General features: G+C 55.2%; 2 protein-coding genes across 2 annotated transcripts; both read right to left on the minus strand.

The window, feature by feature from the left end:
* Nucleotides 1–411: 411 nt before the first annotated feature.
* On the minus strand, nucleotides 412–28,900 carry LOC137458601 (spermatogenesis-associated protein 16-like). Its single transcript, XM_068169997.1, has 9 exons — nucleotides 28,857–28,900; nucleotides 27,335–27,424; nucleotides 19,740–19,824; nucleotides 17,400–17,547; nucleotides 14,047–14,193; nucleotides 13,448–13,560; nucleotides 8,791–8,955; nucleotides 4,001–4,081; nucleotides 412–911 (listed from the first exon to the last, which is right to left on the minus strand). The coding sequence occupies exons 1-9, from the start codon at nucleotides 28,898–28,900 to the stop codon at nucleotides 789–791; spliced, it is 996 nt and encodes a 331-aa protein (XP_068026098.1). The 3' UTR covers nucleotides 412–788.
* A 22,386-nt stretch (nucleotides 28,901–51,286) lies between these two features.
* On the minus strand, nucleotides 51,287–116,102 carry LOC137458598 (hydrocephalus-inducing protein homolog). The gene is made up of 65 exons (XM_068169994.1): nucleotides 115,983–116,102; nucleotides 113,073–113,189; nucleotides 111,490–111,624; nucleotides 110,231–110,430; nucleotides 108,745–108,869; nucleotides 107,859–108,060; nucleotides 106,857–106,868; nucleotides 106,372–106,531; nucleotides 104,833–104,932; nucleotides 102,973–103,091; nucleotides 102,097–102,320; nucleotides 101,903–101,970; nucleotides 100,548–100,783; nucleotides 99,835–99,935; nucleotides 98,957–99,092; nucleotides 98,219–98,383; nucleotides 97,395–97,547; nucleotides 95,818–96,056; nucleotides 94,310–94,565; nucleotides 93,551–93,694; nucleotides 92,518–92,661; nucleotides 91,209–91,522; nucleotides 89,431–89,602; nucleotides 88,049–88,160; nucleotides 87,861–87,946; nucleotides 86,530–86,739; nucleotides 85,476–85,613; nucleotides 85,018–85,195; nucleotides 84,478–84,608; nucleotides 83,646–83,779; nucleotides 82,516–82,652; nucleotides 81,570–81,697; nucleotides 81,270–81,461; nucleotides 80,753–80,902; nucleotides 79,475–79,714; nucleotides 78,782–78,950; nucleotides 77,212–77,279; nucleotides 76,517–76,545; nucleotides 76,367–76,472; nucleotides 75,743–75,886; nucleotides 74,432–74,615; nucleotides 73,854–74,010; nucleotides 73,185–73,290; nucleotides 68,710–69,234; nucleotides 68,081–68,263; nucleotides 67,613–67,815; nucleotides 67,282–67,464; nucleotides 66,954–67,073; nucleotides 65,610–65,769; nucleotides 65,332–65,504; nucleotides 64,710–64,908; nucleotides 64,008–64,107; nucleotides 62,936–63,035; nucleotides 61,689–61,857; nucleotides 60,890–61,128; nucleotides 59,966–60,038; nucleotides 59,498–59,702; nucleotides 58,896–59,134; nucleotides 58,107–58,258; nucleotides 56,746–56,938; nucleotides 55,836–55,941; nucleotides 54,986–55,249; nucleotides 54,227–54,369; nucleotides 53,252–53,470; nucleotides 51,287–51,737 (listed from the first exon to the last, which is right to left on the minus strand). The coding sequence occupies exons 1-65, from the start codon at nucleotides 116,100–116,102 to the stop codon at nucleotides 51,567–51,569; spliced, it is 10,560 nt and encodes a 3,519-aa protein (XP_068026095.1). The 3' UTR covers nucleotides 51,287–51,566.
* Between the last annotated feature and the right edge of the window lie 6,433 nt (nucleotides 116,103–122,535).

Below are 122,535 nucleotides of genomic sequence, written 5' to 3' on the forward strand. Positions count from 1 at the left end.
GGAAGATGTTCATCCTTAGCAGGTGGGTTTCCTGATGTGCTTTGTGGTGTGCTTCCTGGTGCTCTTCCTGGTGCGCTTTGTGGTGGGCTTCCAGATCTGCCCAGGAGAAGGCAGGTGCAAATCCTTTCCTCCCTGCAGTGTTTGTGCATCTTTAGAAAAAAACAACCCATGACTAGCTAGTAGAGGGAAACAATCATAGGGAGCAGATGAGAGTGGAGGACTTCAAAATCTTAACCATGGAGCAACAGTTGGGCTCCTTTCTCCTTTCTCTCTCTTTTGTCATAGCATCATGTTTCTCAGACTTGTCGTTACCACAGCCATAAGGTGCAGGATGCCACTTTGTACCTCTAGGTTGCACCAGTAGCCGAAGTGTAAGGCATTAAGCTGGACAGAAGGCACAATGAGGCTGAATTCCTCCTTACAGAGGATGGATGGATCCCTGTTCTTGGGCAATAATCAAGCCAAGGGGATTTTGTAGAGTTTGGATGCAGAATATTCTCAGAGCAGAAAATAAAGACCCTTCCTGCCAGGGTGTTCCTAGTTAAAGAAACAAGACAAATAAACCTTACCAAAACATTTATTCCAACCAGTTCAAACTAATGACAAGCAAAGTAAATTCCTAAATGTATCCTAAGAGGAGGAGGGGGAGGGGAACCTAAAGTGGGAAGGGGTTCTTTTCTTAACCTATCTACCTAATACCTATGGTGGAAATCCTCTTAATAACTCTATACCAATATCCTAACTATATCCTATGGGGGGGCAGGGGAGCCTAAAGTGGGAAGGGTTTTTCATAACATTTCCAGGTCTCTGAGTTTGTGTAAACTTTGAATCTTCTTTCTTCTTTCTGTCCTGGCTTTGTTCTTGATGTAATTTTCTTCCACTTCATGTAAGTAGCCTTCAAGGACTCCAATCTGCAGTTAGAAAGAAGTGGTGTCAGAAGCTCGTCCCTTCTCTCTAGTGAAGCTTCAAACATTTTGGCAATTAATTTCTTTCCAAACTAACTGTGACTAAAAATAAGCTGTCCTGGATGGACAATTGCATTTCCATCTGGTTGCTCTTGTTTCCTTCACTCTCAGTTTGCCTGAATCAGAGCCACTAATACTATTTTCCTTTTGCACCTGCACTTTTCTGACTTCATTACACCTTAGATGTTACACATGAGACTTCCACCCCTGATCCAGCAAATTCCTGTTCCTTTCCCATCCTTTGCTTTCCTTTTTCACAACGGCTCCAGGCATTCATGAAGCACGTATCTGCATCGCAGCCCCAGAAAGAGAACAAATTAGGAACCAGTGGTTCTAGCACAAGGGACATGTGGTAATCCACACCACATCAGTTTTGAATCATCAGATTTAATCTTCTTTAGTACTGTGTTAGAGCTCTTGAACCCAGTGTGACATTCTTAATTACAGCTGATTAAAAACCACCAAAACCCACAATCCAAACCAACAAGAAATCCAACAGAGAAACCCCAAAACTCCCTGAGTGTTTTCCTGTCTTCTCTATTTAAAAAGCCTTTGTTCCTAAGAACATGCTGACTGTGCTGAAATTAAATGTTGGGGAAAAAAAGTAAAGTACAACAGAAATATTTGATGATGGTTTTCATTTCTTTGTTCTAATACAATAATAATAAGACTACAATTCTATTGTGAAACAAATGGGAGTGCTGTTGGGAACAGGATGCCTCAGCTCAAATGGTTGTCTGAAAGGCAAAACTATGTTCAGAATGCCAACAAATTTTGAAGCCCCAAACTGTGCAACAGAAGAGTGTAGATTTCAATGCATTTCAGTAACTTTTAGTCCCAACTGTTTAATTCTGCAGAGATTCTGTCCATTTTTAAATGCTATTAGTCTTGATATCTATCAAGACTACATTGAAAGCATCTAGAGAAATTAACCCATGCAAATGCACCAAAAGAAAATACTTTGTTCTACTGAATTTACAATGAAATATTAGCCACTGTTGAAACTGGGGGGAGCTTTTTGCATGTATCTGGTTATCAATGCTTGCTCTATCTGGCAGGAAATATTTAGGTAATTGCATAAATATATCTCCTTCATATCCTATGTAGTGTTTGTGTTGCAAAAGATTCTCATACGATCTGTAGGCAGGTGTGAGAAATTTAGAGACTGTCCTGGGCAATGTAAAAGAGGTGTGAATATTTATCCTGCCCTTCCCTCATGAGCATTTGAAAGAGCTGAAATGCTCTTTTGTCTATAATTTTCTGCACTTAGGTCTTGGTTACTTTCTGTACATCCTGTACTTGGTAAACTTTATTAAGAGCCACTGATCTCACAGCTAGCTGAGGCAAGACACCTACTCAGACTTTCTCTCAGAGGAGATGCCTTCTGGAAATTTCATTCAAATAACTTGGACACATAGACTCTGAAAGCACCTTGCCCCTCAACCTCTGTGACTTCTTTCAGACATACCCATCCTAGTTACACTGACTTAGTGCAGCTGGGATTTGGGTTTTCAGTATCTCTCTGTCAAACCGAAATCATAGTATCATAGTATCATTTAGGGTTGGAAGGAACCACAAGGATCATCTAGTTCCAACCCCCCTGCCATGGGCAGGGACACCTCACACTAGATCAGGCTGCCCAAAGCGTCTTCCAGCCTGCTCTTAAACACCCCCAGGGACGGGGCCTCGACCACCGCCCTGGACAACCCATTCCAGGGTTCTACCACTCTCATGGTGAAGAACCTCCTCCTCACATCCAGCCTGAATCTCCCCACCTCCAGATTCATTCCATTCCCCCTAGTCCTATCACTACCTGAGATCCTGAGAAGTCCTTCCCCAGCCTTCCCGTAGGCCCCCTTCAGATACTGGAAGGCCACAATGAGGTCACCTCGGAGCCTTCTCTTCTGCAGACTGAACAGCCCCAACTCCCTCAGTCTGTCCTCACAGGAGAGGTGCTCCAGCCCTCTGCTCATCCTTGTGGCCCTTCTCTGGACACCTTCCAGCACCTCCACATCCCTCTTGTAATAGGGGCTCCAGAACTGGACACAGTACTCCAGGTGGGGTCTCACCAGAGCTGAGTAGAGGGGGAGGATCACCTCCCTCGACCTGCTGGCCACACTTCTCCTGATGCAGCCCAGGATCTGACTGGCTTTGCAGGCTGCAAGTGCACACTGAGAGCTCAAAGAGGGACAATTTCAAGTCCCACCAGTGCAAGAACTCAAGCCCTTTCTATTCTCCAGCCTCCCACTGCAGCCACAACTCAGAGTGAGTGTGTGTCATTCTGGATCTGATGGAGCCATAAGACACAGGGTAAGGCCAATGCCTTGGACCATTAGTACCATTATCCCTTCCTGGGGATGCGTTGCTACCCCTTTCCTCTCCAGCAGCTGAATGTCGGTGGTGTCAATGCCCAGAGCTGTGATTCATTCTGGTTTGGAAGCCTTTGTCCAAACCTAACACTGCTATTGCATCCCAGCCTGCCCCACTCTTCATTAGGTCGAGCCAGATTCATCAGCAGAGAGAACCAAAACAAGATGCCCTATGCTTCACAAATCCTTTAAGAAGTCAATTGCCCAGCTGCTATGCAGAGACTCCAGAAAGGCATTTGCATGTCTTTTACCTCTCTCATCACCAAAGCCTCATCTGAGCTCTACTAAGAGACTTCACTTGTTGGATTGAATTTTATTCCCTAACAACTCCCCCTCTCCCTGCAATTAGCACACTACCCCCTATGATAAAGATGGAAGAGAAATATGATTATCAACCACAAATTCAGCCTTTGAGGTTGGGGATATTTGTTGTATTAGATAACCACAGGAGACTATTAATATGAACAAAGATCAACCCTAGATGCTAAAGCAAATACTAAGTGTCTATCTGTGGCTGGTGCCTGAGCTCTAACAGTGTTGGAGGCACACAGTCAGCTTTCAAATGGCACCTGCTTTCTTTTCTACCTTTTGAACAGATATGACTCAGGGGGACATTTACTCCCCAAGGAACAATATACTCTTCTACCCTTTGCTGCAGGTTGTTACCTTCTGAATTTCATTCCACACACGTTGGGTATCAGTGTTTCCTCTGAGGGTGTCCGTGGCCTCTGCCATTAGCAACTCCAGCTGCAGTACCAAGATAAAAATGATCACTGTGGAATTCACACCCAAATAACTTCTCTAAATACACAGATTAAAACCTCATTAAAAAATAATTTGTACACTGATGATTTTATTACTCATCTGTTACACAATGAGCACTGCCACCTCATCTTTGCTTCAGCCATGACTCTGTTATTGTGGATAGAAAATACTTAACAATGGGGGGGAAATCCTCTGGAAATTCTGTATTTCAGCCTATATGTTTTTAATGCAGTAAATGTTTATACTTTGGAAAGGAAGGCTTGGCTTGTAAAGAACAAAGGGTCCATATTTCATTCTTTAGCTGTCTGGGATATTCTGTGTTGTACAGGAATGCTTTTCAGTATTTTCTCCCAAGGCTAATGTATCATAATTTAAAGCAGCATGTAAAACCTCACAAGAGGACAACACTAAAGCTGAGATGCTTTGGCTGTAGCTGGAAGTATCTAGCTCATTTTGCCTGCTTTTACTATCCCTTTTCTTTGGCAAACCATCTCTTTTCCCCATAATGCAGCATAACAGAGCATAAAAACAAGGCTGCCTGTTTCTAGTGTATACTGCAAAAAGCAGCTGTAGGAAAATCCTTGCTAATCAGTCCTCAGTGTTAGAAGGAAGGCTAAAATTCAGGTCATCTGTACCATTTCCTCACTCCAGTACCCTTCCAGGTCAGGCATAGCATTGCCTCACCCTGCACCCTTCCCAAAGACTTGAAAATGTTTCAGTTGCTCTTAATTCACTATCAGAAAGCCAAGGGTCAGGTCCAGCATATCCTCCTGCAAGCAGCCATCAGCCTCAGTGCTTTAAGAACTAACTAGGAGAAACTTGTCTTTAATCCCTGTAGCTGTGCTCTGTAAGGTCTATTCCAAAACATTTAGCTGGTTACAGTGAACCCAGATGATAGTTTTGGAATCTCTCCCCAAATTTGTTACTTATTACAAGTAATTGGACAGTATAAGCAAAAGCATTCATAGAGAAATTGTCTCTTCTTGCTGTCCCTAGATGGGCAGCAGTCTAAGATGAGTCCCTGAAGTGACAAATGCACTCATCTGTGCAAGATGCAAAACCACTGCCTTGAGCTTCACGGAGCAGATCTGTATTTCCTTGAGTTTACCTTTGCATTTAGGTTTTTGAAGCTCAAATTCTATGTGTCCCAGCACTAGATAAAGGATGCAGGAGTCTTCTTTGGAATCTCTAAATCAATCTGCTGTGGTTGGTGCCAGCCTGCTTTCTGTGCTTGTGCAGCCAGTAAACTGAATCTTATTGGCTGGATGTTAGGAAGAAGTTCTTCATAGAAAGAGTGATTTGCCATTGGAATGGGCTGCCCAGGGAGGTGGTGGAGTCACCAGCACTGGAGGTGTTTAGGAAGAGGCTGGATGGGGTGCTTGTTGCCATGGTTTAGTTAATTAGATAGTGTTGGATGATAGGTTGGACTCGATGGTCTCAAAGATCTATTCCAACCTGGTCTGGTCTGGTCTATTCTATTCTATTCTATTCTATTCTATTCTATTCTATTCTATTCTATTCTATTCTATTCTATTCTATTCTATTCTATTCCTAATTGATAAAAACCTTTGTTTTTTTAAAGTCATGAATCAGTATTCATAAAAAACCAAACCTGCAGATTTCTGCCTCTGACTTTAGTGCAAAAGGAGTCAAGACAGATTTGTCAGAAATTTTCCATCACAACACTTTTCTGACAGATAATCTCCATCTATGAATCCAGAACAGACACAGCCCAGAGATTAAGGGTATTAAGGGCAGAACAGGCAAAGCACAGATTCTGTGTCAAACCAGGCAGAGGAGGAACTGGTCAGGGGAAGGAGAGGATTTCTCCATTGCTTTCCTTGGAGTGATTCTGTCTGAAGATCTGCTGGCACAACACCCGCTGGAGCAGGGAGCAGGACATGAATATGTCACCCCCAAAGGGGCTGCTCCCACAGCCCATTCAGGCTGGAGGTTTCACAGCTTTGGCCAAGAAGCTAAAGACAAAAAAGACCTTTCCATTTGAAGTTTCACTGGTATGGATACATGCTAGTGAAAAGTGCCCAACCTGTGCTCTGGGTTTAATTTGAATCACCCACATTTTTTCACCAGCTCTGTTGGCAGCCAAAACGTGAACGCTACAAGAGCGGGCAGTTGGCAAAGCACAGTAATTCTCTCAAAGCTGACCTTTGTTGGAAAATCCCCTCCAAGGAGAAACACTGCATTGAAAAAAAAATAAATAGATCTTGTCCTCATTTGATTTGAAATTGAGAAAGATTTCTGCTTTCTTAACAAGCTTTCCTCTGGATTTACCATGTACGAATATGTTGGTATCGAAAGCGTAAACCTGGGAAAGATTTTTCTGCAGGGTTTTCCCCCCACTTAAATCCAATTGTTCAAGCTAACTGAAATCTTTACTTCCCCAGGGTCTGTGAATAAATACTGATTTCAAAAGGCTTCAGTTTTCTGTGCCATAGATTAGGACTCTATCTAGTCAGAGAAAGACATTTACACCAGCAGAGTTTATAACTGAAATGCCTTTGGGATCCTTGCTGTATCAGTGAGAATTGCACCACTCTACATTCAGTGTGTTTTAAACTTTATACAACTTATACTGGAGGTGGTAATAAACATTTGGCTTCTTTAGCATTTTCTAGCTCACACAATTTAAGTGCCTTGCTTGGTCATAAAGTCTGATCTCTGTTTTACCAATGTAAAGTCAGAATCACCTCAGAGGAATTACTTTACATTTTTATTAGCACAAGTGAGATGAGAATTTGGCCACCTCCGTTCTCTTCATGGAAGGATTTAGCTGTCTCCTAGAAATGCTGCTCATGGAGTAAGCATGGGTGTTGTGATTCTGACCTTATGGAGATGGTGGGGCTGCCTCTGTGGCATCCTTTGAGACACAGTGAATCCCATCAGTGCATCCCAGTGCTGCAAATGTTTCATCCTTCCTAGACCCCACTTAAATGAGGAGAGTAGAAGGTAGGCTGAACAAGTGAGAATCTTTCACTTGCTCCCTGGATGGTTTGGGTGTGTAGATCCAACAAGCAGCAATGTTTTGTGCTCGCTGCAGTTGGAATGTGGTAGGGACAGAGTCCCTGCTGGCGTTAAGAGCAGCCTGTGCCGTGCAGGCTGGTGCCACTGGGAAAGGTAAAGCCCCTTAATCACTCCCTGGTGAAGTCCCTCTGCAAGTTCTTGATTGCAGTCATGTGCCTTAACCCTCTGATTCCTGAAGCTCCTAAAATATTCCAGCTACCAAAGAACCTGAGCCTCCATTGCACACAGAGACTAAAGAGGTGTTTCAGAAGAGGATGACAGGACTAAGACAAAGAAATGCATGCTGAATAAATACCTTTTGATGCTCTGGGTGGGGTAACTGGTGGAGATTGTTTGCATCTATTCTTTTAAAAGCCATTTTCTATCTTGGGCTCAGTAAACAATACCTATGTGTTTTGTTGAAAGATTTACAATCTGTCACTTAAACCTTGTTCTGCCCAGTCCTACCCTTAAGAGACTGAAGACCTTTGTCTTGGGTGGCCTGAGGCCTCCAAAAAAATCTTTCCAGGGAAGTCAGGCTTATGATTACTACATGACAAGATACAGGCAGCGGTGTCATAGCCTTGTGCCTTATGTGTGATGTACTGAAACTATTGTACCCCGGAGAGAAACCTACCACTGAAATATGGACCAGTAACTCAAGACCCTTTAGCCAGCCTTGAAATGTAGACCTGCTGAAGTTTAACACTAGAAAATGTGCATCAAAAGGAGAGTGTCTTTTAATAACACAGTTTCTCTGCAGTGTCGTTTCCCCTTCTCTCGAGCCCAGACTTCAAAGTCTGGCAACCACCTCCTGCAGTTGCAGGCCGCTGCTCGCCTTCCCTAAAGCAAGCTGCTGTGAAGCTTTAGTTCTGCAGAGCTTAGGAGCTTTGCAGGACTGCAAACAAATGTCAAGGGACCAGCTTGAGGAAAACCAAGAGTCTTCGGTGAGCTGAAGTTGGATCACACCAACTGGACTGCATTTAAATGCAGGGACTGCCGAGGGACTTTTTTTTCTGTCTGGAATGCTTCGAATTTGCATGTACATGAGCTTCCTCCCTCCCTCCCCCAGCTGAAAACCCAGCAGCCTGGTGGAAGAAGAGCCATACAGGACTTTCTGATTGCAGCTTATTGATATACTGGCAAGCTATTAATGACTTTAGTCTTGCAACAGCCCTGCTAGCATCATTGCCTTTGTTTTACAAAGGGAAAACAAAGGCATAGCAGGTAGATGGGTTTATTCAGAGACAGGGAGTATGTTGTAGACAGAGCCAGGAAAGAAAATCTCTCCTCTCCTTCCCCTCCTCTCCTCAGCTTTGTCTAGATTTGGCCTGTTTGCTGCAGGTGGCTTCTGATGTTAGCTATCCTAAAGTAGCATGATCTGAATAATTGCAATCATTCTTACAGACTGATTTGGGGACGTTTGGGGGAAAAGAAGAGGTTTTAAAAATATGCCTACAGATGAGTCATGCTGGTTCTATACAAATCACCCTTGCAGGTGATTAGCACCTCCTCTGACAAGGCACTGCAGGAGGACTTTAAAACTACTTCAGGTCTGCACATTGGAAAAATGACTTCCAGAGCAAACTGCAGCCCAGTGTTCTGCCCCATCCCTTCCCTGGCTCCCTGCCTCCGAAAGCCAAAACCAGGGTGAAGAAATCAATACTTACCAGTTGGGTATCCTCCTGACTGAGGTCCTGCAGGTAGGGGATGGTGGCTGCCTCAGCCATCACTTGCTCAAGCAGCTGGGCCTGTTCCTCGAGGTGCTGCATGCGGCCAAAGAGGCTGGCCTGCTGCAGCTTCTCTACTGCTCGTGAGCATGGGCAGCGCTTGTCCTGTTTGGTCACAAACGCAAGTCAGTTAGAAGAGAGTCATGGAAAACACAATCATCCCTTGAGTCCCTAGTGCCTTGAGGCTTATCATCATACATCTATTTGTGCAGGTTAACACAAATCACCTCCTCGTTTTTCATATGACTAGCAGAGTATCCAGGAGGATTTGCTCCATGACCTGGCCAGGCACAGAGGTGAGGCTGACTGGCCTGTGGCTCCCTGCCTGGTCTTTTCTTTTAACCTTTTTGAAAATGGGGGTTATGTTTTTTCCTTTTTCAGTCCCTGGGTACTTCACTGACTTTTCAAATATGATGGAAAGTGGCTTAGCAACTTCATCTGCCAGTTCCCTCAGGAACTGCATAGAGATCTTGTCAGGTCCTACACACCTTCAGATTCTTAGGGTGGTCTCCAACCTGATCTTCACTTTCAGTGGGTGGTTTTGAATTTCCTCACTTCCTGCTTTTACCTTTTATAACTGTGGTTAGAGCCTTTTTTGGTGAAAACTACAGCAAGAGTTGTTGAGTACCTCAGCATTCTCCTTACCCCAGGGGAATAGGTCCCCTGTTTCCTTCTGGAGTGGGCTCACATCTTCCCTAGTCTTTCTTTTATCATCAACATACTTTTCTTGTTGCCATTGATGTTCATACCCAGATTCAAATCAAGCTGGGCTTTAGCTGGCACTGGATTCCCTGAATGCAAATGGATTGTTTGGATGCAGTCCTTAGAAGTGGTCTGGAAGCAACATGGGGATAGCCCTCACCACGGGGTGGCTGCAGGAAGGCAGCAAAGATAGCCTGTCCAGCAGGCAACGTGCAGGAAAAGCAGGGGGAAGTAAGGCAATGGCCCCCTTTAAATAGGCTTGCTGGACACGAAGGAGGAGTGGAATAGACCTTTGACTCAGGGGACCCCTCCTCCTGGGAGGGGGAAAACTAAAGCTCTCTCTCTCTGCCCACCTGGCTCAGGTTCTTTTGTCTGCCTGGGGGCTGGGATTTTTTTCAGCCCCCTCCAGGGATGGGTGTAACCTGGCACAGTACTAAAGAAAAAGTAAAGCAAAGTGGCTGGTCAGCCTGAATGCAAAGCAGAGTCTGCCATACCCAATGTGTGTGGTAAGTTTAACTCTCAGCTTTAAGAGCACCACTTTGCATGTCTGGAATGCCCCCCAGTAGTTCTGCTTTTCTGTTGTCGAGGCTTTACGACTATTGTTTAGCTCTCAATCTGAATGAAGTTCTGCCTTGCAAGCAGCACTGTGATGTATTGCAATAACAAGCAGAAAAAAACCCACCATAATGTTTCTTTAATGCCCTTGGTGTCCTTCAGAAAGCCTGTATGCTGAAATCTGTGTGCAGTAAACACTTTCCCTCTACTTAAAAAACAGACAGCAAACCACTGAGGTCTGTAAATGTGCACATCATGCTGTGAATCATATGGTGGGGTTTGTTCACCTTTACCATCTGAGCAGTCTAATACAGCCTCCTGGCCACTGTTTCTCCTGTTATGTAGCATCATGTGCCCTTGATATGGGACTGCAGCAGGAGAACAGCAAGCTTGGTGTGTACAAAGCAGTAGAAATGACCCCAGTGAAATGTCTTGATAGAATAATCACTTATTAGTGTGGGTAAGCTTCACTGGAATATGAGTAGCTGAAGGTTTGCCTGAGATTATATAGATGTATAATATTTATGTATATAGATAAGGCAAATAATCTTTGTGCCATGTATATCTGTATTTCTGGTTAGTGTTTCTGGGTAGATGAGGTCTGTGGCATTTCCCCACCCGCAGCAGATGATACTGTGCAGGGACCAGACTGGGACATTCTCCCTCAAATGCTTCCTGTGTCCCAATACACAAGTGTCCCCTTGATTCAAATGGGACTGGCTGTTCTTCACAAAGAAGGGGGTGGGGGGCAATAGAAAATGCTTTTTTAAGCTGCTTTTTTAATCTTTCACTTCACATCTTACCAAGGGGTGGGGGGGCAACAGAAAATGCTTTTTTCATCTGCCTTTTTAATCTTTAGCTTCACATCTTACCCACAGTGGTATAAATCATATTATGAACACTAGGCTGTGTAGCTGCAAACCTGAGGTGGCAGAATTGACTACTACCAAGAGTTGCTATGGCTTAACAAACTCTGCTTTAGCACTGAGATTTGTTTGTGTTGGTTTGTAAAGGAATAAAAATCTGCTTAGGAGAAGCACTTTTGATTGTGTGTTTGCATCTGCAAATGAAGAAAAGGGCAGAAAGGAATGTTTGTTCTGTTAAATCCCAAACATAGTCTATTATCATCTTCAAGCTGTAAAGCTAGAGTTTGTGTCTGAGGTTTGTCTTAGCAGAAGTTTTTCATTCAGTGTGTGCCTGAGGGCAATATGGTGGAATATTTCTAGCCTGAGGAAAATGTTGGAATACTTTCAAGGAGGCACAAGTGGCCAAATCTCTGCTAGGTCCATAAAGAGTTTTTAGTCACCAGTAGCAGTGCAGTTCTGGCTCTGTGCCTATCTGTATTATCAGGTAGAATTGGCTTTGTCATTTGCTCTTTGGGTCAGAGGTTCTGTCTTGCCCGGATCATTCGATGCTATGAAAACTGTCAGGAAAGGGAAAATGTTTCCCCACATAATGGATGTGGAATTAGCAGCTGTTTGATCTAACCCAGTGATCATTTCTTCTGTCTTGGGGCTTTCCTCCTCTTCATTAAAGCTCCCATACTGACCCTCTGGTGACTGCTTTTACACCTACAGGACCGTAGTTAAGACCTGTTTACCCATTCTTGCTGCTGCCGGAGGTGGCACTGGGGTAAACCTTGCCTGAAGCATGAGTCGAGTTTGCTGCTGTCTTCAGGGGTGCTGGGATTTCACCCTGTATCTTTGAGAGCTCTCTTCTGTTTCAGCAAGAATATTTCAATGTATGAGGTGAGGTCTAGAGCTGGTAGCAAATATGACTGTGTAGGAGCAGTGCAAATCCATACAACTAGTGGGGACTGGCTTGAGTGGTCCTAGCACACTACTCTGCTCTCATCTCTTCTATGGTGAGTTTGTTTGCTCTTCTCTCTTTGGGGATGACAGATACACTATGTATCAGATTGAATCCTGTGGTCCTATCCCTCTATATCCATTTACACAATAGGGTAGTTATGGGGAATCCAAAAGATACCTGATCTCAAAGTTTTTTCTCTTCTTGATCCTCTCTGTTACATCCAAAGAGAGTAAGGTCCAAATTTTGTTGTTGTTTGGTTTTGTTTTGTTTTTTCCAGAAATGAGTTTTGCCAGAGCTTTTAGAAAGACCAGGGTTTTATTCTGTACCCAACCCATGGTCAGGTCATACTTCTAGCTTCTTAAATGTTCAAAGTGCACACAGCAATACCAGATACTTCACCTTCCCAAAGATGCCACTGCTATTAGCCTGAACATCAAGAATGGGCTTTTGGTCATCCAAAGCCAACAGCACATGTTTTAAGGAAAGAGCTGGAAAGAAGGAGCTGCTGTTCCCTCGGGGTTGTCTGCCCTCAGCCAGCTTCACCTGCCTCACTTTGATGCAGATGCTTGAGGAGAGTCCATTGTAGTGACACTCCAAGCACCCTTACCTCCCACTAAGGATGTGAGTACAAGCACTTCCTGTTGTTTCAGCAGCTGCTCTCTGAGAGGAAAGGAGACAGAGCTTCCCCAAATATCTAGCTAATGTTTCTCCCTTGCTAGGGGTTGCTAAGTAGCAGTTTTTGTCAACCTCCTGTCTGCTATCAAAGCCTAAGAATATAAATCCTGTGATTTGCTAAGACACCTCTGAGGAGGAAATGGCTGATTCCTTCAACACACAGAAAACCAAAGAGCTGTTATTGCTAGGGAAAAAATGTTAGCATTAGCATTCACAATCTGGGGAGGAGAGGCTTCTTCCACTTATTTTCAGGAGACTAATTCAAGAATTGCATTAAAACAGTCTAGTCTACATGCAAATTTGAGTTTTGACCTTTTGTGCTAATCAAAAGCCACGGTGCTAAAAAGCTGTGTACATTATTGCAGAAAGTATGGAGCAGAATTAACTAATATACCTTAAGTATGGTATGGAAGTATGGAAGTATGGAAGGTTATTTCACATACTTCACTACACAGGGATCAGAATCTAAATAACTAGAAATGCTTCAAACAGCAATTATTAACTCTTGAAGGAGATTCTGGTGGTGTGTGTAGTGTACTTCAGGTATTGTATCTAGTGAGTAGCTTTGGTGGTTACGTGAAGTAGGGATTTAATATCAGAGGCCATAAAGACTTGAGAAAATTGCTTGCAAAGTGATCTCAAACACACTGGGTACACGGTTAAATAATTAGAGCTACTTTAAAAAGTATCTAAAATCCACTGGATCTCTACCTAATGAATTCACTGAGCACTTCTGGACAGAGAAGGAACACGTGCAGAATGAATTACCCACCCAAAAGTACACATGGTTCACACACGCACTGGCTTCTGCCACCACACACACTGCACCCCAGAAACTGAGGTTTATACTCACAATTAACTTGGTGCTTCTTATGAAATCCATTGATGACATGACCTTTTGCCCAATGATTTTCCAGTATCTCTCTGCCTCTTGGCCCTTGAGAGTATTGAAAAGTGCTTTCTGGTCTAGGAAATGAAATCACAGAATCACATCATTAACTAGGTTGGAAAAGACCTTTGAGATCATCAAGTCCAATCTGTTACCTAACACCATCTACTCAGCTAAGCCATGGCATCAAGTGTCTCATCCAGTCTTTTTTAAAACCACTTCCAGGGATGGTGACTCCACCACCTCCCTGGGCAGCTCATAATGTCAGGCATTAGTGCCAGCTATTATTTCCTACACTTGAAAGAGCTTTTCCAGAAGTTTCTTCAGGATGGCAAGAATCACAAGCCCATAAACTGTGTTCATTCAGATATGTTTGCCATGATGGATCTAGCAAGGTGATGGGTAAACTGGAGGGGGAGAGAGGATGATGGGGAGAGCTGTCTGGACAGTCAAGGCTGCTGGCACAGAGACATGGGACACGAGGACCCCCCTAGCCCCCTCATTTAGCAAGAATCATGGAGGACACCTCTGAGCTATGCCAGCTCTTAAGCAAGTTGGAGTACCTGAGAGCAGTGACAGTCTTCTGCGTGTCCACTTTTCCACGCATCTGCCAATGCCTTTGCTTTTGAAACCCAGTGTCAGCACGTGCAGCCCAGGAGGTTCAGATGGCCACTTAGCTGACTGTGGCAAGATGTGAAATGCCTCAGGATCTGGAAGAGGGAAATGACAATAATTTCCACTGTTCTATTTCTTTTCAGTTGTAAGAGAAGTTACTTAATTTGAAGGGAAAAAGGAACTCTAAGGAGGAGTGAGATGTAATCCAGAAAGCTTGCCACAACAAAGATGCCTAAACCAACCCATCCAGCTAGAACTGGGTTTGGAAATTCCAGACTTTGCAACCTTTTAGATCAATGCCTTAAATTTCACAGATCCATAAGAAAAAATGAGTTTCTTCTCTTTATGAATTTTTCAATGCTGATCATCCAAAGCATTAAAACCACTTCAGTAATACAACATTCTGGTCTTTTAACTGCTGGTTCATTGTCCCCTGAATTTGTGAGGTTTGACTTCCTACAGATTTGTGCTTTTACCATCACCACCACAGCCCCCTAGGCTTCCTGTGTGTCTTTTCTGACCCACTCAGCTGGCATCTGACAGCCTGTGCTGTCCAGAGTCTGTGACTGCTGTTGCCAAAAAACCTGTGGATCAGCTGAGTCGGACCGCCCTGACCTCAGTGAGGACAGATGCTCAGAACAATTGTCTACTTCACCTTTGCTTAGGGAACCAGACCAGTCCTTTCCTCCCTCCCACACAAAAAAAGTAAACCTAGATTGAATGTCAGTGTCACTTCTCACAAAGGAGTGCTCTGTTTTCAGTGTGCTCTGCTTTTAAGATGCCAGGCAGTGACAAATGGAGAACCCTGCTCAGAGCTCTCTGGACTTACCCCTATACAAATCAAAGAGAATGGACCTGATATTTCCCTTGCAGCATATTCTGCCTCTGATGGATTCTCAATTTTGCAACAAACTGCATTGTACACTTGGATTTAAATGTGTATCTGCTCCTTTTCCTCGGCAATAAGGGAAGCTCTGAAATGGATTCAGTCCTTACACTCTAGCAGAGCTTGGGCTAGAATTGGGCAGATGATTGTTACAGAACAGGAAGGTTATTTCAAACCACCTGGTTGTGAGATGCCTGGTGTCTCACAGCCACTGCTAAAATGGGGCTTATCTTACATTTTTCATTTCACCTAGGTGAGATGCAGACCTGCAGGTTGAAAGTTCAGCGGTACCCCACCAACCACGTGCTAAACTCCTTACGTGGGATTGCTTGTTCAGGGGCAGTGTGATTTTAAGGTCCTATCTGAATAGATCAGTAACCCCTACTGCTTTGGTTGACTTCACCTAACACTGACAACAGTTATCTCAGCATCAAGTCTAAGAAAAAGAGCCACATCTGCTCTGAGAGTTTCCAGGACAGAAAGGAGGTCATCTGGAAGCAGTCCCAACTGCATAAGGCTCTCCACAGCACTGTACTCTCAACCCCCTGATAGACAGAGTGTTTTTTCTTGGCTTTCTATCCCATTTCATTCCTAGAAAATTCAGTGATCCCTCAACCTGCTCTATTTAGTCTGTTTTGTAATTGAGTAATGGAATATAGGACTGGGCTGTTTTATCTCTCACTCCTTCTCCTCCTTCTTCCTTTCCCTTATTGGGAGGAGTAAGAAAGTGACTGGCGATGCTTTCAGAGTCATTCAGTAATTTATGGAGACAAACTGGGTTTCAGTGCACACCATGCCCCTTTTGCTGCTTATGTGCTCCTGAAAGTCTCACCCTTGTTGTAAATTCAGAGTTGTATGTGAAATATGGATTTATCTTTCTAAAAATCAGGTTTGGGGAGCTTTATTTTATGCTCCTTTTAAGGCCAATACTTTTGTCCCAGGAAATTCTCCACAGTCACCTAAGCAAGTAAATGGGAGAGTGGGATTTTACAACCTCTGTGTCAAACAAGTCCCCATTTTCCCTCTTCAAAAACCCCAAAGCTGCTGCCAGAAACTAAATACATGGGTGATCTGCAACTTGAAAATCATGACAGTTTCCTACAGCAAAATGAACCAAACAAGTTCACTTGTGTTAAGTATTTGTTTATAATGCTTGCTTCCCCAATGCCTCTTTGTGGTTTTCAAACAGTTTTTCTTCTCCTTCCCAAGGATGCAATGTGTATACTTTTGGAAGTCTTATGTATCTGTAGAATGAGCTCAGTAGAGGGGCAACAACTAAGCCACCATCTCTGACCTGAGTATGTAACTCTTGGCAAGAAGTGGGTGGCACCTCAACCCTTTAGACCACCCTGCTGGCAGGGTGAGATGCACATCTAGTTTATGTGATGAAGACAGAGGCTTGCCAGACTTTGACCTGAGAAATGCATTTTTCCCTTTATGTTTCTCAATCACCAACTCAAAGCCAGGTGTTACCAGGGTCAACTATGTTCCAAGTTAACGGTAGTAAGCAATGCCTTTTATCCCCCTGCCTCTCTTTTGCCAAAATACCATTTCCATTTCTCTTGAAACATGGCTGTAGTCACCAGAATTTCAGTGTCTGCTCCAGGAGATGCTGTTTGAGTTCATGCTACCAGATGACAACAGGCTCTGCAACACCCTTGTTTGCTCTGGATCCTAGGATCCTACTTGTCTTTAATGGGCTAAAGGGAACCTGGCTATCTATTTCCATCCTTGCAGCTGAGATGCTCTCAAAGCTGGTGGTCAGTCCCTTATGTTTGTAGAAAAGAGGATAGTTTTGTGAAGTAAGGCTGTGATGCAGGGATGACCATTGGTAACTGACGGAAGTCTACAGAGATTGGCATCAACTTGGATCTCACTGTCACCACAATACGATGCCAATCTACCTTTGAACAAAAGATTAGTTGCAACAATGAAATCCCACAATGGGAACATGAGGCTCCCTGGATCAAAAATCATCTTTATAGTGTGAAGTCTGTACTTCTCCTAAGGACTGAATTGATTACCTAAACCATGTACGCTTAGAGAGCAAATCCCAAAAGTTAACTACCCGTCCTCCAGAAGGTTAGAAATGCCTGGATTTCAAGCTCCAGACTCTCTCCAACTCTTTGTAAGTCAGCCACAGACACACAGGGCATACAGAATAGAATAGAATTAACCAGGTTGGAAAAGACCTTTGAGATCATCGAGTCCAACCTATCATCCAACACTATCTAATCAACTAAACCATGGCACCAAGCACCCCATCCAGTCTCTTCCTAAACACCTCCAGAGATGGTGACTCCACCACCGCCCTGGGCAGCCCATTCCAATGGCCAATCACCCTTTCTGTGAGGAACTTCTTCCTAACATCCAGCCTAAACCTCCCCAGTGCTTCTGAACAGGTGAACCTGTTACCTGTATACTGGTGCTGCAAGTACTCAGGGTTCCTTTTAGCAAAAGCGCGCTGGATCTTGTTTATGTCTTGATGCTTTTCTTCTGTCTCCAGTGGTGTGTACATAACGGTAAAGGACGTCTCTGCAGTGATGGCTTCTTCAAGCATAGCCTAAGAAAAAGGCAAAGGGATCATACATTTCAGGTCACTTACTGGCCAGGGTGTTTTTAAGAAAAGAATACTTACTTTCACAGATGATATTTTCCCTTTTATAATTGCACAGTCATGTAGAGATAACATATTTTGGTCTTGAATATTAATTAGAGGGGAATTTAAATTATTTCCAGAAAGCACTGCCTATCTATACTCAGAAAATTCATTTAATGGAGAAAGCACATTTGTAAACAGTCTTCAGTGCAGCAAGCCTATGTCTTCAATGAGGAGCAAAGTATTAGATACATTATCTTTTAGATGAAAAGGAAAAAGTGATTCCACGTTCTCTGAAGGTCACATCTTTCATAGGAGGGTTTTATTCAGTCCTTGGGAGCTTGTTAATGCTAAGCATTCCTATTACCCCTTGGGTTGGCATGAATCAGACACTATGCCTATATGGAATATTAGTCTTAAAATATTGCATTTAAACCCTATTTGCATTAAGAGTAAAATTCACTCCTGTGCAGAGGGCAACACGAAGCTTATGAACCTTGTCATCCCTTAAACATGACTCAAATGATGCATTGTGCTGCTTTTATGTGGAGAGGTGGAGTTCACACTCAGTGGACCCCAATGAACCGGTGCTGGAACTGCCAGGATGAGCTACCAGCCTGGAAACAGTCTTGCTAGGTACTCTTATCAGTCAGAGTAAGTGAGGTGGAGCTCATTTTCTCCTGTGTTGGGCTCTGGGTAAGACTACGTTCAGCACTGCTTTAGCTACAGCTATTGCTAACAAAGCCTTGTCTCCTTGACAAGGACTGTCCTTTTGGGGGAACTCTAAGGCTTCATTGCTGTATGTTGGCAAATGTGTAGACGTGGTTAATAGTGGCAATGCCAACACAAAGTTACCAGAGATGGTCAGAAAAGCATGGGAGGAAAAGATACTAGTTTTTACCAGGGTGTATCAACCTTCCAGATGGCCTTATACACTGAAGTGATTCACAGAAGGTATCATTATGGGACTAGCTTGGTGTTTTATTGACAAGTCCTCACGTTGGTTCTCCAGTCTAGCCTCCACTTATGCAAAATTATCCAAGACACACTGTGCCTCTGTGGGTTGCTTGTTGAGCTGACATCTGCTCCCACCAACCTGGAGTGGAGGGTTGAGTGTGCCAATTTGTTATGTATCTGTGTCCTTCTCTTTCATGGCTTTAGACAACAGGTCCTCTGACAGGGTCTTACAGCAGTTGATTTCCATCCTGATTATTGGTATGGGGTGTGCAGAAATAGCATCGAAACACTGTAATTGTTTTGAGCAGATACTGGGATAGACTGCCATGCATGCACCCTGAGAAATTTTATCACAAGGGACATAGACTGTTCCTAGTATCATTAATTCCTCATCTGGACAAGGAGCACCTGGTAGCAAGGTCCATGCTGGAAGGCAGAAGGGTCTTCCATTGGGCCTCTGTCCCAAATGTTGCACTCTCTCTGAAATGGACTTTGCTCTCATTGAAACTGGGGGGTTAAGGCTGGGACACCACTGGCAGCCATAAGTTCCTGCAGCAATAAGCATCTCCCAGCAAAGGATCGAGCATCTATTCACCTCCAAGTTTCTAAGAGCTCTCCTCAGCAGAAGGGGGTACCCTTAAACTTACATTTGTGCTGATGTGGCTGAACAGCCATCTCACTTAAGTATCACTCAAGAGACCTGTCTCATTGAAGTTAATGGTCTAGTCCCCTCATAAGTAGTCTTTGTACAATGTGGTCTTGCCTAGCCATCCTTCACAGAACACTTTAGGCTCCTCTGAGACCATTTGTTACATTCATTTTTGTCCTCCCCTTCCAGCTGAAGAGCTTGGAAAGGTGCCAGAGGATTAGTACCATGAAAATTGCAAAAGGAAGGTGTCACTGAGGTAGGAAGACTTCACAAAAAAATAGCTTAGGGGACTGTACAGTATCCAGAATTAAATTTTATAGCAGTCCATAAAATTGAAGTATGAGCCAAGGGTTAACAACCTTGAATTTTGCCCTTAAAATTAGTCCAAGAAAATCTCCTTCATGATAAATACGGTAGTGCTGTCTGGTGTCCTGTTGATTGACATGCCCAAGAGCTACCTTTGTCGGCACTCTTTTAAGCAGTAATCCTTCATTTTGGTCTTAATAATGAGATAGGCACCTCCTTCCTCATTGAGCTAGCAATTTTTTACCTGCCAATAGTATCTGATGTACTTGCTTGTACGCTTCCTGGTGCCTCCCATCAGCCAGTACATGTAGTCGGCAATCATGGCGCTCCTGGTGACAAAAGCAGAATGAATGAGTGTGTGGGGAGAGAAGAATGGATACAGCAAAATGCAAAGCAGGTAACAGTAAAAGAGTGTAACAGGAGGTTTGTGTCAAAAGATTACACATAACTCTCAGTCTTTGTCCAACTTTAAGGCAAGCATTAGTAAACATTTTTTAGTTAGCAAAACTATCTGTGAACACACAGCCCTATATTTTCTTTCAACAGCTTTATCACCTTTCAGTCTCAGCAAATATTTAATGACTGTAACAGAATACTTTAGTTTTTCTTTTGTTTTTATGCTTTACAGTATTTGTGAGTGAAGTGTCTTATATACATTTCTGCTATCACAGCAGCAACATGTAAACACCCTGTAGCGTGCAGTCTGAGAACATCACTTGTCTGTGGCAAACTCAGACACAGTTCACCTTTGATTAAACTATATCTCATAAATAAAAAGTCCCCAAACGGAAAGCAATCAGCTGTCTTGCTACATAATGGAGTATGCTTTAGCACTCCCACTGTCTGTGACAATCATTGCATTACTCTTTCTAGACTGAGGGATATTAAAGAACCGTTGTGCAATGGACATTAATGCAGAGTTTTAACAGACTTTAGAACATCAGTTTGCTTTTATGGCTGCCTCTCCACACTGCTCTCCGTTTCCTTTCCTCTAGAGGTTCCAAATCCAATTAAATGTGACTAGATGTAATTCCAAATTGTCACTTTAGTCAATTAAGCATATAATAATCTTGTGTACCTAATTACTAGCAGCAAAAGTTTATTTGTTGATGTAGTGCTATCACTGTGTACTTCTGCATGTTCCCCTTATCATTGCCTATATATTAATTGTGCTTTGACATTACTGTAAATTGAATTTGAAATTTCCCCCTAGTTAAAAGTGTCTCACAAACAGTAATCCCAATCCTGTTGTAATACCCTTTCAGAATGTACTTTCCAAGGCTGTACTATTCTCTTAATGAGATATAACCAAAAATACATGGATTTAACAATAAACATTTCAAAGCAGGCCCAGTATCAGGGGGTAACATATTGTTACGAACAGGAACTAAATCTTCCCTTAGATATGTGCAGTCTGTTACTACTCTGACACAACCACTTCACTGATATTCAAACCTACTGGCCTCATATTTACAGAGCTATCCACCAGTTCTGAGTTATTACTTCAAAATACTTAAAACATGCCCAAGTTTCAGGTGTGCAGCCCATCAAAGAGCTCTATCAGACAGGAGAGATGAAGTACTTCTGATAACCTTCGGACACACCTTTAGCAGATGCCAGAGAACATACGACTTCCTTCTTTCAAAACATGAGGCTTAATATTCAAAGACTATTTTTCCTAGTTGCTAGTCAGGGCCAGTACAAACTTCCACAAGATAGCCAAACCCATCTGGGATAACGTAGTCAGCCTGGATCCAAAGATGTCTTGCTGTACCTGCTCCATCTGGCCACTTGGTGGTGCAGAATAGTAAGACAGATTTCTACACGTGGAGGCCAGGAGCACACCACCGTCTCTCTCAGCCTATCTCCAGGCATGCTTAGGACTTGTAAGAAATGAGTCCAAGGCAGCTTTTGCTGCCTGACAGCTGCTGACACTAACAGCCTGGGTACAACGAAATCATTCGCTGCAGCCACACAAGCCTGTGATAAGAAAACCCAGGAGGTGTGGGAGGCCCCAGTGCCTGTGTTAGCTTCCCAGCTGAGCTGACTGGCAAGAGATGGGATGCTGGAATGAACTGCTCACAACAGTGGTGCCATGCAGCTTCCAGAGGTATGTGCTCTGTGCTTCATCTGGGCTCTAGCTGGTGCCTGTTGTGCTCTTTGGACCTCACGCTCCCAAGTCTGGGAGATAACCTTCTAGTGTTGATGTTTGGGTTTAATTCTGGTAGGGGCTGTGGAAGAAAACATTCCTGAAGGCTTTCTTTTGCCTCTGCCATGGCCCTGTCTGAGCCAGCTCCTGTTTGACACTGGGGCAGTCTTGACTCTAAAGACTAATGTGTGTGGCACAGCACTAAGGGCCGGTCATTGTAGCTATGGACTAACATCATATGTGGATGTCAAATTAAGTAACAGGCCACGTGGACCCTCTTTGGGACTTTGGTTGATCCCAGCTCTTGTCAGAGCTCGTTTCCTAGATCCAATCTGTGAAACACTCCTTTCAGAGTGGTACACTGGAGAGAGAGAGAGAGGGTCACAAGACCAGCAAAGGTTCTCAGCCCCTTTGCATGTGTGAGGGCCCGCAATGGATCCCGTTCCTTCCCTTGCCCCGGGCAGCGCGCCGGCCCCCGTCAATGCGTCTGCCGTCGGAGGCGGGGCCCTGCCCCGTGCCCGCGCGGGCCTGGCCGCCACGGAGGAGCCGCGCGCGGCCGGGCAGGGCTTGGCGCGGGCCGCAGCGCGGGGCAGCCGCGAGGCTCTCAGCTTGGCGGTTCCCGACGGAACGGCACAAAATAGCCGTCCCGAGGAACCGCAGCGCTCCAGAGGCGTTCTCGGTGTCCGTGGGGGTGGGAGGGCAGTTGCTGCGGCAACAGAGCTGAACGTGTTGATACAGAAATTGATCTTTTTTGTTTATTTCAGTTTTGGAAAACGGAAACAAATAGAATAGAGAATTGATATAAACATCTCTCTCTCTCTCTCTCTCTCTCTGTCTGTTTCACCCCCTAGAGAAGATCTCGCAGGTGCCAGGGCAGGTGGCAGACATGAGGATGGGTGCAAGAGGCAGGCTCCCTGAGCTTGTATTTCCCACCCCAGTTCTGCATAACTCTTACCTTGGTACAGCTGTGTGCTTTGTAGAACAAAACTGGACACACGTGCTAACACAAATCAATAGCCTAGCTCTCCCTACATTTTCAAGTGTGACTTGAAGGGAACACAGAGCTGACCTCTCAGAATCACAGACTCACTGAGATTGGGAAGAACCTCTAAGATCATTGAGCCCAACCATCAGCCCAACACTCACATGCCTGATAAACCGTGTCCTGAAAAGCCATGGCTACATGTGCTGTGGAATATTGCCAGGCATGGGGATTCAGCCACCTCCCTGGACAGCCTGTTCCAATGCCTGGCCACTCTTTCAGTCAAGAAGTTTTTTCTTCTGTCTGGTCTAAACCTCTGCTGGCACAACCTGAGGCCATTTCTTCTCTTTCTGTTGCTACTTAACTTGGGAGAAGAGACCAACCCCTACCTCACTGCAATCTCCTTTCATGTAGTTCTAGAGAGTAGGTGGTCTCCCCTCAGCCTCCTCCAGCCTGAACAACCCCAGTACCCTCAGCTGCTCCTCATAAGCCTTGTTCTCTGAACCCTTCACCATCTCTGAACATGATCCAGCACCTCAATGTCCTTCCTGCAGTGAAGGGCCCCAAACTGAACCTAATGTTCAAGATGTGGCCTGATCCGTGCCAAGTACAGGGCTAAGGTTTACTGGCAGATTTAGTTTGCCTTTCAGCTGATGGGAATATTTAGAGTATTTTATATATATATATAAATAAGAATGTAAAAAAGCTGAGTCAGCTGTACCACAGCTATTAAGATTCTTAAACTTCTTTCTCTGTGAGGATTGCTTACCCTTCCTCTGTGCAGTCAGATGAGTAGGAGTTGTTTGTTCTGGCAGAGGGACAGACAGTCTGTTTTCCCTTACATGTACACAACTAATTTCAAGTCACTAGTGTTCTAAGTGGTGATAAAAGAGCTATCGTAAGCTTTTCACAGAACACAGTGACACTGTTAAATCAGCACAGCATTTTGATTAGCAGGAAGATGAGAGCTATACAGCTTAATGAGTAAAAGAAGCCAAATCCCCTCTGTACTTCAAACTCTAGTTTTCAAACAAATGGGTAGCCTTATTTTTTTGTAAGTTACATAAAATTGTCACCTTCTTACTGACTCAGGGCTGTTCAGTGTCCACAATAGCCTGCACTACATGAGGAAAGAAGAAAAATTGCTTTCATGCCTTATTGCTCATCTGGTTAGACCTTCTCCTGCAGACGTGTAACAGGCAGCTGTGGGGTCACAGCCCATGGGCTTGGTGACTTCAAGGACACATTGGCTCTGCTAACTCTTCTTTTAGGAACCTTGAGGCTCACTCTTGGGTGCATGTTCCCTTCATAGCACTTGTGTCCTTGAAAGTAAAGAGCTGGTGGGTTTTCTGCTCTGTCCCTAGAGTTAGTATGGTCCTCTGAGCTGCTTCTGCAGCTTGTGGTTACCCTTGCACATCCCTATCTCTTCTTTCCTCTTTCCCTAAGGTAGCAGTCCTTATACTGCCAGGAAGATTGAGGTTTTTCTTGGCCTTCTCCAAAGGCATTTTCTTGGTTTTGGGACAGATGGGAGCTGAAGGCCCCTTCCTCAGTTTTCCATTCTGATTATTAAATGATCTTTTAATCATCTGTGACCATGTGTCCCTTGGAGGGTATTTCCAGTACCTGCTATTGGAGGCTGATCCTAAGCCTAAATACCTTCTAATACATCCTGATAACTTCCTGACTGAATTTACATATAATGCATTTATGTCCATTTGTTGAAGGGGCAAGATGGTCTCTCAACTGAAATAGGTTTTCTCCCTCCTGAGGTTTAAATATTCATTTGTCAAGAGCAATCTTCTGACATCAGAGATACCAGCTGGAGAGAAAAATATTTACTAGCTGACATTGTAGTGACAGTGGTTGCAGCACTTTGGAATTCCCCATTTGCAGATGCTGTGACCCCCACAGTGGTGTTTCTGGGATTGCTTTACAATGCCAGATGGCCTTAGGCTGCACTCTGCATAGTGGCATCCTATCACAGTGCAATCCCAAAGGAATCACTATGCAGCTGACAAAATTCAGAAGTCATGTAGATATGGGCATGTCAGACTCCTTCAATTAATTCAGATGTCCTTGTAGTCAGACTGCTTCTCCTGAAACTGGGCTGTACTAGTGAAAATTACACAGAGGGGAACCTAAATGACAACTGCCCCTACTCTAACCTGTGACTTTCTCTGAATCAAGACTTCAGTCTGGTGTGCCCTCAGAGACAAAATCTGAGGGGAATCTCAGCTTGATAAGTAGGCTGAGTGAAATGTGATTATCCATGCTGCTCATGCCCCTCCTGTTCATGTATCCAGTACAGGGTTCTGGATGTATTGAATGGACTAGGGAGTGGAAAGGCACAGGATACTTGAAAGCAGAAAAAGAGAGTTGAGTGACCTTGTTCTTGGGCAAAAAGCAAGCAGAAATAAATGAGGGCTTAAAGTCATTTTAACAAAATGTAAACAAATGACAAGTTTGTATTTCCATAAACTGCAGCTGAACATCTGTGTGCCATGGTCTGTCTGCACTGAGCAGAGTACATTCTGCACCATCAGTGGGCTTTGACTAAGAGCAGTGACTCCAGTGAGCTGACAGAAGTAGCGCTAAGCTCAGTTTAACACACTCTGCAGAAGCAGCTCTGCACAGTTGCTATAACACTATGTTAAACTAGGCTCAACTCTGAACACTGCTAGAGTCACTGCTTTTGGAACCACTCTGGATTCAGTCTGTCAGAATGTTCCTCTGCTCTGCAAAATACATAATCTCATTTAAAATCATCTGGTTTCCTGAAAGCTACTCAGTGTGGGGAAAAAAAGGCTGAGGCAGTTCCCTCTTGCCTGCTGCTGGAGTAAATGCCCTGATTGCTGATCTGCAGTAACACCAACCACTGGTGTTTTGGTTTGTTTGGGGGGGATTCATATTTATGAACATCACCTTGCTCCATACTGTCTTCTCAAGTATAGGCATTTATATGTATTGCTTCTTAGGAAATATCAATGTATTGTAAAAAAACAAACCCTCTATTATTGAGATTATTTTAAAAAATATCTTCAGCCTGGCTTCAAGAAGAAAGTCTTCCTTACCCATCCTGCCCACCCCAGCACCCAAACCAATTCATAGAATCAACAAGGTTGGAAAAGACCTCAAAGGTCATCAACTCCAACCTGTCACCCACGACTTCATGACTACTAGACCATGGCACCAAGTCCCACATCCAGTCCCCTCCTTGACCACCTCCAGGGACAGTGACTCCATGCCACTCAGATCACTTCAGCTGTTGGGGAAAGTGGTGTATTTTGGGGTTTGAAATCCTAGGCAGAATTCCCTCCCTGTCACACATTCTCTTAGCACAGCTCTAAAATGTCTGTCTGATCAGTGCACCTCAACTGTTGATGATTATTCAGCAGGTGACAATTTCTATTTCAATCAACACACCAGCAGGATAAATGAGAGACTGTTATCAGTGAGATGTAAAAGGAGATCTGGGAAATACCACACCACTTCACTGTTCTTCAATGAAACGTTTCATTTTCTTAATTCAGACCAGTTGTTCTTTTGGAAAGTGGGTGGGGTTATGGTCAAGTGGAATATTTCAGGTTTATCTGAAATCATATTTCTAAAGCAATACAGAAAAGCTGTTTCTGTGCCTCGAGGAACCGATTTCTTCTCCCTGACCTGATGTCTGTAAACTAGTGGGGATTCCTTTGACATCATCTCAATGTATGTCCTGCAGAAGAAGAGCTTGTCCTGAAGTTTTTGGCTGAAGTCCAGCACAGAAAATGGAAGTTCATCTTCCCAAATCCTCTCTGCAACTCTGCTTGGATACAGTCGTCTTCCTCTCCCTGTGCAAACTGTTTTGCTGCTATTTTAATAGCTCCAGAGCTCTACCACTAGCATCCATCTTAAATGATGAGCAAAGTGACCCTCTCAGTCTCTTGCCTAATTCACACTGACTGTTCTGCCATTAGTTAGCTAATGAGTTGTGAAATATTTTGCGATGTACCTTGTGGTCTTCAGCTGAACAGTCCTTTGTGAGTGTCTAATGTTAGTGTAGTAGTGGTGGTGATAAGTCACCGTTGCATTTCCTCCTGCATTTCTTTCATTTAAGCATTTTAAGTAGTTACAAACTTCTGCTGCATGATGAACCTTAAAGATTTTGGCAGCATTAATGCAGGCATACAAGCAGAGATTGCAGACTTTCTTCTGCCAGCAGTTCCCATTCACACCAGCAATCTCATCAGCTGCACACAGGCTATATGTTGCAGCATACCACAGTGTACCCTGAGACTGTGGGGTTTGGTGGGGCTTGCTTTGGTTGTTTTAAACTGTTATTCCTCCCTCTCCCCCCACCCTTGGAGCACACCTGAGCTTCTGCCCAGGGTTATGGGGAAATCAGGGAGTGGCAGATGCTTGTGTGCATGTAGCTCTTAACCCCAGAGCACCCCCGGAACCTGATCAGGGCTCAGCCCTGTGCCCAAGACCAAGTAAATGCTCCTACAGGCATTAGCCTAACTGCAGCTAGGGACATCATTGGAATGATTCCTGTTACACCAACTGGGAGGATTGGAGCTCTGCTGCATGTGAGATTGTATACACAAAGCCAACGCAGAGCTCCCGCTGATTTTGGACAAGCCTGGATATAAGATGCTGTCTTTACTACTGAGAGCTGGAATGAAAGGGATGTAGAGAAACCATTGGAAATCCACAAGCACCACCATACCTTGCAGCTTCGGAGTATCTCCCTAAGCGCCAAAATGCAGCAGCTTGGCGCACGTGGCTCCGGAAGTGAGTCGGGTTCTTGCTAATGCTCCTTTAAAAGAGAAGAGAGATGGAGAAGTTGAGATTTCTCTCTCTTGCATTGTTAAAAGCTGCTAATAATCAAGCTGTGGTTTGGTGCATGCTGTGTGCACTACTTCTGTACAACTCAGCACTCTATGTCTCAAATGTAATATGAACTCTCTCTCTTTTGACAGCTGTGATATCTGAACAAGCATTAGTAAATTGTTTTATTGAGGTTATGTCATAAATGCAGTTTCATTAGGGATTTGTGTGTTGTTCTAGAAAATAGTTCCTGTGGTAATATTCTATGTTGTAGATAACCTAAGGAAGAATGCTGCAGTACAACTTCTTCTTAACCCCTAGCTCCACACACGTGAGTGAGAGTTGTCCGACTCATCTCCCTGGACAAACTGTGCATCTAGAATGTGTTCTAACATTAACTTGGGAGACTTTGAAATGCTTTCTGTAGAAATGATAGGTTCTACTTGGGTGGACCTTGGCATGTTTCTTAGCCCCTTAACTTCAGCAGATGCAATTCCAGCTGTAACAAATGACAGGCTTCAAGTCAATATCAGAAAAAGATGGAAGGCTAAAACTAGCATAAGTTAAGTAGTTAGAGTGCCAGTCAGGGTAGGGTAGCCTTCTGATGAGAGCAGAGGGAGGGGAAGAGTGAGAGCTCCTTCTGCATCTAGTTAGTTCCACTTGTGAGATCTGCAGCCAGTGACAGGCATCTCTGGTCAGCACTTCTTCCATTGTCTGGAGAAAAGTTACACCTAGTGTCTTCTAGGATGCAGAGTTTAATGTTTATCATTTTATGCTATATAAACATTTATCATGGCATGTTTCATAGAGTATTTAAAGCTAGTTCCAACCTTAGCAGAGAGGTTAACACTACATTCTGTTACAGAGGAAACTTGCAAACTGGCTTGTGTTTCCTCATTGAAAGTTTTGAATATCATGTTCACTTTAAAACTCCTGCCCTTGTGATTTCAGTCCACTAATCACCACGAAACTGATTTCATAACGAAATCATTAGCTTATTGATAACCCTGAGTCTATGACATATTTATAGAGACATTCAGCTCTAAATGCACATTTGTGGAACCCCCCAGTGTATTTCAGCAGCCCAGTAACTCCCTTTGCTGTATGCATCAGCACCCAGTGACTGTCTGTCTGTGGCCTTCAGAAGGAGCTTTCAAAATAAGTGTAAAGCTCAAAGTCTCTCAGAGATGCTGTAGACTTGTGAATTAAATTAACTCTGCAGGCACTCTCTCCAAGGCTCACAGAGGAGGCCTAAAGCTTTAAATGGTTACATCTACATTTGCAAGTGATTAGATACAGAAGCAGAGCATCAGTAGACCAGAAAAGCTAATGCTGAGGCCCCTACATCTGTGTTGTAGGTGGTTGGAGCTTTTATTTCACACTGGATTTAATTTCTTTCCTCAAAGAAAATGTCCCTGTACATCTTGCTCAAAGCTATCTTGAAGGTCGACCACAGTGCCTTCATTAGGTGCTGCTTGTGTTTTGTGCAGAGATCAAGCAGAAGATGCAGGTAGTTTTCTCTGAAATGTGTCTAGTTTGTAAGTGCTAAAATAGATAAATGTTTTTGCAATATTGCATGATCAAAGTCAAGGGGAATATGGTCTTTGCCCTCAGGGGAGGAAGTCTTGGACCACAAAATAGGAGCTGTCACTGATACCCCAACTTGGAAATAACATATGATTCAAAACTGAGAATCAAGAGTCCAAAGAAAATGCTTCTCATTTACAAAGTAATAAAAAGTTGAAGTATGTAGAAGTGTTTGAAATGCTGCATGAGAAGGAATTATTTTGTAAGAGTACTTCTGGTTTCTATTATCCAGAGAATCTCAAGGGCATAGCTTTGCATTAATAATATCTCATCTGTTATGTATATTGCAATATGCCTAGCACAATTGCTAAAGTAATTAGGTGCTGCTAATTCTTTCTCTTTTTCTTCCTTTTTCTGAGGAGGTAGAGAGATTAGGAGAGGAGTTTAGAGCAAAGTATGCATTGCACTACAGGCTTCCCACAGATTAGCAGCATCAGCCATTATGTTTCTCATTTTTTTCCCCACTTCTGCCTAAAACAATTCTGTGCTTTTCTTAAGCTCTTCTTCTAGACTGTCTCCATTGTAATGCTGACTGGCTGCACGGTGTCATAGCATCATTGCATTCTTTATTCCTGATTATTTAATATTTCACTGCAATTCCATTCATCAGCTTACTTTACTATAATCCTATTTTAAAGGTGCAAAATATGGAAGCTGGGGAATGAGGAAATAGCTGAATGTTGAATTTTTGTTTGGAAAGCTCTGAATTGATCTCGAGTTAAAGAATCCTGACTTCTCCTGACTATAAAACACTGATCAAGTTTTGATCTGCCCTTTCCTGACAGATACTGCATAAAGCTTGGTCATTAACAATTATTTTAAACCTTTTGTAAGTATTTGAAAAGTTGCTGGGAAAGATGCAGAGGATTTAGAATTAAATCTCTAAGATTTCAGCTGGTTTAGATGTTTTCCCCCCCTGTGCCTCCCTACGAGATTCTCTCTGTTAAGTCATCACTAAAGCAATCGTACACTACTTAACAGAGGTGCTATTTTCTACTGCATGTGTCTGCCTAGGAATTCTGCAAGAGGCATTTGAGAGCCCTGCCTTCCACCAAACACATAAAGAGGCATAGCAGAGAAAGCTTTACAGATTTATTCCATTCTCTATGCATTGCCTTTCTGGGAGGGAGGGAGAGAGGGAACTGGTGTCAGGTCATGTTGCAGAGCAGAGTCTGCAAGGACACAGAAAAACCTTTTGCTAACCCTCAAAGATTTTGAATAGCTCCATACAGCAGTGCTCATTATCATGAGTATTTTTCAGGCATCACATAGGGATAGGAAGTTAAAGAAACATGCCACAATATCCACTTTCCCTTTGTCTCGGCCCTTACACCACCATTTCCAGATCTAGGGAAGAAGAGCAGGGAGAAGGAGGCAGGTCACAGGCATCCTCAAGATGGTACTTGTACAGAATTAACCATGTTGGAAAAGATCTTAGAGATCATCAAGTCCAACCTATCAGCCAACACCATCTAATCAACTAACCCATGGCACTAACTGCCTCATCCAGTCTCTTTGTAAGCACCTCCAGTGATGGTGACTGCACCACCTCCCTGGGCAGCCCATTCCAATGGCCAATCTCTCTTTCTGTGAAGAACTTCTTCCTAACATCCAGCCTAAACCTCCCCTGGCACAGCTTGAGATTGTGTCCTCTTGTTCTGTTGGTGGTTGCCTGGGAGAAGAGACCAACACCCACCTGTCTACAACCTCCCTTCAGGTAGTTGTAGAGAGCAATGAGGTCTCCCCTGAGCCTCTTCTAGGCTAAGAGTGCACATCCTAGGACCAGCTGTGGACTTCCTGTATCATGATGGTAATCCCATTGGGAAGAGGTGCCACTTTCCACCTATGATGGGCAGCTCTGTTCCCATGCTTAGAAAGTTATTTGCAGAGGATTCCCATGGCACCAGCAGCCAAATGACAGCTGGGCAGGAATGATCAAAAGCAGTCAGAAACAAAAAACAAGATACTTTTTTGTCACTTGCTGCCAGGTAGGTGGTGTTAACCTCATAGCACACTTTCTAGTGCTTGACCCATGGACAGGATCTGCGTGAACAGCAGTCTCTTCAGGCAACTGGATCAAGCCATATCCCTGGATCAGACCTTGTGTGCCCCAAGGAGCAAAACAGCTGAGGAAGTGTAAGTGCAGCAACAAAAAACACATTTCTAACAGAAAGGTTCTGTGTTATTTTCCCATGGGCAAACAGCAAGGCACATGGTGTCAATACAGATTCGTTTTAGCTTGCTTGGAGGGGAAAAAGGAAGATAAAGAAACTGTAAGGGGATATAGTGTCTCGTTGAGAAAGTTGTGTATATCATGCTTTGAAGGATCCTCCATTTTCAGTTGTCATGGAGTTCAGCTTTGCTCCCTCCAATTTCAAACCAAATGAAACTTAACAGTTGGTGAGCTGAGTGTGTGATGCACTGGGGGTTGCTTTTCCACATGCAGCTGCAGCAGCTTTATGGATTTCTCTGTTGGGCCTGGCCCTCTGAATAACAGGCATAATTGAGGGGCTGCTTTGCTGAAATTCTATGCTCTGAATGAAGATTGTTTTCATTTGGGGCAAAAATTCAACTCCTGACAATATTAGGCTGAGCAACATCAGGCCTGAGTACTAATCTGAGGTTTCTTAGTCAGTTCTTGACTTCTCAGACCTTCACTGTTTTGTCATCTGCTAGAATTGAAAATTGCCTTCTGCAACCAAAGGGAAAAATCTAATTTCTCAGCAAGCCATATGGGGTTATTAAGATCCTTAAACCCTGGTATGCCATAATGCCTGGGCCAAAAGGACCCCAGGGCATGTAAATATTGTGTGATTCATTTTATAGCTTCAGACTTCAACCTAGGAATTATTTTGCTGGCTATCTTATGATGAAAAGTGGTGGTCAAGTAGGTTACTGCAGGTGTTGCTTGGTGAGGCCAATCCATGGCACGTTTGTTCAGAGCTGTGACAGATGAGAAGTGGTTTTAATGGTGTTTGATTGCAAAGGGGAAATGTTTTGTATTGGTCTGACAAATGATCAGAACCCAGCCAGTGTCCTCAATTGTGCCAGGGATGCTAAAGGCAGCCTCAAATGTTGATATTAGGAAGCCAGAGAATACAATTACTCCTGTTCAGAACAACCCAGACTTGGCTTCTCGTCCACGATCTGAAGTTGATGATCTAAATTGTACTCCCTTTTCTTTCTTAAGGATGGAACAGCTATTCCTCTAAAGATGCCTGCTCTTTAAAATGAGCTGCTGGCCTTGTTCTCTGTTTTCTCTCTTTCTCTAGTTGTGACGTCTTGGAAAGATTCCTTTCTAGCAAACCCCACTTCCATAGATTTGATACAACTGTGGGTGAGAATATGAAAGCTGATTTTTGGCTGATAAAGTTTCAGAAATGAATGCAGGAGCTGTGAACTTTACATGAAATTAAAGAAAGAAGAGTTCAGTAAATGCAAATAAATGCAGAAATGGATATTTTAATTTGGATTCATGATTCATGCCAAAGGATTACCAGCAAACCATTAAAATGTGGTGATGACATAAAAACTCAATGAGAATAAAAATTCCATAGGCACTAGCTAACTGCTGCCAGTGAGCTAATTTCAGTAGGGGAGGTCAGCATAATGTCTTTGTTCTTTTTGAACAATGACTATTTCAAGGTTTGTCTTTCTTAATTATGCCTCAGAAAGTTGTTTTTCTTGTAACTGGTGTGCTGTTGTATCAGTTCTTGCATCTTACAACGTGATAACCGTGGTCAGTAGATGTATTCCCATTCTGCAAGTCATGGAATGAATTGTATTGAAAATTGACATTACTGATTGCCATTTTGCTTTGTGCTAGGAAAGAGGAGTGAAGATTTTCTTTTTCTCTACATCAGTTTTCCAGTGATTTCAGTCTAACTCCATTTATTTCTCTGTAGGTCATTGTTCCTGTTTGAAGACAATTGAATCCAAAGCATGTCTGAATAAGCTTTCGTTTCTGTAGCCCTGGAGTCAACACATCTTCCTATTTTGAAAGTGAGATAATGTAAAGGAGATAAAGAAATGTATTTCCTGTTCTAGTTATATTTATACTGTCCAAACAGCTTCCTTATTTTAGTGTTCTTGGAAATCCCAGTTCGAAAGAGAGTGATCATTACCATCTCTCTGACAGTTGAGAGTACAGTCAAACTTGACATAGTTCTTTTTTTTTCCTTACATTAACAGGTTCTTTGAGAAGCCCTGAACAAATGTGGTTGGGTTAGGGTTTGTATGAGATGTGCAGGTTTGGTGGTGGTGGTGATTTATTTTTTTTATATAAGCATCTCATGGTCTTCCCTACTTCGTTTGCTTAGGCTCAGCTAACAGAATCCTCAAGCTGAAAGGAGTGTGTGCCTACTAGATGTGCTCTGGGAAAGCAGATGCTGTTCTCTAACCACTCATGGGCATTCAGACCCCCAACCCAGATGGTGCTTGGAACTCATCTGAAGGATGGACCCCCCCCCCCACGACGTGGACTCAAGGTAGGCATAGCTCTGCAAACAAGGGGTGTGGGAAAACAAGGGAAAGGGGTGTGGATGAATGGGGACAGGAGCTGAAGAGCTTGTCATTCAGTCAGACTTCTCATGACTTTGCATGTAGGTGAATGAACCTGCTGCCATGATGGCATCACATTTCTTTACCCACATGTTATTCTTCACCACTCTCTGCTGTGCGTTAGGCAGAAGCGTGTGCCGCCTCCTTTTGTTGTAACTCCTCTTTTGTAGTTCTATTTGAGATGATGGTATGAAAAACTTCTTACCCTGTGCTAATTGCAATGTCCATCCTAATGCATCTCATGCAAGGGAAAAAAGTTAACGGAGCCCTCGGTTCATGAAGTGTTGCTGGCAGGACGTGCATGCCCTTAACAAACTATCATTATGCCTGAGTGGTAATTAAAGGCAGCACAAACCCAGCCAAATCCTAACTCATCTGAAACTAATGGGAATTTCATCTCCACCATGCCCAAGTTTTGTGTCTGGCTTCTTTATGCATTGCTGGTGGTGCTGGTCTTTGATGTGTATCTGAAGTGAGCCCATGAGGAATTCTATAATGAAACTAATTTGAAGCCATCCCTGACCTAATCTGGCTTGAAAAAGATCAAGAGCTTCTAATATCATTACTGTTGTATAAGGCTGAGCATGTTTATATTTGTCTGGCTTCAATCTGAAGGGTGCTCTGAACTATGTCTGTGACTTCCCTGCACATCCTTACCTACTGAGTTATGCAAGCAGTAAATGCATAGGTGGCTATTGTAACTCAATGTTAGACTGATCCTTCCTGCACAAGATTTTTCATAGTTTTGTTTAATTTTTGTTATCTCAGTCTTAGAAGGGTATCTAATCAATATTTATTCTTACCTGTGTGCATGAGTCAGAGCATCACTAGGCCTCTTCATTTTTAAGCAGCACATTGCGAGCTTTGTCTCAATAAAACTGGCAATGCTGGAAATATCATCTGCAGATGTCTCCAAGGGATTTTCTACAGAAGCACCATTACTGCAAAGCTGTACAAGAAACAAAAATCTGATTTACTACTGTTACATTACACCTTTTGTTAGATAGAAATGTGTTTTGTAACTGATGAATGGAGAAAAGTGACTTCTGAGTAAAATATTCCCTGCCTTTAACTAGCACCACAGATGCATGTGATCATGAGATAAAGTGCAGTGTCGTCTCCCCAGAAGGGGTAGCCAAGAGAGCAGAGAATAAGCTAAAATGTAAAAACCACTGTTAGGAATGGAACTATTTTTCCCCATTTTCAAAGGTAAAGGCTCAACTTCAGGCTCCCCAAATCTGCGGCTGGCTGAGACCATGGTTGAAGGAGGAGTCTCAGACAGCTATTTACTTATTTTAGTGAGCCAGTGGTGAATTCTGCTGCAGGCTCTGCTGCCCTTGTCCCACAGGTAGGACAGCAGAGAGTGACACAAGACAAGGAAACCAGAAACTCTTCTCCTCATTTAATGGGACTTGTCCTTCCAGAAAACTGGTAGAGGAAATCAAAAGGATAAGGTCACCAAGCTTTCCCATTTCCTTGAGCTGTATAGAATTTAACATAGAGAAACATCATGTTTTCTATCTAAAAAAAAATACTTTCTTCCTGATAGATAAATTGCCTGCTGATCTTCACAGCCAGTGACTTTCTCATTAAATAACATTCTCTCTCCTAATGTGCATCATTAGAATTAGATAACCCACAACTCCTTGAAGTTTTGGAGAGTTCTTGGTATTGACAGAGCTCCAGTACTGGGCAGGACCACCTTCAATCCTCAAATCTTTTGATTCATCTGCAGGCAACCTGATCTTGTACCACCAAAGTGTAGTGAAAAAGAGCTTCCAGTTCTTAGGAAAACTCAACTGTAAGCAATTAGATACAGCTGTAAACAAATAGATTAAGTCTAAGAGCCTTGTCTTTAAGGAGAATAACCATATACTGCTACTAATGACAATGCAAAGGATATTTCTTTTTTCCTAGGGGCTTTTGTTAGAACTGGAGGCCATCATGCAGGTTGTATAGATGCATCCTTTTGTGGACTGCTGAGTTATCCCAGTCAAAGAGTTAGCATGTATAGAAATGCAATGTAAGGAATTAAACATATAGGACCTTATAAATATGCTGCTGAAACCCCAGTTGTATAAATGCTTGTGATAAAGTACTCTGTCAAAGGTCACAGAACAAGTCTGTGACACTGTGAACTCAGCATAGATCTTGTTGCAGTACTAGGGCTTAAATTTTGGCAGTAGCAAGCGAGGAAATTTTATGAGTAAAGACCTCCTAGGCAGTAGCTAATAAAAAAGGGAAGGAAAGATGCTTCCCAAACCCTTCCTGGCTTTGGTAAAAGAGCAGTGGAAATGCTGATCCTTAAGGTAGCTCCTAGTTAGTATGTGTGTAAGCTGGAAGAATCAAATCTGAGCTCTGGTGATCTGTATGTTGTCACTGTTTTCACTGAAAACAAGGTTCAGGTGTGAGAAACTGGCCATGGTGAGGGTTTGCTAATCACTGGCAGAGGTTTGGTGTGCATTAAATTCAGGAATATGGTTTGCCTCGAAGAAGATGCTCAAGAGGTATCTCTCTACATGTGTGGACATAGATAGCAAATTTCTCTTGGGCAGAATAAGTAAATTTGGTCAGATAGTGTGTGGCAATGAGATTCTTTGGCAAGTTCCACAAGATCACACATGCTATTCTCAGCCTGGCTGAAGGGGTTAAAGAGTTAGTTTGACTAGAGCACCTGCTGGCCTTGCTGGAGATGATTGCTTTGTTTCTTCTCTTATTATTTGTTGTGGTGTTTGTCAGCAGAGCGATACTGAATCCTACCTCTCTGGTTTAAAGACAACTTTGTGGTTTTAAGCTGGAGTTATTTATTTAGTTCTTTTAAAGTGGCTAATCAGAGGGACAGACCTGAAAAGGCAAGAGAGATTTAGGAGCACCTTTTCATACAACTAGTCAACAGTCCTAACCAAGCCATCCAAGTAATCAGCCTCATAGTGTCACTGCATTGCACATCAGGTACCTGACAAGTTGCATACTAACTGCATCCCAGAAAATGTCTGCTAAGGAAGGCTACTACTGAAAATAACTTTCAGACTTGGTAGCAAGCCTCGCACAGGGCTGCAAGCAAACTGCTCTTTGTATCTTGCACTGTAATCCAGTCCTTACAGCTATTAGGCACTGTCAAAAATACTGCAGGAGAACAGTGCAACAAAGAGCCATTTAATGGTGGGTTTGTCTCGGTGAAGAGGGAAAAAAAGTCAGCATGGAGCATAAAAGATTTTCTCTCGATATGATTTCATGCAGCATAACTTTCCAGCTTCTATTCAAAGTCCTACTGACATCCTGGTAGGCAGTTTCAGTCAGCAGTGCAGGAACTGTATATAAACCCCCTGTCTTTATTGCTCATGAGATTTGTGTCAATAACTTGCTAGAAAACATATTGAAGATACATAATTCCCTACTAAATATGAAGGCAGGTGTCAGGTAAGAACTAAATTTTACTAGGCTTCCTGCAGTGTGCTCTGCAGTGGCTAAGTCAAATAATCTGTACGTAGGATATTTTGGGCATGTTAGCTTCTCTCTGCAGTGTCAGCACTGGGTTCTGTAATAGGAATGTGTATGCAGGGCATATTTGCTATCTTGGGCATATTACTGGTTATAGAGTACTGACTGAGAGCCAGATATCCCTCAGATATGCTAACTTACAAGAAATGATCCTTATTTCTATTCTGAAAGCCAGTGCTTGCCAGAACACATTGAACCTGGGGAGTATTGACTTGTTACCAGATGAACTTACCAGGCTGCATGCCCTTAGCGTGGGGTGGGATTGAGCTTGCTCTCCCCACATTTCTCAGTGAGTTTATCTTCAAATCTGTCTATGTCTAGGCTGAAATTCCTTCTTTGCCTACAATGAGCCTTTTTGCAGGAACCATAGGTATGTGGAAAGGATTTGGTTCCTGGTAGGGCAGAAGATTAGAGAGGTTCAAACCCAAGTTTTATGCTCCCTGGAGGCTGACAGGTTTTACATCTATCACTGTTCTGGCCTTTTTTGGAGATTGGATCTCTCTGCAAAAGTGAGATTACAAGTGGCCCACCAAATTCAGAGGAGATAGCATTTTAGTTTGTGCTGATTTCTAGGTGAATGTTGCTTTATAAAACCAAACCTGACGTGACTCTTTCCCTCCCACAGAAGCTAACGATGTTTCCTGCAGCACTCCTAAACCTAAGTCATTCCTGTTTATTGGCCCAACTTCAGCTAAAGGCTTTACCTCCCTCCAGTGCAAACTTAGGGGTCTTTCTCCTTGTAAATAATTTGCTTAGAAAACATTAAATGGGGAACAAAGGTTTTCGGAAAGTATCAGCTGTCTGACTTCAGCTACATCTGTGTGCTGCACTAGAAATCTGTGCCTCTCATTACCAACCCTGTTTTATGGAGTGTCCCCATTATCAGTACTGCCAGGGTGAGAGGAGTTGTCACAGCAGCCAAAAAAAGAAACCCCAGCCAGCCAGCCCCAAAGCTTTCTAATGAAACATCTATTGTGGAATCAATATACTGCAATAGTTTGCCAGGAACTCTATATTCTGGACAATGTACTGAAATCTCCTTTCTAGATTGCCTTTGTAATACAAAATTTGTCAGTCCTCCACTCCTGAGTCCCTCCAAAATCAAACCAAACTGAGAATGGTGTAAATATTCCATGTGATAACCAAACAATCAGACAAAAGCCCAAACTGATACCAGTACCTCCTCCTCAGAGGATTGTAGTTTGAAGTGCCTATTGCACTTGGAAGCACGAGCCTCAGTATGTTGATAGTGTTTGCAGGAGGAGCTGGCCAAAATGAATGGGTTTTTGGAGGCAACTGTCAGCTGGTGTGATGTGACTATATTGGAGCAAGATTTTGAGAGCTGTCATGATTGCTTGGGAAAAGCAATTTAATTTCAGGCCAACTAATATAATCCTTTTGATGCCAAGAGATTGGCTACTGCTAAGTCCAAATACGAGCTATCTCACCAGCACTTTTATTAAGGCAAACTGTGGGAAAGGTTCACTCCCATTTTGATGGACAGGATTATTAGGGAAAAGCAATAATTTGCTGAAGCCTTATTTACATGCCATTTCTATAGATGGCATTAAAGTTAGCTGCAAGGCCAGCTCTCCCCTCTCTTCCCACCTCAGGATGGTGTGGAGGTGGCAAACTCTACCAAGAGTCCTCTCAACACTATTGTCAGCATTAGAAACACAGCCTATATCTATGCCTCAGGAATAAACAGAAGTAGAGCTCTTCCCTAAAGTAACCTAACCACAATTCATTCTCCCCTACTTTTTATTGTTTGGTTCACCTCTGTAAAGCTTTTCAGCATTTATATTCATTTTACACTGTCCAAAGCTGAATAGGAGTAAGATAACAAATGGTTCTGGTAGCAGCTGTCACCACCTACTGTCTGTGTATGCCTGTGTGAATCTCTAAATGGAAATAAAGTACTTTAATAACACATTTTCTCTAAGCTGTCCTCATGGATAAAGTTACTTTCAAATCAGTCCATGAACAGTTTCCAATTTGGTGCCCACTTCAGCCTGCTTCTCCCTCTCTTTCCTCTGCAGTCTATGTTGGTATGCAGCAGCATGATTTAAAGACATTTCAGATAGAAAATACTTTAGCAGCACACCTTCTCTGACCACCACTTGCCTGCATTAGCTCCCTTTTTTCATGGTTGTTATCAAGTTCGATCACTTTGGTGCTAGGCTTTCATAATTGCCTGTTATTTGCATATCTGAAAAACACGATCTAAAGAATACAACCTGAATATGTGGATGGATCTAGAACAGACATTTTTTGCTTAGAGTAGAGCCAAGCAGTGTATGATATTTACAACAGGTAAGGTAGCACTAACTTTAGTTACTGTTCACATCCAGTGCTATGCACACACTTTTCTGCATCAGAGTGTCTAACTCAAAGCGGTGCAATATCAGACTAAAGGTTTGATTTCCTTACATCTGAAAAAAATACCTGTAAACATTTTACACTAGAAACCATGACTTTGAGTTTCCTGATCTTTGAGCTTTCAAAAAGCTGTGGGCAAAACAGCCAGGGTTCCAATCTCAGCAGCTTAAGTTTTCTGCTTTCCTCTGCACCATCTCAAATTTGCCTATATCTGAGCAGAGAGAAATTGGAAATGATCCAAAGAAAAGAAACAAAAAGAATAGAGAGGTTTAGAAAACATGACCCAGGAGAAAATCCTGAGAGGATTGAATTAATTTCATTTAGAGGAGACTGAAAAGAGGCAAGCTAAGAGGTTGCAAGTACAGAGAGCACAGGGTGGTTAGTGGCTCTTCGTGTCAAATAAGGATACCAAAACAAATGTATGGGCTATTTTGCAGCATAGAAGATGTGGAAAAACTTTGTGTCAGCTTGCTAATATGGGTGAGAAGTCCTACTTCCTGCAGATTTTTAGTCATGAGTACAGAAGTGTCTTTCAGGGATATTCTGGTCTTTGCTTCTGCTGAGGAGCCCCAGCTCTACAATTCTGTGATTTCCCAAGCACTCTGCCCACAAACCCGAAAAGGAGTTATTTAATATCTATTTATTCTTTCACTAGGATGCCTATTAGCTAGCTTTTCCATTTCCTGTTAGGAGACAAGTACTCTTTTCCTTTCAGGTGACAAGTGTTTTTGTCCCCATCAAGCCTCGTTCCTGAACGTAGGGGGAGAAACAAAGCCTAAAGAGAATGGCACTTTCTAATCTTACTCACTCAGTGCTAGAATATTTATTGTTTTCACATAAAATCCCCTCAATATTGTAGAGGGAAAAAGGAGTAGGAAGAGGTTATCTCCTTGTCCTTTATTTGAGCAGCAGATGCTGGCTTTTAAAATCTTCGCAGGAAGCATCTTTTTAGCATCTCTCTTTTACTCTTTTCTTGCAGGATACTGATAAAACTCAAGGCTTTCTAAAATGCCAAAGGTCTTTTTTCTTCGGTGGTGTTTCATTGTTTTCTGATTTCCGTTTACGACTTGCTTTGTCCGCATCGCCACTGTGATTTGACCTCTTTTTCTCTGCCATTTGTGTACTCTCCTTAGGTACTGGTGCTCCACCCCCAAGGGGGAAGGTGATATTATGAGACAGAGGTGTTGGGATGGACTCATTATCACTCTCTGCTGTAGTGTTTTCTTTTTCCTTGGATGGATTTTCATAGTTTTGTAAGTCCCATCTATGACTTACTATGATTACATCCTCATCACTTTCACTGCTGCTCGTTTTCTCTGCTACCTCCTTGTTTTCTGCTGCTCCACTTCCAGGGGGAAGTATGGGAGTATGAGAAGGAGATGTTGGGATGGACTCAGTATCACTTTCTGCTGTAGTGTTTTCTTTTTCCTTAGCTGGATTTTTATAGTTTTGTAAGCCCCATGTAACACTAACTAAGATTACATCATCATCACTTTCACTGGGGTTCATTTTCTCTGCTATTGCCTTGTTTTCTGCTGCTCCACATCCAGGGGAAAGTATGGGAGTGTGAGAAAGAGATGTTGGGATGGACTCATTATCACTCTCTGATGTAGTGATTTCCTTTTCCTTAGCTGTTGTTTTGGTTTTCAGTAATTCCCATCTATGACTTACTATGCCTACATCTTCATCACTTTCACTGGGGCTCGTTGTCTCTGCTGCCTCCTTGTTTTCTGCTGCTCCAAATCCAGGGGAAAGTGTGGGAGTATGAGAAGGAGATGTTGGGATGGACTCATTATCACTCTCTGCTGTAGTGTTTTCTCTTTCCTTATCTGGATTTTTATAGTTTAGTAAGTCCCATGTAACCCTTACTAAGATTACATCCTCATCACTTTCACTGGTGCTTGCTTTCTCTGCTACCTCCTTGTTTTCTGCTGCTCCACTTCCAGGGGGAAGTATGGGAGTATGAGAAGGAGATGTTGGGATGGACTCAGTATCACTTTCTGCTGTAGTGTTTTCTTTTTCCTTAGCTGGATTTTTATAGTTTTGTAAGCCCCATGTAACACTTACTAAGATTACATCCTCATCACTTTCACTGGGGTTCATTTTCTCTGCTATTGCCTTGTTTTCTGCTGCTCCACATCCAGGGGAAAGTATGGGAGTATGAGAAGGAGATGTTGGGATGGACTCAGTATCACTCTCTGATGTAGTGATTTCTTTTTCCTTAGCTGGATTTTTATAGTTTTGTAAGTCCCATGTAACCCTTACTAAGATTACATCCTCATCACTTTCACTGCTGCTCGTTTTCTCTGCTACCTCCTTGTTTTCTGCTGCTCCACTTCCAGGAGAAGGTATGAGAGTATGAGAAAGAGATGTTGGGATGGACTCATTGTCACTCTCTGCTGTAGTGATTTCTTCCTGTTCAGCCATAGTTTTATCGTTTACTAATTCACATGGAAGATTTGCTATGGTCATGTTGTCATCATCACTGCTTTCGCTTGTTGCCTTTTCCTCTGACATTTCTCTTAACTCAGGTTCCTCTTTTATGAATATGAAAGTGTTAGATGGAGAGTTTGGGATGGACTCATTGCTACTCTTCTCGTCTGTTTTTTCATTGTTGTCTAATTCTAAACTATGACCTAATGTGTTTACATCATTGTCATCTCTTTCATTTGTCCTTTTTGTCTCTGACGTTTTTATTATCGCCTCATTGTCTGATGTGTCACCTCTAGGGTTAAGTATGAGAGTATGAGACAGAAGTGTTGGGATGGACTCATTGCCAGTCTCTGATGTAGTGTTTTCTTTTTTCTCAGCTGTTTTTTCATTGTTGTCTAATTTCTGTTTAGGACTCCCTTTGACTGCATCGTCACTCTGATTTGTCCTCCTTTTCTCTGCCATTTTTATTCTCTCCTTGTTTTCTGGTGCTTCACCCCCAGGATGAAGTATTAGAGCATGAGATCCAGGTATTGGGATGGACTCATTGCCAGTGTTTAACTTTTGTACCTTTTGCTCAGTTGGAGTTTCATTGTCGTCTAATTTCCGTTTACAACTCACTTGGACTGTGTCATCACTCTGCTTTGTCCTCATTTGTCCTCTGTCATTGTCACCTCTTTCATTTGTCCTCTTCTCTGCCACTTCCATGCTCTCCTTATTTTCTGCTGCTCCAGTCTGTGGGTGCAGTATGGAAGTATGAGGCAGATGTGTTGGGATGGACTCATTGCCCTTCTCTGATGCTGTGTTTTCTCTATTCTCAGGTGTTTTTTCATCTATGTCTACTCTAGCAGCTCTGAGTTTATATTTCCTTATTGCTGCCATCACTTGAAGAAAGAAAGCGCCCTAGGAGAAAACAGAGAAAATTAAGAATGCTCCTACTGTGCAATGCCCAGGATAAGCATGCAGATTGTGGACACCATGCTGAGAGAAAGCTCTTCAATAGTTAGTAATTATCAGACTTGCTGTTATTACTCTTTCCTGTGTAAATGTTAAAGCCCCTTAAATATTTTTGGTAGCTCTTGGTAATGGCTGTTTGTTTGTGTTAAGCAATGCCAGTGTACCAGTCTCTTACACCTGCAACAAGAGAGGGAAAAGCTGGCTTTCAATAAAAAAGGAAAAACCCAACCACACCTCTGTGACTCTTTGACTTGCATTGTGTGTTGCTGCAGGGTGTAGAAAAAACATTATGGCCTGAGTTTTGAGAGCTGGTAAGCACAGGAACTGCCATCAGAGGAGGGGGGGTGGGTATTAAAAAAACAGGAAGATTTTTATTACAGAGTAGCAAGAGCTCCAAGTGGAGTCCCAGCTTCAGCTGGGAATTTGGGTTCAAAGCCATTTCTTCCTAAACTGTCTGCAAAGTATACTGAAGTGCTGCTACTCAGAAGCAAGCCACCCCTCCCCTAGTAATGAACAGCCTAGTTTTCAGTTTGGGGAACCTGTAGCAGATCCAGACTGGCATAACAAGGTGCAGAATTAGGTCCATAAACCTCTTCTCAACATCAGTTCCAGTACAACAGGGAAGGTGACATGACCTGCTGTGGTGGTTTAGGCTCGGTGCTGGCCCGGATGCCACTGCACAGAACACACCTGGGAGGTCCCTACGGGTGGGCCCAGCCCAGAGGGTGGTCACAGGCAGGTATTCAATCCCATAATGCCCTGCTCCCCTATAAAATGCCCATGCGGGCATTTTCGTCCCCAGCTACAGCCTAGGTAAAATGGCATGAGCTGCCTCCCTTGGGCCTGCCCAGGCCCGAGGCTGGGTTGGGGGGGAGGAAAGAGCCCTGGGGGGGGGTTTTGGGTGTACCCCCAGGTGGGGATGGGATGCTCTTGGGCATGTTCTGGGATCTCTCTCTTTGTCACGGTGCTTGTGGTTCTCTGTAAAGCTTTCATTGGTGTTTGTTTTTGAATTGTTTTGCTATTTAAACTTTCCATCCCTTTTGCAATCCCTTTCTCTGAGTCGTTGTTTCTGCCCTGCGGTGGGGAGGGGGTTTGCCCCAACCCATTACATTTTGGCGCACCAACGTGGGGCTGGCTGCTGTGCCCACTCTGCAGATCGATTGCAAAAGATGGAGAGTTTAAATTTAGTTCTGGGCGTCGGTTTGGGTTTGCGAGTTGGGGGCTCAAGTTTTGTTGCTGGGGCGACTGTGTGGACTCTCCTGTGGACTGCAGAAGGACTCCTGGTGCCTGCTGATAGCACGGAAGTCCCTCGTGTTGCTTGGGAACAGCGAGGGGTGGCTCTTTCTGTGACTTTTCTGCCCAGGGCGGCTTAAGAATGCTCAACTAGCCTAAGAAGGCGAGACCTGCCTTCTCCTTCTCGTTCTCTGCGGAGCGACGAGTGGCAGGGAGCGGAACGGAGGAGGGGCAGCGGCAAGCAGAGCAGGGTCGGCCCACGGCCGCTGCGGGGGATGGCCTCCCGCGGCGAGCGGGCAAGCGACCGCTTCTGAAACCCGAGCGGGTGGAGGTGACTTGGACTCTGCATCGCGGCGACAGAGACGGCGGGGGCCGGGCCGGCTGCGTTCAAGCGGCAGCGGCACCGCCGAGCCGGGCTGCGTTCAAGCGGCAGCGGCACCGCCGAGCCGGGCTGCGTTCAAGCGGCAGCGGCAGCTGTAAAACTGTCCCTGGTGTTTTCGGACATGCTCCGAGAATGGCGCCAAGCACCTGGCTCCGCCTTTTCTCTTCTCAGCGAGTTGTGCTGCAGCCGCCCCTCTGCTGGGGGAAGGCTGTGAACCGGATGCGGTGATGCCTCGGTACGCGAACCCCCCGGGGGGGGCGATGTGCCTGCGATGTGCCTGTGATAAGCCTGCGATGTGCCGGCGATGTGCCTGCGATGTGCCTGTGATAAGCCTGCGATGTGCCTGCGATGTGCCTTTGTGTAGTTTCGGACCGCAGCTGGAAGCAGTCGGCTGAGGCTCCCTGGAGGGATGGAGAAAAGCGGTCGTTGCTCTGACCGGCTTGCCCCAGGGGTGGAAAAATGCAGCTGATTAACTGTAAAAGCAAACAAAGGCTCGGCTGAGAAGTTGTGGGGTATTGCCAGGTGACCAGGATGTCCCAACGAGTCCACAAGGAATTCACACTGCAGGAGAATGACTCTGTGTCACTGGGAGGTTGCATCATATGAGGAAGAAGAACTGGAATGGACTGGTACTTGAGCATGAATGAGAGGCTGTGTGGAAGGACGCCCAGATGAAGACCTGGACTGTTGCTAGACATGTCATCAGAACAGTTCTAGTTTGATGATATGTTCTGGGTGCAGGGAATATGGTACTGAATAAGGGGTGGCGTGTGGTGGTTTAGGCTGGGTGCTGGCCCGGATGCCACTGCACAGAACACACCTGGGAGGTCCCTACGGGTGGGCCCAGCCCAGAGGGTGGTCACAGGCAGGTATTCTATCCCATAATGCCCTGCTCCCCTATAAAATGCCCATGCGGGGTCTCCACTTCCTCTTTCGTCCCCAGCTGCAGCCTAGGTAAAATGGCATGAGCTGCCTCCCTTGGGCCTGCCCAGGCCCGAGGCTGGGTTGGGGGGGAGGAAAGAGCCCTGGGGGGGGGGGGGTTTGGGTGTACCCCCAGGTGGGGATGGGATGTTCTTGGGCATGTTCTGGGATCTCTCTCTTTGTCACGGTGCCTGTGGTTCTCTGTAAAGCTTTCATTGGTGTTTGTTTTTGAATTGTTTTGCTATTTAAACCTTCCATCACTTTTGCAATCCCTTTGTCTGAGTCGTTGTTTCTGCCCTGTGGTGGGGAGGGGGTTTGCCCCAACCCATTACAAGGTGTCAGGAAGTTGCTTTAGCCCTTAAATAACAACCTGGATGCTTACTGATATGAAATGGTAGATCTGGGATCCTCCCAGCCAGTACGAAGTGCAGTAAATCTCTGTGTGGGTGCAGCTGTGCTGCTATCCTGCAGGGCTGGGGAACTGAGAGCAACAGCTGGTGAGGGTCTGTGGGCTGCAGGGGCACAGAGGGAAGCAGTTCCCTTCTGATTTTACTTCCCCATGGACAGCTGAATCTTAACAGGACTAACTGCAGGGACACCAAATGTGCAGGGAGATTGTTGTAGTGCTCTGCATCCAATGGAAATCTTCTCTGTATTTCTTCATTTCTTCGGGTCTCTTAAGCCCCTGGGTGAGTAGGATTTGCTTGTTCTGGTCAAATGATAGGTTGCATCTTTGCACCACTGATCTGCTCTGAGCTGGCCCAGCAGCAGCTCTGCTCAGGCTGGGAGTGCCCAGCTCAGCCTCTGCTCACTCAGGCACTTGCTGAAGCTCAGGGCAGCTTGGCACAGCCAGGGGCTGCTGCTAGCAGGGAGAAGCTGAGGGGCAGAGCTCCTGCCAAGGCCTGGGGGGCACAGAGCCTCTGCCTCAGGCTTGCTGCTCTGCACACCAAGGGCACTGCCACAGCTCTGCCCCACCTTGGGGGGCAGGAAGGCAGAGGGGGCAGCTGTGGGGAGGAGCAGGCAGCAGAGGGGAGCCTCAAGTGCCCCCCAAGGGATTGCAGCCCATGGATGGCATCTTCAGCAGCAAGCTGAGGGCTGCCCAGGCTCAAGCCTCTTCTTCCCTGGCTGCTGTCCCAGCAGGACTCTCTCCCTTCTGCCTTCCATCCCCATCCCTGTCTTCCTCACTCCAGCTCCAGAATCCAGCTCCTGAATCCGCTTCCCATCTGCTGCTGAGCCCAGGCTGGGACTTGCCCAGGGCCTGCCCCCAGCATCAGTGGTGCCAGTGGTGCCATCCTTGCCCTCAGGGCTTGGCTTCCATCTTGGTTTGTGTCTCTATCCCATGGCATTGTTCTTCTTCCCATCCCAGCTGGGTTAGTTTCTTCCCCAGCCCATCAGCCTCTCTCCCTTCTTCCCTTTCTCTTCCCTTAAGAAAGGCAGAGGGGTTCATGGAGAACCTCTGGCACTCCTCTGGTGCCCAGCCCTGCCCCTCAGTATGGCATCACTAACCCCACAGCAGCCTAATCACCAAAGGGCAGGTGACACTTTCTAGGACCCTCTGAGCCAATGCTGTGGATTAAGCCAAATGTTATCAGTTTCCATCAAATAAGTTCACAGAGGACCTCTGTGGCTTCATCCTCCTGGCACCTTCCCTTCTGAAAGTCAAAACTTAATTCAAATCAGGACCTTGTGGCTGGGCACCTCCTTTGTCAGAGGCAGCTGTAGCAGCAAGAAGCACTTCAGACACCAGAACTGCCAACCCTTGCAGCTTTGCATGAGACTCAGTGGATTTAGAACTCCTTAAGCTTCATCCCCTGAACCCTTCTGATTGCAGAAAGTTGCAGATATCATTTAAAAGATGTCATAAAAAAAGGAAGTCAGTTCTGAGCCTTGTGTTCAAAAGCCTCAGTTCTAGGAGGTAAAGGACAATAGTCCCAAACGTAATTAAATCACAGAATCAATAAGGTTGGAAAAGACCTCAGAGATCATCAAGGCCAACCTATCACCCAACACCTCCTGACAACTCAACCATGGCTCCAAGTGCCACATCCAATCCCCTCTTGAACACCTCCAGGGATGGGGACTCCACCACCTCCCTGGGCAGCACATCCCAGTGCCCAATTCCTCTTTCTGGCAAGAACTTTCTCCTCATCTTCAGCCTAACCTCCCCTGGCACAGCTTGAGACTGTGTCCTCTTGTTCTGGTGCTGGCTGCCTGGGTCAGACTTTGCCCTTGCAAGGATTAATGCTGTGTGTACCAACTGCATCAATGAAACCAGGAGGATCCTGGCATCACAGAGTGGTAGTGGTTGGAAGGGACCACCAGAGATCATCCACTCCAAGCTCCTTGCCAGAGCAGGGGCACCCAGGGCAGGTCACTCACAAATACATCCAGGTGAGGCTTGAAAGTCTCCAGAGGAAACTTCTCAACCTCTCTGGGCAGCCTGCTCCAGTACCCTCACACCAAAGAAGTTTCTCTTCATGTTGAGGTGGAAGATCAACCTCCAGCCTGCCAACCTCCAATCTGACAGCCCCCAGCCTGCCAACCTCCAACCTGACATCCTCCAGCCTGCCAACCTCCAGCCTGACAGCCTCCAGCCTGACAGCCTCCAGCCTCCAGCCTCACAGCCTCCAGCCTCCAGCCTGCCAACCTCCAGCCTCCAGCCTGACAGCCTGACAGCCTCCAGCCTGACAGCCTCCAGCCTCCAGCCTGACAACCTCCAGCCTCCAGCCTGACAACTTCCAGCCTGACTTCTGCAGCAGGTCTGCTGTGTGTCTGCACACACACACACACACATGCAAGGCCACCTTGGGAACCTTTGTGCCTGCCCATGACCACCTCTGGGCCCTACAGAAGTCCTCAGAGGTAGGCTCAGGACATGCTGACCCTGCCTAGGGTCAGGGGATGCAGCAACCTTGTGGCCCTGCTGCCCTACAGGGTGGCTCCCTCCCAGTGGAACGCTGCTTAGGGAGCTGCAGAAGCCCCCCAAGCCACAGCAGCAGCAGCAGGACACAGTGAGAGACTCAACCCTTCCCTACTCCTCAGCTCCACTTCAGAGATCTGGATTAGTGTAGGAATTCAGCAGAGGCTGTGCTGAAGCTGCACCTGCCCAAGAGATGGCAATGTCTCACTGTCAGACACAGCCTCTGCAAGGCAAAGAGCTTTGCATGAGGGAAAGCTTTTGTCTAAAGCTTATTAACCCATCCTGAACACTGCAGGCAGGCTCTGTTTCCATCCTGTGCAATCCACTCAGCTGAAACTACCCAAGTCAAGAAGCATCTCCTGAGATAAAAGGCTGAGAGAGCCCCACAGCAGCAAATTTCCTGCAGCAGTTTTGTCCTGCTCCCCTGGGCCATGATGTCACACAACCACAGAGCTGTTTGGGTTGGAAAAGGCCTCTAGGATCACCCAGTCCAGTCAGCAACCCAACCCCACCATGGCCACCAAACCCTGTCCCCAAGTGCCATGGCCACACAGCTTCCTTGAACACCTCCAGGGCTGGGGACTCCACCACCACCCTGGGCAGCCTGTGCCAGTCCCTGACCACTCTTGCAGCAAAGACATTGTTCCTCATCCCCAACCTAAGCCTCCCCTGGCACAGTTCCAGGCCATTTCCTCTTGTCTTATCACCTGATAGCAGAGAGAAGAAACCAACCTCCCCCCGGCTCCAGCCTCCTTTCCTGCAGACACACAGTGACACGGAGTCTTTGCAGGTCATCTTACATCAGGGAGTGCTGCAGCACCCTCTGCGCATCAGGAAGTGGAAAACTCAACTTCCCTTTCACCCAACTTCCTCTTTGCTCTGGCAAATATGTGCTTGGCAGGTTCCAGCATGGATCACAGTGGTGTGCAGAGACTTGGGCAGGCTGAGAGCTGGGCACAGAGGAACCTAAGGAGGGTCAAGAAGGATGAGAGCAGAGTCCTGCAGCTGGGCAGGAAGAATCAACTGCAGCAGCACAGGTTGGGAGGGGATCTGCTGGAGAGCAGCCCCAAGGAGAAGGAGCTGGGAGTGCTGGTGGGCAGCAAGCTCTGCATGGCACAGCAATGTGCCCTGGGGGCCAAGAAGGCCAAGGGGGTCCTGGGCTGCATCCAGAGGAGTGTGGCCAGCACAGCCAGGGAGGTTCTCCTCCCCCTCTGCTCTGCCCTGCTGAGACCTCACCTGCAATATTGCATCCAGCTCTGGGCTGCCCAGCTCAGGAGGGACAGGGATCTGCTGGGAGAGAGTCTGAGGGAGGGCTGCAAGGATGCTGAAGGGACTGCAGCACTGCCTGGGGAGGAGAGGCTGAGAGCCCTGGGGGTGGTTAGTCTGCAGAGGAGAAGGCTGAGAGGGATCTGATCAATGGCTATCAATAGCTGAGGGTCAGGAAGGAAGGGACAGGGACAGGCTCTGCTCAGTTGTGCCCTGGGATAGGACAAGAGGCAATGGATGGAAACTGCAGCACAGGAGGTTCCACCTCAACATGAGGAGGAACTTCCTCACTGTGAGGGTCCCAGAGGCCTGGAGCAGGCTGCCCAGAGAGGTTGTGGAGTCTCCTTCTCTGGAGCCTTCCCATCCCTGTCTGGATGTGTTCCTGTGTGACCTGTGCTGGATTCTCTGCTCCTGCTCTGGCAGGGGGCTTGGACTGGCAGATCTCCAGAGGTCCCTTCCAACCCCTAGCATCCTGTGAGCTTGTGATCCTTGGCCCCTCACCCAGCAGCAGAGGCAGGGAATGTATCTCCCAGAGAAAGGGAATATAAGATAATCCCCAGCATCACTTTGAATTATAAAAGAGTGCAGACATTAGAGCTCCTGACTAGGGCAGGAGCAGAGTAATTTCCTTCCTTTCCATCTCTCACTGCAGGCCTTGAAAGGGGGAAGGATTTCTCTGTGCAAGGTGACAGAGCCTGGGCTGCACTCAAAGGCAGTGCCAAGCCCTGCCACCTGCCAGCCCTGCTGAGGAAATCATAGAATCATACAATCAGTGAGGTTGGAAAATACCTTTGAGATCATCAAGTCCAACCTGGCACCCAACACCTCCTGACAGCCAAACCATGGCTCCAAGTGCCACATCCAATCCCCGCTTGAACACCTCCAGGGATGGGGACTCCACCACCTCCCTGGGCAGCACATCCCAATGGGCAATCACTCTCTCTGGGAAGAACTTTCTCCTCACCTCCAGCCTAAACCTCCCCTGGCACAGCTTGAGACTGTGTCCTCTTGTTCTGGTGCTGGGTGCCTGGGAGAAGAGACCAACCCCCACCTGGCTCCAACCTCCCTTCAGGGAGTTGGAGAGAGCAAGAAGGTCTCCCCTGAGCCTCCTCTTCTCCAGGCTAAGCAACCCCAGCTCCCTCAGCCTCTCCTCACAGGGCTGTGCTCAAGGCCTCTCCCCAGCCTTGTTGCCCTTCTCTGGACACCTTCAAGTCTCTCAATGTCCTTTCTAACCTGAGGAGCCCAGAACTGGACACAAGACTCAAGGTGTGGCCTCAGCAGTGCTGAGCCCAGGGCACAATGACCTCCCTGCTCCTGCTGGCCACACTCTTCCTGATGCAGGCCAGGATGCCCTTGGCCTTCTTGGCCACCTGGGCACACTGCTGGCTCATGTTCAGGCGGCTGTCAATCAGCACCCCCAGGTCCCTCTCTGTTTGGCAGCTCTCAGCCACTCTGACCCCAGCCTGTAGCTCTGCCTGGGGTTGCTGTGGCCAAAGTGCAGCCCCTGGCACTTGGACTTGTTGAATGCCATCCTGTTGGCCTCTGCCCATCTGTCCAGCCTGGCAAGGTCCCTCTGCAGAGCCCTTCTGTCCTCTAACTGACCAACATCTGCCCCCAGCTTGGTATCAGCTGCAAATGTGCTGATGCCTGACTCAATGCCCTCCTCCAGATCATCAATGAAGATGTTAAAGAGGATGGGGCCCAGCACTGATCCCTGGGGGGCACCACTGGTGCCTGGCTGCCAGCTGGCTGTGGCACCATTCACCACCACCCTCTCTCCCTTCAGCTTTGAGTTTGCTACCAGGAGGGCAGTCACTCTAGAGGGAATCCTTCCTCTCTCTACAGTGTTCACATCGTTAGCGTTACCAAGGTGTTGGGGAAGGGATTCCCCACCGGATCCCCGAGCCCAAACAAATGAGAAAGAAGTTTATTAACCTTTGGGGCAGGGAAATTATGATGAATAAAATGAATTAATTGCTTCTATCATCCTGCCTCTCAACCCTGAGGAGCCTTATCTTCTGAATTGGAGGCAGAGGAAGGCTTCCCCAGCTCCTCTGGGGGCAGCTGGAGCTCAGCGCCGGTGACAACAGCGCTGAGGAGAAGCTGCACCTCGCGGCTGCTGCCCTCCAGCACAGTGTGAGCTGGCTCTGCCTCTGGCTCCAGCACCTGCCAAGAGAAGAGGGAAGAGTCACTGAGCAGAGCCCAGAGAGCCAGGCTGAGCAGGGAGCCTCCAGCAGCAGCCACACCCAGGGGCCACCAAGGCCATCCCCAGGCCTCAGCCCCCAGAGAGGGCAGCAGGAGAGCCTACTGCTGGAGGCTGGGGGTCACCTGCTGGCCAAAGCCACCAGCGCTGCAAACACAGCCCTGGGGACTGCCCCTGGCTCCCAGGGCCTGACCTTGCTTTTCCTGGCCCCTGGAAACCCAGCAGCCTCTCCTGCAGGAGTCAGTTTCCCTCCTGGAGCTCTGGGGCTGGAGCAGCCCAAGAAGGAGCAGCTCCAGCAGCTCCTTTTCCTTCCTGTCCTAGCAGCAAGGATTTCCCAGAGAGAAGTCTCCTGTGGGGCATCAGCCACGCTGCTGGGGGCTGGGAAAGGGCACTGGGGGCTGGGAACCAACTCCTTTGGGAAGTCTCTGGGTGCTGTCCCTCTGCTGGGCAAGAAGCTTTGGGGCCCAGGTCTGACACTGGCTCAGCAGCTGGGGCAGAGGCAGCAGCCAAGAGCAGTGTGTTGGACAAGCAGGAAAGGCAGTGCAGGAGCTGCTGCTGAGATCCCCCCAGCAGAGAGCCCACAGCCAACAGCAGAGGAGGGTTGGGTTGGGAAAGACCTGGATGCCTGTGGAGGCCAAGCATCAGCCCTCTTCTCCAGAGGCCTGGCCAGCTCTGCTGCCCTGCTTGGTGCAGACAAGGCTCAGAGCTCAGCCCCAAGGGGCCAGGGAGCTGCTCAGCACACACAGCAGAGTGCTGCTGCTGCTGCTCTGCACCCCAAAGCAAGCAGCAGGGGCTTGAACTCCTTGGGAGTGCAAAGGCACTGAACCAGAGAGAGAGATCTGCCCTCCAGGGAATGGAGATCTGCTCAGTGCTGACCAACAGCTCAAGTGGAGGGCAGGGGGTGGGAGGCAAGGGGCTGGGGCCAGACTCTGCTCAGTGGTGCCCAGGGACAGCTAAGGGGCAATGGGCACAAACTGGCACCCAGGAGGAGAAGAGGCTTTGGGGTGAGGGTGCTGGAGGCCTGGAGCAGGCTGCCCAGAGGGGTTGTGCAATCTCCTTCTCTGCACAGCTCCCCACCCCCCCTGGCCCCTGTGCTGCTGGGCAAGCTGCTGGGGGTGCCCTGCTTGAGCAGGGGCTTGGACTGGCTGAGCTCCAGAGGGCCCTTCCAAGCTGCAGCAGGCTGGGCAAATGTGTTCAAAACTGTGAGCTCCCACCCAAGACAGGCTGCAACACTTCAGCTCTTGGCTTAGGCTTTGCCTGTGGCCAAAGCCTCTCTTGTCAGAGACTTCCCCACCTTGGCTGAGCCCTCAGAGCCCCCAGCAGCCTCCTCCCCTCTCACACACTCTGCTGCTTCCCCTCAGGGATGGAGTCACTGCCAGGAGGAAGAGCAGCTCTTGGCCAGCAGAGAGGGAGATCTGCTGCCAGCAGCAGCTCCTCTTGGGGCAGCTCAGGGAGCTTTGGCTGCTGTGCTTCTCACCTTCTTCTTGAGAGGCCAGCTGGCACCTGGGGCCCTGGTGGTATCCACCCACTTGAGGGTGCCCAGGCGGTCGTCCCAGTCAGGGACCTCCTCTGGGGGCAGCTGGAAGCAGATCTTGGACAGGAGACACCTCACAGGGTGCCTCTGGAAGGTGACCTCCACTGCTGACTGCAAGGTGACTGTAACATCTTTGGCACAGCCAGCATGCAGGTGCCCCACCTAGGGAGAAGCAGAGAGCCAAGACCAACCTGGGATCACTGCCAAGGCCAGGCAGGCTGTGGGTGTGGGGAGCAGCAGTGCCAGGAGCAGCTCTGTGAGGAGAGGCTGAAAGCCCTGGGGCTGTTGAGCCTGGAGAAGAGCAGCCCCAGAGAGGTTCTCTCAAAGCTTAGCAAGAGCTAAAGGGGAGGGCACAAGAGGCTGGGGCCAGGCTCTGCTCAGTGGTGCCCAGGGACAGGACAAGGAGCAGTGGGCACAGACTGGACCCCAGGAGGTTCCATGTGAAGAGGAGGAGAAAGTTGTTTGGTGTGAGGGTGCTGGAGGCCTGGAGCAGGCTGCCCAGAGAGGTTGTGGAGTCTGCTGGTGTGGAGAGCTTCCAACCCCCCCTGGGCACTGTGCTGCTGGGCAAGCTGCTGTGGGTGCCCTGCTGGAGCAGGGGCTTGGACTGATGATGCCCAGAGGTCCCTTCCAACCCCAGCATGCTGGGACTGTGTGAAACTGCATCTGACTGAGTATTCATCTGGGCTTTGCTAGAGAGGAACAGCACCACAGGATGCCACCTCCCACAGCATGGAGCCTCTTCTGGCCCCAGCAAACCAGGGAGGGCATCTCCTGGGTGGCACTGAAAGGAGCTCTCACTGCTCCCTGGTGGCTCCCCAGTAGCTCCTGGGAAGCTGCCAGGCAGGGGCTGGGCAGCAGGGGGGCAGAGACAGCCAGGCAGGGGCTGGGCAGCAGGGGGGCAGAGACAGCCAGGCTCACCTGGGGGCAGAAGTGGAAGGGGGCCTCAGGCAGCCACTGGAAGCGCAGGGCCTGCTCCCTGCTGCGGTTGGTGAGGCTGAAGGTCACGGAGCAGGGGGTGCCCAGGGCACAGGCCCCAAACTGGATGTGGTGCCCTGGGGCAGCTGTTGGCAGGGAGAGAGAAAGGTCTCAGTGTGCAGGCAGACCCAGCTGCCCCCTTACCCCACAGACACTCAGGGCTCTGCCTTCTCCAAGCCTTCCTTCCTCTGGCACCTGCAGCCCAGGACGTGGCTGGGCCTGGGCTGTGAGCTCAGGGGGCAGCTCCTGGGCAGACTTTCACCCTCTGCACCCCCAAGGCCTTCTCTGCAGGGCTGCTCTGGGCCCAGCATGGAGCCCTGAGGGACACCCCTCGTCCCCAGTCTCCATCTGGACATTGCTGATCACTGCCCTCTGGCTGTGAGCAATTCCTTAGCCAGCAGCAGTCCACCCCCAGAGGACACAGAGGATCAGCTGTGCTCTGCACAGCACCCCGGGGGCTGGCAGGCCTCCTTGCAGAGGTCCTCAGCCCAAAGCTGCTCTCTGGGAGCCCTCCCTGCTGGCCTGCAAGCTCCTGCCTGGGCAGGCCAGCTTCCCTGGGGCTGCCAAGCAAGGCTGCTCTGCAGGCTCCAGCAGGGGACAGCAGCTGGCTGCTAAATCTGGGCCAGCCCTGCGCCGGCACAGCCTGAGCCCAGCCCTGGAGATTCCTGTGCCCTGCTCCGGCCTGGCAGCCTCTCCTCTTACCCTCCAGGCTGTCCTCCTCCAGGCTGCTCTCAGGGAGGTTCTCCTCCTCCCTGTCTGCCACCAGCCCCTGGATGTTGTCCAGGCTGAAGTCCTCCTGGCAGCCTGCCCCCAGCAGCCTGATGGTGCTGGCCCCAGCAGGGTTGTCCAGCACTGCCAGCTGCAGCTTCCCTTCCAGGCGTTGGGGCAGGCTGGCTCTGAAGAGCACCTCCAGTTCTGCTGCCTGCCCACACTGCAGGAGCAGGGAAGCAGTGTGGAGCTTCCTCTCTGCACAGAGATGGACAGCAGGGACAGGTGAGGCACTGCAAACATTGCCATGCTGCACAAGAGGGAGCCCAGCTTCAAGCCCAGCTGCCTCTAGGCACAGCCTGCCTCACCAATGCTCCCAGACCTTCCTCCCAGGCTCACAAGGCTGGGACCCCAGCAGCAAGCTCCCTGCTGCTTGCCCTCAGCTCAGCTCAGCACTCAGCTCTGGCTCAAGCTGCAGCCAGCCAGCTCCTGCCTTCAGCAGAGCTGACCCAGAGAGTGCCTTGGGCTTTGGCTGGCTGGCTGTGGGCTCAGGGGCTGCCTCCTGCCAGGCTGGGGACTCCCCACCTGCAGCAGCAGAGAGCTCAGATGCTCCACTGAGGTGCTGACAGCCCCCCAGGACTCAAGCCCCCATGTCCAGAGGAAGAGAAACACTTCCCAGAGCTTGCCAGAAGGAAAGCAACCCTGCAGAGAGTCCCTCTGCAAGAGCCCAGAGAGCCCCAGGACACAGCCCAGGGCCAGCAGCTGGTTGCTGCTTGGCCAAGCCAGCAGCAGGAGAGGAATTCTCCCTGGGGGGGTGAGCACATCTCATGCTCCAGGACTTCACCTTCTCCAGCAGAGTCCTCCATGCCCACAGCCTGGTAGAGGCACTTGGTGCTGGGCCTGGCTTTCAAGAAGAAAGCTCCCTCCTCATCCAGCAGGTCCAGCAGCACCTGGGAAAAGAGCAGGAGCACACTGGGGTGGGCACAGCATGGCCCAGGGCCTGAGCCCACGCTGCTGCTGTCCCACCACAGGGAGCCCAGGGTGCTGCCCCCCTTCCAACACAGCTCTGAGCACAAGGCTGGAGTGAAACCAGACCAAAGCCAAGGCTCCACAGCCCCTGGGAGCTGATGGAAACAGCAGCAGGCAGGACAGGAGGGCCCAAAGTGAGGAGCACAAGGGGACTAAGCCACAAGTGAGGCTCAGCAGAGCCTGGTAAAGCAGGAGCAGAGCCAAGCCAGCGCCAGCAGGACAGGAGGATGACCTCCAGCCCAGCCAAAAGGGGAGAAGGGAGCCTGGGGAAGCCCTGCCCCTCCAAAGCCTCTCTCAGAGGAACTCCCTTCCTGGCAAGCAGAAGGCAGCCAGGGGCTTCCAGCAGACTTTCTGAGGCCCCTTCCCAGGCTGTTCCCTGAGGCAGGGAGCAAGGAAGCAGCACAAGCCCCAGGGCTGGCTCAGGAGCGGCAAGGCCAGCAGCAGCCGAGGCCAAGGAGAGGAGGACACAAGGGAAGGGCTGAGGGCACCTTCCTGGAGGCAGCTGCTGGCAACAGGCCTCTGCCCACTGCTTTGCCACAGCAGAGGCTCAGGAGGTCGTCCTCCTGCCACAGAGGGGCTCTGAGCACAAGCCAAGGCTTTCCTTTGGGCTCCAAGGGCACCTGCAGAGCCGTGGGGCACCTGCCCACCCCCCCGGCTGCGCTGGGCCCTCTCCTCCCCAGCAGCAGCCTTGTTCCCCGAGCAGAGTTCCCTCAGCAGCTGCTCACCTGGGCAGGGACAGGGCCAGAGTTCTGCAGGACCAGGGGCAGCTTCTCCCAGGCCCCCAGGGGCAGCTTCCTGAAGAGCAGCAGGGGGTTCCCTCTCCTGTCCCTCCGCGCCGGGCGCAGGACCCTCACCTCCGGCACCTTCCCCTCGCCGCTGACCTCGAAGCTCAGGCTCTGTGCTCTGCCTGCTGCAGGGCTGCAGGAGAGGGGCAGCAGAGCCATTGCTCACTTGGCAAGCAGGGAGGCCAGGGCCAGCTGCTGCCCTTGCCCTGCCTGGGGCTCCTGGCCCCCAGGACACAGCTCCCCCTGGCTCCTCTCCTCCCGCAGCAGGAGCGGAGCGGCAGGAAGTGGCCAAGCCAGAGGCACAACTCAGTGACCCCAGCAGGGAGCTGATCTCCAAGGAGCTGCTCCTCAGGGCAGCAAGCTGCTGGACCTGGCCCCAGCTCAGCCACTCAAGGGCTGGGCCAGGGCAGGGCAGGCCCAGGCCACACAGGGGGCCCAGGGCAGAGGAGCTGAGCTCTGTCAGAGGGGAGCCAATGGCTCCTTCAGCACCAGAGCTCTTCCTGCCCCCCAGGAGATCCAGCAGATCACCTCCTCAGCACAGCAGCAAGGAGGCAGCAAGGGCAGCTGCCTCGGGGCACAGAGCCACTGCAGCCAATCCTTTGTCCTTGGCAAGCTCCAGCTCAGCTGGAGCTGCACAGCTCCACTGCTGCCCGAGTCCCCCACCCCCTGCTGGCTCCTCGGGCTCACAGAAGCCTGCAATGCTTTGCCTTGGAAGGGACCTTGGAAGCTCATCCAGCCCAAGCCCCTGCAGGCAGCAGGGACAGCTGCAGCTCCAGCAGCTTGCTGAGAGCCACAACCAACCTGAGCTGCAGTGGTGCTGAGCAGGGGGCAGCTCCCACCTCTCTGGGCAGCCTGGGTCAATGTCCCACTGCCCTCACAGTCCCTGCTGCAGGCTGCAGCAGGACATTGCCTTCCCTGCTCTGCTGGAGCTCAGAGCCACAGCTGCTGATTTCCCTGCAGCATCCCTGTGGGCAGCAGAGGCTGAGAGCCCTGGGGCTGCTGAGCCTGGAGAAGAGCAGCCCCAGAGGGGATCTTGAGGGGGAGGCTGCTGGAGCCCTGCAGCAGGCTGCCCAGAGAGCTTGGGGAGTCTCCTCTGCAGAGAGTCCAACCCCCCCTGCACCCTGGGGTCCTGGGCAAGCTGCTGTGGGTGCCCTGCTCAGGCAGGGGGGTTGGGCTGGCTGAGCCCCAGAGGTCCCTTCCAAACCCCTCCCTGCTGGGGTGCTAAGCACTCTGCCCAAGGCCACTCCAAGAGCCAGAAGCCGTCAGGAAGCTCCCTCCCAAGCTCTCCTGAGGTGACTTACCTTCTCTGAGCATCAAGGCAGGCCTCAAAGGTGCACTGGTACCTCTGCACCTTCTGTGGGCTGAAGGTGACAGTGGCAAAGGCCTGGGAGCAGCTGGGCACACACAGCTGGGCAGGATCCACCTGGAACACCTGGCCAGGGCGGCTCTTCAGCTTGGGGAGCCAAGAGAGGAGGCTTAGGAGGAAGCTCCTCCCCAGGTGCTGCTGCCTCAGCCATGCATGGATGAGGAGGAGCAGCCCCAGGCAGTCTGGCCCCCTGCCTGTTGCCTTGGACAGGCTCCTTCCATCTCAGGGGGTAACCCCAAGCAGTGCTGAGCCAGGGGGCAAGCCCAAACCATGGCCCCCAGCACCACAGCTCCACAGCTTTGAAACCCCCCTGCAGATGCCTTGGGCAGCCTGGGCCAGGCCTTGAGAAGCCTCCAGGGGAGGAAATTGCTCCTCGTGTCCAACCTAACCCTCCCCTGGCACAACCTGAGGCCATGGCCTCTTGTCCCAGCACTTGCTCCCTGGGAGAAGAGGCTGAGCCCCCCCCAAAAGGCTCTGCTGGGAGCCCTGGCTCAAAGTTGAGGGCAAGCTCCTCCTCTCTCTGTGCTTCCAGGAGAGGCTCACAAGGCCTCAGCTCTCCCCCCAAGCACCCAGGGGCCTTGAGCTAAAGCCTTGCCTGGGACACGCTGAATGCAGCCCAGCTGTCAGCTGAGCTGGCCTAGCCTGGGCAAGAGGAAGCCATGAGGCTGGGGAAGAGGGCAGCTGTCAGGCAGGCTGCAGAGTGCCCAAGGCCTCCTGTCCCTACCTTCCTGGGGCTGGCTTTGATGGAGAGCAGCACATCACAGGGGACTCTGTTCCTGTTGCAGATGCTGAAGCGCGCCGTGGCCCGCTGCCCCACCAGCACGTCAGGGAAGAGGAACTTCCTCTGGTCAGTGAGGAACACTCCCTGCTGCTCCTGCCCTCTCTGCAGGCCTGGGCAGAGGTTGCTGCTGCTGCAGATCTGGTGCCCCTCAAAGATGGCCTCGATGTCATCGACCACGAAGGCTGCGAGCGGAGCAGAGCAGAGGGAGGGCTGAGCAAGGAGAAGCTTCCTGCTGAGCTGCCCCTGGGGCCCCCTGGGGGCCTCTCCCGCCCTTGGAGAAGCCCTTTCTGCCCAGGCAGCTGCCAAAGCCAGCCCTGGCTAGGGGAGCTGCCTGTCAGGAGGGAGCTCAGGCACCCTGAGCACCAAAGGCTTTCTTCTGCTCCTTCCATGCAGCCCTCCCAGCCTCTCCCACTGCTGGAGCTGACCAGAACCTGCGAGGAGGCTGAGAGGGGAGCTCGGGCTCAGGCTGGCTGCTCTCTGCCAGGACTGAGGCTGGGTGCTGAGCAGCAGCAGCCTGGCCCCAGGGAGCTGTGGGCAGCACCTACCTGGAAGGCAGGACTCGGCCAGCAGGGTGTAGGGGATGCCAAGAGGGTTGTCCCTGGGGTCCCTGTGGCTGATGTCGATGAGCAGCTGCTCCTGGCACGGCCCTGGCGGCCCCGCGGCGCAATCCACTCTCACCAGCTGCTGCTCCCCAGCAAGGATGCAGCCAAAGGCAGGGGACACAGTGAACATGCCCAGGGTGAGGCCAGCCTGCAGAGAGAGAGCCAGCAGAGGCTGATGGCCAACAGCCTCCCCCTCAGCCTCCCAGCAAGGAGGACTCCAGGCCTCGGCCTGCAGCTGGGCCCAGGGCAGGCAGGGAGGACTCCGTGGCCCAGAGCACAGCCCAGGAGGGGAGAAAGAAGCCAAGCAGAGGTGCAGGCCCAGCATGCAGAGCGTGTCCCACGCCATGGGGACAAGCCCCCAGCCTGGGCACAGTGTGGAGGAGCCTGTGCTGGGCAGCAGCAGCCACTCACCTGCCTGCAGCTCAGCCTGGCTGCAGCAGAGGTTCCCTCCAAGCTCTGCCTCCGCTGGGCCTGGGAGGACTTCCTTTGGGGTGCACCAGAGGGGAGAGCAGAGAACATCCCTCAGGCTGAGCTCCTCCTGCCCCCCTGCAAAGCCAAAGCTTCCTCCCCCTGCAGGAAAGTCCTCCTGCTCTTCGTGCCCCCTGCACCACCTGTGCCTGCAGCTGATGGACAGATGGGCTCCAGCCCCAGGGCCAGGAGGATCCCCAGGAGGATCCTGGGGCCTCTTTCTACACCCTGCTCACAAGCCAGTTGCACAGGCAGGCAATAAGCCAGGGCTCACAGGAGATGGACTTGCTTGGCTGGAAGGGACCTTGCAGATCATCCAGTCCAGCCCTGAGCCCAGCACTACCAGGGCACCACTGTTCCATGGCCCTCAGCAGCAGCTTTGAAAGCCCTCCAGGGACCGGGACAGGGACTCCACCACTGGCCTGGGCAGCCTGGGCCAGGCCTTGACAACCTTCCAGGGAAAGAAGTTCTTCCTCATGGCCACCCTAACCCTCCCCTGGCACAACCTGAGGCCTTTTCCTCTTCTCCTGTCGCTTGGGAGAAATCACCAAGCCCCACCTGGCTCCAAGCAGCTCCCTGCAGGGAGTTGGAGAGAGCCAGAAGGGCTCCCCTGAGCCTCCTCTTCTCCAGGCTGAAGCCCTCCCCCAGCTCCCTCAGCTGCTCCTCACAGCCCATGTGCTCCAGGCCCCTCAGCAGCCCTCTTGCCCTGCTCTGGCCACACTGCAGCCCCTCAATGGCCTGGGAGCCAGGAAGCCAAAGCCGAGGCCAGGAGGCACAGCGCAGCCTGGTTGTGTGTCCTGCCTGCCACAGCCCAGCCCTGCTGTGGGGCCCCCTCCAGCAGGAAGGCTGCTGCAGGCCTTCTCTCACCCTTGCTCTGTGGGCTCAGCTGCCCCCTGCTCTGCTCTGCAGATGAGGAACTGGAAGGGCAGGAGGCCTGTGTTGTGCAGCAGGAAGCTGCAGGCTCTCCTGGTGCCGCTGGCCATGGCCCCGCAGTCGAGCAGCGCCGCAGGGCTGATGCTGTACTGGCTGAGCACAGCTCTGGCTGAGAGCCTCACTGGGATGCTGGCCATGGGCTCCCCTCCTGCACGCAGGCTGGGCTCCAGCACCTGCAAGCAGAGAGCGGCCTCTGTCCTGGCAGCACAGCCCAGCCGCCCAGCAACTCCTGCCCTGCTTGGGAGGCCTCCTCCAGAGCTGCATTTCCAGCCTCTCTGCCCAGCCTGGAAGGCCTTGGAAGAGTCATTGCTCAACCTCCCTGCAGGCCCTCAGCAGCTGCTCAGCTGAGCAGCACCACAGCAGGTGCTCCAGAGCCCCAGACAGCCTGCCCTGCAACGCTCCCAGGGATGGGGCAGCTACCCCCTCTCTGCCCAGCCTGGGCCAGGCTCTCTCCCCCCTCAGTGTCAAACATTTCCTCCTCCTCCTCCTCTCCAGCCTCAATCTCCCTCTTCTACTTCCAAAGCATCAGCCCTGGGCAAAAGTCTGGCCCCAGCTTTCTTCCTGGCCCCTCCAGGCCCTGGCAGGCAGGAAGGAGCACAGCTGCTTTCTGAAAGCCTTTGCAGTGCACAGAGGAGAGAAGAGTCCCCAGCTGAAGCTCTCCTTCCAGCAGAGCCATGTCCTCCTGCCCCCCTCAGCCCGGCTGTGCTCACCCTGCCCGCCCCAGGCAGCTCACCTGGCACAGCAGCACGGCTTTGTCCTCAATGCTGAGCTCCCTCTGAGGGTGGAAGAGCAGCTGGACAGCGACAGGGCGCTCAGAGAGAGGCAGCAGGCCCTGCTGGGGCTGCACAGTGAAGTGGGAGGCCAGGTCCTGGGTGCTGGGGCCTGCGGGACGCAGACTGAACCTGGGCAGGGAAGGAAGGAGGAAGGGAGGAGAAGATCTCTGCAGTGAGCAGCCCAGGGGCCAGCAGCACAGCCAGCACTGGGCATGGCACCAGTGACAAGCAACAAAAGGCAAGAGGCCAGCCCCAGCTCCTGGCAGAGCCAGGCAGTGCTGAGTGCTGCCAGCTGCCCTCCACCCCCAGGCTTTTCATCCTGCTCTAAAGAGTCTCCTGAAGAGAAAGGACTTGGGCCTGGAAGGAGGGCAACAGAGCTCAGCAGGGACTGGCCTCGACTTCAGGGGCACAGAACCCTGGAACCCCAGCATGGAGGGGTTGGAAGGGACCTCTGGGCATCATCAGTCCAAGCCCCTGCTCCAGCAGGGCACCCACAGCAGCTTGCCCAGCTGCACAGTGCCCAGGGGGGGTTGGAAGCTCTCCACACCAGGAGACTCCACAACCTCTCTGGGCAGCCTGCTCCAGGCCTCCAGCACCCTCACACCAAACAACTTTCTCCTCCTCTTCACATAGAACCTCCTGGGCTCCACTTTGTGCCCACTGCCCCTTGTCCTGTCCCAGGGCACCCACTGAGCAGAGCCTGGCCCCAGCCTCTTGCCCCCCCACAGCTCCTTTGTCTCATGCTGAGCATTGCTCAGCTCCCCTCTGGGGCTGCTCTTCTCCAGGCTCTCAGCCCCAGGGCTCTCAGCCTTTGCTCCTCACAGAGCTGCTCCAGGCCCCTCAGCATCTCTCTAGTCTCTGCTGGACTCTCCCCAGCAGTTCCCAGTCTCTCCTGAACTGGGGAGCCCAGACCTGGAGCCAGGACTCCAGATGTGCTCTCCCTAGGGCAGAGGAAAGGCAGAGGAGAATGTCCCCTGACCTGCTGGCCACACTCTTCTTCCTGCACCACAGAGCCCCAGGGGCTGGGTCTCTCCTTCTGCTGCCTGCTGAGCTGTGAGCAACTGGGCTGTGGCTGGAGCCTGGAGCTCAGGACAGTGCCAGTGCCCACCCCCAGCATGGCAACAGCCTCCAGCCATGCAGAGCAGCAGACTGCAGGCCTGGGCAGGTGGTGGCCCCAGGCACTCCCAGAGCAGGCAGCTGGACCAACCTGTATGCAAGCTTGCACTGCCCTTGGTTCCTCAGGGTCAGCACTTGCTTGGCACTCCCCAGGACGTTCAGGACTCCAAAGTCCAGGCAGCCCTCTGCACCTGCAGGACACCCCCAGAGCGAGGGAGGGAATGGGGAGGAGACAAACATTTGGAGATCTCAGCTGGGACCAAGCCCTGCTCAGCAACTTGCCAGCCTTGCAACTTTGCCCTGGCTCCTTTGCTGCCCTTTCTCTTCTTCTTGAGAGAGGAGCTGCAGGGCTTGGCAGCCAAGGAGCTCAGCCTCCACCTCCCTGCTTCCAAGCACAGCTCCAACCACTTGATGTGCTGTGCTGAGCCCTCAGCAGCTGCCAGCTGCTTCTGCACACCCCTGCTGCTCCAAAGCCCCCACATCAAACCAACAGGAAGGGGCACACTTCAAGGGCCAGAGATGAGAGAGGCAAAGCTCTGTGTGGCCTGACAGGGCTTTACTCCACACAGCTGGCAAGAGGCCTGTGTCATGGATCCGTGCCAGGCTTGCACTGCTGTCCCCTCCCATCCCCTCCCCTCCCATCCCCTCCCATTCCCTCCCCTCCCCATCCCATCCCATCCATCCCCTCCCCTCCCCACTCCCCATCTCCTCCCCTCCTCACTCCCATCCCCACTCCCATCCCCACTCCCATCCCCTCCCCTCCCATCCCCTCCCCTCCCATCCCCTCCCCTCCCCATCCCATCCCCTCCCCTTCCATCCCATCCCATCCCCTCCCATCCCATCCCATCCCCTCCCATCCCATCCCCTCCCATCCACTCCCATCCCCTCCCATCCCCACTCCCCATCCCCTCCCCTCCTCACTCCCATCCCCTCCCATCCCCACTCCCATCCCATCCCCACTCCCATCCCCTCCCCCTCCCATCCCCATCCCCTCCCATCCCCACTCCCCTCCCCCTCCCATCCCCACTCCCATCCCCTCCCATCCCCACTCCCATCCCCTCCCCATCCCCCACTCCCATCCCCACTCCCCTCCCCTCCCCTCCCCCCCTTGCCAAGGCCATGCAATCCCTCTGAACTCCTCTGCTCTGGGGCCAGCCACTGACCTTCAGGCAGGGTGATGTTCAGAGCAACTTCGTAGGCCTCGGCCAGGACCTGGATGTTCTCCACCTGCACCACACCCTGGACATTTTCTGCATCTGAAACCTGAGGCACCAAGAAACAAACCCTGCTGGAGTCCTTCTCCTCAGTGTTTCTGGCAGGCACCACCTGAGGAGCTCTTGTCTCCAGCAGCTGTGTGTAAAGCCCCTGGGAGGCACCCACAAGGTGTCCCAGAGCAGGTGGCAATGACACCCAACTCTCTCTCTCAGCACACAGCAGCCTCCCTGCAAGGCAGCCTCTCAACCACAGGCAGCAAAACCCAGGCAGAGATTTCTTTGCTCTGCCTTAAGAGCCTGAGCAGGAGACTCCACAAGCCCTCTGGGCAGCCAGCTGCAGGGCTCCAGCAGCCTCACAAGACAGATGCTGGAACCTCCTGGCTTCTGCTTTCTGCCCATTGCCCCTCGGCCTGTTGCTGGGCACTGCTGCCAAAGCCTGGCCCCAGCCTCTTGCCCCCCACCCTTCAGCCCTTGCTCAGCACTGAGAGCTTGCCAAGCAGCATCCTCCAGCCAGGGGCTCTTGCTGCTAAGGGCCCAGGCAAGGTGGGGACAAAGGCATCTGCTGAGGGCTCCTCCTTGGGCCTTCAGGCACAGGCTGCAGGGCCCAGAGCACTCTGCCCAGCGCTGCCAGGCAGGGCCCTGCGCCCTCACCTCCAAGCGGATCTTCTTCTCCACGCTCAGAGGCTTGCTGGCCCTGAAGCACAGCTGCACGGCCAGCTCCGAGCGGGGCCCGACCGTGCCCTGGCTCTGCGACACCCAGAAGCTCTGGCCGAGGCTCTCCAGCCCGCTGAGCCTCCAGGCCACCGGCAGGGGGCAGCTGTTCCGCAGCAGCAGCATCCTGCTCTGCTCCCTGCAGAGACACCAAGGCTCCGTGCCAGCTGCTGGGGGGGCACAGCGGCAGCCCTGCCGCCGGCAGCAGCCCTCCCCGCGGCGCTGAAACCAGCCTTCGGGCTCGGCTCTTTGCCACAAGCCCCAGAGGCCAGGCCCTGGGGCAGAGCCGGCTGGCAGAAGGGGATGCCACGGGAGGCAGAGCCAGAGCAGCTCCTCCGCTCCCTCTGCACCAGCAGGGGAGATGCAAATGCAGCGGGGCAGCAGCGCTGGGGGCTGCCCTGGCACCTCCAAGGCAGCAAGGAAGGCTGAGCAAGAGGCTGGCAAGTGCTGGCAGCCAGAGGGCTGCTGGCCAGGCTCCCATCTCAGCAGCCACACGGCAAGGGGAGGGGAAGGCAAGTTGCAGCAGAGCCACCCCCGGCACAGTGCCCCTGGCCTGACTGACCTGTGCAGCAGCACCCTGGCGAAATGCAGCTGCCTGGGGCTGACCTCCAGCTTCACCTGCACCCCCTGGCAGCACAGCTGGAAGACCACTGGCTCTGGGTTGTCCTTGATGCGGCAGATGAGGCTGTCCTCCACCAGGCCAACTGCAGTGGGGTAGGCCCAGACGCTCAGCTCCTGGCCCCAGCCCCGCAAAGAGAAACACAGAAGAGCCTCCAGTGAGCAGGAGCAACGGCTCCTGGGCTCTGCTGCTGCTGCTGCTCCCACCTGCCTGGCCCCTACCTGCTTCTCATGAGGCTGCAGCTTCATGCTGGCAGGCTCCAAGAGGAAGGTGCCCCTGCTGCCACCCCGCTCCCAGGAGAAGTGCACCTCTGCCTCCCAGGGGCTGACGTTGCGGATGGAGAGCTGCTCGCGGTTGCCAGCCTGCAGCACAGCCTTGGACCTGGCCACAGAAGGGGCAAAGGCTGCAGGGCAGCTCCAACAAGCAGCCTCAGAGAAAGCCTCACCTCCAGGGGCACTTTGCATGCTGCCTGCCTTCATTCCCAGCTTCCCTCAGTGCCCAGCCCACACTTGCTGCCTCCATCCCAGAGCTGTGCACAGGCCACCTCCAGAGGCCTTCTGCACACCAGGACCCCAAAGGTGCCTGCACAAAGAGCAGCACAGCAGGCACCTGGATTCCTCCCCTCCTCTGCTGGCTTGCCTTCCCTGCAGGCTTCCCAGAAAGGCTGGGACAGGAGGTTTGAAAGAGCTCAGCTCCTCTCTTCCACAGCAGCCAGGAGACTGCCTTGGCCCAGCTGCTGGCTGAGCCTGAGGCTGAGGGGGGGATTCCCAAGAGGAGTCCCAGCGTTAACAAATGCCTCTTGGCTTGGGGCTGGGACAGAGTGTGGAGAGAAAAGGGCAAAAAGGGCAATTCCTCAGCCTGGCCAAATCCTCTCCTGGCTTTTAAACACTTGGAACTGCACTTCCCTGGGGGGTCCAAATGCCACCAGCTCTCCAGAGCCCCCCTGCAGACAAAACTTCATTCCTAACCCTGAAAGCAGGGAAAGAGGGAAGTGAAGAGCAGGAAGATGGCAGCAGCTCCAGGGACAAGACTCTGAGGCCAGACTTGATCCAGCAGTGAGGATCAGGGAAGTGGAAAGCCCATTTCTCCTGCTCTGCAGGTGTCTGTGTCCCCTGCTGACAGCTCCAACCATCCTGGCTTGCTGACACTGAAGAGTCATGGAGGCTCCACAAACCATCAGCAGAGAAAGCCTTCCCTTCAGGCTGCCCACAGAGCTCCCAGCACTTGAAATACCACCACAAAGCTGCTGAAGCTGAGATGGGGGCTGACAAGTGACCCCCAGCTGCCTTCAGGCTGCAGGCAGCACGTGGCTCTGGCCACCAAGGCAGCCCCCAGGCAGGAAGAGCAGCTCCATCCCTCCCCAGCTCCTCCAAGCCTCCTGTGCCTGCTAGGTGCTCAAGCTGCCAGAGCTGTGCTCCTCCAAAGCCACCAAAGCCCCAGCTCTCTGCCTGGGCCTGCCCTGAATCGTGCCCCTGGGAGCAGGTTCCTGAGAGCACAAGGTGCTGCAGATCCCTTCTCAACCCCCCCTGCATGCAAGCAGCACGGCTGGGCTGGGCAGCACCTACCGCTCCCTGGCCTTGCCACACAGCAGCGGCCCGAAGTGGAACACCCTGGTGCCCAGCACATACTCCTTGGAGAGGATGGCCTCAGCTGCCTTGCTCTGCCTGCAGCGAGGAAACACCTCCCTGGGCACAGGGAGTGAGGAGCTGTGAGATGCTCTGAGCACAACACCTGCTCCCAGAGCCCCCACTCTGAGCGCTGGCCGAGGCAGCAGCAGCGCTGCCCAGCTCCAAGCACAGCAAGAGCTGCTGGGGGGCTGAGGGGCTGAGGGGCAGAGTCTCAGCTCTGAGCTCAGGGGCAGCAGAGCGGGATGGCCCCAGGGGCCAGCCTTACCGTGGCTCCTGGCTGATGGTGGGGTACAGGCAGCTGCCCCTGCAGTGCAGCTGGTAGGGGCGCTTGGTGCCCAGCAGCTCAAAGTGCAGCCTCTGCTCAAAGCTGCCCAGCAGCGCCGAGCTGAAGTGGACCTGCAGCACCACCTGGCCCTGGGCAGGCACTACCCAGCGGTAGCTGCTGCTCCTGGCAGGGAAAGAGGAACCTTCAGGCACTGCTGAGGAGCAAAGGAGAGCAGGAGGAGCTGGGCACTTGCTGGGGGGGAGCTGGGCTCAGCAGCCTCCTTGGCAAGCTGGCCCTGAAGCAGAGGGATCCCTCCTCCCCCACGGCTCACCTGGCACAGCTCTCTGGGGCTGGCACAGTGCCCGTGGGCCTTCGGCCCTCCTCAGAGGGATGGATGGAGGCTACCGTGGCTGACCTGCGCAGAGCTCTCCTGCCATCCCCAGAGCTCCGCTTCCTCCTCACAGCTTCCTGGCTGCTGGAGGCTCTTGCCCCCCTCCAGTGGCCTCTGCCTGGGGCTCCCTGCTCCTCTGAGAACTTCACCCCAAAGGGAGAGAGCAAAGGGAAATGTGCCCTGAGAGCCAGCCCTGCAGGGGGGGCTCAGCAGAGCACAGGGGCAGCACCCCCTCAGGGGAGGCTCTCTCCCTCCCAGACTTGCCCTGTGCTCAGGGCAGAGAGCAGAGCTCTGTCTCTTCTGGACAGCCAGAAGGGATGGCTGCAGGCCTGGGGCCCTGGCACCTCTTCACTGCCCTTCCACTCTGAGCCTTTGCCACCCCCCCCTGCCCCCATCCAGCCCTGGCACCTTCACTGTGCGCACAGAAGCAGCCTCCTCTTCTGGCCCTGGGGCACCTTGTGGCAGGAGGACAAAGTGCTGGTCGGCCTCTGCCACAGGCAGCTCTCTCTTGGCTGGGTAGTGAGCCACAGAGTAGAAAGCAGTGGGGGGCAGGGGGGGCCCTGAGGGACCCAGGCCCAGCTCATCCAGGACCTACGGCAGAAGAGCAAACCTCGGTCATGCTCCCGGCACCTCCATCCTCACCCCTCCTGAAAGACACTCAGCTGTTGGTCAGCTCTGATGGAGGGAGGTGGAGCACAGCCCCACCCCCAGCCCAGGCTGCTGGGCAGGCTCCAGAGCAGGGCCAGGGCCCACAGGGGGCACCTGCAGAGGAATCTCTGCTCTGAGTGGCTCAGCTGAAGGAAGCAGTGCCCTGGAGCTGGCCTGGCACCACCTTTCTCTCCAGACCGGGAGAGCAGCTGGCAGGCAGGAGGCCTGCACAGAGAGCACTCCCTGGCTGCCCCCAGCCAAGCCACAAGGCTGCTGTGGGGCAGCAGCAGCAGCCTGGGCAAGGCTCTGTGCCCTTGGCACCCGCTGGGACACAAGGCCCCAGGGCCCCCCCGGGGCAGGCTCCGGCGCTGAGCCTCGCGGGGCTCTACCTGCTCCGGCCTTGGCAGCCTCCTGCTCTCCAGGATGGTGCTCAGCACATCTGCACAGCTCAGCACCTCGATGTCTAGGCAGGGCACCCCGACTGCCTGGCCGCCGCCTGCCCCTGCTGCACCTTCCCCTTCCAGCTGGGCCAGCTTGCGCTCCCCCAGCCTCTTCTGGAGCTCCTTTCTAGACTTCTGCCTCCTGAGGCGGGGGGAAGGCTGCTGCTGGCCTGCTGGCTGCAGCACCCCCGGCTCTGCAGGGACACCCTGCACCCTGTCCCAGCAGGACAAGAGATGAGCCACATGCTGCCGTGACGCCTCGTAGCTCTGGAACCGCAGGGCCAAGCTCTGCTCGCTCTGCTCCCCTGAGCAGCTGTCTGCCAGGCCCAGCTTGCTCTGCTGCTCTTCTTCTTCCCTGCCAGGTGCAGCAGAGGCTGAGCACTCCTGGGCAGAGCCCTTCTCGGTCCTCCTCTTGGGGATGCTCTGCTGCCTGCCGGGGGCCTCCTTGCTGCTGCCGCTCGATGTCTTTGTGCTCTGGGCAGGAGGAGCAGGAGAAAGCCATCAGCATTTCCAAGCTGCAGGACACTGAAGATCTTGGCAAGAGCAGCCCAAGCCTCACCCCAGACCTGTGCTAGGTGCTCTACAAATCCCAGGCCAGAAGGCAGCTGGCACCCACTGGAGCTCCACTGAAACCCAAGGCCTCGGCGCCAGACCCACGAGGAGGCAGCAACTGAGGAGCTGCTCCAAGCCCAGCAGGGAACTCCAGAGCCCTCCTTTATTAGAATAAACCTTTATTAGAATAAACCAAACCAGGTTGGAAGAGACCTTCAAGATCATCGTGTCCAACCCATCAACCAATCCAACCCACCCAAACAGCTAACCCATGGCACTAAGCACCCCGTCAAGTCTCCTTCTGAACACCTTCAATGACGGCGACTCCACCACCTCCCCGGGCAGCCCATTCCATAGCGCAATCACTCTTTCTGTATAGAACTTCTTCCTAACATCCAACCTGAACCTCCCCTGGCGCAGCTTGAGACTGTGTCCTCTTGTTCTGGTACTGGGTGCCTGGGAGAAGAGACCATCATCAGCCAGTCTACAACCTCCCTTCAGGTAGTTGTAGAGAGTGATAAGGTCACCCCTAAGTCTCCTCTTCTCCAGGCTAAGCAGCCCCAGCTCCCTCAGCCTCTCCTCATAGGGCTTGTGTTCCAAACCCCTCACCAACTTTGTTGCTCTTCTCTGGACTCGTTCCAGCAGGTCAACATCCTTCCTAAACTGAGGGGCCCAGAACTGGACACAGTACTCGAGGTGTGGCCTAACCAGTGCAGTGTACAGGGGCAGAATGACCTCCCTGCTCCTGCTGGCCACACTGTTCTTGATGCAGGCCAGGATGCCATTGGCCCTCTTGGCTGCCTGGGCACACTGCAGGCTCATGTTAAGCCTACCATCAACCAGCACCCCCAGATCCCTCTCTGCCTGGCTGCTCTCTAGCCACTCTGACCCCAGCCTGTAGCACTGCATGGGGTTGTTGTGGCCAATGTGCAGAACCCGGCATTTGGATGTGTTAAATCTCATGCCGTTGGATTCTGCCCATCTGTCCAGCCTGTCCAGGTCTCTCTGCAGAGCCTCTCTACCCTCCAGCAGATCAACTCTTGCCCCCAGCTTGGTGTCGTCAGCAAATTTACTGATGATGGACTCAATGCCCTCATCCAGATCATCAATAAAGATGTTAAAGAGCACAGGGCCCAGCACTGATCCTTGGGGCACACCACTAGTGACTGGTTGCCAGCTGGATGTGGCACCATTCACCACCACTCTCTGGGCTCGGCCCTCCAGCCAGTTCCTAACCCATCGCAGTGTGCTCCCGTCCAAGCCATGGGCTGACAGCTTGGCCAGCAGTTTGCTATGGGGGACGGTGTCAAAGGCCTTGCTGAGGTCCAGGTAGACTACATCAACAGGCCTCCCCACATCCACCAGGCGGGTCACCTGATCATAGAAGGAGATCAGGTTGGTCAGGCAGGACCTGCCCTTCCTAAATCCATGCTGGCTAGGCCTGATCCCTTGGCCATCCTGTAAGTGTTGTGTTATTGAACTCAGGATGACCTGTTCCATGATCTTGCCTGGCACTGAGGTCAGGCTGACAGGCCTGTAATTCCCTGGCTCATCCAACCGGCCCTTCTTATGGATGGGCACCACGTTGGCCAGCTTCCAGTCCTCTGGGACCTCGCCAGTGAGCCAGGACTGCTGGAAAATTATGGAGAGTGGCTTGGCCAGCTCATCTGCCAGCTCTCTCAGCACCCTAGGATGAATCCCATCTGGTCCCATGGACTTGTGGGGATCCAAGCTGCTAAGGAGAGTTCCAACTACCGCCTCATGGAACATAGGGAAACTGTGCAGTTCCCTGGCTCCTTCTGCTAGCTCTGCAGACCAGCTGTCAGGAAGACGTTCTGCCCTTCTAGTAAAAATTGAGGCAAAGAAGGTGTTAAGTATCTCTGCCTTTTCCTTATCCTTGGTTACAATGTTCCCCTCCGTATCCACCAAGGAGTGGAGGTTTTCCTTCCCCTTCCTCTTACTATTAATGTATTTATAGAAGGACTTTTTGTTGTCCTTCACAGTAGAGGCCAGTTTAAGTTCCAAGTGTGCTTTTGCCTCCCTAATTCTCTTCCTACAAGACCTAGCAACATCCTTAAACATTCTGTGGGTTGCCTCCCCTCGCTTCCAAAGGTGATACACCCTCTTTTTTTCCCTCAGTTCCATTAAAAGTTCATGAACCATCCAGGCTGGCCGTCTGCCCCGGCGGCTCATCTTCTGGCACATTGGCACAGCCTGTCCCTGAGCCTTCAACAATTCTTCATTGAAGTAGGTCCAGCTCTCCTGGACCCCTTTGTTTTTAAGGACTTTATCCCAAGGAACCCTCTGAATTAGTTCCTTGAGTAACCCAAAGTCTGCCCTCCGGAAGTCCAGAGTGGAGGTCTTCTTGCCGCCCCTCTTGGCTTGACCAAAAACCGAGAATTCAATTATCTCGTGGTCACTGGACCCCAAACACCCTCCAACCACCACATCACCCACCAGTCCTTCCCTGTTGGTGAAGAGGAGGTCAAGCATAGCCTTGCCCCTGGTAGGCTCTCGCAGCACCTGGGATAAGAAGCTGTCCTCCATGCATTCTAAAAACCTTCTAGACTGTCTCCTCTCTGCCGTGTTGAGTTCCCAGCAGATGTCAGGCAGGTTGAAGTCACCCATGAGAACAAGGTCCGGAGATCTTGAGACAGCCCTAAGCTGCCTATAGAATGCTTCGTCAACATCTTCCTCCTGGTTGGGTGGTCTATAACAGACTCCAACCAGGGTGTCTGCCCTGCTGGTCTTCCCTCTAATTCTTATCCACAAGCATTCAACCCGATCATCCCTAATCTCCATCTCAATGGCATCTAGTGTCTTTCTGATGTACAGGGCCACCCCTCCACCCCTTCTTCCTCGCCTGTCTCTCCTGAAGAGCTTGTAACCGTCAATTGCAGCGCTCCAGTCGTGTGAGTCGTCCCACCACGTCTCTGTGATGGCAACTATATCATAATTTTCCTGCTGCATCAAGGCTTCCAGCTCCTCCTGTTTGTTACCCATGCTTCGTGCATTAGTGTACATGCACTTCAGCTGGGCTGCTGGTTTCACCTCCAACTCTAGCTTGTCGCCCCCAGACTCTTGTCTGAGAGGACTCTCTTCAGCCCCTTCCCCCTTCGAAACTAGTTTAAAGCCCTGTCTATGAGACCCGCCAATTCCCTACCCAGGATTTTCTTATCTTTGGGGGACAGTCCGTTCTCATATACAGTGATCTTTCCCCTTCTCTGGGACAGATGTACTCTATCTGTTGTCAGCTGGCCTGGTGCAGTGGAAAGTTTCCCAATATCAAAAAACCCAAAATTCTTTTGACTGCACCAGCCTCTAAGCCACTTGTTAACTATAGCTGCTGACCTGTTCCTTACTGTATTCCCTCCTGCAGTTAAAGGTATTGATGAAAAAATCATTTGTGCCCCTTCCTCCTGGGCAGGCCCTGGGGCTCCTTTCTGGGCTGCTCAGCACCCCTGGCTCTTTGGCAAGAGACACCTGGGCCCTGCTGCTGGCCCTGCTGCTCTCTCCTGCCAGACAGGCAGGAGCAGACCTCACTTCCCAGAGGGGACCTGGCTCAGGGCTGCAGGGCACAGGCAGGGCAGGGAGAAACGCTGGAGCAAAGCCATCCAGGCCTTCCCAGGGCATGCCTGGAGTTGTGTGGAGCCAGGACTCAGAGGCAGCCTGATCCCAGAAGAGCAGCTCAGCCACAGGGCCGTGGCAAAGCCCCCAGGGAAGCAGCAGCAGCAGCAGGCAGCAGCTGCTGTCTCCCAGCACAGCCCCAAGCAGGAGCAGGCTGCCCAGCAGGGCCTGGGGCTGCTGGGCTCCCAGCAGTGCTGCAGCTCAGCAGCAAGGTGCCCAGGGCTCTTGCTCACACAGCCACCCACCTGCCTGACCAGGCTTCTCTTCCCTCTGCCTTTGCCCTGCTGCTCCAGCTCCTCTGCCTCCTTGCAGCGCTGCTGCTGCTCCTGCTGCTCTCTAGCCAGCTGCAGCCTGCAGCGAGGCAAAGGGAAAAGAGCTCTTGAGAGTCACCACCACAGCCCTGGGCTTCCTCAGCCCTTCTCCCTGGGCACAGCCTTCTCCTTCCAGAGCACAGTCACAGCACCCAGGGGCTGCAGGAGCTCCCCTCCTGCAAAACAGGAGTCCTGCTGGAGCCCAGCTGTGACCCAGGCAAACCTCTGCTCTCTGGCCTCACACAGCTGTGCCTCACACAGCCCCACAGCACACCCCCCCTGCTTGGGGGAGGGAGGGCTGAAGGGGATGGAACCGAGGCCACGAACTCAGAGAGCCTCCGAAGGGCGAGGGCAAGGCAAGCACAGAGCCCAGCTGCCTGCAGCAGGCTCTGAGCCCGAGGCCTCGGCACCAGCAGGAGCAGGAGATGTTCTCAGCCCCCAGCAGGAAGCTCTCTCTGCCGGCAGCCAGGCAGGGGGAAGGCACCACCCCTGTGCCGCTCGGCATCGCCACTTTGGGGCTCTCCTCCGGACCCCCCCCGAGCTCAGCCCAGCTCCCCAGAGCAGGGACACCTCTCCGGGAGCCTGTGCTGGGCAGCTCCCCACAGAAGGCTTACAGACCTCTGCTTCCTCTGCCGCTGGAGCTGCCGGATCCTGCTCTCCAGCTGAGCTTGCTGCTGCTGCGGGAGGGCAGCAAACTCCTCCTCCCCCAGCTCCCAGAGCAGGGCTTCCTCCCTCCTGGCTGCAGCTTCCTGCTCCCGGCCTGCAGCAGGGGTCAGAGGAGAGAGCATCAGCAGAGCTGTGCTGGGGGAGCCGAGAGGAGCCCCAGCCCAGCCCCCTGCCGGCAGCTAGCAGGGAGCTCCCAGCCCTGCTCCCAGCTCCAGAGCCCCAAGCTAGCGCCAGGCTGGCAGCTCCTCTGCCTTGCTGGGCTCAGGCCCCAGCGTGGGGCACATCTGGCTGCTGCTCAAACACTCAGCCCCAGCAGCTTGCACTTGGGCCCCAGCTTCAGTGCTGCAGCCTGAGAGAAGTCTCCCAGCCTCAGCCCTGCTGTGCTGGCAGCAGGAAGGAGGCTGAAGGCTTCCTACAAACACCTCTCCCCAGCTGTGCTGTGAGCCAGCTCCACCTGGGCAGGGCTGAGGGCTGAGGGGAGAAGCCTTGGGAGGCAGGGAGATGAGGAGCCTCACCTGCCCGCTCCTCTGCAGCTGCCTGCCTGCCTTGCCAAGAGCCATAGTCCTGCAGCAGGTTGACAAAGTAGATGTGGGGTCGGTTTCCCACAGCCTGGAGCAGGCAGAGGAGAGCAGAGAGCGTGCTGCCTGCACAGAGGCTCTGCAGGCCATCAAACACCACTCCCTGGCAGCAGTCCCTCAGCTGTGGAGAAAGGCCAAGACAAAATCAGCTGTGCCCTGCCTGCAGCTCTGGGCCACTCGGTGAAGCCCCTTGGCAGAGGGCAGCAAGCAGCTGTCCCCAGCTCTGAGCTGTCCCCAGGGCCCTGCCAGCTGCTGGCATCTGCAGCTTCCCCCAAGGAGAAGAGAGCAGAATAGAACAGACCAGGCTGGAAGAGACCTTCAAGGTCATCACGTCCAGCCCCTCACCCAACACCACCTAATCAACCAACCCATGGCACCCAGCACCCTATCAAGTCTCCTCCTGAACAGCTCCAGGGATGGGGACTCCACCACCTCCCTGGGCAGCCCATTCCAATGGGCAATCACTCTCTCTGTGGAGAACCTCCAGCCTGAACCTCCCCTGGCACAGCCTGAGACTGTGTCCTCTTGTTCTGCTGCTGGGTGCCAGGGAGAAGAGACCAACCCCCACCTGGCTCCAACCTCCCTTCAGGGAGTTGCAGAGAGCAAGAAGGTCTCCCCTGAGCCTCCTCTTCTCCAGGCTAAGCAACCCCAGCTCCCTCAGCCTCTCCTCACAGGGCTGTGCTCCAGACCCCTCCCCAGCTTTCTTGCCCTTCTCTGGACACCTTCCAGCAGCTCAACCTCCTTCCTAACCTGAGGAGCCCAGAACTGGACACAGGACTCAAGGTGTGGCCTGACCAGTGCAGTGTACAGGGGCAGAATGACCTCCCTGCTCCTGCTGGCCACACTCTTCCTGATGCAGGCCAGGATGCCCTTGGCCCTTTTGGCCCTCTTGGCACACTGCAGGCTCATGTTCAGGCTACCATCAGCCACTACCCCCAGGTCCCTCTCTGCCTGGCTGCTCTCAGCCACTCTGACCCCAGCCTCTAGCACTGCCTGGGGTTGCTGTGGCCACTGTGCAGCACCTGGCACTTGGATGTGTTCAATCTCCTGCCCTTGGACTCTGCCCAGCTGTCCAGCCTGTCCAGGTCCCTCTGCAGAGCCTCTCTGCCCTCCAGCAGATCAACTCCTGCCCCCAGCTGGGTGTCATCCCCAAATGTACTGAGCCCAGGAGCCCTCCAACAGCAGGACTCCTCCTCCTCTCCCAGCCCTCTCCAGCAGGAAGCTCTCCTTCCCCCCCTGGCCACGCACCTGCAGCCTCTCGGAGAGGATGGCCACCAGCAGCTCCTGGGGCAGCACACAGCTCCCCAGGCCCAGCTCTGCCACGCCGCTGCCCCTGGGGCTGAGCCGCAGCTGTGCCGGAGGCGCCGAGACCAGAGGAGAGCCAGAGGAGCCCTGGGGGTTGAACAGCAGCACACTGAACATCCCCAGAGCAGAAAGCCCCCTGGGAACCCCCTGAGCAATCCCAGCTGCTGGCCTGGGAGCTCTCACTAGCAAGAAACTCCAAGGCAAGCGTGGGCCAGAGGCTGCAGGGGACAAGCCTGCAGAGCACAGCCCTTGAGCAGCAGCCCCCAGCGCTGGCAGCAGCCCACAGCACAGGAAGGACAAGCAGGAGCTCAGGCCCAGGCAGCGTGGGGCCAGGAAGGGTCCTGCTGGGCCAGCCTGACCTTCAGCTGCCCAGGGCAGTGCTGCACCCCACCCCTGAGGCACTGCAAAGCCACAGAGATGGGGTGCTGCGGGACAGGGTGCAGTGCTGAGCTGGCAGTGCTGGCTCAGCAGCTGCATTTGATCCTCCTTCAGCCCTGCCCCAGGCAACACAGCTCCCAAAGGGAAGGGAAAGGGCCCTGGCATCAGCCAGCGCAGGCCAGGCCTCACCTGGGAGCCTGAGGACTCTGCTGCAAGCTGTCTCACCACAGACATCTTCCTCTGGCCTGCCCCAGCTCTGGCCTGGCCTGGTGAGCTGAGGGAGTGCTGGCTGCCTCTGTCCCCAGAGCTGGGCTGGCTCAGGCTGCGGCTGAGCCTGGCCTTGGAGTAGCGTCGCCACCCCGGGGAGCCTGCAGAGGGCACAGAGGACTCAGGGGGCTGCTGTGGGGAGCAGCCAGGCACCTTCCAGAGCAGTGGGCACCCTGGCAGGGACAGTGCATTTGCAAGGCACAGAGCTCTGGATGCACTGCCCAACCTCTGCTGCCCATCTCCATGGAGCTAAGAGCTCCACGGGAGACAACCCCAGCAGGGAGCCAGAGCCTTCTTCCTGCCAGCAGCTTGCAGGCCAGGCAGCTTCCCAGCTGAGCACTGCAAAAGCAGCCCAAGCAGAGCCCAGCTGGTGGCCACAAGGGCCAGGCTGGAGCTAGCAGGCAAGAGAACAGCTCCGAGGAAGATGCTGGGGGCTGCCCCAGCCCCAGCAAAGGAAGCTGTGCAGAGGAGGCAGAGTGCCCCTGCCCGAGCCCTCGGGCTGCAGCCTGAGTGCCCAGAGAGGCTCTCGGAAGGGCTCTGCCCCGCTCCGTGCCGCAGCCCTGCTCCCCAAGCCCCCCGGGGCCGTGCCACTGCTCTGGAGCCGGCAGAGGCGCAGCCCCGGGGGCTCCCGCAGCGCCGCTCCGGGCCCAGCCTGCCTCCTTACGGCCATCCTGTGGCTGCTGCGGGCTCTGCTGGCTGCCGGCGCTGCACAGCTCCCGGGCTCGCCGCCCTGCCGCGCTGCTCCCGGCCGCCACGGCCTCGCTCACCACAGCGTCCAGGGACAGGCAGGCGGCGCCGTAGTGCTTGGCCAGGGCGGCCGCTGCCGACGTCTTGCCTGCAGAGAGAGGGAGGCTGCTTGGGGACCCCTGCGGCCGCAGGGCTTGCCGGGGACAGGCTCTGCCAGGCCCCCACGCAGCTGAGGGCTGCAGCCCACCTCAAGCCTGCGCCCAGGCTGCCGCTTCCAGCCCTGTGCCAGCACCGCTCGGACCCTGCCCTGCCCTGGGCTGCTTGCCCTTGCCTCGGGCAGCAGCTGGGCACAGCTCGGGGCTGGGGAGCGCTCCGCAAGGCAACGTGGAGCACGGCAGCCACCGTGGTGCCATGCGGCCACGGGGACAGGCTCACCCTCCTGGGGGGAAGGAGAGCCCAGCTGCCTGGGCACAGGAGGAGCCACAGCCCTGGCAGCAGCTGCTGAGGGCCTGGGGCCAGCCCGGCAGAGCCGTGCCTCACCTCCCGGCACCTCAGCCGCTCAAGCCAGCGCCATGGGCCGCCAGGACACATCTCCCCTGCTTCCCCCCTCCTCACAGCCCAGGCTGCAGCTCAGCTACCTGCCAGGGGTGCCCCATGGACGATGACCACGATGCCCCTGCCCTGTGGGGCTGCAGCTCCTTCAGCAGACGCAGCGCTGCCCAGGGCCAGGACCCTATGGACTGGGCTGGCCTGCGGCTCTTCTGAGGCCTCCCTGGTGCCAGTGGTGCTTTGCTGATGCTCTGCTGTGCACACACAGGTACAAGAGTCAGCCTCCTGCCCTCCTGTCATCCTCCTCATCCTCACCAGCCCCTCGGCTCCCGGCAGAGGAGACTCTGCTCAAGCCAATGGCACACCCATGGGCTCGCCCTGCCCTTCCTCTCAAGCCTGTGCAGATCAGGCTCTGCCCTGGATGCTGCTCCAGGTGCCCACAAGTGGATGGGCTGGCAGAAAGAGGAGAGCAGAGCATGCAGCAACACCCAACAGGACTGAAGCCCGGTCTCCTGCCATGAACTTCCCACATGGCCCTCATGGGAGCGTGGTGCCAAGCTTGCTGAGCAAGAAGGGCAAAGCCAGAAAGGAGCATCTGAGACAGTCCCAAGGCAGAGGCTCCATCTGGGGCTCATCCAGGAGCTGGGTGCTTGAGGAATGGCACTGCAGCAGATGTGGCTGGGCTCTGAGTTCCCCAGAAGAGCCCTCAGGAGGTCACCCAGAGCCTCCTCAGCTTGCAGTGCCAGAGAGGAGAGCAGCGGTGCTGCCCTGCCTAGCACAGCTTCACCATCACCCTGATCCCAGCAGCTGCTGGGGCAAAGCTGAGGCTCATTTGGCAAAGCTGAGGCAAATTGCCCAGGCCTTTCACTTGGCCCTGGTCCCCCCTGCCAGGAGCCATCCTCATTGCTTCCCCAGGCAGGGCAGAGAGGAGCTGGCTTTGGTTGCACTCCTGGCTGTCCCAAGCCACAGTTTCACCAGGGCCTTGCTCCACCCAGCTGGGGCATGAGGACTGCTGGAGCCCCAGAGAATGAGGCCCTGGAGAGCTGGGGGCTGGGCTCCCTGCTGAGCCCCCACTCAGGACAGCCGAGAGCAAAGCCTCACCCTCGTCCTGGGCTGTGGGCTGCTCAGGCTTGGCCTTGGCCTGCTGATCCTGCAGCCTTTTCTGGCCCCGAGACAGCTGCAGCAGCTCTGGAGGCAGCTGCTCCCCCGGGGCACGAGGAGGCAGCAGCAAGGTGCTGCGGCAGTCGAAGCCTTCCAGCGCCCTCAGGATCTGTGCATGGGCAGGAGAAACCACCCCTGGGAGGCACTGCTGGAGCTCCAGCCCGGCCTGGCCACGGCCCCGGCCCCGGCCCCGCCCACAGCCCCGCCCACAGCCCCGCCCACAGCCCCGGCCCGGCCACAGCCACAGCCCCGCCCACAGCCCCAGCCCCGCCCACAGCCACAGCCCCAGCCCCGCCCACAGCCCCAGCCCCGCCCACAGCCACAGCTCCAGCCCCGCCCACAGCCCCAGCCCCAGCCACAGCCACCCCCCAAGACCGGCCCTGGCCCCAGTCCCAGCCCCAGCCCCAGCCCCCCCCCCCGGCCCCGGCCAGCTTCCCCCTCTTGCCTTCCTCACAACTGCAGGACCAGCCAAGCCCCTCCACAGCCTGCCAGCAGAAGAGGCTAACTCTGAACCACCACCCCCCCAGGCTGTGCCCTGCCTCCTGTCTCCATCTCCCTGGCACAAGGCTGGGAACACTGCAGTGCCCTGAAGCTGCACAAGGTGGATGTGGGGAGCAGAGCTCCTCTCTTTACCTGCTCCTCAGCAAGGTACTGCAGGTCATACTCCAAGGAGTAGAACTCGATGGGGAAGCTGCAAGGGTTCTTCACCACCACTGTGCCCTGTGCCCCAGGGCTGGATGGCAGCACTGGCCCCAGCTCCAGCACTTCAGGCTGGAACTCCAGCCGTGGCTCCAGCCCACTGCCTGAGACCAGCAGCTGGAGGTGCTGGCTGCTGTGGCAGATGTGGATCTTCAGAGTGCTCCTGTAGAGCTTCTGAAAAGAGAGAAGGGCAGAAAGCTCCTCCATGAAGTGCCAGGGCCTCAAACTCACCCTGTGCCCCGAGGCCAGGGCTGGCAGCAGCACCTCTGAGCTGAATGGAGAACAGAAAGCAGGACAAGGAGGGCTGCTTGGAAACTGGAAAAGGCAGAGTCAGGCTCAGGGAAGGGAGACACTTGGCATGCTGAGAGTGCTGAGCCCCTGGCCCAGGTTGCCCCACGGGGGAGATGCCCCCCAGCAGCACAGGGCTTTGCCTTGCATTTTGGAGAGGGAACCTGGAGCAAAGAGCTGCTCAGCCTGAGCCTGCTCAGCATAGCCCAGGGCCCTCTGATCCCCCAGGAGCCAGGTGGGAGAGCTGCTGCTAGCCCAGGCTGGGCTGGGCAGAGGGACTCCCCAAAGGACTGGCCCTGCCAGGAGAGCAGAGCAGGCTGCTGGCTCAGGAGTCCTGCTGCCAGCAGCTGAACCTCTCCCTGCTCTCTGTGCACCTCCAGCTCTCCTCAGCTGCCCTGGAGCAGAGCTCCTTGGAGCCTGCCCCATCAGAGGAGGTCTTTCAGCACTGCCTCTCCCAGCAGCTCCACAAAAGGCTGCTGGCTCTGTGGAGCAAGGGCAGGGGCAGTGCTGGAGCACGGAGCTGTAACCTTTGCCCTCTGCAGGCTGCTGGCAATCTGCCTCTTGTGGGCAGCAGGAGTGCCCAGAGGTGGGAGATGCCCCATCCCTGGCACCACTCCTGGGGCAGTGCAGTGCTCAGCAGAAAGGTCTGCAGGCTTGTGGTGCCCAGACACAGCCCTGGCAGCGCTGTGGCGGGCAAGGAGCAGCTGAACAAGGGGGCAGAGGAGCTCTCCCTGGCCAGACAGGAGGGGAGTCCTCTGCTCAGGGCTTGGCTCCCCAAGCCCCCTCTGCAGAGGCTGCAGCAGGGGAAGCTGAGCTTGCAGCAAGCTGCCCGTGGGGGCAGGGCTCAGCTCCTGCTCCCAGCCTGGGCTCTCCTGCCCACACTGCCCTGCCAGACCTCCTGGGGGGGACCCCAGCCCAGCTCACCTCTTCCACGGGGCAAAACCTGACTCGCAGGTTGCACCACTGCCCAGGGGCCAGGACTCCAGCTGAGGGAAGCACCTCAAAGACGCCGGCCTTGGCCTTGGGCTCCTGCAGCAGCTTCCCACGCCTGCTGGCTGCCAAAGGCTTGTCCACCTGAGCACAGAAACCAGGGGCTGAGGTCTCCTTGCTCTGGCAGAACACAGCTGGCTTCCTGCAGTGCTGGCACTCCTGGCCTCAGAGCACCCATCCCAATCAGATGGGGCCAGCCCTGGCCTAGAACTGGGGGCCAAAGGCAGAGGCAGGACAGGCAGCAGGGGAGGCTGCTCCTGACGAGAGGAGCAAGGGCTGAAGGTGGCAGAGAAGGGAAGCAGCAGCTGCTCAACAGGCCCAGGGCACCCTCCAAAGCCTCCTCAGCCCAGCTGGAGCCCAAGTGCTGAAGCAGCCAGAGGAGCAGAGGAGGCAAGAGAGAAGCAGGAAAGGCAGCCCAGAAGATGCAAGTGGCAGAGTGTCTGTGCTTTACCTTCTGAGCAGGCTCCTCCCTGCTGAGGAACCACTGACAGGGCACTGGCAGCTGGTTGTAGAGCCGAGTGGTCTCCTCCTGGCACTGCCCACACTGGAGAGGGGAGAACTCCAGCCTGGCCCTGGAGAGGCAGAGGGAGGGCACAACCCCCCTGGCACGCAGGAGCAGACGAACCGTGGGGCCTCCTGTCACCTGGTGAGGCACAGAGCAGCCAGGTGAGCTCCAGCTGGCCTCTGCTGCTGGCCCCAGCCTGCCCCTGCAGGGGGTGAGGGCAGAGGGAGGGGAGGAGGCACAGGGCACCTGGATGGGCAGCAGCAGGGCCGCCTGGCCCAGCGGCAGGCTGGCACTCTGGGGCTCCAGGCACACGGTGAAGCTCCTGCTCTGGGAGCAGGGCAGCTGCTCCACGCGCTCCAGCTCCACGCTGAAGCCTTCAAGAGATGGACAGGAAGCAGCTGAGGCACAGGGGACAGCAGCTGGGGCACCAGCAGCCTAGGGCCACCTGAGTGTCCTGGCTGGCAGCCCTGGCAAGGACTCTGCCTCTCCAGAGCAGCTGCTGCTGCTCCTTCTCCCCCGGCACCGCTGCAGGCCCAAAGCTTGGCACAGCCAGAGCCCAGGCCCCAAGGGGGGAAAGGAAAAGGTTTCAGCTGAGGAGCTGCAGCAAGGCCAGGGAAGGACACTCAGACCTCTTCAAAGGAGAATTCCCAGCTAAGATTTGCCCATGCCCTGCTGCTGCCTAGAAACAACTGAGGGAGGCCTCTGGGCACCCTGCAGAGACAGCAGGGCAGCGCTTGGTGCTGCTGCAGCCTTGCCTCAAGGGCCGCTCCAGAGGCCTGTCTGGATACAGCACAGCCCCTGCCAGGCTGTCTCCTCAGCCAGGGCTGAGCACAAGTGCCACGACCTCAGGAACTTCACACCAAGCAGCTCAGCAGCACCCAGGCTCCAGCTCCTTGCAACACAAGGCCAGAGAGCACCCAGAGAAGCTCAGCTGCTGCTGCTGGCAGCCAAGAGCAGAAGGTGCTGAGAGGGGAGCAAGGTGAGCAGCCCACCCAGCCCCTGCAGGGCAGAGTTAGGGCAGCCACAGGCAGGCCAGGCCCCTGGGCACTGCTGGCCAGCAGAACTCAGGCTCCAAAGCAGCAGGTCCCCAGCAGGACAAAGCTCCCCAAGAGCTCTCCGTGGCAGTGGCTCAGGCTGAGCTGCCACAGGCAGCTCTTGCAAGGCCACAGGAAGGGTCCCCAGCACTGCCTACCTGTGCCACACAGGAGCTGCCCAGGCACTTGGAAGGACACAGGGAAGTGCCCCAGGCTGGTGACCTTCACGCTGCGCCTGTGGATGCCACCCAGCCCCACGCAGCCAAAGTCCAGGATGTACTCAGGCAGCTCAGCTCTGCAAGGAGGAGGGAGGGCACTCCTGACCCCACAGCCTGGCCACGTTGCCATGGCATGGGAGGTGCAACTCCAGGGCAACGACTCAGCTCAAGCCCCTGGAGCCCAACACCTGAGCAGCTGGTGCCAAGACTCTGGCCGGTGCCAGGGAAGGCAGGGCCCAGCTTCTAGCAGCTCCCAGGGGCACCTTCAAGCACAGCTGGCTGCCAGTGGGCACTGCCCACAGCTCCTGGGCCACTGCACACAAGTCCACTGCACCTCCACTGCTCTCAGTGCAGCTGCTGAGCCTGGCCCACAGCCCACCCCTGAAACTGCTTCAGGACCTTGTCAGAAGAGTTCTCCCTCCCCCTCCCCCCCCAGGAAATCTTCACCACTCTGCACCCAGCTCTGTCCCCAGAGCCCCAGGGGCCGCAGCCAGCAACCCCTGTGAGAGCCACAGGAAGGTCCTGTCCAGAGCCATCCCACTGGGAAAACACAGCCAGGATCTGTTCTGCACAGCACCTTCTGCCTGAGCTGGAGCCTGCTGCTCCCACTGCTCAGCATCAAGGAGCAGAGGGAAGGACCAAGCGACCTAGGGGAGCCCTGCAGTCCCCCCAGCAGCCAAGGCCCCTGAGGGAGACTTTGCCAACCTGCTCTTCGGGTCAGATGTGGTCTGGTGGCACCAGGAAGCCAGCTCTGAGCTGCCTCTTTCAGGGCTGCCCAGCAGGGATGGTGTCTGGGCTGGCTGGAGGGGCCTCATGGTCTGCACTGGGTCCCCTCAGCTCTAGGCACAGAGCCCAGCATCTGTGGGGAGCTGAGAGCAGCTCCACAGCTCAGGGAAGCGAGGACACTCAGCTGCTCCCAGGCAGCACGGCACAGCTCTCAGGAGCAAAGCCTTGCTGCTGGCCACAGCTGCTCCAGGCTCTGCAGAGCCCAGCAGCTCTCAGCAGCAGGGCTGCACTGCTGGCTGTCACCCCCAGAGCACCTGCAGACGGCCAGGGATGTCCTTACTCACTCGAGAAGCCTGCGGCGAGCAGGCAGCCTCAAGGCAGCTTCCTTTGGGGCGCTGCAGGCCACAGCTGCCTGCTGCTCCAGGATGTGCTCCTTGAGCAGGATGTCCTCCAGCTGCACCTGCAGCCCAGTGTCCAGCTGAGGCAAGGAAAGACAGGGACTGCTTAGCCAAGGGCCTTCCCAGGGCATGGGCTCAGCTCCCCAGGAGGCTCCCAGCCTGCTCGTGTTGGGAGGGCTGAGGGAGTCCTCCTGCCCCACTGCCTGGGACACCTCCAGCTCTCTTTGGCAGGACCTTGTCTCCAGAGCTACCAACTCCAGCCCCTTCAGCTGCCCAGGCACTGCAATCCAAGCTGATCTGGCCAGACACAGAGGGACAAGCCAGGGACCTGCCAGAGCTCCAGGAATTGGCCTGCCCCCAGGCAGTGCCAGAGCAGCCTGGAGCAAAGCCCTCTTGCCAAGGAGGCCAGGAGGAAGCTGCTGCTGCTGCCTCTTGGAGATGAGCAGCGAGATCACAGTCCCAGGGCTGGCTCAGGCACCTGGCACACCTGGCAGAGCTTGGCTGGGGGGCAAGAAGCAGCCTAGAGATGGGGCCCCAGCAATTCATCCCCAGGAGCAGGGCCTGCAGGATTCCCCCCAGGCTGCCAGGAAGCTCCTCCAGCTCCAGCAGGGACAACTAGCAGAGCTGGAGAGCTGAGCTGATGATGCCCCAGCTAAGTGTGGCAGGGAGGGCCCACCTGTTAGCAGGGCACCCAGAAGCCTGCTGTGGGCTCCAAGGGGATCCATGGCACAAGGGGGAGAGGCTGGCAGGTGCCACACGGGGCAGCAGCTGTTCTCACCGTGGCGTCCGAGTCAGCTGGGGGGGGTTCTGTGGCTGCAGCCTCCCCCAGGACATCTGCTCTCTCTCTCTCCTTGTCCTGGGCCAGCTCCCCTCTCAGCTCCCTGAGAATCTGCTCCCATCTCTTGTTTCCTGAGGGCAGAAACCCCCCCTCAGGTGGCAGCGTGGGCATCTCGGCTGGGCAGCCCCCTCCCCACACCGCCTCTCCCAGCAACGCTCCTCCAGCAGCTCTGGGCAGTGGGAGCTGCTCCTCCTGCCTGCAGCCTGAGCTTCAGCCCTGCCCAGCTTCCTCCCCCAGAGCAGCAGCTCAGCCCCTGCCAGCTGATGCCCATCCAAGCCTGCCCAAAGCCCTGCCTGCGTCTCGCCCAGCAGCTCGGCAGGGCTGCAGCAGGGAGTCTGCCGGGACACAGCCCCCAGGGACTGCCAGAGACTCAGGAAGCAACCAGTGCTGCTCTGAGAGCCCTGCAGCCTCCAGGCTTGGCTGTGGGAGATGGGGGAAGAGGCAGGGGAGCATCCTGAGGAGCAGCCAGGCAGTGCTTGCCTTGGATGTTCCTGGGCAGGTGCAGGCAGAGCCTGGGAAAGCTTCCCTCTCCTCTCAGGCAGATCTCCTCTGGTTGCAGGTGACCCACTTGGAGCTGGAAAGCCTTGCAGAAGAGCCCAGGCACTTCTGGCAGGTAAGAGACTTTCAGCACCTGCTGCTGGCCGGCTCCAAGGCAGCCCTGCAGGGAGAGGAGGGAGGGAATGCAGCAGAAAGGCTTGGCTGGAGTTGAGGCACAGCTGGCCTGGAGGGTCTGAAAGGCCTCTTCCAAGCCCAAGGATCCTGTGATTCCATCCCCCTCAGCAGAGGCAGCTCCCAGCCCTGGCTGCTGCTGGGGGATCTTCCTCTTCTCTTTCTCCCCATTTGTTCCCTCCAAGCCCAGCCAGGGCAGTGCAGGCTGGCACAGGCACAGGCACAGGCACAGGCACAGGCACAGTCCCTTGTGCTGCCCCCATCCTCACCGTGCTGGGCACCACCAGGGGCACGCCGGGCAGGGGGCTGCGGGCAGTGGCCGTGCCAGGGCTCAGCACCACGAAGGTGAAGGGCAGCTTCCCACTGTTCTGCAGGGTCACCTCTGCCTCCAGGAGCGAGTCCCACAGCTGCAGAGAGGACAGAGGAGCGGGCAGTTAGAGACAGGCCTGGCACTGGGCATCTCCTGCAGCTGGCACTGGCACAAGAGCCAAGGCAGGCAGCACAGCAGAGCAGCAGGAGAGGAGGGCACTTGGCTCTGCCAGCTTCACCTGGGGACCCCCAGCCACAAGGGAGCTCTGGGCCCTGCACAGGAGCTGAGCTTTGGGGCACCCTGCAGAGGGACAGCACCGAGCATGAGAGCAGAGAGCAGCCAAGTGCCTTGAGGAGGACTTAGCATAGAAGGGTCCAGGCTGGCAGGGAGCTCCAGAGCTCAGCCAGTCCATCCTGCCCCCAGGCAGCAGGGAGCTCCAGAGCTCAGCCAGTCCATCCTGCCCCCAGGCAGCAGGGAGCTCCAGAGCTCAGCCAGTCCATCCTGCCCCCAGGCAGCAGGGAGCTGCAGAGCTCAGCCAGTCCATCCTGCCCCCAGGCAGCAGGGACCTGCAGAGCTCAGCCAGTCCATCCTGCCCCCAGGCAGCAGGGAGCTCCAGAGCTCAGCCAGTCCATCCTGCCCCCAGGCAGCAGGGAGCTGCAGAGCTCAGCCAGTCCATCCTGCCCCCAGGCAGCAGGGAGCTCCAGAGCTCAGCCAGTCCATCCTGCCCCCAGACAGCAGGGAGCTCCAGAGCTCAGCCAGTCCATCCTGCCCCCAGGCAGCAGGGAGCTGCAGAGCTCAGCCAGTCCATCCTGCCCCCAGGCAGCAGGGACCTCCCCGCTCAGACTTCCCAGCTCGGGTGGGGTGGGGATGGCCATTCCAGAGCAGCTTGGAAGCAGAATGCATCACTCCAAGGTGGTGCTTCCAAGGCCTGGAGCCAGCACAGCAGCTAGCCCTAGGGCTCAGTGGGCAGCCCCCAGCAGAGAGGGCTCCAGACAAGGAGAAGCCTGCGCTACCTGCAGCCCAAAGTCCAGCTCCGTGGTGTCCAGGTGGTAGCTGAGGAGCGAGGCCTCCCCACGCAGCCTGAGCTCGTAGCTGGGGCCTCCCTGCACCCTGCAGAGGGCCCTGGCACAGGCCACAACGTTGGGGTGGCCAAAGAAGCTGAAGGTGACCTGCTGGCTCTGGCCTGGCTGCAGCAGCCCGTAGAGTGGCAGCACATCGAACACCTGGGGAGGAGAGGGGGAGAGGCTGAGCAGGGGAGGGGCTGAGTGGGGGCAGAGGCTGAGCACTTGGATTGGGAAGAACTTAATCAATGCACCACTCTAAAGTCATCTGGGAGGGATCCTGGCAGCAAGAAATTCTCTCTGCTGCACAACTTGGCTTTCCAACCTTCCTCACTGGCTGGAGGATCACACCAGGTGCTAAGCTGAGAGGCCTTGCAGCCAGGGGGGCCTCCAGCCCAGCTCCCCTGATTCCTGCTGCTCCTCACTCTCTGATCTGCACTCTGCTGTCTCTCCAGATGCTACAGCAGAAGCCACTGGCAAATGTCCTCTCCAGCACTTGCTTAGTGACAGGGTGAAGAAGATGTGCAGCTTGTGGCCAGCAGGCCAGGGGACATTCTCCTGCCCCTCTCCCCTGTCCTGGGGAGGCTACCTCTGGAGTCCTGGCTCCAGTGCTGGGCTCCCCACTTCTAGAGAGACAGGGAACTGCTGGAGAGTGTCCAGTGGAGGCTGCAGAGCTGCTGAGGGGCCTGGAGCAGCTCTGGGAGGAGCCCTGGGGCTGTTGAGCCTGGAGAAGAGCAGCCCCAGAAGGGAGCTGAGCAATGCTCAGCAAGAGACAAAGGAGCTGTGGGGGGCAAGAGGCTGGGGCCAGGCTCTGCTCAGTGGTGCCCAGGGACAGGACAAGGGGCAATGGGCACAAAGTGCCAGGAGGTTGCATGTGAAGAGGAGGAGAAAGTTGTTTGGTGTGAGGGTGCTGGAGGCCTGGAGCAGGCTGCCCAGAGAGGTTGTGGAGTCTCCTGGTGTGGAGAGCTTCCAACCCCCCTGGGCACTGTGCTGCTGGGCAAGCTGCTGTGGGTGCCCTGCTGGAGCAGGGGCTTGGACTGATGATGCCCAGAGGTCCCTTCCAACCCCTCCATGCTGGGGTGCTGTGAATGCCCCCAGAGCTGCTGCACAAGGAGTGTTTTGGCTCAGCCCTACACCATGTCCTGCATGGCCTCTCCATGCCCAGCTGCCTGGAGGGATGTGAGGCCACTCTGTGAGCAGTGCTGAGGGCCAGCAGTGGCAGTCCCAGCTGTGGAACTGCTTCTCCCACTGCAAAGCTGGAAGCCAGGCAGCTTCCCACTTGCCTCCTCCAATCCCAGCCTGTGGGGCTCTGTCTCCTTCAGCTTCATCAGCTGCCTCATCCCAGCTGGGCTGGGAGCTTCCACAGCACCTTCCAGGGCCCCCTCCTGCTGCACAGCACCTTCCAGGGCCCCCTCCTGCTGCACAGCACCTTCCAGGGCCCCCTCCTGCTGCACAGCACCTTCCAGGGCACCTTCCAGGGCCCCATCCTGCTGCACAGCACCTTCCAGGGCCCCCTCCTGCTGCACAGCACCTTCCAGGGCACCTTCCAGGGCCCCCTCCTGCTCCGTGGCACCGGACAGCAGCTGCAAAGCAAGCACCAAGGGCTGCAGTGAGCAAGTGGCTGCTCTGGGTGAGAGCACTCTGCTGCAGGCTCCAGCACCTCATCAAGCCAGGGGCAGCTGAGATGGCAGCTGGGAGCAAATCAAGTCTGGCTATGGCCATGGCATCTGCTGAGTGTGGCTCCAAGGCCAGCCCCAGGTCAGGCCTGGGCTCCATCCTCACCTCCTACACACAAGCTTGCAGGAGCCTGGCAGAGAGCCCAAGGGGGCAGCTGGCAGCCTGGTGCCAGTCCAGCTCTGCTCCCTCCTGCCCAAAGAACATGTTGAGAAGCTCCTGCCTGGACAGCTTAGGTTCTCCAGGACCAAAGCAGGGACACAGCTGCCCCTGAGACTCCCCAGCACAGGCAAAGGAGGACTGAGGGAGGGCTTGGCCCAGCTCTCCAGTTTCAGATGTGCTTTGGTTTCATTCCATGCCCTGATGGCTGCTGGAGAGCTGAGAAGCTCCACCAGGTCATTATTCTCCAGACACCCTCCTGAAGAAGGCAGCTGAGATGTTTTCCTGCCCTGCAGCAGCTGGCAGCTTGTCTTTAACCTCAGAGGTGCCAGCTTGCAAAGGGAGACTTGGCTCTGGCCTTCTGAGCCCTGTTTCTGAGAGAGGCTTCTGGGCTTGCTCCTCCAGCTCCAGAGGCTCTGCTGCTTCAGGAAGCTGAGAAGTGCTTTGTGCTGGGGCCTGGCCACCAGCAGGCTCTGCAGGAACGCTGCTGGGGCATCCTTGGGCCTAAGCAGAGCTACATCTCCCTGGCAGACAAAGCACTGGGCAGGGCTGAGTCTCCCCTTGGGTCAGGTCCCTTCCTGAGCCCTGACAGCTCTGGGGCTGTCTCTGCCATCCCAGCCCTTGGCTAAGGCCAGGATGTGCCAATGGCTGGGGCTGAGCAGGTGGCCCCAGCCCTTGGCTAAGGCCAGGATGTGCCAATGGCTGGGGCTGAGCAGGTGGCCCCTGGGGATCGGTGCTGGGCTTGGCACAGAAGGAAGCTCAAAGCCTTCCCAGCAGCATGCAGGTAAAAGCCTCATTTGACACTGGGAAACAACCCAGCCCAAACTCTCCAGAGGCCAGGAGGAGCTGAGGGAGGCCTCCCCCAGCCAGACTGTCCTGTTTGTCCCTCCCCAGCAGCCCTGTGTCCAGCTGCTGGCCCTGCTGCCCTTCCTGCTCTCAGGTGGCCGCGGGGCCATGAGAAGGGAGGTTGGCAGCAGCAGGGCTCTGGGGGCAAACTGGGAGGTGTCCCAGGAAAGCTACCTCTGCTTCCAGGCAGTCCTGGGCATCTGCTGGCTCCTGGGCAGGGTCCCCCACTGCCCCCAGGGCTTGGGCTGGCTCCTCCACACCCCCATGCCCGGAGCTGCTCCCTGCAGAGGCCGAGCGCTGCCCGCAGGCTCTCTCCTCCTGCGCTGCTGGGGCCGGGAGGCTGCACCTGGAACAGAAGCTCCCTGTGAGCAGGGACTGCAGGAGCAGGCAGGGGAGACTGCCCCAGCAGCTCCTGGCTGGCCACTGCTGCTCTGAGCTCAGCACTGGCTCTGGCCCAGCAGCTCCAGCCCAGGATGGAGCAGGGCCAGGCTCTGGGCTGCCCAGCTTGGCACAGGGGCAGTGCAGGCACCTGGCTGCTGGCAGACAGGGCAGAGGCCAGGGCTGGGGGCCAGGAAGGGCACCAGGAAGGGCAACCAGACACACACTGTGCAAAAAGGGAGACTGAGAAGCAAAGGGGCAGAGCCCAGCAGAGACCTTCTGGTGGCCTTGCAGCACTCCCAGTGCCCTACAAGGAAGCTGGGGACAGCCTTGGGAGCAGGGCTTGGTGTGCCAGGCCCAGGGTGGGGGGAGGCTTGAGCTCAGAGATTCAGAGCAGACACAAGGCAGACATTTGGGATGCTGAGGAGAGGGAGACACTGGCCCAGGGTGCCTGAGGAGGGGGGAGATGCCCCATCCCTGGCACCACTCCAGGGCAGGGGAAGGTGGAAGGAAAAGAAGCTACCAGCCAGGTTGCAGCCAGGAAGCGATGGAGCCCTCAGCCTCTGTCCTGTCCCTGCAGCAGCCCCAGGAGCTGAGGCTTTGTCTCTAAAGAGACAAGGTGAGAGCAGGGGCTGAGGGCCCTGGGGCTGTGCAGCCTGCAGAAGAGCAAGCCCAGAAGGGATCTTCTGAGTGCTGGGCAAGAGCTCAAGGGCAGGGGGCAAGAGGATGCCTGTGGTTTGGCAGCAGCAGAGCAGCTGTGCTTGGGGGGACAGAGGAGTGGCCTCTGCTTGCCTGAAGGTGGAGGCTCTTGGAGCAGGGGCTGGGTGCCAGGCAGGCTTCACCTCTGAGCAGCCAATCCAGCCCCCACACAGCCAAAGTTTCTCCTCCTGCTCAGATGGAAGCCCCAGGGGGCAGCAGGCTCCGTGCCCTGGCACTGGGCACCAGGCACTGGCCCCAGCCTCCTGCCCCCAGCCTTCAGCTCCTGCTGAGCATTGCTCAGCTGCCCTCTGGGGCTGCTCTTCTCCAGGCTCAACAGCCCCAGGGCTCTCAGCCTGTGCTCCTCCCAGAGCTGCTCCAGGCCCCTCAGCAGCTTTGCAGCCTCCCTGGGACTCTCTCCAGGAGGTCCCTGGCTCTCCCGAGCTGGGGAGCCAGCACTGGACAGCGTCTTGGGGGCAGTTCCTGTGTCAGTTCTTAGGACTGGAATGAGAAGAGGTGGGGCTGGCAGGGCAGGCAGAGAGCTCCCAGTTTGTCTCTGCTTGTCCCAGGGCCCAAGCAGGGCTTTGGAGCTCCAGAGACAAAGCAGGACTGGGGGGCATGGGCTCCAGGAGAAGTGCTGCCAGCGTCTCAGAGGCTGCCTTGCAGAGCAGTGTCTCCTGCCCAGCATCACAGTGCTGCAGGACTCCTGTGCCCTGAGCAGCCAGCCTGAGCTCAGCTGGAGGGCTTGGTCCTGTTCCCACCAGGGCAAGGGGAAAGCAATTGGCCAGAGCCCAGGGAAAGCACCTTGGTCTCTGCAAAGCACAAGCAGGACAGCAGGAAGGAGAAGAGCTGCAAGGAGAGGGCAGAGGTGGCCATACCTCAGCTGGCTGCCCTGGCTGTCTGGCAGCAGCTGCCAGCAGTAGGAGACAGGCAGCTGGCTGCAGTTGGTCATCTCCAGGCTCTGCACAGCTCCAGTGCCATTGAGGATGCAGCCAAAGTCCACAGCCATGCTCTGGAAGTGCAGGCTGGGGCAGCAGACTTCTCCCCGCAGCAGGACCTGCTCCTGGTGAGGGTGCTCCAGGAACTGGATCCTCAGAGCCTGCTCCACTTGCCAGGAGTGCAAACCCTCTGCATGAGCAGGGTTAAAGCTGATGCAGAGCTGAAGCTCCTGCCCTGCCTCCAGCTTCATGGGCTGCAAGGAGAGGAAGAGCATCCAGCAGCCGTGGGATGCCGTCCCCAGGGCTCAGGGCATGAACCATGGCAGTGCCCAAGTGTGGCTCCAGCAGGGCCTGCCTGTGCCAGCCCCACCCCACTGCTGGCCCAGCCCCCCTCAGGCTTCAGCAGAGGCACCAAAGCCCCCCCCAGAGCAGCACCCTGGCACCAAGGCTGTTTGCCCTGCTCCTCCCAGCACTGCAGCCTGGCCCTGGCAGGGCTGGCACCGGCAGGGCACAGGAGTGGTGCCCATGCCCACATCACCACCTGTCTGGCAGGGCCTGTGCCCAGCCCCTGCCACTGACACAGGGGGCAGGCAGGGGCTGGAGGAGCATCCTCAGCCCTCTCAGAGGCAGGGCTGCCCTTGAAGGGAGCAAGCTGCTCCTGAGGAGCAGGCAGACAGCTGAGGCTGGCTGCTGGGATGGCTGCCAGGAGGCAGCTTGACTCGCTGGCTTGCCCAGAAGGGGCTGGAGCCCTTCCCTGCATCTCTTAGAGCCAGGACTCTGAAAGGAAGCTGCAGCAAGGAGCCAAGCAAGCCACAGGGCAAGAGGAAAGGGCCTCAAGTCGCACCAGGGGAGCTTCAGTTCGGCCATGAGGAACAAGTTCTTCCTCAAAGGCTGTCAAGGCCCGGCCCAGGCTGCCCAGGGCAGTGGTGGAGTCCCCATCCCATGGCAGAGTCCTGGGGATCTGGTGCTGAGGGCCATGCTTTAGTGGTGAGCTGGCAGTGAGGAGTTCCCAGTTGGCCTTCTTGAGCTGAAAGGTCTCTTCCCACCCAAAGCATCCCATGGCTCTCTTCCCCATTCAGAGGGTATCTTCTTCCCTCCAGCAGCTCATTTCCAACCTGATTTAGCTCAGGCCAGCCCTCTGCTGACTCCACAGCAGCCAAGTCTCTCCTGGAGGCCCTCCCAAGAGCAGCACAGCAGCACAGCCCTCCCTCTTCCCACTCCAGCAGCAGCAAGGCCCAGGGCTGCTCACCTGAGCATCTGCAGGCAGGGGCTGCTGCTCCAGGTCGCAGATGGAGAAGGGCTGCCCTAAGGCCAGGACCATGCTGAGTGGCAGGGGGCAGATGTTCTTCAGAGCAAGAGGCTGGGCCAGGGGAGTTAGGACATCCCCTGCTTGCTGCAGCCACAGGAGAGAAGCATCAACCAACCTCAAGTGCCCAGGCACCTCCTTCCCCTTCTGATGCCTTTCCAACCCTTCAGCCCCCACAGCTCAGCACAGCTCCTCTGGACTCTTTGGCTTTGTTTCTGCCCTTCTGGAAGGGCTTTCTCTAAGCACAGCACAGCTGCTGCTGGCTGCAAACCACAGCACTGCCCAGGAGCCAGGGGCACAGCCTCATGGGCCAGGCAGGGAAGGGGACCCCGAGAGGAGGCAGCTGCTGCCAAAAGATCAAGCCCAGAGTGTGAGCCCAGAGCATCTGACTCCAGTGGTGTGTCCTCTCTTGGGGACAGCAGCACAAGAGGAGTTCCAGTCACCTAGCTTGCACCCCTTGCAACCTTTCCAGCTCCAGGAGCCTCCTCAAAGCAGGGCTGCAGGGCAGGAGGCAGGGGAGGGCCTGCAGCAGCCTAAGGTTGGCTTTGACCAGGCACAGCCAGCCAGCACCCTCCAGGCACCTGCTGCCCCTGCTACAAGATGCTGAGGGGCATCTGCCTGAGGAGCAAAGGCTGAGAGGCCTGGGGCTGCTGAGCCTGGAGAAGAGCAGCCCCAGAGGGCATCTGAGCAATGCTCAGCAGGAGCCAAAGGGAGCAGGGGGTGGGGCCAGACTCTTCTCAGTGGTGCTACACCAAGGAGGGCAGAGTCGAGCTGCTGAGGCTGTTCCCAGCCCCAGGGGAGCCAGGAAGGACCTCAGTGCTAATGGCCAAAGCTTGGTCCTGCTGCAGTCTTCAGCCAAAGCCCTGGGGACTGGGAGCAGCTCTTTCCCCTCCTGCTTGCAAGCCCAGCACAGGCAGCCCACAGCTTCCAGCCAGCAGCCAGGGCTTCAGTGCCAGGATGCCAGCCAGAGGCTCACCTTCTCCACGTGGAAAGAGATTGCTGTGGAGGACATCTGCAGGGCAGGAGCAACGAACTGGCAGCTGAGCTCCACCTGCAGGATCTGTCTCCTCCTGGCCTCGCCGCCCACCGCGGCCTGGCACAGCAGCTGCTCCCTCACCGCCTGCAGGGAGAAGCCACAGGGCACATGGGGGCTGCCAGCAGGGGGCCAGGAGACAGCCTGCAGCTGCCAGCCACGGCCCTGCCACTGCCCTCAAGTGACACTCCCTGCTCCCTCTTTGCCCCTGCCCTCCACAGCCTCTGCTGCAGCCCAGTTCTGCTGAGCTCCAGAGGCCATCCTGCTGCAGCCAACAGCCACACAAAGCTCTGGGCAGGTCTGTGCTGCCTGGGACAAGCCCTGCCCCAAAGGAGTCTGCCCTGGCTGTGCACAGCGCTGCAGAAAGCTGGAGGAGCTGCTGGGATGGAACTGGAGCTAGTCTCAAGCTGTGCCAGGGGAGGGTCAGGCTGGCTGGTAGGAAGAAGTTCTTCCCAGAGAGAGAATTGGCCTCTGGAATGTGCTGCCCGGGGAGGTGGTGGAGTCACCGCCCCTGGAGGTCTCCAGGAAAAGCCTGGAGGAGGCACTCAGTGCCAGGCTCTGGTGGGTTGGACAGGGCTGGGTGATAGGTTGGACTGGGTGATCCTGGGGGTCTCTGCCAGGCTGGTTGATGCTGTGACTGCAGGACAAGTCCCAGGGGAGGTGATCTGATGGGGAAGGCTCAGCCCTCGGGAGGGAGCTCACCTGGGGAGTGCTGGAGAAGGCTTCCAGCATCACCTCCATCGTCTGGCCTGGCCTCAGCTCCATAACCTCGGGCCGGAGCTGAAACACAGGGCAGGCAGCTGCGAGGCTCTGGGGGGGAGCTCTGGCCTTGGTGCTGCTGAGGGCAGGGAGCTGTCCGCGCTGGGCAGGCAGGGAGCAGCCTCCTAGGCTCCAGTAGAGGCGCTGGGAGCGGCGGCCTCGGTTGGTGACCTGGAAGCTGTAGCAGCAGGGAGCCAGGCTGCGAGAGGAGCAGAGATGGACAAGGTGAGCAGAGCTGCTGCTGCCCAGCGCTCCCCCAGCTGGTGCCGCTGCCGTCTGACCACACAGCTGGCAGTGCAACCCCCTCGGAAAGGCTGAGCCGGCTCAAAGCTTCAGCAGGAGCCAGCCCTTGCCTGGCCCCGAGCTTCTCCCCTCCCAGCAGCTGCCCTGTTTGCAGCCAGCCAGGAAGAGCTTCCTGCAGAGCTGTCCCGACGGGGCACAGCCGAGCCCAGCCCCGGCTGCCCCAGAGCCCTTCCTCCTTGCCGCAGGCCCGGAGCGGCAGCGGCAGGGAGAGGACAGAGGCTCCGCACGGAGCTGGCTCCGGCCTCGCCGGCGGCACCAAGGCAGCAGCAGAGCTGCTGGGCAGGGCCCTGGCCGCTCCCCGCTGTGCTGCTGCTGCTGCTGCTGCTGCTCAGGAGCTCCTCGGCTCCGTCTCAGCTCGCTGCTCTGCCGCTGCTCCGCTTTGTTTCCAGCGGCAGTTCCAGAGAGGGGGGGTGGGAAACCCTTCCCTTTCCCCCCTTGCTTCTGCCCGGTGCCGGCCGGCTGGGGGAGTGCTGCTGGAGCCTCCCCTCCGCCGCTGCCCAGCGGCTCCACTTTCCCTCTCGCTGCGGACAAGGGGGAAGCTTAGCTCCTGCTTTCGCTTTGCCTCTGCCATTGCATCCAGAGCGCGGCTTGGGCTCAGGACATTGCCTGCCTGCAGCTCCCGGCACAGCCTCTTGCCCTGAGCAGAAGTTCCCCACCTGAACATTGCTGTGTGAGGAACCTGCCTCTGGAGCTCAGGCAAAGCCTCCGGAGTTTGGGGTTCCCCCCCGCCCCCCCTTTGCTCTGCCTTTGCTGCAGGCAGCAGCTCAAGGCAGTCCATCTTGTGACCGAAGCAGAAACTGCAGCTCCTGGGCTCTGGCTCTGGAGGGGAGCTCAGGTTTAGAGTTGTCTTTTCCCTTCCTCTGCCCAAATCGTTCAGCTGCTGCTGAAGGTGCCTGGGATGGGGATCCTTCCCAGCCGGGCCCAGGAGCCTGGACAAGCTGTACCAAAGTTGTGCTGGCCTTCCCTGGGGGCCTTTTGGCTGAGCCAAGTCATCAATAGCATTCTTCACGGTCCTGCCCCTGAGGAAGGCTCCCAACCCTCCCCAGCACATCCTCTCAGCTGCTGCGGGCAGGGCAGCATCCCTTGGGCACTGCAGAGAGCTGCCCTGGCTGAGCCCCCGGCAGCAGCAGGAGCTGAGGGACACCTACCTGAAGCGAGTGCCCAGGCTGAGCTGCGGAGCCAAGGGCCTGTCCAGGACGATGGTGCTGCCGACGCCGAGGGCCCGCACGGGGATGCCGTAGCCACGGCTGTGCTCCACCAGCAGCTGCACCTCGGCCTGGAACTGCCCTGTGTCGTCCAGCTGGGCTGTGACAGACACAGACACCTGGCCCTCGGCGGGGATCACTCCTCGGCTGGGCTCGACCCTCCAGCAGCAGCCTCTGCCAGCCTGCAAGACAAGGCAGAGCCCAGCTGAGGCTGGAAACCGGGGCCCTCGGGGCGAGGAGCTGAGGGGAACAGAGCAGAAAGGCTTCACCTGCCTGCAGCTGAGCCAGGGGGGCTGCAAACAGCACCTCTGCAGGAGCTTACAGCCCCCTGTGCCACCCTCCTCTCACAGACTCTCCTCAGTGCCCCCCATGGCACAGTATCACCAAGGCTGGAAGAGACCTCAGGGATCATCCAGTCCAGCCTGTCACCACAGACCTCATGACTAGAGCATGGCACCAAGTGCCACCTCCAATCCCCTCCTGAACACCTCCAGGCATGGGGACTCCACCACCTCCCTGGGCAGCACATTCCCATGAGCAATGACTCTCTCAGTGAAGCTTTCTCCTCACCTCGAGTCTAAACTTCCCCAGCCCAAAGGACACCCGGCCTCAAGAGAAGGTTGGTTCCTCCTCCAGTCTCCTTGGAGGCCTTTTGCTCAGAGGCCTCTTGAAGTACTGAGGGGCTGCAAGAAGTTGACTTTTCTCCAGCCAGTCCCAGGGAGAAGATCAGAGAATCACAGAATGGTTTGGGGTGGAAGGCACCTGCAGGATCTTCTAGTTCCAAGCCCCTGCCCTGGGCAGGGACATCTCCAAGTCGAGCAGCTTGCTCAAAACCCCATCCTCAGTTCAAAGCTGAGACCCAGGCTTGTTCAGCCTGGAGAGAAGGAGGCTGAGGGGAGACCTTCTGGCTCCCTGCACCTCCCTGAGAGGAGGCTGGAGCCAGGGGGGGTTCAGCATCTCCTCCCAGGCAATAGGACAAGAGGAAATGGCCTCAAATTGCATCAGAGGAGCTTTAGGTTGGGCTTGAGGAACAATTTCTTCCTCTGGAGGGCTCTCAGGGCCTGGCCCAGGCTGCCCAAGGCAGGGGTGGAGTCCCCATCCCTGGAGGCATTTCAAAGCCTTGGAGCTGTGGTGCTGAGGGCCACGGTTCAGTGCTGAGCTGGCAGTGCTGGGTTCAGGCTTGGCCTGGAGGATCTGAAAGGTCTTTTCCAACCCAAGGCATTCTGTGATCCCAGAGCTCCAAAACCATGACTCCCACAGCCAGGGAGCTTCCACAAAGGAAAGGGAGAGCTTGGAAACAGGCTCCAGGCTCACTGCTGCTCCAAGATCTCCTCAAGCTCTGTTCTCCTGAGGGCTGCCCCAGCTGAACCTGCCCCCAGAGCCAGGCTCCTCTGGCCACCTGGGGGTGGAACATCTTGCTTGCTCTCTCAGGCAGCCAGCTGGGAAAGCTGCAGATGCAAACCAAGCCCCAGGTGGCCACAGAGCAGCCATTTCCCTTGGAAGCCTCTCCAGATACTCACCACCTCTGCCTGGAAGGCTGCAGGGATGGGGCTCTGATTGCAGAGCTGCAGACTGCGGGAGACGTCCTGCAGAACTGGGATGCTGCCAAAGTTGATCTCTTGGGGCTGCACAGAGACAACTGGGCCCTGCCCAATGCTCACCAGGTGGATTTCCTGCTCCAGCAAGCAGGGAGGGGGGAGAGAGAGAAAAAAACCACACTCTAGGGAAAGCTGGCAAGGATCAGACAGCTCTGAGGCTGCTCCTGGACAGGAGAGAGCTCTGCCTGCTGGCACTTGGCAGTGTTGGAAGCCTGACCCAGGAGGCCTGCAGCAAGGGTGGGCTCTGGAGGGATCCCAGCTGAAAGCCACAAGCTGCTGTTGTCAGGGGGAAAGAAACCAGCCTGCCCAGCCTGCTGTGCCAGCAGCAGCTCTCCTGCCTGTGCCCTGTGCCTGCTTCCAGCCCTGCTGCTGCTCAGGCTTGCCCCAAGCCATCCCTTTGCTGCAGAGCCTTCTCAGCTCATTCCCAAGGCAGCCTTTGCCTCAGCAGCACTCTGGGCTGTCCCTGGGTGCTCCTCCCCAGGAGCCCCACGGGAGCAGCAGCTGCTGCTGCTCTCCTCACAGCAGAGGAGGAGAGCCAGGGAGGCTGCTGGCTCATGAGCCCATCTGCCCTGTCCCCAGTGCCCTGCTGTGGCACACGCTGCTCACCAGCCCAGAGGGCACCACCCTGCCTCTCCTCTCGCCGCCACCCGCTGCCAGGGATCCCTCTGGCACAAGTTCCCTCGGCCCTGCCAGCAGCCCTCTACCCTTCAGGCCCCAGCAAGCCCTGGGGCACAGAGCAGACTCACCAGGGGGTGTCCTGCACAGCCAAAGACAGCCACAGAGGCAGGAGTGTCCTGGCTCCCTAGCGCCTGGGCCACCAGGGTCAGGGGCATCTCCACGGAGCTGTGAGGCTGAATGATGCCACAGGGCACAGGGCTGGAGTACAGCACAGCAGCCTCCTCCTGCTGCTCCTGGAAGGGGGAGGAGCACAGCATGGCACGGGCTGGAAGGCACCTTTCAAGCTCCTCCACTCCAAGCCCCTGCACTGAGCAGGGACATCTGCACCTAGAGCAGGCAGCTCAGAGCCCCCCACAGCCCGGCCTGGCAGGGCCCCAGGCAGCTCAGAGCCCCCCACAGCCCGGCCTGGCAGGGCCCCAGGCAGCTCAGAGCCCCCCACAGCCCGGCCCTGGCAGGAAGGCACAAAACAAGCAGGGAGCCTTGGACAGTCTCAGCATCCTCAGGGGCTCCCAAAGCTGCTGTACTCCCCAGCAGCCACGTTTGGGCTGGCAGAGCAGCTTTTTCCCACCCTCTGAGCTCTCCTGCATGACAGCACCCCAGAGCCCAGAGCACAAAGTGCTTCCCAAAGGGCTGCCCAAGGTTGCTCTGCAGGAGGGTTCCCATTGCCCTGCTCCCTAAGGTCCCATTCGGGTTGGGTCCTGTTCTCAGCGCACTGGAAAGCATCAAGGTCTCTCTCTCCCAAAGGCCTTTTCTCCCCAGCACAGCCTGGCTGAGCCCTGGGGGCAGGAGGTGGGGGTGATGCCAACCTGAGGCAGCAGTGCATAGCAGCCTGGCAGGTCGCTGTCGTTCACCAGGGTCAGCAGCTGCTGGGCAGGGAGCTGCAGGTAGCAGCGGCCGAAGGTCACCACGGGCTTGGGCACTCGCAGAGCAGGAGCCACACACCTGGGCAGAGAGAGGGCCAAAGGCAATGGAGACACTGGCAGAGGAGAGGCTTCCTGACTCCTGAGACGGCCTGGCAGGGAGCAGAACACAGCTGCCTGGGGCAGAGAGGCTGCAAAGTGCCCCCAGCAGCCTGGCCTGGACCTGCGGTGCTGTGGCCAGCAGGAGCGGGGCAGGGATTGGCCCCCTGGGCTCAGCACTGCTGAGGCCACACCTCACATCCTGGCAGCAGCTCTGGGCTCCTCACTCCAAGAAGGGCACTGAGGGGCTGCAGTGGGGCCAGAGAAGGGCAACAGAGCTGGGGAAGGGGCTGGAGGACAGGGCTGGGGAGGAGCAGCTGAGGGAGCTGGGGGGGTTTGGCCTAGAGAGGAGGAGGCAGAGCAGAGCCCTCCTGGCTCTCCACAAGTCCCTGAAAGGAGGCTGGAGCCAGCTGGGGCTTGGGCTCTGCTCCCAAGGAGGAAAGGAGAGGACAAGAGAAATGGCTCCAGGCTGTGCCAGGGGAGGGGCAGTGCCAATCATTCACAGGATTGCTGTGCCCTTTAGGCAAGGGCTCAGGGCCAGGCCTGTCCATCCTGGGCAGATGCTCCTCAAGGTGGCTGCTGTCAAAGCCTGCTCTTCCCATCTCTGGCTGGCCAGAAGCAGCTCCTGCAGCCAGCCTTCTCCTGTGCAGCTGGAGCCAGCAGACCCCATGGCAGGGGCTGGGTGCACCAGGAGAGCCAAAGGGCTGCAAGGAAAGTGCTGGTACCTGGCTGTGAGGGGCAGTGAGAGCAGCTCCTGGCCCACACCATCCACATCCACCACCAGTGCCAGCTTGTAGGTGCCCAGGGTGTTGGAGCACAGGGTGACCTGGGGGGAGAGCACAGCACCAAACACTTCCCACAGCTGCTCTCCTGCCATTGCCATGCCCTGGGAAGCAAAGGGAGGGCTTTGCCCTAGGTCTGCTGCTCCATGTGCAGAGCACAGGCTCTGGCAGCACCACAAGGCTGCTGGCAAGAGCTGCTTGGAGAAATGTCCTTGGCAGCTGCCAGGCCCTGTGTGAGAGGAACGCAGGCACCAGCAGAGCCATCTTGTGCTCAGCACTGCCTGGCAGCTAAGGGCCCAGGCTCTGCTCTTCACTGAGCAGCAGAAGTGCAGGGCAGAGCTGCTGACTCCAGCAGAAGCACTCCAGCTGTGCAGTGGGAAGCTGCTGCAGAAGCTTGGCCCAGCAGAAGCTGCTCAGCTGCCAGAGCTTTTGCAGTGCCACTGAGATGACTGCAGGGAATCCAAGTGTGGGGCAGGAGCTGCAGCTTCTGCCTGCAGAATCCAAAGGCTGCTCCTTCAGGAAGGTCCCAGAGGCCAGCCCTGCTGCAGGGCTCTGCCTGGCCTCACCCTCCCAGGCAGCAGCACTGAAGCCCTCTCCCAGAGCAGGGAAGCCTCAGCCCCAGCTGCCGAAGCCCCTCTGGCCCCACCGCTCCCTACCTGGATGTCCACGAAGCTCTTGGCACAGATGGTGCCTCTGCAAGGGCTGATGGTGAACTCACAGGGCCTGAGGAGCCCCGTGGCTGCCCTCCTCCAGGAGGGGAGAGAGTTGTCCAGCAGCTGGGCAGCGCTGGGCACGCTGGGCTCTGCTGTGCCATCCCCGGGCAGGCGGAGGGCGAAGGCCAGGGGCAGCGGGGAGGCGTTGGTGAGGCGACAGGACAGGCTGTGAGGGAAGCCTAGGGGAGAGGACACAGCTCTGCACCTCTGCACACAGCTCCTCTGCCTCCTGCTGCCCAGAGCCTGGCATGCTCAGACTGCACTGGGGCTTGGGCTCTCCTCACTCGGAGCTACAGCTGCTGGGGAAGCCAAGCAGCTCTGTGCTGGCACTGCTGGGGGACAACTCATTCCCCATCAGGCAGCCAGGGGCCCTCCTGGCCAGGAAGGCCAAGGCTCTCCTGGGCTGCATTCAGGAGAGTGTGGCCAGCAGGGCATGGGGGAAGCCTTCAGCTGCCAAGGCCTCAGCCATGCCAGCAGCTAATGAGGACACTTCTCCTCTTGGATCCCCTGGTTCTGCCTGCTGGCATTCCTCTTGCTTTGGCTCTTCACAAGGAAACCAAGAGGCAGAGCAGGGATGGAGGGAGGGGAGGATGCAGCTCAGCAAAGGCCAGCAGTTCTCTCACAAGTCCAGCAGCAGGAGGAAAACAGAGAGGGATCCTGGCCAGGCTGCTCCTGGCTCTTCAAGCAGCCCAGAACTGGCTTCCCATGCACACCTGAGACCCCCTCAGGACAAAGCCTTCTGTCAGACTGAACTGCAGCACCAGAATCTGCATCTCAGGCAGCAGAGCTGGGCTTCTGCTGGGCAAGGAGAAGGAGCCCAGGGCTCTGAGCACACCAGGGCCTGAGGCAGAGCTATTCCTTGGCCACATTGCCTGGCAGGGGAAACCCAGTGGCCCTCCCAGCCCCAATGAACATCTGACACTACAGCTCGGGGGGGTGGGGGTGGAAATGGTGTCCAGGCCTGACAACAACATTGAGCCACAGCAGGCACAGGCTAGTCCACAGCTTCAACTCCCTTCTCCTGCAATCCCAGCCCCTGGGCCCTCCTGGGACTGTCACAGCCATCCTGCTGCCAAGGACTGGCAGCCTGGGGCTGATGAGGGACACCACAAGACACCGGCTGCTAGTCCCTGGGGCCTCTTGGATCTCATGATGGCAAAACACTGCCTGAGCAACCTGCAGCCCTGCTTCAACATCCTGAAGGCTGCTCTGGAGGGCCACAGGTGCTGGAGGCTCTGAGGCTGCACTCTGGGGCTGCAGAGCCCTCAGGCTGTGCTCCAAGGCCAGGCCACACTCACCATAGGAGACGTCCCCGAAGCGCAGGCAAGGGACATCGAAGTGCAGAGAAGGTGCAGAGACACAGCCCCTGTGGGGACACAGCAGAGGAGGCCTTGGCTTGGCTGCAGAGCACTGCAGAGCCTGCAGCTTGCACTGCTGCTGGCATGCAGCAAAGCTGCTCTCACAGCACAGGGGGCTTCAAGCAGCCTCTCACCTGACAGTCAGGGTCACAGGCTCAGGGGATCCTTCCACACGGAAGCTGAACTCTTCTCTGAAGTGCCCCAGGCTGCTGGGACAGAAGCAGACCTGGACACCCTGGGACCCACCTGGCAAAACCAGGCCCTGACAGGGGGAGAAGCTGAAGCAGGAGCCCAGAGCTGTACTTGGAGGGACCAAGCTGAAGGAGGCATCGATGGCTCCTTTGTTGTGCAGAGTCACCTGCAAGACATCCAATGGGAACACCTGAGGAGCCTTCCCCCCTCCCTCCCTCCCTCCCTTCCCTCTCTCCCTCCTTCCCTCTCTCCCTCCCAGCAGGCTGATGTGTGTCCTGGTCAAACACCTCACAGCTGGGAGAGGCAGAAGCTGCTGCCTGCTGCTGCTTGGCAGAAACCAAAGGACAGTTCTGCCTGTGGGGGGTTCATGCAAAGCAGCCAGAACTGCAGAGAATGAATCCTAGAAGGGGTTGGGCTGGAAGGAACCTTCAAGCTCATCCAGTTCCAGCCCCCTGCCATGGGCAGGGACCCCTCCCACCAGCCCAGGCTGCTCAAGGCCTCATCCAGCCTGGCCTTGAACACCTCCAGGGAGGGGGCACCCATGACCTCCCTGGGCAACCTGTGCCAGTGCCTCCCCCCCAACACACTGCAAAGAATTTCTTCCTTCTCTCCAGGGCCAGGCTGCCCTCCTCCAGCTTCACCCCATTCCCTCTCACCCTGGCACTCCCAGCCCTTCTCCAAAGTCCCTCCCCAGCTACTGGCAGCTGCTCTAAGGTCTCCCTGGAGCCTTCTCTTCTCCAGGCTGAAGAGCCCCAACTCTCCCAGCCTGTGCCCACAGTGGGACTTCCCCCCAAGCCCTGCCAGCCCCTGCTGCTCACCACATAGCTGTTGGTGGAGCCAAGCAACACCTGCCCAAGGTCCAGCTGCTCCAGGCTGAAGCAGAGCCAGGGCCCTCGGCCTTCCCCTTGGATGTGCAGAGGCAGCCTGGCCTCCCGGCCTGGGGAGAGAGTTCCATTGGATGAGGCCTTGAGGGGGGCAGGGACCTTCCAAGGGCAGCCAGCCCAAGCCCCCTGCCCTCAGCAGGAGCAGCTGCAAGCAGAGCAGGTGGCTCTGAGCCCCAAACAACCTGAGCTGCAGTGGTTCCAGGCAGGGGAAACCTGCCCCCTCCCGGGGCACTTTGGGCCAGGCTCTCAGCACCCTCAGGGTCAAACATTCTAGGGGGATGAGGAGGGCAGCCAAGGGGCTTGGAGGAATCAAGGAGCAACAGGAACTGACTCCCCACTGAAACCTCCTGGGGCTCCTCTTTCAGGGACCTTGCCTCTGGGACAGACTCCAGCCTGAGAGCACAGGGGAGCAGCTGCTTTGCAATGCTCCTCTTGCACAGCCCCAGGAGAGGAAGGGCCAGCAGGGCCTGGCAGGAGCAGGCTCCTCTCTGCCAACACAGAGCATTTGCCCAGCTCTGCCTCCCAGAGCCCCAGAGCAGCTCAAGGGCTGTGTGCAAGCAGCTCTCCTACTGCTCTGCAATGCCAAACCTCTCCTGGAGATCCAGCCCTGCTGCCAGGGATGGACATCTCCCTCAGCAGAGCAGAAGGCCCAGAGGCAGCAGCTCAGCCCTGGCAAGGTTTGCAAGCAAGCCTTCCCTTGCCCAGCTCTGACAAGTGCAGCTGGGGCAGGAAGCCATTTGGGGAACACAAGCCCTGGGCTGGCACTGGAGGTGGCACTGGCCAAGGCAACCAGGCCCAAGTGCTGGGCAAGTCAAAAGCTGATCCCTGGCATGGGTGTCTGTTGGCTTGGGGCAGGAAGGAGAGCAACAAAGCAGCAGAGCAGGGTTGGTGCTTTCAGCACCCTCCAGGAATGGGAGCTGGGCTGCTGGACCTCCACGGGCTCTGGAGCTGAGGCAAAGCATCAGGCTCCCTGGAGGAAGCCTGCAGCAAGCTCCCACCCTTGAGACACAGCCTGAGCAGCACCCTGCAGAGGTGGAGATGAAGGACAAGGAAGCCTGAACCTGGCTGCAAGCACTCCCTGCCCTGGGCCAGCACAGCAAAGCCACCACCTCTGGAAGGGCAGAGCTGGGGGCAGGGATGGCTGCTGCCACCCACAGCCTGAGCACACTGCAGGGAGACAGCAGCAGCACAGAGCTCAGCCAGCAGGCTGCTGGGGCTCAGCTTGCCAGGGAGAGCCTTCTCCTGCTGAGCAGAGCCAGCCCTGAGCAATGCCACCCAGGGGAAGCACAGCCTCAGAGCTGCCAGGGGACAATGCCCAGGCAGGGAGAAGCAGCTGCTGGCCAGAGATGCTCCTGGGGAGGGCACCCCGCACTCAGGGGGAGGAGATCCAGGGGCTGGGAGCACTCTGGAACTCAGCTCCTACCACCTCAGGAGCCCCAGGATGCCTGCAGGCAAGGAGGACTCCTCTGGGAGGGAAAGGGGCTGGAGGGGCTTAGGGGCCACTGAAGCTGCTGAGGTCTGTAGCTCCTCAGCCTTCACAGCCTCCTCCCAGCAGGGCAAACCCAGGGCAGGAACCCTGAGCCCTTCCCTGCCTCCCGTGGGATCTGGGATCCAGAGGCAGTGTCCTGAGCCCTGCCCTTGGCCAGGAGAGCAGCTGGGAGCCACAGGGACAGCAGGCACGGGTCCTGTTGGCCACTGACCCTTCCCAGCAGCTAGAGCAGGAGCCAGGGGGCTGGAAGGTTGCTGGGGCCTGGCCTGCAGCCTGGGGCAGAGAGCAGCAGGAAGAAGCTGTACCTGAGATGGCACAGTAGAGCCTTGCTTCATAGACTCTGGCTGCCTGGGGCCTGAAGGTCACCTGGATCTCAGCTGAGGAGTTTGGCCACACCTCTCCCTCCTGGAAGAGAAGATGGCAGCAAACCACTGATCTCCAAAGCTTCCAGCTCAGCTTTGCAGCCACAGCCCTGCAGCCTCCCTTCAGAGCAGCAAGGCAGAGCGAGGAGCAAACACCACATGTGCTGGGCTGGGGGAGGAGAGGCAGACACAGGCACAGCTCTGCATGGGAACCTGCTCCAGAAGGGAGGGAAGCCTGGGAAAGCAGGAGCCTGAGAAGGCTGGGCAAGGCAGAAGGGCAGAGAGCCATGGAGCAGCCCACTTCTAGCCAGCCCCAGAGCCCAGTGTGGAACATCCCCAGAGCCAGTGAGGAAAGATTTCCACTCCCAGGGCTTGAGGCCAGGCTACACTTGGTGTCCCTCCATCCTTACCTGGAGCCCCAGGAGCCTGCACTGGGGGCAGCCAGACTCCTGCCCCTCACCTGCCTGCCCCTCACCAGCTCAAGAGCAGGTTCAGCTGGTTGTGGAGAGGCAGTGCAGCTGCCACCAAGCAGGAGCCCTGGCACACACTCCCAAAGCAGCTCTGACACACCACAGGATGCTCCCAGTGCTGCTCAGCTCCCACTCTCTCCAGCAGCCCTACTGCTCTGCCACAACCTCCTGCTCCCATCCTGCTGCTGCCAGCTGCTGTGCTGGGACAGTGCAGTGGTGCTGCTGCTGCTGGCTCTCAGCCTTCCCTGGGCTCCAGGAGGAACCAGCAAGAGCAGCTGAGCCCTTCCTTCCCAGCAAACTCATTTCAGCTCTTTGGGAAGAAAGAAAGGAAGGAAGAGGTTGGGATGGCTGCAGGGTTTCCTGCCAGAGGAGAAGGGATCTTGCCCTGCTCAGGCAGCAGCATTCTCCACCTCAGAGCACACAAAGGCTGCCAGCAGGGCTGGGCTTGGGGCAAGGATCTTGGGCTTTGGCTGCCAGAGACAGAGCAGCAAACTGCTCTCTGGCCCCAGGGGCACCTCAGCTCCCAAAGCCCCTTGCAAGCTGCCAGCCTTGGGCCCAGGCTCAGAGGTGACCCTGGGAGGGAGGTTCCCAGCCGGTGCCATCCCAGGTTCCAGGAGGGGATTGCTCCTGCCACGACTCAGCTGAACTTTGCCTCCTCTCCTTCCCTTCTTCAGCTGGGTTGGGACCTGGCAGTGCTGTGACAGCCTCTGGGAAGCCCCAGAGCCCACAGGGAGGGGATGGCCTTGCAGCTGAGCCTGCAGAGCCCTCTGAAGGCTGGCAGGACGCTGAGGCAGTGCCCTTCTGTTGGAGCCCTGGCAGCAGAGCTCAGCTGCCAGCAGGCTCTCGCCCTCTGCCGGGAGCCTGCAGCTCCCAAAGGCTTTGGGCACCGCGCTGCGCCCCCGGGGCTCCAGCCCTGAGCTCTTCTCTCTGGGCACAGCGAGCCGGGGGCAGGCTCTGCCAAGGGACCTCCCCCAGGCAGGAGGAGGAATGGGGGCTCTGGGCTGGGGCTTACCAGCGGCTCGATGGTGAAGATCTGGGAGCGCAGCAGGGCCTCTGCTTGCGCCTTCGCCCTCTGCTGCTGGCAGATGTGGGAGAGCCGGGAACGGCGTCCTTGGAGAGCAGGCTGCTTCCTGGGCTCCTCGGGGGGATGTGGCTTGAACTGCCCCTGCAGCCTGCAGCCCAGAGCCAAAGCCCAGCAGCCCATCAGGCAAGGGCAGCGGCAGCAGCCCTGCAGAGGCTCTGCCAGAAGGCCTCGGGGAGGCACAGCAGCGGCACAGCAAGGGGCTGCCCCCGAGTCCCCGGCTCCCAGCCCCAGCCCAGCACCCCTGCCTCTTCCCTGCCCACTTGCACTCCATGCTTGCAAGCTCTGAAGAGCTCTGTGCAAGCCAGCAGCCCCCCCAGAGCCTTCCTGCCTCACAGCCACTGCCACAGCTGATGGAGGCTCCAGCAGCAGCAGCCTCCAGTGGCTTTTCCTCCCCTAGAGCTGCCCAGGGCTGCTCTTGGCACAGCCTGAGCTTGCACAGCAGCCACACACTGGGCAAGGCAAACCAGAGAGCAACCCGGGGCTGGCCCAGCCCCACTGAAGCTGCCTTGCTCAGAAGCCCCTGAAGAGCACTCCAGCTGAAGGCACTTTCCTCCCCAGCTGTGGCTTCAGACTAACTGCAGCTCCCTCCGTGCCCCCGGGGCTGGAAGGACACCCAAGGCTTCCCCAGCTCCCCCAGGCTTTGCAGTGTGCTTTCCAGCTCAGCCCCTGGGCTCCAGCTGTTCCTCTGCTGCCTGATGTGGCAATTTCCCAGCTTCCCCACAGCCAGCCTTTGGAGAGCCTGCCCCATCTCCCACCACCACAAAGACACAGGTGCTGGAAGCCAAGGGGGCTTCCAAGGGCTGCCTTGCTCCACCCTCCCTGCAGAGCCCTCCACCTCCCAACTCTGCTCAGCCTCTAAGGAAGGCTGGAAATAGCTCCTGGTGCTGGAAACTGGGACAGCAGGAGGCAGTTAACAGCCTGCAGCAGGATGGCCTCAACCTTCCGGGCCCCTGAAGGACTCTGCCCTGCACAGGGCTGGGAAAGGAGCCTGCCAGCTTGTGCCAGCTGCAGCAGGAGAAGCTGCAGTGAGTAGCAGCAGAGTTGTGCTGCCTGCAGCTGTGCTCAGTGCTGCTACTCAGTGCAGCCCAGCACTGAGCCTTGCCTCAGCCTCGTGGACCCTCTGGAGCCCAGAGATCTCTGCACCTCAGTGCTTTGTGCCCCCACAAAGGCAATTTGCTCTCTGGGGAAATCCAGGCCCTGCAGTTCCTCCCCAAGACACCATCCTCAGCTGGAGTGTGGATGCAGCTGGGAAGGGAAGTGCTGAGCTCCAGTACCCCAAAGCCCAGGGGTCCAGGCCTTGGTGCTGTGGGGGCTTTCCTGGCCTCCACCACTGCAAAGCACCCAGAGCCCTGGAGGCCAGCCTTGAGTGTCACCCTTGGAGAGGGATCTGCCTGCAGTGCAGCTTTCCAACCCACCTCTGCTGCTGCTGCTCCTCCTCCTCCTGACTAGCAGCAGCCTTCCACTGGAAGTGAGCTCTCACATCACTGCCATTGTGGATGAGCAGGGTGCTGCGGGTGCTCAGCGACAGGTAGGTCTTCTGCATGGCCAAGGAGCTCCTGTCCAGCCTGATGTTCACATCCACAGCTGTGCCACTGAGGCTGCTGTGAATGTCTTCTCCTGGAAGAAAGCAGAGGGGAGTCTCTGCTCGTCTCACTTGCAAGCTACAGGAGCATTTGGATCCTTTCTACCAGCCCCAGAGAGCTCCAGTGCTCGCTGCAGGGCTGCAGCACCACAGCAGCACCCAGGGAGCACAGCAGGCTGCCCAGGAGCCAAGGGCAGCAACAGGCACAAAGCAAAGCTCTGCTGCAGGCAGAGGAAACACACCCCCAGGGCATCTGTGAGCAAGGCTCTGCTTCAGCATCAGCTCTGCTGAGCCAAGGCTGTGGGCAGCATTTGGAGGTCACACCTTGGCTCCCCACTTACTCCTCAAGGGCCTGGGGAGGCTGACACTTCTCCTGGGGCCTGAGCTGGGCTTCTCCTGCCCCAGGATAAATCTGACAGCTCTCCAAGGAGGCAGGGAGCACTTCCTGCCCAAGCCCAAGAGCCTTTTAGTCCTGGAGCTGTGAGGTGTGGGATGGAGATGGGGAGAGGAGAGTGCAGCAAAAGGGTCTGAGGCCAGCCCAGGGAGAAGCAGAGCAGGGGACAGAGGAGTGCCAGAGGCCCTGGGCACCACAGAGTCTGGCTGAGCCCTGCCCTCCTCCTGTCACCCCTCAGGCCCAGCACTGGCTGGGAACCAAAGCTGAGCCTCTGCAGGGGGCAGCCAAGGACACAGAGTGCAGGCAGGCAGTGCCCAGCACTGACCTGAGTCACAGTGCAGGCTCAGGACCCCGCGGTGCTCCCCGCTCCGCAGCGGCAGGAACTCCACAGCCACCTGCACGGCGTCCCCGACCCCCAGAGCTCCCACACAGGGCTCAGCAGAGAATGGGCTGCAAGAGAGAGACAGCAGGGCTGCTGCAGGGAGCCTGCAAGAGACCTTTCAGCTCCAGTCCAACCATGCTCCCATTGCTAGGTCACCACCAAACCCTGGCCCTCAGCACCGCACCAACCCCCCAGGGATGGGGACTCCACCACTGCCCTGGGCAGCCTGGGCCAGGCCTTGACAACCCCCAAGGGGCAGAAATGGTTCCTCATGGCCCAGCCCAAACCTGCCCTGGCACAACTGAGGTCATTTCCTCGTGGCCTATCACTTGTTCCTTGGGAGCAGAGCCCAAGGCCTGCCTGGCTCCAGCCTCCTGTCAGGGAGCTGAAGGATCCCAGAAGATCTGCCCTCAGCCTGCTCCAGGCTAAATCAACCCCAGATCCCTCAGCTGCTCCTCACAAGACTTTTGCTCTAGAGCCTTCCCCAGCTCTGTTGTCCTTCCTGGAGCCAGCCCAGCACCTCAATGTCCTCCCTGTAGTGAGGGGGCCAAAAGTCCTTGCAGTACTCAGGCTGTGAATCCAGTACCCAGTGCAGGGGTACACTGCCCTGCTCCTGTTGGCCACACCACGGCTGACCCAGGCCAGGATGCTGTTGGCCTGCTCAGCCACCTGGGCACAGGCTGGCTCAGCTTCAGCCTCTGTTGAGCAGCACCCCAGGTCTTTGCTGGGCATCTTTCCAGCCACTCTTCCCCCAGACTGGAGTGTGGCAGGGGGTTGCTGTGAGCCAGCTACTGGACCTGCCACTTGGCCTTGATGAACCTCATGCCATTGGCTTGGCCTTTGACCCAGCCTGGCCAGGTGCCTCTGTAGGTTAACAAGCAGCTCAGCACTGCTGCCCAGCTTGGGCCTGTCTGCAAACTGACTGAGGCAGCCTCAATGTCCTCACCCAGGGCATTGAGAGAATGTCCAGGAGAACTGGCCCCAGCACTGAGCCTTGGGGAACACCACTGGGGACCAGACACCCAGTGGAGTTAGCTCCCTTCACTGCAGACAGCAGAAGGAAAAGCAACCCCCCGGGATCAGAAAGAGAGCTCCTGGCTCAGTGCTGAGGAGATTCAGCCCTCAGAAGGGCCTAGAGGAGAAAATGACATCAGGTCCCCCCCCACACCACACTGCACCCAGCTCCCTGCAGTGAGGCTGCAGAGCCCAGCTGCTGGCAATGCCACCAGAGCAGGGCTGCTGGAGAGCACAGGGCTGGAAGAGCTGCTGGCACTCAGAGCTTCCCCCTGGCTTCCTGCCAGCCAGAAACCTGGCCTGCAGAGCTGCAAAGGGCAAGGCAGCTCCTGGCCCAGGAGATCCCAGCCTAGGAAGCAGCCAGGGCCGGGCCAAGCCTGGCCTGCAGAGCAGAGCAGGATGCTGAGCTCCTCACCTCTGAGTGCTGAGGCTGTAGTGAGCCTCCCGCTGGCCCAGGTTGCGCAGCAGCAGAGTCCTCTGGGTGCTGTGCCTGACCGGGCAGAGGGAGAAGTGCAGCTGCTGGGGGAAGTCCAGCACAGCCTGGGCACCTACAGCCCGGATGGGCACAGGGAACTCCTCCCTCTGGGTGACACACAGCAGCTGGTGGCAGTAGTCCTGCAGGGAAAGGAAGAGCCTCAGCAGGCTGCAGGCAGTGCCGGCCCCGGGGCAGAAGGGAAGCTGCTGGGCTCTGGCTGCCTGCCAGCTGTGGCATCTTCAAGAACTCTGCCAACCAAACCAAAGCAATTCCATGCTTCTAGAAGCACCCCATGCTCTGTGCTGAGCCTTGTGGGAGCACCCCCTGCCCCCATTTTGCAGGGGAACACGGGCATGGCTTGGAGCAGCTACAGGAACAAGGAGCTCTGTGTGCCCAGCACCCACAGCATGGCTGGGAGGGTGCTGGAGCACTGGGCCAAGCTGCCCAGAGAGCTGCCCAGAGCCACAGACCAGTGGGGCTTGGAAGGCTCCTCTGGAGATCATCCAGTCCACCCCCCCTGCTAATGAGGCTGTGCCTCTGTTGTGGAGTCTCCTCCTCTGGAGAGCTTCCTAACCCTCCTGGACATTGCCATCCTGGGCAAGCTGCTGTGGGTGTCCCTGCTCCAGCAGGGGGGTTGGGCTGGGTGAGCTGCAGAGCTGCCTCCCAGCCCCCACCATTCCATGGCTCTGAGAAGCAGCAGGCACGAAAAATGCTGGCTCCAGAGCTCAGCTTCTGTTGTCTGCCTGCTGTGGCCAGCAGGACAGCCAGGAGGTGAAAGCAGTTTGCCAAGGTGCTGCTCCACACTCTGCTCAGGCCCACTTTGCTTCCTCCAAGCCACAGGTCACTCTTGAACAGACTTTTGGATTCAGCCAGGCAGTAAAGCCATGAGGAGGCAGCAGTGGACACAGCCTAGAAAGCAGCACCTTGAGAGGCTGCCCCCAAGCCTCACCCTGAAGCCAAGGAAGGTCACCCGAGGAGCCCCAGCAAGGAGAAAGAGCCCTGCAGCACCCAAGTGCCTCCTGCCCAGGAGAGCAGCATCTCCAGCATGGGAAAGGCTTTCTCCCGGTCTGAGAGCCAGTGCAAGCCTCCTGAAAGCAGGAGAGCTCCTCAAAGGCCAGCCCAGCTGCCCTGCTCTGCAGCCAGCCCTGCAGCTGCACCTTCCACTGAAGGCAGCAACCCCTTGAGACCTGCAGCCTCACCTTGTGCTCCTCGGGGGTGAAAAGGATGCGGTAAGTAGAGGCCATGCCAGGTGCTACCTTCTGCCTCACACCCATGGGGCCAAGCACCTTGAAGTAAGGAGAGGTCTCCATGATGACCTTCACCCACTGAGGAACCTGCAGGGAAGACACAACTGGGATTTTGCCACCTGTGGCACTGTGAGAAGAAACCTGGCCATGGCCAGCTGCATCCTTCCTTCCCAAGGCACTTCCAGCACAGAGCACCAGGCTGGAGCCAAGTGCCTGCTGCCTGGGCAAAGGAGCTCTGGGACATGGGCTGCAGGCCCAAGCCCTGCTGTGAAGCAGAGCCAGAGGAAAGGAGAAACTGAGGCCCATTTTAATGAGGAAAGGGGAAAGAGCAGCACAGTGTCTGGGGTCAGTGTGGAGCACACCAGTGTCCCAGGGGCCTCTTGCCAACACTCCCAAGCCAGGCACCAGAGCAGGAGTGGCTCTGTTCTCCCCAGCAGTAACTGAGAGGGACCACACTTTGCAGCCTTCCTTGCCAAAGGGCCTTCTCTTTCCAGCCACAGCCCTGGCAAAGCCTCTTCTCTCAGGACACACTTGGCCTGCTCTTGCTCTTCCCCCACAGCTTTTGTTCTCCCTTTGTTTCCCCCAAGAGGCAGGTGTGGGGGGGAGCTCCTTCCCCTGCTCTCATGCAGGCTGCTTCTGCCTTCCCAGCTGCCCTCCTCTCCCCTTCCCATCTTGCTCTCCATTGCAGAGCAGCAGCTTCCAGGAGGCTTTGCTGTTGCTGAGCCCTCTCTGCCTCCAGCACCCTGCCTGCTGGCTGGCAAGAGAACCCCCTGTGTGCACAGGCTTCTCTCCTGGAGCCCTTTTGCACCCAGCTCCTCTCCTCCCTCCTGCCTCTTCCCACCAGCTTGCTCTGGGCACCTGCCTCACTCCAGCAAATGTTTCCCCAGCTGAAATCCAGAGAGTCTCAAACGTTCCCCTTGCCACAGGAACAAAACTGCTGGCATTTGGCAGCATTTCCCTGCTCCACTTCCTTGGGGAATCTCCTCAGCACCACCAATTCTTTCCAAGCACAGGTGGAGACCTTCAGGAGGAGATGGTTCTGGATGTGCTGTGGTGCTCCAAAGGGAAAGCAGAGCTCCAGAAAAGCCCCAGCAGGGCTGAATGAAGCTCAGCAGGACCCCAAGTGGCAGCTCAAGGCCTCCCCTTGCTGCTGCTCCAGCAGTCTGTTCCACTGCTCTTTCCAAACACCTCTCCTGGAGCCCCTCCCTAGGCCTTATCCCAGCATCAAGTGGAGAAGACAGCCCCTGAGCTCTGCCAGTGAATTGCAGAAGCAGCTAAGCAGGCTGTGAGAGGTGGAGATGCCCTCCCCAAAGCCAAGACTAACCAAGGAGCCCTCAGGCTGTGGTGCACACTTGAGCTCCAGCACGAGAAGAGAGAACAACTGGAGAGCCCCCCACATTCTCAGCAAGCCAGGGCTTTCAGTGGCAAGGCTGCTCTCTAGGCAAGCTCCTCTGGGTGAGCTCCCAGCAGCACATGGCAGTGTCAGAGACAGCATGCCCAGAGAGGGCAGGTTCCTCCCACCCCCCAGCACTTACCCTGCCCTTGTTGCGCAGAACCAGCGTCTCTTCGTAGACCTGGTGGGGGAGGTAGTTCTGGAAGAGCACCTCTGCTGGGAGAGGCTCAAAGCAGCTCTGCTGCAGGGCAGCTGGCAGCTGGGGGTGCACAGAGAGCAGGCAGAGGTTCAGCTGCTGGCAGCAGGACTCCTGAGCAAGAAGCCTACACTGCTCTCCAGCCCAGCCCAGCCTCTTGGTGAGTCCCTCTGCCCAGCTCAGCCTGGGCAAGCAGAAGCTCTCCCACCTGGCTCCTGGGTGGCTCAAGAGGAGCTGGGCTGTGCTGAGCAGGCTCAGGCTAAGCAGCTCTTGGGCTGTCTCTCCAGGTTCCCTCTCCCAAACACAGGGCAAAGCCCTGTGCTGCTGTGGTCACACAGCACCAGAGCACTCCCTGACAGTGCTGGCAGCACTCATGGAGCAGCTGAGGGCCAGCAATGGACAGGAGGCTCCAGGGGAAACACTCTGGGGATGATCTTTGCTCTGAGGCAGGGAGGCCGAGGCCCACACAGCCCCAAAGAGCTTTGCCAATCTAAACCTGGGAGCTGCTAAGGAGAGGACAGCAGCAGAGGAGGGAAGGCAGGACAAAGAGAGCTGAGTGCTGGCAAGGTTCAGCTCCCTTCTCTGCAGCACTGGGCAGCTGGAGGAGGACTGGACTTGGCAGCTCCTTCTGCCAGGAGCTTTCAGTGGCTCTTTGGTCCTGCTCTGGTGCTGCTGCTTTTGTTCCACTCCACTGCAGCAGCAGCCTGGCAATGCACACAAGCAGCAAATGCTGGCAGAGCAGAGGCACTGCTAGGAGAAAGTTCCTCCCTGCTTTGCCTCCCCTCTCCCAGCTGTGCTGCTGCCACTCCACAGCCCCAGGCAGCTCTCCTGCTGCTCCACACAAGCCATGGCCAGGCTGAAGCCAGCAGCTGCAGCATGCTGCCAGCCCTCTGTGTGCCCAGCTGAGGGCTTCCCAACCTCCTGGGCTGGCCAGGGCAACCCTCAAGCAGTATGTCACAGGTGTGCTGCTGGCAATTGCTTCTCAGCAGCCTCCCTCCCTGCTCTGCCCTCGGGGCTGTGTGCTCTGGCCAGCAGCTCTGCAGCAAAGCAGCTTGAGGCACAGCTGCAGCAAACACTGAGCCAGACAAGGCACAGCCAGGGGCTGAGGCCCCTCTGCAGCTGGCAGGAGCCTGCAGCCTGCAAACCCAGCCCCCTGGGAGGGCCCCAACCTGCTGCTCCACCCCAAAGCACCACTGCAGCTGAGTGTGCTCAGTGCTGAGCAGCTCCTGCAGGCCTTCAGCCCTCCAAGGCCAAGGCTGGCAGCAGCGAAGGAGTCCCAGCCCCAGGCCCTTGGCAGCGACCACCCCAAGCAGCAGCTGCCTGTGGCAGCAGGAGGATGGCAAATGGCAAGCTCCTGCCCTTGTGTCCTGCCCCAGCCTGCCCCCTGCATGGGGCTTGAGTGCCAGGGGCTCAGCTCCAGGAACCCCCCCAGCTGCAGCAGAGCTTCTGCAGCACAGCTCAGGACTTGAACAGCTCAGCAGGGAGCAAGGTCTGAGCTTTCTCCTGGCAGGAGGAACTCAGCACTGCCAGCAGCTGCACAGCACAGCAGGCCCTGGCCAGCCAGCTCTAGAGAGAAGCTGGAGGCAGGCCTGCCACGAGCAGGCTCCTCTCCAAATGCCTCAGCCAACAGCAAGGAACAGGGCAGGAAAAGTTTACCTTTGGACAGGAGGCCTCACTGGAGTCTGCAAGCTGGGGAATGAGGGGCAGGGTCCTGGCCTCAGGCTTGCCCCTCCTGGGAACAGGGGGCAGCTTCCCCTCCAGGCTGCTGCCCCTCTGGGTGGAGACTGGGGGCAGCTTCCCCTCCTGGCTGCTGCCCCTCTGGGTGGAGACTGGGGGCAGCTTCCCCTCCAGGCTGCTGCCCCTCTGGGTGGAGACTGGGGGCAGCCACATCTTCTGAATGTTGCCCAGCCTCTGCTTGAGCTGGGGCAGCCTCCTCTCCTCAGCCTTGCCACCCCTCTGGATGATCTGGGGCAGGCTCCTCTCCTGAGTGCCACCCAGGCTCTGCTCCATGAGCTCAGGCATCTCCTGCAGGAAGGAGGAGGGAGTCAGCTGAAACACACACCACCAGCACAAGCCACAGCAAGCCCTCTGCTCCTCTTGTCCAAGTGTCACTGAGGAGTAACCTGTGGTCAGAGCTACCAGGCCAGTCCTGGGAGCCTCCTGAGGGACCTGCTGCAGTGTTTCACCTCAGAGCATTCCTGAGCCAGAGCAGAAGGGACAAGCTCTAACCAAGGGGCTCTGTCCCATGAGCTGCTGCCTGATTTGCTGGGGCACTCCTGGGGATTGCTGCTCTCTGGGCACTTGTTCCCTCTGTAGTGCTGCTGGCTAGAGGCAGGGAGCTCTGAAGAGAGCAGGGCAAGAGTGCTCAGAGCTGCCCCAGCTCTGCCCTTGGCCCAGGCTCCCCAGCCTGCCCTGGGGAGATGGCACTGCTGGGGGAGGCAGAGGAGGGCAGAAAAGCAGCCCTGTGCCAGGGCTGAGGTGCAGAGGAATGCCTCCAAGTCTGAGTTCTCCTTCATTCTCTCTGTCCTGGCCTCACAGAGCCCTCCACAGAGACATCTCCTTGAGAGAGCCTCAGCAGCAGGGCAGCTCCAGTCAGCAAAGGGGACATGGATGGAGAGGAAGGAAGAATTGCCCTGACTCCACTGTTTGCAGGGCTGGATCTGTGCTCCATGGAGGCTATCCCAGCAGGGTGGGGGTTGGAAGGGACCTCTGGAGCTCAGCCAGTCCAACCCTCTTGCAAACACAGGGTCAGCCAGAGCAGCTTGCCCAAGATCACATCTGGGTGGGTTTGGAATGTCTGGGACCTCTCTGGGCAGCCTGCCCCAGGGCTCCTCCTTGACCACAGCAGCTACTTACAGTTGCAGGCTGCTTTGCCTCTCTGGCTGGCTTCAGGTGCCCAGGTGCTGCCACTGTGCCCCGGAGCCCCTCAGGCATTTTGGAGGGCCTCCTGGAGCGCTGGTTCTGCTCAGTGGCCATGGCTCAGCTCACCTGCAAGGAGCAGCAGCAGACCTTTGAAAAGCCAGAAGCCCACTCCCAGCAAAGCCAAAGGCTCCACAGTGTCTCCAGGCTGGGGCATCCTTCCCCAGGGGAGAGCACCTGGGCTGCCCTGCTGCTGTTTCTGCCTCGGGGAGCACAGAGCTCCACTCCCTGGGCAAGAAGCAGAGCTGCTCAGCTGAGCTGCTCAGGGCTGCTCTGCTTGGCTTCAGGGACAGAAATGAGCCAGCAAAGATGACTCCTTCCAGACACACAACTACCACAGTGCCCAGGAGCATTTCTCCATGGAGAATGGGGGCCCTGCTCTTCACTCCCTGACACCCAAACTCCAGGCTCCCTACAGGCACTCCAGAGGCTGTAGCAGCAGAAAGGAAAGCAGGAAACCACTCGAGGAAGCAGCTCAGCAAGAAATGCTGCAGGGGTGAGAGCAGGGCCACTTAAGGCTTCATCCTAACAGCAGCAGAGGCTCTCCAGCCTCCTTAGCCTACAAGTAGCATGGCTTAACAGGTCCCCCTGAGTGAAGCAGGTCCAGGTTAACTTCTTCCACTCAGCAGCATGGCCACCACCTCTCTTCATCGACACAAAGCTATCAACAGTGAGCTCCACTCTGCTGAGGGGCACCAGTGATCCACAGCCAAGCTGGCACAAGAGGCACTGCCAGCAGCCCTAAGCAACATCCTCTCCCCCTTGCTGAGCCAGCTGCAGATTCTGCAGCAGCACTTCCCAGTGTCCAGCAGAGGCTGTTGATGGTCACATCCTGAGCAGCTGCCTTCCTGGAGCCTCCCTGAGAGGTCTGAAACGCTCAGGAAACCTCAGTCCCAACCAAGCTGCTTTCATCTCAATCCTCCAAACCTTCTTGGGCAAATAATTCTCAGTGTGCCTGCCCCACCCCCACACTGGGGCCCAGTCTCTGGAAGAACAGAAACACTCATCTCAGAGACATCCAGCTGCAGAAGGGGAAGTGACCAAAAGCAGAAGGAGGAATGCAGCCTCCAGCCTGACCTTGGCAGGCTCAGCCTGGTGCCGGCTCCCCAGCACACACACACACTGCTGGCTGCCAGGACAGGGAACATTACCAGCGGCTGCCCTGCTGCAGCACTGCCTGGGACCCCGTGCTGGTGAAGCTTGGACTTCACTGAGTTGTTTCCCATCCCTCAGTGCAGAGGCAAGGCTGGACAACCTGTCCTGAGTTACCTGCAGCCTCCTGAAGCCGTCCAGCCTCTGGATTTTCAAGAGAGAGATGCAGGAATTGCTGCTTCTCAGGAAATCCCCTAGGGTTTTAAAATGCAAGGAAAGGAGAGTTGGGCTGGGGGAGCTTTGCAGTCTCTGCTACCTAGGCAGCTGCTGCATCTTTCATCCTCAGCCTGCACAGCGTTTGCTAGGCAGAGAAGAAATCCTCTCACCCCTCACTTGCAGATGGGGCAGCACAGGTGAAAACGGAAGGCAAAAACATCCCAAAGCCCAGGTGCAAGGGAAGGAGGATCAGACTGGCAGCAGGGAGACAGGCAGCCTCTCTCCCCTCCGCGTTTAGTCCCAGCCTGGAGGCAGACACAGCAGCATCCCATGGCAACAAAGAAGACCCAGAGGGATTTTGTGTTTCAGGGAGCAGTTTGTCCAGCTGTGGGGGCAGGGAGAAGGGGCTCCAGCTCCTCCGGGGGTGCCCAGCATGGCAAGTGCTGCAGCTCCAGGGGGCTCTCCCCCAGCACAAGAACCTGCGCTTGGCTAAGGGGCAACCTCCTCCCTCCCATCCTGCCCCGAGCAGCAGCTGGGTGCCGGCAATGGCCTCAGCACTGCTGTGCGGGACAGCGGCGCTCAGGCTTCCACCCTCCCTGCCCGGCCCTGCTCCCAGCCCTCCCTCCTGAGCTCAGCAGCCAAAGTCCCCCCGGGCTGGGGCTGGGGAGGGGACACAGCCATCGTCACCTCGGCCCGGGGCCGGCACCAGCGTCCAACGGGACCCAGCAGCACCCACCAGGACCCAGCAGCACCCAGCAGCGATCCCACTGCCACACAGTCGCGGCCGGGCTGTGCCTGGTTGCCACAGCGACAGAGCCTGAGGCCACCCAGCGGCCCCCTGGCAACCGCGGCACAAAGAGAGGAGTGCCCAGCGCTGGGACCAGACGGCAGCCAGCGGGCACAGGGCTGCCCAGAGCCCACAGGGGAGCTGCCTGTGGAGCCCTGCTCCAGCTCCCCCAGGGCAGGCCCAGAAAGCCTCTCGGGCCCCAGGGCTGCCAAGCTGCTCCTGCGGGGAGCCCCCACACAGCTCCTGCTGCCCCAGGAGACACAAACCGGCTGCCTGCCCCTCTGGCCCTGCTGCCCTGGCTGAGCCCAGGCTGCCACTGGCCTCCTGTGCTGCAAGTGCCCCTTGCTGCCTCCCCTCCAGTCTCTCACCCACCGGCACCCCGAGGCTGCAGGCTGCTCCCAGGCTTCCCAGGGAGGCTGTGGCTGCCTCTTCCCTGGGGGTGTCCAAGGCCAGCTGGGATGAGGCCTCCAGCAGCTGAGTCCAGTTGAGAGCTGTCCCTGCCCAGGCTGGGAAGGTTGATCTCTGAGGCCCCTTCCAACCTCAGCCCTTCTGTGCTCTTTCAGACACAACTCACCCTACGAAGCAGTCTTGCTTTTCACTCACCTCAGAGAGGGAAGAGCACTGCAGGATGCACAGCCCAGAGTGGCTCCCAGAGCCCCTGCTCAGGCAGCATTGCCCCTGGCAGCTAAAGGTCTGCTTGGTTTCAGCAGCAACCTGACTCTGTCAAACTGCTCAAAGGAACTACAGAGCCTGCAGGTCCCCCACACTCCCGGGGGGGTCAGGGGCGCTGAGAGATGTCTGTGTTCCTCTTGGCCCCACACTCCCTTGCTGCCCAGGAGGCCCATGGTGGGCTGCAGGACACGGTCAGCATGCTGTGCAGCACTGCTGCAGGTGCTGGCAGGGACACTGCCAGTGCCCTTCCTTCAGCTGGCCCAGGATGTCACCCAGCTGCTTCAGCACTCCTCCAGGCGTGGCTGGAGACCGGGGAGCACAGTGCTCAGTCAGCTCAGCATCTCCCACAGCCATGCCCAGGACCTGCTTGGCCAAGCAGAGGCCCCAGCCAGGCCCCAGCTGCAGTTCCTTGACCCCCAAACCCACCTCCTCTCAGCCAGGTGTACCTGCTGGCAAAGATTCTGCTCAGCTCCTCCAGGACATGGTTGAGTTTCACCTGCAGGTCCTTGAGGCTCTCTCTGGCTTCTGGCTCCAGCTGGAGGAGGGACAGATTGGAGAAGCCATCAGGGTCCCTGGTGCAGCCCTGGGGGACAAGGCCCTGGGGATGCCTGCAGAGCATCTCCCAGCAGCAACAGCAGCTGAGGGAGAGCAGACATTGACCACAGCCAGCGACTCCAAGAGCCCCTGCTCAGGCAAAGTTGCCACTCTGCAGCCATTGCACTCTGCAGCCATTGTGGCTCCAGAGCTGACCGGCACCGGCACCGGCACCGGCACCGGCACCGGCACCGGCGTGCTTGAGCTGAGAGCTTCCTCTGTTGGCTTATAGTATTTAGGGGAAATACAATTGATTGTATTTATAACTATAGCACTGAAATAAATACATGATAGTATCGAGGTGGAACAGATATATGTATTGATTAGTTTGTTTTAACAGCTAACAACAGAGCCCTGAGCCATGGCAACAACTCAGCCAAAGGCGATCAGAAAATCACTTGGTGCCCAGACAGAGCTGGTGCACAAACACACAGGAGTCCAGGCTGCTGGCTGCAGGGAGTGCTGGAGCCTGGCACTTGGAATGGAGGGGGAAGGAGACAACACCTCTGTCAGGTGTGAGCAGGTGAACTTTCTCCTCCGCCTGCTGGCTGAGCTTAAGGCTGGAGTGGCCGAGCTGCAGGATGAAGGATCCAGGCTCAGGACTACAGGGGAATGTCAAAGGCAGTTAGAGATGTGGGAGCAGGCTCTGCAGCCCTCCCCTGTTGCGGGAGGCATCCCTGGAGACAGGGAGGGATGGGTACAGGTCCCTGTCAGGGGAAGCAAGGGGAATCCATCCCGGCCCTCTCCCCCCCAGTTGCCCTTGCACAATCAGTATGAGGCCCTGCAGGCCGAGGGCAACGGGGAGGAGAGGGCTGAAGGGGAACCATTGAAGGAGATGCCTAAGGCCAAGCAGTCCCCACCAAGTGTAAGGACCAGCACTGTCCAGACAAAGAGAAGGGTTATAGTTGTTGGGGACTCTCTCCTGAGGGGGACTGAGGGAGCCCTGTGTCATCCTGAGCCATCCCATAGGGAAGTGTGCTGCCTGCCTGGGGCCCAGAGAAGGGACATCAGCAGGAGACTCCCTAAGCTGATCCAGCCCTCTGACTGTTACCCATTGCTGGGAATCCAAGCTGGAAGTGCTGAGGTTGATAAGAAGGGCAGCAGGACAATCAAAAAGGAACTCAAGGCCCTGGCACAATTGATTGATGGGGCAGGAGCTCAAGTGGTGCTCTGCTCAGTCCCCTCAGTGGCAGGGGAGTACACTGAGAGGAACAGGAGAGCCCAGACCATCAACAATTGGCTCAGGGGATGGTGCCAGCAGTGGAATTTTGGGTTCTTTGATCATGGGGCAACTTCTCCTGCACCCAACCTGCTGGGTCCTGATGGGGTGCAGGTATCCAGAAAGGGCAGGAGGGTACTAGCACTGGGGCTGGCAGGGCTCATTGGGAGGGCTTTAAACTGGGTCTGAAGGGGGTGGGTGAGGAAAGCAGTCTCTCTGGAGAGGAGAGAGTGGGACACAAATGAGGGTGGATTGAGAAGTTGAGAGCCCAGCTGCAGTGCAGCTCCACCAATGCACCCAGCATGGGCAACAAGCAAGAGGAGCTGGAAGTCCTGGTCCACCAGGAGGACTAGGATATAGCTGCTAGTACAGAAGCATGGTGGGATGATTCACACAAGTGGGGTACTGCACTGGGGGGTTCCAGGCTCTTCAGGAGAGACAGGGGAGGGAGAAGAGGAGGAGGGGTGGCTCTGTGCGTTAGGGAATGGCTCGATGCCGCAGAGCTTGAGGAGGAGGATGAAAGGGTTGAGTGCCTGTGGGTTAAGATCAGAGGGAGGCCTAACAAATCTGACATCCTGGTTGGAGTCTGTTGCAGACCACCCAGCCAGGATGAGGAGGCTGATGAAATACTCTCTAAGCAACTGGAGGCTGTCTCAAGATCATCAGCTCTTGTCCTTGTGGGTGACTTTAACCTGCCAGCTATCTGCTGGGAACTTAACTCAGCAGAGAGGAGGCAGTCCAGAAGGTTCCTGGAGCGCATGGAGGACAGCTTCCTGAGGCAGCTGTTAAGTGAGCCTAGCAGGGGTCAGGCTCTGCTCGACCTGCTGGTCTCCAACAGAGAAGGGCTGGTGTGAGATGTGATGGTGGGAGGCTGCCTAGGGTGCAGTGATCATGAGAGAGGGAAGGTTTCAATATGCAGGGAGATAGGGAGGAGCAGGAACAGAAGCCTCGCTCTGGACTGCCGGAGGGCAAACTTCAGCTTGTTCAAGCAGCTGACTCGGAAAGTTCCCTGGGCAGCAGCCCTCAAGAACCAAGGGGTCCAGGCTGGTTGGCCCTACTTCAAACAGGAGCTCTTGAAGGCACAGGAACTGGCAGTTCCCATGGGCTGAAAGATGAGCCGAGGGGAAGGCTCTGGGCCTGGATGGGCAAGCAGCTCCTGAAGGCATGAAGGGAAACAAGAGGCTGTATCCCCTTTGGAAAGGGGGGAGGCAACTGGAGATACATTTAAGGATGTTGCTGGAACGTGCAGGAGACAAATGAGAGAGGCAAAGGCCCAGCTGTTACTCAAGCTGAACTCTGCTGGGAAGGAGAACAAAAAGCAGCTTTCTAAATACATGAATGCTAAAAAGAGGGCAAGAAGAACCTGCACTCCTTCTGGGACCTGGAGGGGAACACTGTGACTGAAGAGGAGGCAAAGGCTGAGGTCCTGAACACCTTCTGTGCCTCAATGTTTAACAGCAAGGCAGGAGGAGTTCAGGGCGAGTGGCCTCCGGAGCTGGGCGATGGGGTCAGGGAGCAGTGTCATGGAGACTCCAGGCCTGGCAGCCTGAGCTCAGTGCCAGGGAAAGTGATGGAGCAGATTGTCCTGGCGGCAATAACTGCGCACCTGAAGGACGGCCAAGGGCTCAGGTCCAGCCAGCATGGATTTAGGAGGGGCAGGTCCTGCCTCTCCAACCTGATCTCCTTCTATGACCAGGTGACTGCCTGGTGGGTGTGGGGCAGGCTGTGGATGTGCTCTGCCTGGACTTCAGCAAGGCCTTTGACACCGTCCCCTACAGCAAACTGCTGGCCAAGCTGTCAGCCCCTGGCTGGGACAGCAGCACTCTGAGCTGGGTTAGGAACTGGCTGGAGGCTGAGCCCAGAGAGTGGTGGTGAATGGTGCCACAGCCAGCTGGCAGCCAGGCACCAGT

Source organism: Melanerpes formicivorus, unplaced genomic scaffold (assembly GCF_026170545.1).
Source record: "Melanerpes formicivorus ecotype bairdi unplaced genomic scaffold, bMelFor1.0.p_v2 SCAF_261, whole genome shotgun sequence".
NCBI lineage: Eukaryota > Metazoa > Chordata > Aves > Piciformes > Picidae > Melanerpes > Melanerpes formicivorus.

What these genes read in the sequence shown, in the direction of transcription:
- LOC137458601 (XM_068169997.1), bottom strand. Translation starts at nt 28,900, where the DNA reads ATGAAGGCACTGTGGTCGACCTTCAAGATAGCTTTGAGCAAGAT. An exon ending in AAGACTGTCACTGCTCTCAG is followed by an intron (nt 13,561 to 14,046) that starts GTACTCCAACTT and finishes TTCATTTCCTAG; the next exon opens with ACCAGAAAGCACTTTTCAAT. An exon ending in TAAGAAGCACCAAGTTAATT is followed by an intron (nt 8,956 to 13,447) that starts GTGAGTATAAAC and finishes GTGACCAAACAG; the next exon opens with GACAAGCGCTGCCCATGCTC.
- LOC137458598 (XM_068169994.1), bottom strand. Translation starts at nt 116,102, where the DNA reads ATGGCCACTGAGCAGAACCAGCGCTCCAGGAGGCCCTCCAAAATGCCT. An exon ending in CCTGTGACCCTGACTGTCAG is followed by an intron (nt 101,971 to 102,096) that starts GTGAGAGGCTGC and finishes GTGTCCCCACAG; the next exon opens with GGGCTGTGTCTCTGCACCTT. An exon ending in GGTTTTGCCCCGTGGAAGAG is followed by an intron (nt 79,715 to 80,752) that starts GTGAGCTGGGCT and finishes CTCTCTTTTCAG; the next exon opens with AAGCTCTACAGGAGCACTCT.